This window comes from Somniosus microcephalus, chromosome 2 (assembly GCF_052327205.1).
Source record: "Somniosus microcephalus isolate GS21.2 chromosome 2, FLI_Smic_1.0, whole genome shotgun sequence".
NCBI lineage: Eukaryota > Metazoa > Chordata > Chondrichthyes > Squaliformes > Somniosidae > Somniosus > Somniosus microcephalus.
The window spans coordinates 19,561,830-19,706,008 of record NC_140988.1 but is presented as its reverse complement, the minus strand read 5'-3'; the positions used below and the strand labels follow the sequence as shown (position 1 = coordinate 19,706,008).

The 144,179-nt window shown below is 48.2% G+C and overlaps 1 protein-coding gene across 1 annotated transcript; it reads left to right on the top strand.

The window, feature by feature from the left end:
* The first annotated feature begins 48,232 nt into the window (after window positions 1-48,232).
* LOC147122583 (uncharacterized) lies at window positions 48,233-134,052 on the top strand. Its single transcript, XM_086003480.1, has 5 exons — window positions 48,233-48,781; window positions 78,715-78,861; window positions 128,932-129,065; window positions 132,576-132,746; window positions 133,568-134,052. Exons 1-5 carry the CDS (start codon window positions 48,592-48,594, stop codon window positions 133,694-133,696), a joined length of 771 nt encoding a protein of 256 aa, XP_085859606.1. The 5' UTR covers window positions 48,233-48,591; the 3' UTR covers window positions 133,697-134,052.
* Window positions 134,053-144,179: the final 10,127 nt, after the last annotated feature.

The window sequence follows — 144,179 nt, the reverse complement described above, 5'->3', positions numbered from 1 at the left end:
AGCATGGCTGGAAGCAGTGTGCACTGCAGGTGGTGGCAGCTGCACTGCAGACGTGCCAGCGCTGGCATGTGGAATGGTCACCTGCCGAGAGAGGACACCTGCACCATGGTCGGGCGACACACTGGCTCTCTGAGGGGACCAGCTCGGCTCATCCGCCACAATCGCATGCTCCACTGATTCCTGGCCTTGTATGGGACTGGAAGGGCCCGGGGTGATCCTAGCTGATGCAGATAGGGTGGCTGCAGTGAGAGTTCGCGTTGCCTCAATCTGGGTGTGGACGAGGCCGGCAAGTGACTGCGTGGCAGCAGTGAGGACCTGTGAGCCAGGTGCCAGTGCTTCGGAGAAGCCCTTGACAGTTCTTTCCATTGCTTCGGACAAGGCCGGTGCTGACCGCTCCACTGCCTCGGACAAGCCCTGCACAGAACTTCCAGGGATTGTCCGAAGCCCTGAACAGTCCTTTCCATAGCGGCCTCGAAGCCCTGGACAGTCCTCTCCATTGATGGCCCAAAGCCCTCGACAGACCTCTCCATTGTTGCCCCGAAGCCCTGGAGAGTCCTGTCCATTGTTGCCCCGAAGCCCTGGAGAGTCCTGTCCATTGTTGCCCCGAAGCCCTGGAGTGTCCTGTCCATTGTTGCCCCGAAGCCCTGGAGAGTCCTCTCCATTGCTGGCCCGAAGCCCTGGAGAGTCCTCTCCATTGTTGCCCGAAGTCCAACACACTCTTTGCCAGTGTATCTATTGACTGAGGCATCCTCCCCACTGTAGCCATCAGCTCAGTGTGCCTGAGCCGGGCCTGGGTGCTCATTTCAGCCAGGCGACGCACCTCCTCTGCACTCTGTGCAGCAGTCATCACTACCTGCCTTTCCCTCCGGGGAGACGGTGGCCGAACTTGCCTACCCTCCTTGCGTTGCTGCATGCCGCTTGGTCCGGCAACTGCCTGATCCTCAGAGCCCCCTCCCCTCCCCTCCAGGGAACTACTATCCCCAGTCTGTACATGTCTATGCTCTCCTGAGATTGGAACGGATGGTCCGGCTTCCTCCTGATCCTCGCCTCTGGAGGCACTGGCACTGGCAGCTTCAGGGCGTGGAGCCCCAGTTGGTGATGCATCATCTGAAAGCAGGGAGGTGGAAGAGTGGCTTTAGCAAAAGGACAGGTTGGCACATTGCGGCACACTGAGGAAGCATGCTGGCGGGGGGACCAAGTGGAAGGAGACAGCTGCAAAAGGTGAGAGTCTTACCCTCGCTGTCAAGAATGGGGTCGGCAGCTGCAGTAGTAACAGGACCAGACAGACGTCCTCCAAGAATCTGGTGCACTCTCTCCTCGAGATCCGTGAGAGTGACCACTTGTGGAGGTCCGCCATCGGTTCGACACTGCTCCTTTCGCATCGTCGCCAGCTTGGACTGCAGGGGAAAGAAGGGGAAGTTCTGTAACATGATGCCTTGAGAGATCATCTGATGCCCCCCATGGTGCAAGAGCCCTTACATGATGCCTTGAGAGATCATCTGATGCCCCCCATGGTGCAAGAGCCCTTACATGATGCCTTGAGAGATCATCTCATGCCCCCCATGGTGCAAGAGCCCTTACATGATGCCTTGAGAGAGCATCTCATGCCCCCCATGGTGCAAGAGCCCTTACATGATGCCTTGAGAGATCATCTGATGCCTCCCATGGTGCAAGAGCCCTTACATGATGCCTTGAGAGATCATCTCATGCCCCCCATGGTGCAAGAGCCCTTACATGATGCCTTGAGAGATCATCTCATGCCCCCCATGGTGCAAGGGCCCTTACATGTGGCCTTGAGTGAAATGTCCATGTGTGTGCCCAGAAAGGACCATGGGTGCTTGCTGACAGATGGCCATTGGGGCATCATGACAACAGGGTCCTCGAAGTTAGGTGCAGATGGAGGGAATCAGAAGTTTGCATAACCAACACTCACCCTAATGACCCGAGTGAGGTCGTTGAATTTCTTCCTGCACTGAACAGGGGTCCTGGTCGCCATGCTGTTGGAGTTGACCCTCTGACTGACCCACCCCTTTAAGAGCCGGCCGGCGCCTGGATGTCTCGTGGTCTCCGGTAATTGAGATCACCTGCGCTGCGCCCGTCCGCACCGATATTGGGTAGCGCCTGAACTTTTGCGCCTTAGGAGCCCCGTGCAACGTCTGAGTTAGCGCCTCAATCCCCTTTGGGGGCAATGCAACCCAATATCTCGCCAGGCAGCGATAAGTTTCGTCTGGCTATAAACTTTGCGCAGCGCCAGTTCTAACGCCTCAAGCGGGGCTATACCCAATTTCTAGGCCATAGAGTATTAAGTGAGGCTCGTATTAGAGAAAAGAATGGCATTAACCAGACATGTAGTGAAATTAATTTGCTACACATAAGTAGAGAGCTGCTTATGTCGAGTGTAAGCTGATTACACTGAGCGATTGCCAAGGAACCTCAAACTAATCTTTGATAAAGTAATTGAATAGGTATCTCAGTGGTGGTCGATTACAATGTTCTGGGAAATTGGTCTGACTCAAAATCTGGGAGGCATGAAACCACAAATTACCACCACCATTTCATACTTGGGACTTTTCCCTGCATGTTCTCATCAGACATAAAAGCCATTCTGATGCCCGTAAACTCCAAAAAAGGATGATCTTGTGATGGCCATGTACAGCCTTGTTTCTCTGCACAGCTGTGCCTATAGATCCAAGAACACCACAGCCAGTACAAGTTCAATCCAGCAGCATGTAAATACTTGTATTCCCTTGAGTACAGAAGTTTGTTTGGGGTGGGGGGGTGGCTGGGACCTGATTGAGGTGTTTGAAACGGTAAAAGGATTTGATAGGATATGATGTAAGAAAACTACTAGGCACTTGGTCTGAGTATAAAACAAAGCTTTAATCAACTGTTTTTCAACATGGAGATCTAGTTGTGTCCTTCACTAGTTCCTGTTAAAGAATGTCCTGAGCAAGCTGGGCCCATGCCCAAGTATTTATACTCTCCCTGGACAGCGCCACCAGCAGGCCGCCCAGTATTATTTCATAAGTCATTTCCACATGAATGACAAGATTCGTGTCAGGGTAGATACGGAAAAACTATTTCCTTTGGCGGGACATTCACGAACAAGGGAGCAGAATCTTTAAATTAGAGCTTGGCCATTCAGAACCAAATCAGGAAGCACTTTTTCCACACAAAGGGCAGTAGCAATCTGGGACTCTCTCCCCCAAAAGGCTGTGGGTGCTGGGACAATCGTAGCTTTCAAGAACCGAGATCGATGGATAGGAAGGGTATCAAGGGATGTGGAACAAAGGCGGGTAAATGGATTAGAGGCGCAAATCAGTCTTGATCTTACTGAATGGCGGAGCAAGTCTGGGGGGTTGAATGGCCTACTCCTGTTCATAATGTTCTTATGTTCCTAACACTATTAACTGATAGAGGCAAGGGGTGAAATCAGGCTGAGAACCTGAGCTCCTTCAATCAGATCCCCCCCTCAAACTTCTGTACTTAAGGGAATACAAGTATTTACATGCTGCTGGATTGAACTTGTACTGGCTGTGGTGTTCTTGGATCTATAGGCACAGCTGTTCAGAGAAACAAGGCTGTACATAGCCATCACAAGATATTCCTTTGGAGTTTACAGGCATCAGAACGACTTTTATGTCTGATGAGAACATGCAGGGAAAAGTGTCAAGTATGAAATGTCGTGTCCAGGTGCATGCTATCACTCTGCTTTTTCTCAATCTGATAATTAAGGGAAGCTGGGAACCAGCTGTAGCACGTGGAGCTTTAACCCACTGACCACACGGTGCCAAGATGCAGGTTCACACCCATGATTACCCACATGGGAGGCTGTAGATCTCAACCATGCTCTGTTGTGGGCAAAAGGAGATGCAGAACAAATGCCCCCCACCCCACAGAGGGAGGGTGGGGGAACTCGAAGAGCCATCCCTGGCTACTTATTGCAACTCTACGGACTCTATTTTCCTCCTTCTGCCAATTTTAGCAAAACGAGTAAACAAGAATACAAATTAGGGAGCACTACTTATAGTCGTGTCTACTTTGTTGCTAAAATTAGTGAATGTAAGCAACTACATCCTACCCAATGTTCTGAATATACCCCTCTTAATCTTAGGAATATACCCCTCTCAGTCTTCTGAATATATGCCTCTTAATCTTAATATACCCCTCTCAGTCTTCTGAATATATGCCTCTTAATCTTAATATACCCCTCTCAGTCTTCTGAATATATGCCTCTTAATCTTATGAATATACCCCTCTCAGTCTTCTGAAGATACCCCTCTTAATCTTATGAATATACCCCTCTCAGTCTTCTGAATATACCCCTCTCAGTCCTTTGAATATACCCCTCGTTATCTTATGAATGTACGCCTCTCGGTCTTCTGAATTTACCCCTCTCAGTCTTCTGAATATACCCCTCTCAATGCTCTGAATATACCCCTCTCAATGCTCTGAATATACCCCTCTCAATGCTCCGAATATACCCCTCTCAATGCTCTGAATATACCCCTCTCAATGACCTGAATATACCCCTCTCAATGCTCTGAATATACCCCTCAATGCTCCGAATATACCCCTCTCAATGCCCTGAATATACCCCTCAATGCTCTGAATATACCCCTCTCAATGCCCTGAATATACCCCTCTCAATGCTCTGAATATACCCCTCTCAATGCTCCGAATATACCCTTCTCAATGTTCCGAATATACTCCTCTCAATGCTCTGAATATACCCCTCTCAATGCCCTGAATATACCCCTCTCAATGCTCTGAATATAACCCTCTCAATGCTCCGAATATACTCCTCTCAATGCTCTGAATATACCCCTCTCAATGCTCCGAATATACCCCTCTCAATGCCCTGAATATACCCCTCTCAATGCTCTGAATATACCCCTCTCAATGCTCCGAATATACCCCTCTCAATGCTCCGAATATACCCCTCTCAATGCTCTGAATATACCCCTCAATGCTCTGAATATACCCCTCTCAATGCTCTGAATATACCCCTCTCAGTCTTCTGAAGATACCCCTCTTAATCTTATGAATATACCCCTCTCAGTCTTCTGAATATACCCCTCTCAGTCCTTTGAATATACCCCTCGTTATCTTATGAATGTACGCCTCTCGGTCTTCTGAATTTACCCCTCTCAGTCTTCTGAATATACCCCTCTCAATGCTCTGAATATACCCCTCTCAATGCTCTGAATATACCCCTCTCAATGCTCCGAATATACCCCTCTCAATGCTCTGAATATACCCCTCTCAATGCCCTGAATATACCCCTCTCAATGCTCTGAATATACCCCTCTCAATGCTCCGAATATACCCCTCTCAATGCCCTGAATATACCCCTCAATGCTCTGAATATACCCCTCTCAATGCCCTGAATATACCCCTCTCAATGCTCTGAATATACCCCTCTCAATGCTCCGAATATACCCTTTTCAATGTTCCGAATATACTCCTCTCAATGCTCTGAATATACCCCTCTCAATGCCCTGAATATACCCCTCTCAATGCTCTGAATATAACCCTCTCAATGCTCCGAATATACTCCTCTCAATGCTCTGAATATACCCCTCTCAATGCTCTGAATATACCCCTCTCAATGCTCCAAATATACCCCTCTCAATGCCCTGAATATACCTCTCAATGCTCTGAATATACCCCTCTCAATGCTCCGAATATACCCCTCTCAATGCTCCGAATATACCCCTCTCAATGCTCTGAATATACCCCTCAATGCTCTGAATATACCCCTCTCAATGCTCTGCATATACCCCTCTCAATGCTCTGAACATACCCCTCTCAATGCTCCGAATATACTCCTCTCAATGCTCTGAATATACCCCTCTCAATGCTCCGAATATACCCCTCTCAATGCTCCGAATATACCCCTCTCAATGCTCCGAATATACCCCTCTCAAGGCTCCGAATATACCCCTCTCAAGGCTCCGAATATACTCCTCTCAATGCTCCGAATATACCCCTCAATGCTCTGAATATACCCCTCTCAATGCTCCGAATATACTCCTCGCAATGCTCTGAATATACCCCTCTCAATGCTCTGAATATACCCCTCTCAATGCTCCGAATATACCCCTCTCAATGCCCTGAATATACCCCTCTCAATGCTCCAAATATACCCCTCTCAATGCTCCAAATATACCCCTCTCAATGCTCCGAATATACCCCTCTCAATGCTCTGAATATACCCCTCAATGCTCTGAATATACCCCTCTCAATGCTCTGAATAGACCCCTCTCAATGCTCCGAATATACCCCTCTCAATGCTCTGAATATACCCCTCTCAATGCTCCGAATATACCCCTCTCAATGCTCCGAATATACCCCTCTCAAGGCTCCGAATATACTCCTCTCAATGCTCCGAATATACCCCTCAATGCTCTGAATATACCCCTCTCAATGCTCTGAATATACCCCTCTCAATGCTCTGAATATACCCCTCTCAATGCTCTGAATATACCCCTCTCAATGCTCTGAATATACCCCTCTCAATGCTCTGAATATACCCCTCTCAATGCTCTGAATATACCCCTCTCAATGCTCTGAATATACCCCTCTCAATGCTCTGAATATACCCCTCTCAATGCTCTGAATATACCCCTCTCAATGCTCCGAATATACCCCTCTCAATGCTCTGAATATACCCCTCTCAATGCTCCGAATATACCCCTCTCAGTGCCCTGAATATACCCCTCTCAATGCTCTGAATATCCCCCTCTCAATGCTCCGAATATACCCCTCTCAATGCTCCGAATATACCCCTCTCAATGCTCCAAATATACCCCTCAATGCTCTGAATATACCCCTCTCAATGCTCTGAATATACCCCTCTCAATGCTCTGAATATACCCCTCTCAATGTTCTGAATATACCCCTCTCAATGCCCTGAATATACCCCTCTCAATGCTCTGAATATACCCCTCTCAATGCTCCGAATATACCCCTTTCAATGCTCCGAATATACCCCTCTCAACGCTCTGAATATACCCCTCTCAATGCTCTGAATATACCCCTCTCAATGCTCCGAATATACCCCTCTCAACGCTCTGAATATACCCCTCTCAATGCTCCGAATATACCCCTCTCAACGCTCTGAATATACCCCTCTCAATGCTCTGAATATACCCCTCTCAATGCCCTGAATATACCCCTCTCAATGCCCTGAATATACCCCTCTCAATGCTCCGAATATACCCCTCTCAATGCTCCAAATATACCCCTCTCAATGCTCCGAATATACCCCTCTCAACGCTCCGAATATACCCCTCTCAATGCTCCGAATATACCCCTCTCTATGCACTGAATATACCCCTCCCAATGCTCTGAATATACCCCTCTCAATGCTCTGAATATACCCCTCTCAATGCCCTGAATATACCCCTCTCAATGCTCGAATATACCCCTCTCAATGCTCCGAATATACCCCTCTCAATGCTCTGAATATACCCCTCTCAATGCTCTGAATATGCCCCTCTCAATGCTCTGAATATACCCCTCTCAACGCTCCGAATATACCCCTCTCAATGCTCCGAATATACCTTTCTCAATGCTCTGAACAGGACCATCTCACTCCCAAAGTTAGTTATTCTTGCATTCACGTTTGTTAGTTGTGCCACTGGGCCTGCTGTCCCAGCATTCTTTGCGAGTTGGAGCCTTCGCATGTTTCAGATGTCCGCTAAGGTGAGGGGTGTTACCCTCTGTGCTCAGGTATCTGTCGGGGGGCCACAAAGCCTTTCTTCTGCAGCCTGGCCTGTCTGCACCACCCCTCCCCCCCCCCCCGACTCTCTGTAGATCATTTTCTTCTAAGCACTTTCTTCACATTGTAATTTTCATTTCTTCATTATGCGACAAGTAAGGTAGTCAACCCTCTAGAATTGTCGTGTGGTCTTCAGGAATTGAAGATTAATCGCCAGGCTGGAAGCAACCTGGGAGAAACATCAGAGGGGCATTATTTTTCATTTTCTTTGAACACTTTCATTTATTAGTTAAATAAAAATATTGGATATGGGATAATGGGCTCTGATAGAAACAGAAAACAAATGTAAGTCAGAATGTTGGCTGCAAGACACTCTTCAAACATCTTACAATCATGAGGCATTCTATCCAATACCTTGTCAGAAAACTCATTACATTTGTTCCATTTCTCCAAGAAACTAAATGACAGATAGGTCTGGGACTCAAACTCATGATACTCTGAGAGTCAAGTGCCCTGTGACTAGAGATAGGGACTTCCCAGTTTGGTGTATGGCATAACATCATCTTACAGCAACGAAGAAGGCCATTTGGCCCATCGTGCCTGTGCCTGCTCTAGTCCAACTCCCCCGGTTCTTTCCCCATAGCTCTGCAGATTTTTCCTTGTTCGAGTATACAGCCAATTCCCTTTTGAAAGTTGCTATTGGATGTGTTTCCACCACCCTTTCAGGCCGTGCATTCCAGATCATAACTCGCGATGTAAAAAAAATTCTCCTCATCGCCCCTCTCCCTCTTTTGCCAATTATCTTAAATTGTGTGAGATGTTAAACGGAAGCCCCTTCTGCCCTCTCAGTTGGATGTAATAGATCCCACGGCACTATTCAAAGAGCAAGGGAGTTCTCCCCCGTGTCCTACCCAATATTTATCCCTCAACCAATAACACTAAACAGATTATCTTGTCATTATGTCATTGCTGTTTGTGGGAGCTTGCTGTGCGCAAATTGGCTGCATCACAACAGTGACTACGCTTCAACAGTACTTCATTGGCTGTAAAGCACTTTGCGACGTCCTGAGATTATGAAAGGCACTATATAAATGCAAGTCTTTCTTAAAGAAAGCGCGAAGTGTTGGCAGATTTTCATAGCAGGATAGATTGTAAAGGTTGAGTCTACTGTTTCAGCCCACAAAGCAACGGCAAGTCTCACTGGGCTAGACATGTTGAAGGAGGAGGAGACCGAACAGGGGAGGATGACCAGGGACATCCAAGACCATAGGAGGACCATCAGGACCCGGTATTACTCTAACTAGGGGCAACTGACCTACCTCAACCTCTCCACAGCAATGTGTGAGGGGGTTACCTCACCAAGGAAGCCACAGATGAATTGTGCCACCTCTGGAACCAATTCCTAATTCAAGGAGCAAGATCAGTACGAAGCTGTCAGTAGCAGCAACAGTGGCAGGTTTTTTTTTGCCACAGGCTCCTTTCCAAACTCTGCAAGGACCAGTGAACTTGCGGTTCACCATTGCATTGACCGGGTCACCGGTGCTCTGTTTGGACACGCTGATGAATGCCTTCAATAAAGTGACGGTGTGCAGCATAGGGATTTTTTGAAAGATGTGGCACCCGCCAGAGTAAAGAGTACCATTCACGGCACATATGTGACCAGTCAACATAGAAACATAGAAGATAGGAGCAGGAGTAGGCCATTCGGCCCCTCGAGCTTGTTCCGCCATTTAATGAGATCATGGCTGATCATCCAAAGAGTTGGTGTAGGGGGGAGGGTTTTACTTTCCTGGATCACTGGGCCTGCTTCTGGGAAAGGTGGGACTTGTACAAGTCGGACGGGTTGCACCTGAACCAGAGCGGGACAAATATCTTTGCGGGGAGGTTTGCTAGCACTGTTGGGGGGGGTTTAAACTAACTTGGCAGGGGGATGGGATACAGAGGGGAGCTGAAATAGGGGGTGATGTGCTGCCAATTATAGAGAAAAAAACAAGTCAGCTTGGTAGACAGGGCAAACATATAAGGGCAAGGCTGGATGGCATCTATTTTAATGCAAGGAGTCTTGCAAATAAGGTGGATGAACTGAAGGTGTTGATAAACACATGGGAGTATGATATTGTTGCTATCACGGAGACATGGTTGAGGGAGGGGCAAGACTGGCAACTCAATATTCCGGGGTACAGAATCTTCAGGCGAGACAGAGAGGGAGGTATAAGAGGAGGGGGTGTCGCAATATTAATTAAGGAGTCAATTGCTGCAGTAAGGAGGGATGATATATTAGCAGGTTCCTCTAATGAGACCATATGGGTGGAGCTTAAAAACAAAAAGGGGGCAAGCACTTTGCTGGGAGTGTACTATAGGCCTCCAAACAGTCAGGGGGAGATAGAGGAACAGATATGTAGGCAAATCTCAGAGAAATGTGCAAATAATAGGGTAATAATAATGGGGGATTTCAACTTCCCCAATATTAACTGGGATAGTCAGAGTGTGAAAGGCTCAGAGGGTGTAGAATTCTTAAAGTGCATCCAGGAGAGCTTTTTGAGCCAGCATGTAGAAAGTCCTACAAGAGAGGGGGCGGTACTGGACCTAATTCTAGGGAATGTGGCCGGCCAAGTGGAAAAAGTGCTAGTAGGTGAGCACTTTGGTGACAGTGACCATAATATGGTGAGATTTAAGGTGGTCATGGAAAAGGACAGGGATGGGCCGGAAATAAAGGTTCTAAATTGGGGGAAGGCCAATTTTAATAGGATAAGGCAGGATCTGGCCAAAATGGACTGGGATCAGCTACTTGTAGGAAAATCCGCATCGGAGCAATGGGAGGCTTTCAGAAGGGAGATTGAGATCATACAATGGCAACATGTTCCCGTAAAGGTCAAGGGTGGTTCCAAAAACCACAGGGAACCTTGGATGTCGGGGGATATACGAGAATGGATTAGGAAAAAAAGGAGGGCTTTTGGCAGATACAAAAGGCTAAAGACGGAGGAAGCCCTAGAGGAGTACAAAAAGTGCAGGGGGATACTTAAAAAAGAAATTAGGAGATCAAGGAGGGGCCATGGAATAACACTGGCGAGCAAAATAAAGGAAAATCCTAAGATGTTTTATAAGTATATTAAGGGTAAGAGGATAACTAGGGAAAAAATAGGGCCCATTAGGGACAAAAGTGGCAACCTGTGTGTGGAGCCGGAAGATGTAGGAGGGGTTCTAAATGAATTTTTTGCATCTGTTTTCACTATGGAGAAGGACGATGTAGACATAGAAATAGGGCGGGGGGACTGTGATATGCTCGAACATATTAACATCGAGAGGGAGGAGGTATTGGCGGTTTTAGCTGGCCTAAAAATAGATAAATCCCCAGGCCCGGATGAAATGTATCCCAGGCTGCTGTGTGAGGCAAAGGAAGAGATTGCGGGGGCTCTAACACATATATTCAGGACCTCTCTGGCCACAGGGGATGTGCCAGAGGACTGGAGAACCGCTAATGTAGTACCATTATTCAAGAAGGGAAGTAGGGAAAAACCGGGGAACTACAGGCCAGTGAGCCTAACATCAGTGGTAGGAAAATTATTGGAAAAAATTCTGAGGGACAAAATTTGTCTCCACTTGGAGAGGCAAGGATTAATCAGGGATAGTCAACATGGCTTTGTCAAGGGAAGATCATGTCTGACTAATTTGATTGAATTTTTTGAGGGGGTGACTAGGTGTGTGGATGAGGGTAACGCAGTGGATGTGGTATACATGGATTTCAGTAAGGCCTTCGATAAAGTCCCGCACAGGAGACTGGTCAAGAAGGTAAGAGCCCATGGAATCCAGGGTGCCTTGGCACATTGGATACAAAACTGGCTTAGTGGCAGAAGGCAGAGGGTGATGGTCGAAGGTTGTTTTTGTGACTGGAAGCCTGTGGCCAGTGGGGTACCACAGGGATCGGTGCTGGGTCCCTTGCTGTTTGTGGTCTACATTAATGACTTGGATATGAATGTAAAAGGTATGATCAGTAAGTTCGCGGATGATACAAAAATTGGTAGGGTGGTAAATAGCGAGGAGGGTAGCCTCAGTCTGCAGGACGATATAGATGGGTTGGTCAGATGGGCGGAACAGTGGCAAATGGAATTTAACCCGGAAAAGTGCGAGGTGATGCACTTTGGGGGGACTAACAAGGCAAGGGAATACACAATGAATGGTAAGACCCTAGGCAAGACGGAGGGTCAGAGGGATCTGGGTGTGCAAGTACACAGATCCCTGAAGGCGGCGGAACAGGTGGATAAGGTGGTAAAAAAGGCATATGGGATACTTGCCTTCATTAGCCGAGGCATTGAATATAAGAGCAAGGAGGTTATGATGGAGCTGTATAAAACACTGGTTAGGCCACAGCTGGAATACTGTGTGCAGTTCTGGTCGCCACACTACAGGAAGGATGTGATCGCGTTGGAGAGGGTGCAGAGGAGGTTCACCAGGATGTTACCAGGGCTGGAGCGCTTCAGCTATGAAGAGAGACTGGGCAGATTGGGTTTGTTTTCCTTGGAGCAGAGGAGGCTGAGGGGGGACATGATTGAGGTGTACAAAATTATGAGGGGCATAGATAGGATGGATGCTGAGGAGCTTTTTCCCTTAGTAGAGGGGTCAATAACTAGGGGGCATAGATTCAAGATAAAGGGCGGGAGGTTTAGAGGGGATTTGAGAAAGAACTTTTTCACCCAGAGGGTGGTTGGAGTCTGGAACTCACTGCCTGAAAGGATTGTGGAGGCAGGAACCCTCACAACATTTAAGAAGCATTTGGATGAGCACTTGAAACGCCATAGCATACAAGGCTACGGACCAAATGCTGGAATATGGGATTAGATTAGACAGGGCTTGATGGCCGGCGCGGACACGATGGGCCGAAGGGCCTCTATCCGTGCTGTATAACTCTATGACTCTAAATTCAGTACCCTGTCCCTGCTTTCTCCCCATATTTAGTCTTAAGAAATATATCCAACTCCTTCTTGAATATATTTAATGAATTGGCCTCAACTGCCTTCTGTGGTACAGAATTCCACAGGTTCACCACTCTCTGGGTGAAGAAATTCCTCCTCATCTCAGTTCTAAATGGCTTACCCCTTATCCTTAGACTGTGACCCCTGGTTCTGGACTCACCGGCCATCGGGAACATCCTTCCTACATCCAGTCTGTCTAGTCCTGTTAGAATTTTATAAGTATCAATGAGATCCCCTCTCATTCTTCTAAATTCTAGCAAATATAAACCTAATCGACCCAATCTCTCCTCATACGTCATTCCTGCCATCCCAGGTATCAGTCTGGTGAATTTTCGCTGCACTCCCTCCATGGCAAGAGCATCCTTCCTCAGATAAGGTGACCAAAACTGCACACAATACTCAAGGTGTGGTCTCACCAAGGCCCTGTACAACTGCAGCAAGACATCCTTGCTCCTGTACTCGAATCCTCTCGCTATGAAGGCCAACATCTGCGTCACATCCGACGGTGTCCGTCAACAGGAAGGGACACCATCCAAATGGTCTTGGAATACCCCCAAAGAATTAAGCATGGGAGCGCGCAAGCTGGGAGTGTCCACAGCACCCACATCTTCAGATAATCTTGGCTTCCTCAGTTTTTCCAAAGTGAAGGCTAGTTGGACGCACAGTCGAGATGCAGGAACCACGTCAAGCAGACAGTGGTGTTGTTTGGACCACAAAATGCTCCACAAAATGCTCCAGAGAGAGTTTGCAGGAAGCTAATGATTTGCTTCTATTTTTTTTTTAATTACCTGTCGCACTACAGGACAGCATTGGAATTAAGACAACTCGAATATAAGGCTAGAGTGTTTTTTGATGAGGAATTAGGAGCATTTTTCTGCTGTGAAATTGTGGCCAGTAGGAATTGGACTGAGCTTGTCCCAAACCCATTTCACACAGGGCCTATTAGCAGGCAGATGGAAGAGGTGAAAGGTCAGAGGTGAAAGCACGGTGTGTCGCATCTCCACCTGCTCTTGCTTTATTCACAATTATCGGTTCATTCCAAAGTACTTACTTTGAAAGATCTACGAAATGCTGTGCAGTTTTTAAATCTTGCCTTTATTACAAGCAAGATTTATATATGAATAGTACATTATAGGTTGCAACCATGCGCAATGACTAGAAAGCGTGCCCGCCTGTCTATATAATTAGGAGAGAAAAAAACAAGTCGCTCTCAAAAGCCGTAAATAACCTTTGTATATGAGACAAATTAATGACCACAAAGACAGTAATATACCCCCAGTGACACATATTAAAAATAAAACGTAAATGACTTCACAGATGGTGAGTACAACGACAGCAACAATGATCTGATCCACTGCACAAAAAGATACCAGTATCTCTCGCACAAATAAATATTGTGAATCATCCACCATTTATGCTGGAGAATGTTTCACATATATATGTACTAGCTGGAGTGCCCGGCGGTGCCAAGGGTTTTTTGAGGGCATGTTGTTATGAAAAAAGTAGAAATAATTTTTATCTATATATATCAATGAGTCTGTCCGTCTGTCCATCTGTCTGTCAGTGTGGGGGAAGGAGAGAGAGAGAGTGGGAAGGAGAGAGAGAGAGGGGGAAGGAGAGAGAGAGAGGGGGGGGAAGGAGAGAGAGAGAGAGGGGGAAGGAGAGAGAGAGAGAGGGGGGAAGGAGAGAGAGAGAGAGAGAGAGAGAGAGAGAGAGAGGGGGGAAGGAGAGAGAGAGAGAGAAAGAGAGAGAGAGAGGGAAAGAGAGAGGGGGAAGGAGAGAGAGAGAGAGAAGGAGAGAGAGGGAAGGAGAGAGAGAGAGGGAAGGAGAGAGGGAAGGAGAGAGAGAGAGAGGGAAGGAGAGAGAGAGAGAGGGAAGGAGAGAGAGAGAGAAAAAAAGAGAGAGAGAGGGGGAAGGAGAGAGAGAGGGGGAAGGAGAGAGAGAGAGGGGGAAGGAAAGAGAGAGAGAGAGGGAAGGAGAGAGAGAGAGAGAGGGAAGGAGAGAGAGAGGGAAGGAGAGAGAGAGAGGGAAGGAGAGAGAGAGAGAGAAAAAAGAGAGAGAGGGGGAAGGAGGGAGAGAGAGAGAGAGAGGGGGAAGGAGAGAGAGAGAGAGGGGGAAGGAAAGAGAGAGAGAGAGGGAAGGAGAGCGAGAGAGAGAGGGAAGGAGAGAGAGAGAGGGAAGGAGAGAGAGAGAGAAAAAAGAGAGAGAGAGGGGGGAAGGAGGGAGAGAGAGAGAGGGAGGGAAGGAGAGAGAGAGAGAGAGAGAGGGAAGGAGAGAGAGAGAGAGGGGGAAGGAGAGAGAGAGAGAGGGAAGGAGAGAGAGAGTGGGAAGGAGAGAGAGAGAGAGAAGGAGAGAGGGAAGGGGAGGGAGAGAGAGAGAGGGAAGGGGAGGGAGAGAGAGAGAGGGAAGGGGAGGGAGAGAGAGAGAGGGAAGGAGAGAGAGAGCGAGAGAGAGGGAAGGAGAGAGAGAGAGGGGGGGAGGAGAGAGAGAGAGAGAGAGGGAAGGAGAGAGAAAGAGAGAGGGGGAAGGAGAGAGAGAGGGGGGGAAGGAGAGAGAGAGGGGGGAAGGAGAGAGAGAGAGAGAGAGAGAGAGGGAAGGAGAGAGAGAGAGAGAGATGGGGAAGGAGAGAGAGAGAGGGGGGAAGGAGAGAGAGAGAGAGAGGGGGGGAAGGAGAGAGAGAGAGGGGGGAAGGAGAGGGAGAGAGAGGGGGGAAGGAGAGAGAGAGGGAAGGAGAGAGAGAGAGAGAGGGGGAAGGAGAGAGAGAGAGGGGGGAAGGAGAGAGAGAGAGAGAGGGGGAAGGAGAGAGAAAGAGAGAGGGGGAAGGAGAGAGAGAGAGAGGGGGGAAGGAGAGAGAGAGGGGGGGAAGGAGAGAGAGGGGGAAGGAGAGAGAGAGAGAGGGAAGGAGCGAGAGAGAGAGAGATGGGGGAAGGAGAGAGAGAGAGGGGGGGGAAGGAGAGAGAGAGAGAGGGGGGAAGGAGAGAGAGAGAGGGGGGAAGGAGAGAGAGAGAGAGAGGGGGGAAGGAGAGAGAGAGAGAGAGAGAGAGGGGGAAGGAGAGGGAGAGAGAGGGGGGAAGGAGAGAGAGAGGGAAGGAGAGAGAGAGAGAGAGGGGGAAGGAGAGAGAGAGAGGGGGGGAAGGAGAGAGAGAGCCGCCGCTCCTCCGGTCGATGTGTTGCGGGCCGACCCCTGATGAGCGCCTGATCTGCTGATCCGGAGCCCTCGCCGCTGCTCCCCTGCTCGCTGTCTCTCGGGCCGCGTGGTTCTCTGTTTTCCCGCGCGGCCGGCCAGAGAGAAGAAAAACAAAAGAGATGAAGAGAGACGTGACTGAGTGAACGATCTAATTTAAAGTAGCCTCTCCCCCGCTAAAAGGTGAGAGTCGGAGGGAGATTTTGCCGGTGAAGAAGGGCGGCCACCATTTAATTTCCCACCCGGGGCGGCCGGGCTCTCGGGCTGCGACTTACCTCAGCTGAGCTCCCGCTTCGGGAGAGAGAGAGAGAGACAGAGGGGGGGAAGGAGAGAGAGAGAGAGAGGGGGGGGGAAGGAGAGAGAGAGAGAGGGGGGAAGGAGAGAGAGAGAGAGGGGGGGGAAGGACTTAGAGGGAGGCCGCGGTGACCATGCGCGGCCTAGCGCTTCAGGCCCGGCCGGGCTCTCGGGTCGCAACTCACCTCAGCTGAGCTCCCGCTTCGGGAGAGAGAGAGAGAGAGAGGGGGGGAAGGAGAGAGAGAGAGAGAGAGGGGGAAGGAGAGATAGAGAGAGAGAAATTCCTGAATCAATACTAACGAATCAACAATTTCCTCACCTCCATTACCATTTTTTTAGCTTCAGGCCCGGCCGGTCTTTAATGGCCGCCACTCACCTCAGCTCAGCTCCCGCTCGGCAGTTTGAAGGATTAGGCCCCACCCACAAACGCCATGAAACGCCCCCCCAATTGGTCAACCATCACGTCACTCAATGCTAATGAGCGGTAGGATTGGTCAACCGCTAATGAGCGGATTTTGTACGTTTTTTGTATACTGTCCGAACAATTTTTGTCTGACCAAAAAGTAAATATGCCTATGAGACTCCCCTAATCATAAGCTTTCTTTTGATGTAACATATGTGTAGTTGCACTCTATAACTTTTGAGTGATGCCCCGGACAGACAGACAGACAGACAGACACCACGATCCTTTTATACACATAATATATTTTAAAATAATATATATTGGGCATTCACGCAAAAGATCAAAGCGGGTAAACTTAACCTAGCCCGCCTAACGGGAAACTGATGGGATCAGATCAGCCGCCGGTTTTATACTTCAATGGCAAGTAAAATCGGGCGGGTGTGACTGGGGAGGGTGTGACTCGGGAGGGTGTGACTCGGGGGGGTGTGACTCGGACAGGTGTGACTGGGGGGGGTGTGACTCGGGGGGTGTGACTGGGGCGGGTGTGACTGGGGCGGGTGTGACGGGGCGGGTGTGACGGGGCGGGTGTGACACGGGCGGGTGTGACAGGGGCGGGTGTGACAGGGGTGCGTGTGATTCAGGCGGGTGTGACTCGGGGGATGTGACTCGGGCGGGTGTGACTCGGGGGTTGTGACTCGGGCGGGTGTGACTCGGGGGGTGTGACTCGGGCGGGTGCGACTCGGGGGTTGTGACTGGGGCAGGCGTGACTGGGGCGGGTGTGACTGGGGAGGGTGTGGCTCGGGGGGTGTGACTCGGGGGGGGTGACTGGGGCAGGTGTGACTGGGGCGGGTGTTACTGGGGCGGGTGTTACTGGGGCGGGTGTGACTGGGGCGGGTGTGACTGGGGCGAATGTGACGGGCGGGTGTGACTGGGGCGGGTGTGACTGGGGAGAATGTGACGGGCGGGTGTGACTGGGGCGGGTGTGACTGGGGCGGGTGTGACTCGGGGGGGTGTGACTGGGGCGGGTGTGACTGGGGCGGGTGTGATGGGGCGGGTTTGACTGCGGCGGGTGTGACGGGCGGATGTGACTGGGGCGGGTGAGACGGGGTGGGTGTGACTGGGGCGGGTGTGACTGGGGCGGGTGTGACTCGGGCGGGTGTGACTGGGGCGGCTGTGACTGGGGCGGGTGTGACAGGACGGGTGTGACTGGGGCGGGTGTGACTCGGGGTGTGACGGGGCGGGTGTGACTGGGGCGGGGGTGACTCGGGGGTTGTGACTGGGGCGGGTGTGACTGGGGCGGGTGTGACTGGGGCGGGTGACTGGGGCGGGTGTGACTGGGGGTGTGTGACTGGGGCGGGTGTGACTGGGGCAGGTATGACTGGGGCGGGTGTCACTGGGGCAGGTGTGACTGGGGCGGGTGTGACTGGGGCGGGTGTGACTGGGGCGGGTGTGACTGGGGGTGTGTGACTGGGGCGGGTGTGACTGGGGCGGGTATGACTGGGGCGGGTGTGACTGGGGTGGGTGTGACTGGGGGTGTGTGACTGGGGCGGGTGTGACTGGGGCGGGTGTGACTGGGGCGGGTGCGACTGGGGCGGGTGCGACTGGGGCGGGTGTGACTGGGGCGGTTGTGACTGGGGCGGGTGTGACTGGGGCGGATGTGACTCGGGCGGCTGTGACAGGGGGTGTGACTCGGGCGGGTGTGACAGGGGCGGGTGTGACTGGGGCGAGTGTGACTGGGGCGGGTGTGACTGGGGTGGGTGTTACTGGGGCGGGTGTGACTGGGGGGGGTCTGACTCGGCGGGGTGTGACTGGGGTGTGTGACTGGGGCGGGTGTCTGGGGTGGGTGTGACTCGGGGGGTTCTGACTCGGGGGGGTGACTGGGGGGTGTGACTGGGGCGGGTGTGACTCGGGGGTGTGTGACTCGGGGGTGTGTGACTCGGGGGGGTGTGACTGGGGCGGGTGTGACTGGGGCGGGTGTGATGGGGCGGGTTTGACTGCGGCGGGTGTGACAGGGGCGGATGTGACTGGGGCGGGTGAGACGGGGTGGGTGTGACTGGGGCGGGTGTGACTGGGGCGGGTGTGACTCGGGCGGGTGTGACTGGGGCGGGTGTGACTGGGGCGGGTGTGACAGGACGGGTGTGACTGGGGCGGGTGTGACTCGGGGTGTGACGGGGCGGGTGTGACTGGGGCGGGGGTGACTCGGGTTGTTTCTGGGGCGGGTGTGACTGGGGTGGGTGTGACTGGGGCGGGTGACTGGGGCGGGTGTGACTGGGGGGTGTGACTGGGGCGGGTGTGACTGGGGGTGTGTGACTGGGGCGGGTGTGACTGGGGCAGGTATGACTGGGGCGGGTGTCACTGGGGCGGGTGTGACTGGGGCGGGTGTGACTGGGGCGGGTGTGACTGGGGCGGATGTGACTGGGGGTGTGTGACTGGGGCGGGTGTGACTGGGGCGGGTATGACTGGGGCGGGTGTGACTGGGGTGGGTGTGACTGGGGGTGTGTGACTGGGGCGGGTGTGACTGGGGCGGGTATGACTGGGGCGGGTGTCACTGGGGCGGGTGTGACTGGGGCGGGTGTGACTGGGGCGGGTGTGACTGGGGCGGTTGTGACTGGGGCGGGTGTGACTGGGGCGGATGTGACTCGGGCGGCTGTGACAGGGGGTGTGACTCGGGCGGGTGTGACAGGGGCAGGTGTGACTGGGGCGAGTGTGACTGGGGCGGGTGTGACTGGGGTGGGTGTTACTGGGGCGGGTGTGACTGGGGGGGTCTGACTCGGCGGGGTGTGACTGGGGTGTGTGACTGGGGCGGGTGTCTGGGGTGGGTGTGACTCGGGGGGTTCTGACTCGGGGGGTGTGACTGGGGGGTGTGACTGGGGCGGGTGACTGGGGTGGGTGTGACTGGGGGGTGTGACACGGGCGGGTGTGACAGGGGCGGGTGTGACAGGGGTGCGTGTGACTCAGGCGGGTGTGACTCGGGGGGTGTGACTCGGGCGGGTGTGACTCGGGGGTTGTGACTGGGGTGGGTGTGACTGGGGAGGGTGTGGCTCGGGTGGTGTGACTTTGGGGGTGTGACTGGGGCAGGTGTGACTGGGGCGGGTGTGACTGGGGCGTGTGTGACTGGGGTGGGTGTGACTGGGGCGAATGTGACGGGCGGGTGTGAATGGGGCGGGTGTGACTGGGGAGGGTGTGGCTCGGGGGGTGTGACTTTGGGGGTGTGACTGGGGCAGGTGTGACTGGGGCGGGTGTGACTGGGGCGTGTGTGACTGGGGCGGGTGTGACTGGGGCGAATGTGACGGGCGGGTGTGAATGGGGCGGGTGTGACTGGGGAGGGTGTGGCTCGGGGGGTGTGACTTTGGGGGTGTGACTGGGGCGGGTGTGACTGGGGCGGGTGTGATGGGCGGGTGAGACTCGGGGGTGTGTGACTCGGGGGGGTTTGACTGGGGCGGGTGTGACTGGGGCAGGTGTGATGGGGCGGGTTTGACTGGGGCGGGTGTGACAGGGGCGGATGTGACTGGGGCGGGTGAGACGGGGCGGGTGTGACTGGGGCGGGTGTGACTCGGGCGGAGTGACTGGGGCAGGTGTGACTGGGGCGGGTGTGACAGGACGGGTGTGACTGGGGCGGGTGTGACTCGGGGTGTGACGGGGCGGGTGTGACTGGGGCGGGAGACTGGGGCGGGTGTGACTGGGGTGGGTGTGACTGGGGGTGTGTGACTGGGGCGGGTGTGACTGGGGCGGGTATGACTGGGGTGGGTGTGACTGGGGCGGGTGTGACTGGTGTGGGTGTTACTGGGGCGGCTGTGACTGGGGGGGGTCTGACTCGGGGGGGTGTGACTGGGGGGTGTGACTGGGGCGGGTGACTGGGGTGGGTGTGACTGGGGGGTGTGACACGGGCGGGTGTGACAGGGGCGGGTGTGACAGGGGTGCGTGTGACTCAGGCGGGTGTGACTCGGGGGGATGTGACTCGGGCGGGTGTGACTCGGGGGGGGTGACTCGGGCGGGTGTGACTCGGGGGTTGTGACTGGGGCGGGTGTGACTGGGGAGGGTGTGGCTCGGGGGGGGTGACTGGGGCAGGTGTGACTGGGGCGGGTGTGACTGGGGCGGGTGTGACTGGGGCGAATGTGACGGGCGGGTGTGAATGGGGGTGTGTGACTGGGGCGGGTGTGACTGGGGCGGGTATGACTGGGGCGGGTGTCACTGGGGCGGGTGTGACTCGGGCGGGTGTGACTGGGGTGGGTGTGACTGGGGCGGTTGTGACTGGGGCGGGAGTGACTGGGGCGGATGTGACTCGGGCGGCTGTGACAGGGGGTGTGACTGGGGCGGGTGTGACTGGGGCGGGTGTGACTGGGGCGTGTGTGACTGGGGCGGGTGTGACTGGGGGGGGGTCTGACTCGGGGGGGGTGTGACTGGGGGGTGTGACTGGGGCGGGTGACTGGGGTGGGTGTGACTCGGGGGGGGTCTGACTCGGGGGGGGTGTGACTGGGGGTGTGACTGGGGCATTAGTGACTGGGGGCATTAGTGACTGGGGGTGTGTGACTGGGGGTGTGTGACGGGCGTGTGTAACGGGTGTGGCTGTGACTGGGGCGGGTGTGACTTGGGCGGGTGTGACTGGGCCAGGTGTGACAGGCGGGTGTGACTGGGGCGGGTGTGACTGGGGCGGGTGTGACTCAGGGTGTGTGACTCGGGCGGATGTGACTGGGGCGGGTCTGACTCGGGCGGGTGTGACTCGGGCGGGTGTGACTCGGGCGGGTGTGACTTGGGCGGGTGTGATGGGCGGGTGTGACTGGAGCGGGTGTGACTGGGGTGGGTGTGACTCGGGCGGGTGTGACTCGGGTGGGTGAGACGGGTGGCTGTGATGGGCGGGTGTGACTCGTGGTGTGACTGGGGCGGGTGTGACTGGGGCGGGTGTGACTGGGGCGGGTGCGACTGGGGCGGGTGTGACTCGGGCGGATGTGACTGGGGCGGGTGTGACTGTGGCGGGTTTGACTCGGGCGGGTGTGACTCGGGCGGGTGTGCCTGGGACGGGTGTGACTGGGGCGGGTGTGACTGGGGCGGGTGTGACTCGGGCGGGTGTGACTGGAGCAGGTGTGACTGGGGCGGGCTTGACTCGGGCGGGTGTGACTGGGGCGGGTGTGACTGGGGCGGGTGTGACTGGGACGGGTGTGACTCGGACGGGTGTGACTGGGGAGGGTGTGACTCGGCGGGTGTGACTGGGGCGGTTGTGACTGGGGCGGGTGTGACTCGGCGGGTGTGACTGGGGTGGGTGTGACTGGGGTGGGTGTGACTGGGGCAGGTGTGACGGGCGGGTGTGACTGTGGCGGATGTGACTCGGGCGGAGTGACTGGGGTGGGTGTGACTGGGGCGGGTGTGACAGGACGGGTGTGACTGGGGCGGGTGTGACTCGGGGGTTGTGACGGGGCGGGTGTGACTCGGGGGCTGTTACTGGGGGCGTGTGACTGGGGCGGATGTGACTGGGTCGGGTGTGACTGGGGCGGGTGTGACTGGGGCGGGTGTGACTCGGGCAGGTGTGACTGGAGCGGGTGTGACTGGGGCGGATGTGACTCGGTGGGTGTGACTCGGGGTGTGTGACTGGGGCGGGTGTGACTCGGGTGGGTGTGACTGGGGCGGATGTGACTCGGGGGGTGTGACTGGGGCGGGTGTGACTGGGGTGGGTGTGACTGGGGCGGGTGTGGCTGTGGCGGGTGTGACTCGGTGGGTGTGACTCGGGCGTGTGTGACTGGGGTGGGTGTGACTCGGGTGTGTGGCTGGGGCGGGTGTCACTGTGGGGTGTGACTGGGGCGGGTGTGACTGGGGCAGGTGTGACTCGGCGGGTGTGACTGGGGCGGGTGTGACTGGGGCGGGTGTGATTGGGCGGGTGTGACTGGGGCGGGTGTGACTCAGGCGGGTGTGACTCGGGCGGGTGTGACTGGGGCGGGTGTGACTGGGGCGGGTGTGACTGGGGTGGGTGTGACTCGGTGGGTGTGACTGGGGCGGTTGGGACGGTGCGGGTGTGACTCGGACGGGTGTGACTCGGGCGGGTGTGACTGGGACGGGTGTCACTGGGGCGGGTCTCACTGGGGCGGGTGTTACTGGGGCGGGTGTGACTGGGGGGGGTGTCACTGGGGCGGTTGGGACGGTGCGGGTGTGACTCGGACGGGTGTGACTGGGGGGGTGTGACTGGGGCGGGTGTGACTCGGGCGGGTGTGACTTGGGGGGTGTGACTGGGGCGGGTGTGACTCGGGGGGTGTGACTGGGGCGGGTGTGACTGGGGCGGGTGTGACTGGGGCGGGTGTGACTCGGGCGGGTGTGACTGGGGCGGGTGTGACTTGGGGGGGTGTGACTCGGGGGGTGTGACTGGGGCGGGTGTGACTCGGGCGGGTGTGACTCGGGCGGTTGTGACTCGGGGGGTGTGACTGTGGCGGGTGTGACTGGGGCGGGTGTGACTGGGGCGGGTGTGACTCGGGCGGGTGTGACTCGAGCGGGTGTGACTGGGGCGGGTGTGACGGGGTGGGTGTGACTGGGGGGGTGTGACTTGGGCAGGTGTGACTTGGGCGGGTGTGACTCGGGGGGTGTGACTGAGGCGGGTGTGACTCGGGCGGGTGTGACTCGGGGTGTGTGACTGGGGCGGGTGTGACTGGGGCGGGTGTGACGGGGTGGGTGTGACTGGGGCGGGTGTGACTGGAGGTGTGTGATTCGGGCGGGTGTGACTGGGGCGGGCGTGACTCGTGGGGTGTGACTGTGGCGGGTGTGACTCGGGCGGTGTGTGACTCGGGCGGGTGTAACTGGGGCGGGTGTGGCTGGGGCAGGTGTGACTCGACGGGTGTGACTGGGGCGGGTGTGACGTGGCAGGTGTGACTGGGGCGGGTGTGACTGGGGCGGGTGTGACTCGACGGGTGTGACTGGGGCGGGTGTGACGTGGCAGGTGTGACTGGGGCGGGTGTGACTCGGCGGGTGTGACTGGGGCGGGTGTGACTCGGGCGGGTGTCACTCGGGTGGGTGTCACTCGGGTGGGGTGTCACTCGGGCGGGGTGTCACTCAGCCTGGTTGTGGTGGCCCGGGACCACCTAGATCACGATCAAGTGGAATCTAATGGGATTCGTATATGCCACAGTGTTGTTATTAGGCGCCCTGGTGTCTATATGGACCAACGAGACCCTGCGCTCACGAGAACTCAGCGGCCTGGTACAAGCGCCGCCTTGTCCCAAATAGTTTCCTCCTTCCCATGGCGAATGTGGCACAAGTGTTGGCCTGGCGAACCCGCTTGATGCGTCAGTGGACCGATGTCGGACTGATCTGACAAATATCACCAGCGGCAGCTCAAAATGAGCCGCTGGCATAAAAGCTCAGTGCAGTTGGCGGCCCAGTGCAGCGGGCCTGGGCTGGATGTGGTCTGAAGCTCAGGGTCCCGTGGGTGGTGACACTTTGGGACCTCCTGCCTGCTGAAGCATAGGCAGCAAAGGCGGGTCCCTTCGATCACGCCCAAGTAGTTGACCCGCGGTCTGATTACGCAACCTATGGGCTGCCTGCAGCTGGGCACCAGATGCCCGAGGTGCAGGCACGGTTGCCTTTCCTCCATCTCCAGGAATGACCCTTTCTCCACCAAATCCGGGACAGCCAGCGCAAAATGCCCGTGCAGTAACTTGCCAAGGCTTCTTCGGCAGCACCTCCCAAATCTCTGACCTCCACCACCTGGAAGGACAAGGGCAGCAGGTGCATGGGAACACCACCAACTCCAAGTTCCCCTCTGAGTCACGCGCCATCCCGACTTGGACACATATCGCCGTTCCTTCATCGTCGCTGGGTCAAAATCCTGGAATCCCTCCCTAACAGCACTGTGGGAGCACCTTCACCACACGGGACAGCAGCGGTTCAAGCGGTTCACCACCAACTTCTCAAGGGCAACTCGGGATGGGCAATAAATGCAGGCCTTGCCAGCGAGGCCCACATCTTGAGAATTCATTTTTAAACATGGTCTTTACAAGTGTGTGTCAGCCTTGGCAGAGTTGGTAGCACCCTTGCCTCTGAGTCAGAAGGTCCAGAGACTTGAGCACAAAAATCTAGGCTAACACTTCAGTGCAATACTGAGGGAGCTGCACTGTTGGAGGTGCCGTCTTTCGGATGAGACACTAAACCGTGGCACTGTCTGCTCTCTCAAGTGGATGTAAAAGATCCCATGGCACTATTTCGAAGAAGAGCAGGGGAGTTATCCCCGGTGTCCTGGTCAATGTTTAAACCCACAATCAACATCGCTAAAAACAGATTACCGGGTCATTATCACATTGCTGTTTGTGGGAGCTTGCTGTGGGTAAATTGCTGCCGCGTTTCCCACATTACAACAGTGACTCCACTTAAAAAAGGACTTCATTGGCTGTAAAGCGCGTTGGGACGTCCAGTGATCGTGAAAGGCGCTATATAAATGCAAGTCCTTGTTTAAGAACATAAGAACATAAGAAATAGGAGCAGGAGTAGGCCAATCGGCCCCTCGAGCCTGCTCCGTCATTCAATAAGATCATGGCTGATCTGATCCTAACCGCCAATCTACTATCACAGAACCATCTCCTGAATCTAACAGAATTAGACACACGAAATAGGAGCAGGATCAGGCTACACGGCCCCTGGGCCCGCTCCGCTACCCACAGGGCCATGTCCGATCCGAACCTAGACTCATGTCCAAATTCCTGCCCGCTCCCCGTAACCCTTAATTCCCTTTACTTCTAGGAAACTGTCTATTTCTGTTTTAAATTTATGTAATGATGTAGCTTCTACAGCTTTTTGGGGCAGCATATTCCATGGACCTACCACCCTCTGAGTGAAGTAGTTCCTCCTCATCTCAGTTTTGAAAGAGCAGCCCCTTATTCTAAGACTATGCCCCCTAGTTCTAGTTTCACCCATCATCGGGAACATCCTCCCCGCATCCATCCGATCCAACCCCTTCACAATCTTATATGTTTCAATAAGATCACCTCTCATTCTTCTGAACTCCAATGAGTAGAGTCCCAATCTACTCAACCTCTCCTCATATGTCCATCCCCTCATCCCCAGGATTAACCGAGTGAACCTTCTTTGTACTGACTCGAGAGCAAGTATGTCTTTTCTTAAGTATGGACACCAAAACTGTATGCAGTATTCCAGGTGCGGTCTCACCAATACCTTGTACAACTGAAGCAATACCTCCCTATTTTTATATTCTATCCCCCTAGCAATGAAAGCCAACATTCCATTGGCCTTCTTAATCACTTGCTGCACCTGCATACTAACCTTTTGAGTTTCGTGCACCAGGACCCCCAGATCCCTTTGTACTTCAGTACTTTCCAGTTTCTTGCCATTAAGACAATAACTTGCTCTATGATTTTTCCTGCCAAAGTGCATAACCTCACACTTTCCAGTATTGTATTCCATCTGCCAAATCTCTGCCCACTTACTTAGCCTGTCTATGTCCCCTTGCAGGTTTTTTATGTCCTCCTCACTCACTACTTTCCCTCCCATCTTAGTATCATCTGCAAACTTTGATATGTTACACTCGGTCCCCTCCTCCAAATTGTTAATATTGTAAAGAGTTGGGGACCCAGCACTGACCCCTGCGGAACACCACTAGTTACTGATTGCCAGTCTGAGAATGAACCATTTATCCCAACTCTCTGCCTTCTGTTAGATAGCCAATCCTCTATCCATGCCAGAATATTACCCCCAATCCCGTGATTTTTTATCTTAAGCAATAATCTTTTGTGTGGCACCTTGTCAAATGCCTTTTGGAAGTCTAAATACACTACGTCCACTGGTTCCCCTTTATCCACCCTATATGTTACTTCCTCAAAGAACTCCAGCAAATTTGTCAAACATGACTTCCCCTTCATAAAACCATGCTGACTTTGTCCTATTAAATTATGATTATCCAAATGTCCTGTTACTGTCTCCTTAATAATGGACTCCAAAATTTTACCTACCACAGATGTTAGGCTAACCGGTCTATAGTTTCCAGCCTTCTGTCTACTGCCCTTTTTAAATAAGGGTGTTACATTAGCAGTTTTCCAGTCTGCCGGGACCTTTGCTGAGTCCAGGGAGTTTTGGAAAATTATTACCAATGCATCCACAATCCCTACCGTCACTTCCCTCAAGACCCTAGGATGTAAGCCATCAGGTCCAGGTGATTTATCCGCCTTGAGTCCCATTATTTTACCGAGTACCACTTCCTTAGAGATTTTGATCGTGTTTAGCTCCTCCCCCCTATAGCCCCCTGTTTGTCCAGTGTTGGGATATTCTTAGTGTCCTCTACTGTAAAGACTGATACAAAATATTCATTCAGTGTTTTTGCCATCTCCATATTTCCCACCATTAATTTCTCGGTCTCATCCTCTAAGGGACCAACATTTACTTTAGCCACCCTTTTTCTTTTTATATAAATATAAAAACTCTCTTTTTATATATTTTGCTAATTTACTTTCATAATCTATCTTCCCTTTCTTAATCAATCTTTTTGTTATTTTTTGCTGTCTTTTAAAGTTTTCCCAATCCTCTATCCTCCCACTAGATTTGGCTACCTTATATGCCCTTGTTTTTAGTCGAATACTATCCTTAATTTCTTTACTTAGCCACGGATGGCTGTCTTTTCTTTTACACCCTTTTCTTCTCAGTGGAATATATATTTTTTGGAAGTTGTAAAATAACTCCTTAAATGTACACCACTGATCATGTATCGTCTTACCCTTTAATCTATTTTCCCAATCCACTCTACTCAATTCCGCTCTCATACCTTCATAGTCTCCTTTATTCAAGCTTAGCACGCTTGTTTGAGATCCAACCTTCTCACCCTCTAATTGAATATGGAATTCAACCATGTTATGGTCACTCATTCCAAGGGGATCCTTTACTAGGACATTTTTAATTAATCCTCTCTCGTTGCTTGCCCCCTGGTCAGTTCAGTTACATACTGCTCAAGAAACCCATCCCTAATACACTCAATGAACTCATCCTCAAGGCAGCCCTGCCCAATTTGATTTGTCCAATTAATATGATAGTTAAAATCCCCCATAATTATAGATGTTCCCTTAATACAAGCCTCAACTATTTCCTGATTGATACTCCATCCAACAGAGTTGCAACTGTTCGGAGGCCTATAGACTACGCCCACTAGTGTTTTTTTCCCCTTATTATTCCTTACCTCCACCCAAACTGTTTCATTATCCTGATCTTTTGACCCAATATCATTTCTCTGTATTACAGTGATTCCTTCCTTTATTAACATAGCCACCCCACCTCCCCTTCCTTCCTGCCTGTCCTTCCTGATCGTTAAATAACCTGGTATGTTTAATTCCCAGGCATTGTCACCCTGCAGCCATGTTTCTGTAATGGCCACAAGATCATACCCATATGTAGTTATTTGTGCCATTAACTCGTCTAATTTGTTACGAATGCTACGTGCATTCAGATAGAGAACTTTCAAATATGTTTTGTGACACTTAGTTCCTGCTTTTGCCCTTTTTATTACTTTACCTTTTACTCCATACCTTCTGCCCCTTCCTGACACGCTCTGGTTTTTAATTTCCCCACTGCTACCTAAGTCTATGACCTTCTCTGTTGTCATTTTTATTATTTGCTCTCTAGGAACCTCCCCCCGACTAGTTAGTTTAAAGCCCTCTCTACAGCCCTAGTTATATGATCCGCCAGGACTCTAGTCCCACACTGGCCAAGTGAAGCCTGTCCCAATGGAACAGCTCCCTCCTGCCCCAGTACTGGTGCCAGTGTCCCAGGAAGCAAAACCCATTTCTCCCACACCAGTCTTTGAGCCACGCATTTAACTCTCTATTTTTATTTGTCCTAGCCAAATTCGCTCATGGCTCAGGTAATAATCCAGAGATTATTACCCTTGAGGTTCTGTTTTTTAATTTGACCCCTAGCTGCTCATACTCCTTTAACAGAACCGGCTTCCTAGTCCTATCTACGTCGTTTGTACCAACATGGACCACGACAACTGGATCCACCCCCTCCCACTGCAAGTTTCTTTCCAGCCCAGAGGAGATGTCCTTAACACTGGCACCGGGTAGGCAACACAGCCTTCGGAACTCTCGCTCTCGGCTGCAGAGAACTCTATCTATCCCCCTAATAATACTATCCCCTACCACTACAACATTTCTACTTACTCCCCCCTCTTGAATGGCCCCCTATTCCACGGTGCTGTGGCCAGGTTGCTCATCCTCCCTGCAGTCCCTGCTCCTGTCCCCACAGGGAGTTAGAACCTCGAACCTGTTGGACAAGAGCAAGGGCTGCGGCTCCTCCAGCTCTACCTCCTGGATCCCCGTACATGCCTCACTCATAGTCACACCATCCTGTCCCTGACCATGGGCTACATCTGAATTAATTAACTTCATAGGTGTGACCACCTCCTGATACACAGAGTGCAGTTACTTCTCCCCCTCCCTGATGTGTCGCAGTGTCTGAAGCTCAGACTCCAGCTCATCAACACGGAGCTGGAGTTCCTGTAGCAGCAGACACTTGTCACAGACGTAATCACCGTGTGCCTCAATGGGGTTCACCGGCTCCCACATCTCACAACAGTAACACATCACCTGCTCCATTCTATGTAATTAATTAAATTTTTTATTGTTAGTTATGGACACCCTCTGCCCGATTTTAGATGCTAGTATCCCCTTTAATTAATTGGATTTAAATTAAATCAATCCCTCTAGTTACACCAGTTAAATGGTTTACCAGAAGTCACTCTGCACCAGAAAGGCCTTATTAACTACAACCCACAGAGTTAAAGTTTGAAAAGAGCACCTAACACCCCACTTACCCTAATTCACAGCACTCTTTGATGACTCGCACTCAGTGCTTGCTCGCACTAGGACTGGTCTTTTTATACTGTTTGTTTGTTTACAGCCAAATGAGTCACCCCTGCAGATTGGTTAGAAAACTGGTTTCCACTGCCTGCTGTGCCAATTTACTCCTACTGCAGTGTAACCTTGTTTTACTCTTCTTAAAGCAACAGAATCGCAAATATTTAACTTTTTCCCTTTACTTAAACTGCTTAAGTAATCTTATCAAGAATGATTTAAAGAGAAATAACAATTAAAGAACTCTCACACTTACCCAAACTTCTTTACTTGTTGAAGGAATTGCTGCATTACATGTAGAAAGGAACCCACAAGGGAAGCGGAGAGCAAGAGGACACTGCTGTTTGGCACAAGGCAGCTTCAGAAAGAGGAGAGCGGAAAATAAAACGAACAATAAATGTGAAGTGGAGATGTTTGTTACAGGACCACAATGACTCCTGACATTGATTCATTCATCTCTCACTCACAATTTTCCTTTCCTTTCTCCGTAATAATTCTAATCCCCTTGGCATCTCAGTCTGTCCACTCAGATTTTTAATGGAGTTTTTCTCTCTCTGATCCCCACCGCACTCTATTTTAGCTCAGTGTTTACTTTGGGCTTCTGAATTGGATCCTGACTTCATTTCATTTCTCTCCCTTTGCCTTTTCAATCCCCCTTTTATTGTTGACGCTAGCAGCATACGATTCTACATCTCCGCATACTGGTTGCTTTGAATTGCTTCCAGTGATCGCCTATCACATCTCCCTCCGTGAGTCTGCATAGAGTAATGGATAATCCTAACTAAATCTGTTAATTTTAATTATATTTGAGGAAATGTGGATGGATTTGAATTAACTATGTTAGGTGAAAGGTTTATTGCCATATTGTTTACAACGTCATAGAGTCATAGAGTTAAAACGGCACTGAAGGAGGCCATTCGTCCGATCATATCCGCGCCGGCTCTCTGTATAGTAGCCAATCAGTCCCATTCCCCCGCTCTATCCCCGTAGCCCTGCAGGTTTAACTCCCTCAAGTGCCTATCCAGTCTCCCCTTGAAAACATTGAGGCCTAGAAATTCACTATGGCCCCGCCAGCTGGCTAGCGCCCAAAAGTTAGCGCTGGGTGGGAAGCCTATAGCGATCGTCAGATATTCATTGTTAGGTCCCAATTCGGAACCGGGCGCTATACCAGGGTGTGCCCGCCTCCGCTTGGGGCGCTGACACTGAATATCAGCGCTCTTGGCGCCGCTGCGCCAGCCGCTGCGGAGCAGCAGGCTGCGGTACTGCAGGCCTCCTCCTTCTCTTAAAGGGGAGCTGCCTGCAACGGGGAGATCGCCGCTGGATAGTGCCGGCAAATGAGCCCGGCACCACGGAGAAGTGCCGGGCTCGCGGAAAGCAGCCGGCAATGCCGCGGGGGGGCGGTGGAGGAGGCCGGGGAAGGAGGTGCGGGCAGGCGGCCGCCGAAAAAGCGGCCGGCCGCACCTTCCGCTTTAAAGCGCTCCACTAAGGCAGCAGGACGGCCCCGTTTTCTGGTCGCTGTTTGCGGCCGCTTTGGAGGAGGCGGCCGCAACTAAATATGGGGATCGGGCCAGTTTCGGGGCGGAACCGGGGCACTGCGCACACCGATGACGTCATTGGTGCCGGCGCAGCGCTAACGGCTACCGCCGCCAATACCGCTGTGCTGAATATCTGCGCAAACTCATTTCTGGCGCAAAATCACTCTTTAGGCGTTAACTGGGCGCAAAGCTGGCAGCGCCTTAATGAATTTCTAGGCCTGAGTGTCTCCGCTTCCACCACTTCCGTCGGCAGCGAGTTCCAGGTCATCGCCACTCGCTGTGTAAAAAAGTTTTTCCTCACATCCCCCCTGTATCTCTTGCCCAAAACCATAAATCTGTGTCCCCTAGTCCTTGTACCATCAACTAGTAGGAACAGCCTTTCCCCGTCTAGCCTATCCAAACCCGTCATAATCTTGAACACCTCTATCAAATCACACCTCAACCTCCTTTGCTCTAATGAAAACAAATCCAGCTTCTCCAACCTGTCCTTGTAGCTAAGATCCCCCATCCCCGGAACCATTCTGGTAAATCTCCTCTGCCCCCTCTCATCCTTCCTAAAGTGTGGTGACCAGAACTGGACGCAATACTCCAGTTGTGGCCTAACCAGCGCTTTATAAAGGTTCAGCATAACTTCTCTACTTTTGTGCTCAATGGGCCCGATTTTGTGGAATGTGGGGTTCTGACACACAAAAAAATGGGTCAGCCAGCTGCACGCAATTTTCCCTCAAGTGGCCAATTAATTTCCAGCGTGTGGGCAGCCTTGCTAATTGTCCATTTCCAGTCAGGAAGCCCCACAGTATGATATCATCATTCGTGGTGCTTTCAAGGTCCACAGCAAGCATTGCTTCCGCCGTTGGCTTCCAAACGAACCATACAGGATGGCAGAGGAGCCTGCAGCAGCTGTGGCCAGTGCCAGACCCCGAGCTGCCTCCAAATTCGACGAAGCTTCATTGCAGGCATTATTGGATGGGGTTAGGGCCCACAGGGTGGTCCTCTTCCCTAGGTCAGGCAGGAAGAGGCCTCCCACTGAGACCAAGGCTGCATGGATGCAGGTGTCAGCAGATGTCAACTCGAATGTGCATGTAACCTTGGCATCACATCTCTAACTCCTTCCTCTACTCCCCCACAGGACCATCCAGAGCCCCCGTCCCCACTGTGGAGGAGGAAGAGGCTGTGCAGCCAGACTCCTCAGAGGAAGCTCCAACCTCTGAGGGCGCAGCATCAGCAGAAGTAAGCGCACCCAGCACCAGCGCAGATACTCACACTTCGGGGGGACCTTCGGGACATAGAGTAGTGTTGTCACCTGGTGTTTCACAGCTCACAAGTGAGCCTCAGCAGATTCTGGAGACAGGGACAGCAGTGGAGAGTCCTCATCGACCCTCTGCCACTGGGTCCATCCGCAAGAGAAGAGGTGATGGATCTCCATGCACAGATGCAGGAGTCTCTGGCAGGTTTTGTCTCCAGGGTCGCTGCGAGTGTGGAGCGAATGGAGGAGTCCATAGCGACCGTGAGCAGAGCCTTTGTGGAGTCATTGGCGCAGGAACGCATCACCATGGAAAGGTTGGCAACTTCCATGGAGGAGATAACTCGCCAGGGTACAGAAAACATGGTGAGTGCTCATAAGAGAATTACATCTCTTGAGGAGCGTTGGCCATCTATTGAACAGAGAAACCAGACCTTCATGGAAGTCCTTCTGAGTAGGACTGCCAGTGCAGATACGGGTCCCCATGGCCCCCTAAAGCGCAGCAACATGCTCTCAAGTCACTTCCAAGCGCTGGCCCCTTCTGGCCTGTGCAGCTTCAGGTGAGTGAGCAGCAGCCTGGTGCTCCTGGTGCTCATCCTGCTGTTCCTGGTTCTGCTGTTGCCGCCTCTGCTGCTGGAGATCCTCTAATGGCAAGAAAGGAAGGAAAAAAGGCGTCCCATGCTTCTGGTAGATGCCTCCGCTGGGGAAGCGCTGAGTGAGGGTGGCGAGAGGGGCTTCTCAGGAAATCACATTGGAGAAGTGTGCGAGGCTCCAACTTTCCACAGCTGTGCCTAAGCCTTGAAGAAGTAGCCCCAAGCCTGCAACAACAAGCTCCTTCAACATAGTTAAAAGGTACGAGAGCTGAGAGCTCTGTATACAGCAACAAACCCAGGCTTCCCTGTTGCTTAGCAACAGGTGCAGGAACAATGGCCACAAGATCCAAGCGTCCCTGTTGCTTAGCAACAGCTGCAGCCACACCCGATTGCACAGATCGCGGAACGGCCAGTAATATGAAGTAAAACTTACCTGAACCTACTCCTGAATTATGCCGGTAAATCGAGAGTTTCCTGTACAAATGCTCTCCATTTAAATCGCAGCTTTCCCGAATGACCTGCAGCTAAGAGCAAGCAAGCCGGCAAGCTTCACGCCAGGTTTCATCAGTGGGGTTCCCCACAGGCGGGTTTAGCGTGGGGAACCACTGAAAATCGCAAAGCCACCCTAAAATGGCATTAAACATTCCAATAATTGGTGATCAGGGTCCCGACGGTCAGTCCCGCCAGTGGTGGGCGGGACCGAATCGGCTCACAGACAATCAGGCGGGGGGGGGGTCGCGACCCCCTTTTTCGGCGATTTTCGGCCCCCGCCCGCCTGAAAACCCGCCCGAAGGCTGGCAGAAAATCGGGGCCAATACCTCTATTTATGAAGCCCAAGATCCCATATGCTTTGCTAACCACTCTCTCAATGGCCCAGAAATTCTGGTCGGGGGCTTCCCGCGGGTGCAAGCCCCCAATCTGCACTTACCTTGAGCGCCGGCCGTTGAGCTTTGGGCCCCCGTGGAATTCCGATCCGGGGCCTGGTCCAGCTGCCGGCGCGCATTGCTTGCGTATCCCAGGGGCGCAGTTAGTTCGATGCGTCCCCTGGGATCACGTGGGCCATGGGGAGCCAATCGGAGCAGGGAATGCTCCATTCATAAGTCTGACAGGAAGTGCTGTCAAGACTTATAAATACTACGGCCCCAAAATAGCACTAAATCTTCAAATAAATTGAAAAAAAAATCACATTTTTTAAATAAACTATTAATTACATGAAATAACTATTTTAAACAATAATTTAAATTTTTGAAAAAAATAATTTTATTTTCTAACGGGGCTAAAAATAAACTTACCTTGCTTTAAAGTATTTAAAAATAATAAACCTGTGGAAAAAATGTTTTAATTTTAATTAATTCACCACTTACCTTGTAAAAAGCAGGCCTTATGCCTGCTTTTTACATTTCTAACTTCTGCAGGCTTACCCTCCCGGGAAAACCTGCAAAAAAAACGAAGTTCGATGCGCACGCGCAGCCTCTCCCGCGCACGCGTTCGACCTCTGAACCTCTTTGTTCAGAGGAACGGAAGTGCCGGTTTCCCGCGCATGCGCAGTGCATGCAGGAAACCGGCAATTCCATTGGGCCTACGGGTGAGTACCCCATGCGTACTCACCCGTGGAGACCCAAATTTCTGGGCCAATATGTCCCGGCACCTTCAGGGACCTATGCACATTAACTCCCAGGTCCCTCTGGCCCTGCACACGTGATCTTCATCATTTCGTATCTTCGCACGCTTCCCTTTGGAGAGTAGTATGTAGTAGAGGAAGGATTCACAGGCTGATGTACAGTCTGACAGGCCGCGATGTGAACGCTCCTTCCATGGCGGTAACCACCTTTATACCAGCCAATGTCCTGTACGCTGGGAAGGTTTTACAAGCTTATGCCCCACAAACCATACGATAAGAGGGTGGGGCCATCCACAACCACTGGACACGAGTATCCCGGTGGATATCAGCCCAGAATTCAGAGCAAGAGCTCCACTGGCTGGGACTGGCTAGAACGGGGGTTCGAACTCAGCTCCTTCTGATTCAGAGGTGGGAATACTACCATTAAGGCAAAGCTTGGCTCCCAACAGAGCTGTGAGGGCTGAAAATTACAGACCAGGTGCTTTATCTTCAGTTCAGCCTGCTAACTAACATTTATATCGCACCTTTAACCTCATACATGGCTCAAGATACTTTATGTGGGGGGGGTGGTGGGATGGGAGAGCAAGGAGATAACAGGAATAAAGCTGTGGATGCCAGGATATGGAGTGAGTTCAGAGCGACAGAAAGCTTGGTCAAAAAGATGGGTGTTGTGGAGTACTTTAAACCAACACGCGACACAAGGTCGATAGGCAAGTTGTCTTTATTGCACCGGTGGGGAGACAGTCTGCTCTGTCTTAGCCAGACTTTTCCAAATTGTTACAGCAAACACTACATTTTTATGCATTACAATACATATGTCCAGCTCATTCAAAATTAATTCCTGCCACCTGATTGGACCTTAGCCCGCATGCATCTTCACTGATTGGTTGCCTATGCCGTGTTACATTAAAGTACCACCTTTATTATCGGAAAAGTATATATCCGTTATCCCCCAAGCTGTTGTTGCACCTATGACCTTTGTTTATGCCAGATGGGGTCTCATCAACATTGTACTTCTGACTCATTGTCCTCCTTTCCTGCCTCTCTAGGCCTCTTTACTTCCAACCCATTGTTTTACTTTCCTGCCAGAACAGAACTTATATCCTCTAGGCCTCTTTATGGTTCCATATCTGGCTAGGTTATCTCAACTGCCAGCTCAGCAACTTAGAAAAAGCTTACTACTGCAAAGGCCTATTGGATTATTGTCTTTATTACACCATTCAGTGAAACTGCCAGCGATGTCAGTTTAACTCTTTCCCCACTGCAATGGGTTTTTGCAAACGTTTTTCAAAGGTGCAGGCAGGTGGAGGCTCTGTGAGACAAAGGGAGGTAGGGGTGCACAAATGGCCAGAGTCAGAGGGCCAACTGAGATGGGAGGGGGGTATAAGGCTAAACGAGGTGGCAGAGGTAGAATAGGGACGAGGCCATGGAAGGATCTGAAAATGAGAACGAGGATTTTAAATTTAAATTTAAAAGGAGGGACAGGGATCCAGTGTAGGTCAGCACAGACAGGCGTGATGGGTGAGCAGGACTTAGTGCAGGGCAGAATCCAAACGGCTGAGAACTGGACAAGTTGGAGTTTAAGGAGGGTGGAGGATGGGAGGCTCAAAAGGAGAGCATTGGAGCAATTGGAAATGAACGTCAAGCGGTTTCTACATCGGGCGTCCGATCCGCAACGGAAGGGGAGGCAGGTTGAGCATCTACCCCGTTGAGTCTAGAGGTGACAGAAGTGTGGATAAGAATTTCAGTGGCAGGGGAGATATGATAGGGCAATGTTACAGAGCTGGGAGTAAGCAGCCTTAACGACGATAGATAGAATGTGAGGCTTGAGTATTGTTCCCACCGGCAGGATTTGGAGGTGCAGAATATATGACACGATTTTGCGATTGAGCTTTACACCCATGTAATTTGCCCTTGCAAGTTCTGCGAATGTCAATGAGAACCTCCAACTGGTTCTTCGAAGGTCCTGAACTTCAGGCAGAAGTCTCACCAAATGTCACATCTCCGCATTTACACAGAGTCTACAACACAGAAACAGGCCCTTCAGCCCAACTGGTCTATGCTCCAGACGAGCCTCCTCCCACCCCACTTCATCTAACCCTATCAGCATACCCTTCTTACTGACTTGGATAGAGAACTGGCTGGCAGACAGGAAACAAAGAGTTGGAATAAACGGCTCTTTTTCCGAGTGGCAGGCAGTGACTAGTGGGGTACCGCAGGGATTGATCCTAGGACCCCAGCTATTCACAATATATATTAATGATCTAGACGAGGGAACGAGATGTAATATCTCCAAGTTTGCAGACGACACAAAGCTGGGTGGGCATGTGTGCTGTGAGGAGGATGCCGAGAAACTCCAGGATGATTTGGACAGGTTGGGTGATTGGGCAGATGTATGGCAGATGCAGTATAATGTGGATAAATGCGAGGTTATCCACTTTGGTGGCAAAAACAGGAAGGCAGATTATTATCTGAACGGCAATAGATTGGGAGAAGGGGAAGTGCAACGAGACCTGGGTGTCCTTGTGCACCAGTCGCTGAAGGTAAGCATGCAGGTGCAGCAGGCGGTTAAGAAGGCAAATGGTATGTTGGCCTTCGTAGTGAGAGGATTCGAGTACAGGAACAAGGATGTCTTGCTGCAGTTGTACAAGGCCTTGGTGACACCACACCTTGAGTATTGTGTGCAGTTTTGGTCACCTTATCTGAGGAAGGATGTTCTTGCTATGGAGGGAGTGCAGCGAAGATTCACCAGACTGATACTGGGATGACAGGAATGACGTATGAGGAGAGATTGGGTCGATTGGGCTTATACTCGCTGGAGTTTAGAAGAATGAGAGGGGATCACATTGAAACTTATAAAATTCTAACAGGACTAGACAGACTGGATGCAGGAAGGATGTTCCCGATGACGGGGGAGTCCAGAACCAGGGGTCACAGTCTAAGGATAAGGGGTAAGCCATTTAGGACTGAGATGAGGAATTTCTTCACCCAGAGAGTGGTGAACCTGTGGAATTCTCTACCACAGACGGCAGTAGAGGCTAATTCATTAAATATATTCAAGAAGGAGTTAGATATAGGGGCAGTAATTCCTCCCCAAACGCGTGAGTATGGAAAGGGTACTCACGCGTCTGGCCGGAGGAAATGCCGGTTTTCAGCATGCACAGCGCATGCGCTGAAAACTGGCATTTCCTCTCCTCCAACCCAAGAGGTGAAGAGGCTAGCGCGTGCGCTGTAGGGGGCAGCGCGTGAGTCTTGGATTTCCTCTGTTTTGGGGGATTTGCGCATGTGTAAAGACCTCCGGTCTTTACGCTTGTAAAAAGCACACGTAAGTATTTATTTTTACAGGTAAGTGGTGTTTTAGTGGAATTTAGAAAAAAAATTTCCACAGGTTTATTATTTTAAAGAATCTACAATAAGGTAAGTTTAGTTTTAGACCCTTTTTATTAAAAATTTAATTTTTTCAAAAAAAAAAATTATTGTTTAAATTATTTTTTTAAACTTATTTATACTTAATTTAATGATTGGGATGTTTTTTAAAATTTTATTTAAAGTTTAAGTAGTGTTTTGGGGTGCAGTACTTTTCATGAGTTTGAGAGTTCTTACTCTCAAACTTATGAATGAAGTTTCCCCTCCCCTGATTGGCTGAACAGTGCTCACCTGATCCCAGCCGGCACATCGTACTAACTACACCGCTGGGTCAGGTTAGCACAGCGCGCCGACATCAGAACCGGGCCACTGACAGGAAATCCGCTGCGGGCCAGGTTTCAGATGTCGGCGCGCTGGGTAAGTGCACATTGGGGGCTTGCACGCGCGGCAAGCCCCCGACACCAAGTTCTGGGCCATATTTCTTAAGGCTAAAGGGATCAAGGGATATGGGGAGAAAGCAGGGACAGGGTACTGAATTTGGATGATCAGCCATGATCTCATTGAATGGCGGAGCAGGCTCGAGGGGCCAAATGGCCTACTCCTGCTCCTATCTTCTATGTTTCTATGTTTCTATGTTTCTGATCCTTTAACCTTTTAAGCCAAGGGTTGAAAGTGTGCAGAAGGGACACGGGTTTTCCTTGTTGTTTTATTTTTAGTTTGCTCCCTTTTTTGAGGTGGCTGGGAGGGGATTCTGTGCCTTTCCTCAGATCAGAACATAGCTGAGACTTTCACCTCCAGCTGAAGCCCGAAGGCAGGCTTTGCACTCGCCAATGACTGCCCTCCCGCTCGCCTGAATATTTTCAGCAGAATCGCGGTGGAATTCCCACCTACGTGAGGGGGCCTGTCTCAGGAGGCTTGCGGGGGGGTGAGGGGGGTCGGGAATAGGAAAATCACAGCCCAGGCCCCGGGCACCTGTCATCAGGTAGCGTAACCATCAGCCTCTGGGGCAGTTGAAGTGGCTCCTTAATGACAAACTTTCACTTCATCAACAACTTGTGCCTTTAACATAGTCAAACGTCCCAAGGCGCTTCACAGGAGCGTAATCAGACAAGAATTGACACCGAGCCGAAGGAGGAGATAGTAGGACAGGTGAGTAAAAGCTTGGTCAAAGAAACAGGTTTCAAGGAGCGTCTTAAATGGAGGAGAGGGAGTTGGAGAGAGAATTCCCGAGCTTAGAGCCTAGACATCTGAAGGCACGGTCGCCAATGGTGGGGCGCAGGATTTGGGGGGGGTGCAAAGAGGCCAGAGTTGGAGGAACGCAGAGTTCTCGAAGGGTTGTAGCATTGGAGGAGGTTACAGAGATAGGGAAGGGCGAGGCTGTGGAGGGATTTGACCACGAGGATGAGGATTTTAAAATCAAGGCGTTGGTCGAACAAGAGCCACTGCAGGTCAGCAAGCACAGGGGTGATGGGTGAACGGGACTTGATGCAAGTTAGGACACGGGCAGCAGAGTTTTGGTTGAGCTCGAGCAGCTGAACAGAGGGTCTTAATCTTAGTGATGAAGAAGAAGTCCATGTGCCTCTCAAACTTATTGTTGGTGCTAAGGTTGGTGGGTGCGTGGGAGAGAGGTTTAACGAGATGGTTGATCGTGGAGAAAACAAGTCAGTGGTTATCTCTACTCTTGAGAATGATCCTGGAACAGAGGGCAGTTTTGGCTGGGGAGATGTAGTCCAGCCGGAAAAACACCCACAATTCTCCCCCATTTCCCCAAGGGTAGCCGGTCCTGCTTCACTGCAGCAGACACCCAAGGCTTCAAGGATTGCCCTGGAGTTTGCAGGAATTAGAGACGGATCTCCAGATCTCCAGAGCACTGCAGTGAGCAACCCAGGAGAAAAATCATTGGGGCAATAAAAAAATTTCCGTTTTTAAAAAGAAATTCTTTGAACACTTTTTTTTTAATCAGTTATAAAAATATTGGTGATGGGAAAAAAGGGTTGTTTGACTGATAGTCAAGAACCATCCAATCGGGTAATGAAGAGTCTATTCACTTTCCAATTGGTGTGGGAAGACGGTGAGTCGTGAGTACGGACATGTTGGCTGACCAATGGCAGGAGTGTGGGGGTGGGGCAGGGTGGTGGGTGGCAGGAGGCCATGTGATGACACTCCAGGAATATGTCCAACCAGAGTTGGCGACCCTTGGCTGCCACCCTAAAGCAGGGTCAGGAATGCACAGCAGGCCAATCAGCATCTGAATGAGAGGGGGAAAGGTTATTGGTTCAGGTGCAGTAACCAAAACGTTAACCTAACTTTCGCCTGTCATTTTAATTCTCTGCCCCAATCCCACTGTGACCTCTCTGTCCTCGGCCTCTTACACTGTTCCAATGAAGCTCAACGTGCGCTCGAGGATCAGCTCCTCATCTTTCGATTAGGCACTTTACAGCCTTCGTTTCAGCTCATAATCTCTGCCCCCATTTCTTTGGTCGGCAGCTATTGTTGATGGTTCTGCTATTCCCATTTACACCTCCTCTAGACCCATCTCTTGTTTCTTAACTTATCCCTTTACCATCTCCTTTTGCCTTGCACCATCATCCCACTTGTTATTTAATCTCTCCTGCCTTCCACCCTATTACAGACCGTCCCTTTTGTTTTTTCCTCCCCTCCCCTTTTTCCCTGCCTCTGCACTTGCTTAAAATCTGTTACATCTCTAACTTTTTCCAGTTCTGACGAAGGGTCACCGACCTGAAACGTTAACTCGGTTTCTCTCTCCACAGATGCTGCCTGACCTCAGAGTTTCCAGCGTTTTCTGTTTTTAATTTCAAATTTCCAGCATCTGCAGTATTTTGCTTTTGTAACCCATCTTTCTCTCTTGGCTGATGACCCTGCTCTGTACTTTAACCGTTTAATGGCCCAGAAATTAGGGTCGGGGGCTTGCCGCGGGTGCAAGCCCCCGATCTGCACTTACCTAGCGCGCCGGCCGTTGTGCTCTCGGTGTGCGTGGAATTCCGTTTTATCGAGGAGCACTCCCGGGCAGCGCCTGACGTCACGCCGCCCATGAGTGCAGCCTGTGCGGAGCGTCCAGCGCGGAGTGTAAGGGAGACACGCCCTGTGAGTTCGCATTAGCATGGGACACGCTCCCAATCTTTTTCGCAAGCTCCAAAGCCTTGGTACATGCAGAAACAGCCTGGTAAGTTGGTTCTTTGTATTTTTATGAATCTTTTGGTAACTTTTATAAACTTTTAAATACTTTTACATGAATTGGAAGAATCTTAAATAGTTTTAAAGAGATTTGAAGCAATTTAAAGAGTTTTAAAAGCCCTGAAAGCATTTTTTTCATTCATTTTATTTAATTACCAAATTATATTTGTGACTGAAAGTATATGTAACCTTTTCATTTAAAAAGTACAGCCTGTAGTCAGTTTGAAAAAAATTTCAACTTTTATTTTAGCAAAAATATTTTTACAACAACTGTTTGAAATTTAGAAAATAGCTAGTTTCCATCTTGAATGTCTTTATTGCACTAAGAAACCAAAAAAAGTTACTTTAAACTGTTTACAAAGTTTTTTCCAAACTATTCATGTTTACGAATCTTTGAAAAGTAGAAAATAGCTAGTTAACATTTAAAAGTTATAAACTATCTACATCAAAACTGAACCTCAAAAGTCTTTGATGCTGCAATAAAAGTTCACTGTTTCACTTTAAAATGTGTCTGCTCCTTTCTTTGCCTTGCTGGGAGAGGGGGAGGTACAAGGCACCACTAGCTCGTGAAGGTGTTGGCTACTAGCAGTTCCCGAGCAGCCTTACTTTCGGCAGCACTTGGCTCCTCCCCATCAGGCCTGGCCACAGGCACATTGGCAGCGCTTATGTCCTCCATTTCAGCAGGGAGCTCCTCTGCAGTGTTAAGGGTCAGTCCTTCCTGCAGGGCAAAGTTATGCAAAGCACAACAGGCCATCACAATCCTTGCCACTTTCTGGTGAGAATACTGCAAGTTCCCCCCTGACCTATCCAGGCACCGGAAGCGTGATTTCAGAACTACGATTGTCCTCTCCACCACTTGACGTGTGGACACGTGTGCCTGGTTGTATCTCTCCTGAGCCTCCTTATTGGTCTTGCGGTAGGGAGTCATCAGCCATGGTCTTGGCGGGTAGCCCTTGTCGCCCAATATCCATGCGGATCCTGGAGGCAATTTGCGGAGGGCGTCATATAAGTTCGAGTTACGGAGGACAAAGGAGTCATGATTACTTCCCCGGTGCGCTGCATTCACGTTTAGGATCCTGAGGTGCGCATCACAGACTATCATTACATTCAATGAATGATACCCCTTCCTGTTGATGTACGTCACAGGTGCATCCACTGGTCCCTTCAATGCAATATGGGTTCCATTGACGGCCCCAATCACTTTGGGGAATCCAGCAGTGCGATGAAATGCAGGGGCCATCTCCTTTTGATGTCCAGTGGACAAGTCAAACTTAATGAACTCTGAAAGCCTACGGAAAATGGCATCTGTGACCTGGTGAATGCAGACCCTCGCAGCATTCTTGGAGATGTTGCTTATGTCACCGGTGCTTGCTTGAAATGACCCACTTGCAAAGAAGTTCAATGCTGTGGTTACCTTCATGTTCACTGACAAGGCAGTGCGGGTCTTCGAGCGCGTTTGAAGGTCCTCCTTCAACATGTCACATAGTTGGCCGATTGCCTCTTTACTGAAGCGCAGCCTCCTCACACACAACTCCTCCGATAGCATCTCAAATGATCGCCTCTCCCTGTACACTCTCTGGGGTGGGTAGTAGTTCCTCCTGATCAGAAGACAGTTATGGTTCCTCACTCTTCTATGTTGTTCCCTGGCGTTTCGAATTCGCTGAAGCAAAATCGCACAGAGGATCAGGACACCATTTATAAAGGGCATGTTTCTCCCTCACAGGCTTCCTCTTTAAACAGAAGTCCTTGTAAGGAAAAAATGGAAAGTGTTGTTAAGGTAATTTTAATAAAGTGAGTGGCTAGAAAATCAACTCGGGCTATGGCAGGAAACGTGCGTTATCGGCTTGGGAACACGTTGATGTAAGAAAAAGGAGACTTACCATCAAGTAACTTTAAAGTAAGCTTTAAGTAACTTATAAACACACTATATACAAGAGAGGTCTTTACCATGCCTCTGGTAGAAGCCTCTTACAATACTGAACAGACCAGTATTTATACCAGTCCAACAGGAAGTGACATATGACAGGAAGTGAGGTATGTACACAGTTCATAGTTCACAGTTCATAGTTCACAGGAAGTGATGACATAACTTCCCGGAAGTTAGCATTTTTATCACATTCTTCCCTCCTGCAGGATTAGAAGGCTGTGGTCTACCTTTTGGTCCGCAGCCGCCGAACAAGGAAGAGTCGCACCCGTTTGGATTCCCGTCGTAGAGGGTCGCTGGTCCGCTTACATGCGGTTGGCCATTGGTCAGAGTCTGTGTGGCCTGGATTGCCCTGTGAAGGGTCGGGGAGATCATGGCTTCGAGTACGAGCCCCAATAGGTTCAAAGTCGGACTGCCTCTGTTCAGAGGGAGGTGCAGAGCTGGTCTGTGGCGGATCAGTACTTTCATGCGCGGTACTGGGAGGGTCGCAACCTTGAGCACGGGGTTCTACCGGCACCAAGCTAGTTGGTGTCCGATCAGGATCCTGGAGAGGGGTACCCGATAGGTCCCAAGAGTTTCCTGGTGAAATGCCATCACCCGATGTCCCACTAGGTCCTGGTGGGCAGGGAGCCAGATCCCGTAATGATACGGTAGATTCTCGGCCGTCGGAATATCGTATGTTTGCATAGGTGGGGTTGGCATCGGTTAGTTCAACCTCGTCTACGAGAGGGTCATTTTTAGACGTCCGAACGTATCTTCGGAGTAATACAGGTCCAGGAGTAGTTAGCCATGACGGGAGTGATGTCCCATGAGATGAGCGACGCTGGAATCCAAAGAACCGCTCATGAGGTGTAGTATTTGTGGCTGTAGAAAGCAGGGACCGTATAGAGTGCAATGCATCCGGAAGCACTGTTTCCCATTGCTGGTCTGGTAGGCCCCGAGATCTTAAAGCGAGACGTACGGAATTCCAGATGATACCGTTATACCTCTCTACCTGCCCATTTCCGATGGGATGGTATGGTGTTGTTTTGCTTGTAGCAATTCCCCGTTCTGAGAGGTAGTCCTTGAGTTCCCTTGACATAAAGGATGGACCCCGATCTGAGTGAATATAAGCCGGCATGCCACAGAGAGAAAATACCTGCTCAAGGCAGCAGATTACTGTGGACGCCAGCATATTGGAGCAGGGGAAGGCAAACGGAAAACGTGAATATTCGTCGATCATGGTGAGCAAATATGTGTTCCGAGTTGAAGAGGGCACTGGGCCCTTAAAATCGATGCTAAGTCGTTGCATCGGTTGGGTTGCATGTATGAGTATACCAGCTGAGGGGCGGAAGAACTGAGGTTTTAATTCCGCACAAAGCCGGCATTCTGAGCATATTTTCTTTACATCTCCAGTGGAAAAAGGGAGATTCCGTGATCGTACGAAATGTAGCATGCGCGTAACGCCAGGATGACACAAACCATTGTGGACATCCATGAGAGTGGAGGATGACATAGTGGAGCAGAATGCCCGTGTGAGGGTGTCCGGGGCCACATTCTCCTTGCCAGGCCGATAGAGAATGGTATAACCAAAAGAGGCCAGTTCCATCCTCCAAAGTTGTATTTTATTATTCTTAATTTTGGTTCGTTTTCGATTATCGAGCATGAAGGCGACTGATCGTTGGTCCGTGATCAATGTAAAGTGCTGGCGAGCTAGAAAATGGTTCCACTTCCGTACTGCCTCTATGATGGCTGTGGCTTCTTTCTCAACTGGAGGATAATGTAGCTCGGCACCTTGTAAGGTCCTGGACATAAATGCTACAGGACGACCTTCCTGATTCAGAGTAGCCGAGATCGCCACCTCCGAGGCATCACATTCAACCACGAAAGGGAGATTCTCATCGATGGAGTGAAGAGCCGCTTTCTCCAACTGTTTTTTGAGAAGGTTAAAGGCTGCAACAGCCGCTGTTCCCAGTGGAAATGATCTAGCATGCAGCAAGGGTTGGATTTTGTCCGAAAAATGAGGAATCCATTTAGCGTAGTATGCAAACAGACCGAGAGCCTGACGTAAAGAAGCCGGATTCTTAGGTGACGGGAGCTCTTGGAGCGGGCGAAGTCTTTCTGGGTCTGGCTTAATGATACCATTGCCTACGCAGTAGCCAAGGATGTTGATGGTCGGTTGCGACTCAACAGATTTGGATTCATTCAGGGTCAAATTACGGCGATGGAGGGCATCCCGAAATTTTTGGAGGTTGGAGTCGTGTTCCTGTTGATCGTGACCTGCAATGGTAATGTTATCAAGATAGGGAAAAGTGTCCCTTAGGTTTTCCTGCTTAACCAGGCCATCCATTGCCCGTTGAAAGGCAGCCACTCCATTAGTAACCCCGAATGGGAGGCGACGAAATTGGTACAGCCGTCCATTAGCCTCAAAGGCTGTGTACTGCTTATCTGAGACCTTCAAGGGTAACTGATGATAGGCACTTTTTAAATCGTAAGTTGAGAACACTTTGTATTCGGCCAGTTTATTAACCATATCATCAATGCGTGGCAATGGGTAGGCGTCCAAGTCGGTATATTGATTGATGGTTTGCGAATAATCGATGCATAGTCGCTGTTTGTGAGGTTTTAGAGGGTTCTTGACAATGACGACTTGAGCCCGCCAGGGCGACGAACATGGTTCAATGATATCCTCTGCTAGAAGTCGAGAGATTTCAGCCGCAATAAAAGATTGGTCTTCCTGATTAAAGCGCCGCGATTTCGTTATTATCGGTTGGCATTGAGGCGGAATACTGGCAAATAATGAGGGTTCATCAAGTGAAGCTGCTGATAATGCACAAAAAGGTAATTTAGATGGTATATTAGAAATAGTAAGTCCGGGTTTGGATCCACCAAACTCAATGGTGAGTTTCTTATGCTGTTTTTGGAAGTCCAGCCCTAAGAGGAGATCACTACATAAGTCTTTGAGCACCGAAAGTCGGGTGGAGTGATACATACGACCATGAAGTGTCATATCAACAACACAAAAGCCGGAGATTCTGGTATTAAGTGATGACTGGGCCATCGCAATTGCCTGGTCCGATGGGAAGACATGTAGTTTCAATTTCGCAACAATCTGTTCCTTAATGAAACTATCAGTACTTCCTGAGTCAATTAAGGCATCTAAGGTATGCCCTTTAATTGAAATTTTTGTGGCTGCCTGAGACAGGTTCTGTGGGCAAGCAGCTGTAATTGGTGTCGTTGCACAGAGAGTGGCTAAAACTCTCGGTGTGCTTCTTCGGGAGAGAGCTCGAGAGGAAGCTTGATAGGTCCTAGCTGGAGCATCTTGATAGGCCCTAATTGGGGCAGTTCGGTAGGTCTTAGCTGGATTGGCCCTCGTAGAGGCCCTTGATAGGCAAACTTTAGCAAAGTGTCCTTTTTTCCCGCAATAACTGCAGATTGCATTGCGAGCAGGGCAGGTTTTCCTAGGGTGAAAAGCATCTCCACAAAAGAAGCATTCCTTCCTAGATTGCCAAGAGGCTGCTAAAGTGGGGTCGTCCTCCTCTTCTTCATCAGAATTATCAGAATTAGATTCCCCCATGATAGGGTTCACCTGAGACCGCTTGAATTGTCTGGTTGCAGCTACAGCAGCAGATCGAGATCTGGGCAGCTGATAGAGGTCTGCATTTCTCTTTGCCAAATCCAGTGAACAAGCTAGGTCAAAAGCTTTTTGTAGCTCAAGTGTTTTACTTTCTAGTAGACGCTGGCGTATAAATGGAGAGGCAATCCCGCAGATGAAAGCATCACGAATCATTTCTTGGCGGTACAGCTCAGCTGAGGCTGCCTGAAAGTTACAATCTACGCTGAGCCTGCGAAGTTCTTGCAGGAATTCGTCAATTGATTCCCCTGGCCCTTGTCGGGCTGTGGCCAGTAGATGTCTAGCATAGACCTCATTTGGGGTCTTCGCATACAGTTTCTTAAGTGCCCGAATCACCTCTTCGTAATTATCCCAGTCATCAACATATTCGAACACTTTTGGGGTCACATAATTGACAAGTATCTTCAATTTAGCAGGAGCATCCACTTTACATTCATCCAGAAAATTCTCAAAAGTACGATACCAATGCTTCCATACCCTGCCAGCTGCTGGTGTATTCGGGTCCAAGTCCAGACGAATAGGTCTAAGGATTTTCTCCATGATGGGTGGTTCCCTGGATCCTTAACTTCCGAGTTTGTCTGAAGGTCGAGTATTTGTCAGTGTAAATACTAAGTTACTTAAATTGATGTAAGAAAAAGGAGACTTACCATCAAGTAACTTTAAAGTAAGCTTTAAGTAACTTATAAACACACTATATACAAGAGAGGTCTTTACCATGCCTCTGGTAGAAGCCTCTTACAATACTGAACAGACCAGTATTTATACCAGTCCAACAGGAAGTGACATATGACAGGAAGTGAGGTATGTACACAGTTCATAGTTCACAGTTCATAGTTCACAGGAAGTGATGACATAACTTCCCGGAAGTTAGCATTTTTATCACACACGTCATACCCGCCTGATGAATATCACAGCCCGAGATGATTTTCCAACAACTAACATTTTCTGAAAGTCATACATTCATTCATACATACATACACATTCTGAAAGGAATATATATACATACATACACATACTGAAAGGAATATATATATACACATACACATACTTAAAGGAATATATACATACATACTTACTTAAAAGAATATATATTACTGATGATCATTTTATTTTTTTTAACTTTTATAAATGTTAAATTATTCATTTTTAAAAAGTCACTTTCACATTTAATAAAAAATCAAATTCAATTAGGCCTTGCACACAGCAAGAGTTGCTCCTTATAACTACAGCACTCAAAACTCGTTTTAAAAAAAAATTTAAAGTTGGAAACTTACCTCAGACTTTGTTAAAATAACTTTGCTCCCTTTCACAATTAAAAATGTTCCGTTTAGTAGCCCCACTGCTGAAAGAGTTCTTCTTCCTGATCGTTACGGAGCTCCTGCCAAGGCTTTACTCCTGCTTTTTACATGTGCAAATGCTGGGGACTTACCCGCACTGCACCAACTGAGAAAAACTCCGAAGTTCCATGCCCAAGCGCTGCCTCATACGGCGCACGCATTCGACCTCTTAACCCCATCGTTCAGGGGAACGGAAGTGCCGGTTTCCCGCGCAGCGCATGCGGGAAACCGGCACTTCCATCGGCCTTACGGGCGAGTACCCCGTGCGTACTCACCCGTGGAGACCCTAATTTCTGGGCCAATGTGTTTACCTTCAGCTTTCTAACCTACATGGTTTTCTTTTTATCACAAAAAGCAGGTCTTTTTAAAAAAATCAGCTGGAGGAGACTAGGTGGGGAGATCAATGTATATCCTCTCCACAATGACCTCTCTATTTTCTTTATAAGACGTGCTGATTCATTTTTGAGATGATTTCAGATTTAATTTTGCTTGTAAGTCACTGGAGGGGCCGGTGAAAGGATGCTCTTAACGGTTAAGGAGCGGGTGATTGTTGACTTTTTAACTTCCACTGTAAACAGAGCGAGTGTTCCTGGTACGGGACCAGGAAATTCCTTGCTCTGCTACCTTGCACTCCCAGCGTTAGTTAATGGGAGCGTGCACGGGAATCTGTCACACAACCTCTTGATAAAGACATATCTCTTCCAGTACCAGACAAAGCGCCGGGGCTGGTTTCCAAAGATGCAATGAAGCCTAGTCTATTTATATGCACAAGAGTGCTTGGGGGGGGCGGGAGACAAACTGTTCTGATCGCTTGTCCTTTCTCCATATGTCTCCGCTGCTGTGGAAGCTGGTGCAGCAGATGCCTCTCACAGACGACGACCTGGTGACATTCCAGACGTATTGCAGCGCTGTGTCGTGGCTCTCCAAGCCCAGCGCGGAGACCAAACTCCGAGGTAAGATCCGCCATGTGACTCCCTCAGAAGTGCACAAAGGGCAAGCAGCGTACAAGCAACCAGCTGGTCCAGTTAAGTGGAAATGACCTTTGATAGACGTCCTTTCTATTAATAGAGAGACCTGTTGTTTGCTGGTCTCCTCACTTAAAGCGTTTTGGAGTTTTGGTTTGGTTGGGTTGGGTTGGGTGGGGAGCGGAATCAGAAAGCGCCGTTTGCTTTCTTGTTCCAAAGTATCAGCACTTTCGAAAATGCTTGAGGTACAAGCATGCGGACAAACAAATAAGAACAACAGCAAGTGGGTTGGTGTTTGGTCACTTGATAGTGTTTAGGAACAGGCAACACCAGGTAGAAATTGGTCCTCCTTGTGCCCGTTCAGGTGAATAGCATAGATGCATTTAAGGGGCATCTAGATTAGTACATGGGGGAGAAAGGAATAGAAGGATATGCAGATGGCGTGAGATGAAGCAAGGTGGGAGGAGGCTCATGTGGAGCATAAACTCCGTCACTGACCAGTTGGGTGGACTGGTCTGTTTCTGTGCTGTACATTCAATTTAATTCTATGTATCCAAATCCGGTTGGACACATTCCTGGCGGTTTCTCACATGACCTCCTACCTTCACCCCCCCCTCCCCCCCCCCCCCCATCTCCCCATCTCCAATATTTTTATAACTAACGTTCTTATGTTCTTATAATTGAGGGATATGGAGATCGGGCGGGACAGTGGAGTTGAGGTCGATGATCAGTCATGATCTTATTGAATGGCGGAGCAGGCTCGAGGGGCCGTGTGGTGGAGCAGGCTCGAGGGGCCGTGTGGCGGAGCAGGCTCGAGGGGCTGTGTGGTGGAGCAGGCTCGAGGGGCCGTGTGGCGGAGCAGGCTCGAGGGGCCGTGTGGCGGAGCAGGCTCGAGGGGCCGTGTGGCGGAGCAGGCTCGAGGGGCCGTGTGGCGGAGCAGGCTCGAGGGGCCGTGTGGCGGAGCAGGCTCGAGGGGCCGTGTGGTGGAGCAGGCTCAAGGGGCCGCAATGGCCGACTCTTATGTTCTTAAACAAGTGTTCAACGAAAACGGAAAAAAAGCCCACTTTAAAAAAAAAATACCCCGATGATTTTTCTCCCGGGTGTTGCTCGCAGCAGTGTCCAGGCGCTTATTCCTCAATTCCTGGAGACTCCAGGGCAATCCTGGAGGGATAGCAACCCCATTGGACGGGCGTCAAGAGGAGCAATTTCTGGGCGCAACGTCCCGTGCCCGCCCCAGAGGGAGTACAGCCTTTAGCGCTCCCGGCACAGAGTGTCCAGTGCCGGGAGTGCGTGTCGGGAGCTGGGGGGGGGTTCACCCACCCTCCGTGAACTTCAATCCATCAATTTGAAGTTGGGACTGAGTGCGCAGGGCGCCCCGCCGAGCGCTACAAGAATTTACCCCCAGAAGTCTCTCAAAAATTCTGTTACCCCTTTCCTTGCCTTGCAACGGAGGTAGAAATTGTTATGCTGGGCGGAAAATTAGGGCAAAAGTGACCAATTTCGCAGGGCCCCAAGGATGCTTGAAATAAGGTCCGATGCCATATTGTCCTTGGACGATTGTCAGGCGGCCACCTTAAGCAGCAATCAGGCCCCCCCCCCCCGCACGTGCTAATGAGAAGCCCGACGCCTGTTTAAATTCGTCAGCATTGAGTCGAGCAGACGTCGGGCCTGCTCCTCTCGGGTTTTGCTGGGATTGCTGAGGTCGAACCAGCGGCTGATTTTTTTTTTGTTACTTACATTCCTGGGGAGCAGGAGAGCTCCTCCCGGCTGCAGGGCGCTCCTGAGGGCCACAATCGGCCTACAATCACCACCCCCCCTCCTCCCGGCCTTCTTTCCCTACACCCTATACCTCCCCCTTCCAGGATTTACCTTAATCCCGCGGTCAGCGAGGCAAGCAGCCCAAACTGGGCCACGCGGGCGAACGGCCTCTGGAGGCGCAACCGGTGCCGGCAGCTCACCTCGATTATTAATATGAGGCCAGAAACCTCATTTCTGGTGAACCGCGTGCCTCCCAAGTTCGTCGCTGGTCACCACGCACCACTTAGGCCACTCATAACGATGGGTTGACTCAGTATAGTGAGCAACACAGGGGCACATCATGAGTCGTCAACCATGGCAACATGCAAGTTAGCAGACATCGCCACATTTTCCTGTCATATAAGTTAGTACAAAAATAAATGATATAGGTGCAGATACTAAGACCTGTACGATCAGTGAATTCTGTTCCCACGCCATAGTGCAGTTAGACGCTACGGTCTGTTGGTAGAAGTGTTTGTGGCCTTGTCAACAATCGCAGGGCCCCTCCCCCTCCACCCCCATAGAATAAGAATGAGATGCGTGATATCGCACACCCTCATTCCATGGGGCCGCTATTCAGCCTGTCAGAGAAGGGTTAGAGACTTGAGCACATAATCGAGGCTGACACTCCAGTGCAGTGCTGCGGGAGTGCTGCACTGTCGGAGGTGCCGTCTTTCGGATGAGACGTTAAACCAGGCCTGCTCTCTCAGGTTGGGCGTAAGACATCACAGGGCACTATTTCTAAGAAGAGCAGGTGAGTTCTCCCCAGTGTCCTGGGCCAATATTTATTCCTCAACCAACATCACTACAACAGATTGGCCTAGAAATTCAGTTGACTGCGCCAGCCGTTAGCGCCTTAGGAGGAGCAGATCTCGAGCGCTAGGCACTTAGCGCCTGGGTGCAGCGCGATCTGCGCCTCGCCCCAACTTCAGTAGACATTTAGCGCCGGCGCAAAGTCATTGCGCGCGCTCATATGCGCGCGCAGATCATGACGTCATTTCGTCGTGCAACGCCCTTTGTGCGCCCGGAACCGGAACTTCACTCGCGCCGCCCCATTGTGCGCCTGGCGGCCCGAACGACTGTGAAGTGGAATGGTACACAGCCGAGGTTGGCCGCGGGGAGCGCAAATTAAAGGGCACTCCTGCATTAGAAAAGGCAGCCATTTTGCAACACTCCTTCTGGAGGAGGAGGAGGAGGAGGAGGAGGAGGAGGAGGAGGACGACTCCACAAATACACTAGTCTCGGCCTTTCAAAAAAACAAATCCACCCTCCCCCTTTAAGAGCTCACCGGCGCCAGCAATCAGCAGCTCGCCGCACCTGCCCTGCGCCCAACTTCCGGTGTTAGCGCCCCGGGCTGCCGGCTTAGCGCCTAAAGAGAGTCGTGCATCGCCTGTTTTAGCGCTCGAGCAAACTCTTAGGGCAAAGCTACTGAATATCGGCGAAGTGGCCTCAACTTTGCACCGGGCGCAAACTTTAGCGGCCGCCCGACTTTACCGCCCCAAAAGTGGCTACAATGAATTTCTAGGCCATTATCTGGTAGTCTATCTCATTGCTGTTTGTGGGACCTTGCTGTGGGCAAATTGGAGGCCGTGTTTCCTACATTTGAAATGACTACACTTTAAAAGCACTTCATTGGCTGTGAAGCGCTTTGGAATGTCCTGAGGTTATGAAAGGCGCTCTATAAATGCGAGTTCTTTCTTTTCTTTCTAAAGATATTTCAGCTGCTGTACCAAGGAGAGCATTCAGTCATCATTATTGAGCATCTTTAAATGACAATCCAATGTAAACATCCCATAAAAACTGTCTGGAAGATAAAAGCAGTAATTTGTGCAATGTTTACCAATCACGGTAGAAGGCAATGAGGAGCACATACGTATCATGTCTGAATGGACATGGCTGGTGTTTTATTGGCTGTTTTTTTATAATGTTGACATTTGTATGGAGCGCCTGTGAGAATAAAAGCTACAAATCGAACTAAAAGCAAGCGAGACTGGTGGAATGTTTCACAAGTCTGTTTTGGCCAAAGAGATGCTTAAACTCTCGCAATAGCTGAAACCTCAATGTCCAAAACATCAGAGCCCTGTAAAATTCATCATAAAATTACAGGTCTTTACAGGGAGACCCTTTGGTGCATTATTTATTTGTCTCTTTTTAACAAGAAACACTCCGTACGATACAATGTTAGTGGATTTGATTTTTTCAGGTTCCATTGTTTTTGTACAAGATGATTTTGCACTGGCATGGATGATGGGTTGATACAGACTGCACACCATATTACAGATTATATGACACTTGAAGGACCGTACACTGTGGCCAATTTGAACCCAGCAAGGCCCCACGAACACCAATGAGATGAATGCCCAGGCAATCTGTTTTAGCTGTTGCTTGAGCCTTAAAGGGTTAGCCAGGGCACTGGGAAAACTTAACCTGCTCTTCTTTGAATAGTGCCATGAGATCTTTGATGTCCACCTGAGAGGTAGACGGAGACAGCTGCTTCCCTCTCATCTTCTATTTATACAACGTGATTTCTCAGACTGCAGTGCTATCATGGGATGGCTGCTGCACTGTTGTTGCGTTATGATGTTGTGCCTACTCCATCAGCCACCCATTGGGCTATCCCGTGTTGCACTAGCAGCTGTCAACCAGCGATGCCTACGACAAAGCAGAGGCCCTTTCTACTGGACAGGCTCTGTGAATAAGTTGCAGGATGTTTTATTTATTTGCTCTTTCCACGTTTGCCTTTATTTTCAGCAGTGGCTCAGTGGGTACACTCTCTCGCCTCGGAGTCAGAAGGTCGTGGATTCAAGTCCCCCCCCTCCAGAGACATGAGCACATAATCCAGGTTGGCACTTCAGCACGGTACTGAGGGAGTGCTGCACTGTTGGAGGTGCCGTCTTTCGGATGAGACATTAAACCGAGGCCCCATCAGCTGGATGTAAAAGATCCCATGGCACCATTTGAAGAAGAGCAGGGGAGTTATCCCAGTGTCCTGGCCCATATTATTCCCTCAACCAACACCTAAAACAGATTATCCGGTCAATTATTCCATGGCTTTTTTTAAAATTCATTTTTATTCATTTTTATGGGATGTGGGCGTCGCTGGCAAGGCCAGCATTTATTGCCCATCTCTAATTGCCCTCGAGAAGGTGGTGGTGAGCCGCCTTTTTGAACCGCTGCAGTCCGTGTGGTGAAGGTACTCCCACAGTGCTGTTAGGAAGGGAGTTCCAGGATTTTGACCCAGCGATGATGAAGGAATGGCGATATACTTCCAGGTCAGGATGGTGTGTGACTTGGAGGGGAACTTGGAGGTGGTGGTGTTCCCATGCGTCTGCTGCCCTTGTCCTTCTAGGTGGTAGAGGTCGCGGGTTTGGGAGGTGCTGCTGAAGAAGCCTTGGCAAGTTGCTGCAGTGCATCTTGTAGATGGTACACACTGCAGCCACGGTACACCGGTGGTGGAGGGAGTGAGTGTTTAAGGTGGTAGAGGGGGTGCCAATCAAGCGGGCTGCTTTGTCCTGGATGGTGTCGAGCCTCTTGAGTGTTGTTGGAGCTGCACTCATCCAGGCAAGTGGAGAGTATTCCATCACACTCCTTACTCATGCCTTGTAGATGGTAGAAAGGCTTTGGGGAGTCAGGAGGTGAGACACTCGCCGCAGAATACATAGGGCTGGATTTTCCTAAGCCCCTGGAGTCGGGTTGGAGGCGTGCGGGCGATAAAAATCGGAGATCCGGGGGTCCCGACCCCATCCCGCCTCCAACCCGCCTCCATGTCAATTTCATAGGAGTCGGGTTCCCGACAAGTGCTGGAACCCGACTCCCAGAGGCGGGAAGGGATTAAAGGCAATTAAACTGCCTGTTAACAGGAAGTTAACAGGTAGTTTTTTGCCTATTCGCGATTTTTATTGCAGGTTTGTGGGCTTCCCGACAGCTCCAAACCACGAAAAGTTTTCGAGGCGGGACATGGGTCTGAGGTCTTGGAGGGGTCGAGATGCCCAGTGTTCAGGTGAGTGAGGGGTGCAGGAGTGCAAAGGTAAGTGTTTTGCAAGTGTTTAAATAAGTTTAACTTACTTTTACTTACCTTTACAGGAGTCCTGCATTCTGGTGTCGGGAGTCGGCTGCAAGAACCACAGAAGCTCCGATTTAAAAAAAAAAATCAGCTTCTTTGTTTCTCCAGCAAAATGATTTTAAAGTTATCCTGAGAAAGGACTGAGGCTGAATTAGCAGTTTTTCAGTGCTTGACAGCTTCAAACAGCTGTTAAACACTGATATTTCATGTGCCAAAAGCTTTTGACAGATGAAATGTCAATCTCTGACGTCTCCTGTTGCCGGTGGCCCTTAATTGGCCTGCTGAGCCCACAGGGCGGGCTCAACAAGGTCAATCAGAGGAAAATCCAGTGGGTTGGCCACATCTCCATGGAGGCGGGACAACAAGCCCGAATGTGGGTTTCCCACCTCCAACCCGCCCCCGTAGCAAAATCCAGCCCATAGCCTCTGACCTGCTCTTGTTGCCACAGTATTTAGTGGCTGATCCAGTTAAGTTTCTGGTCAATGGTGACCCCCAGGATGTTGATGGTGGGGGATTGGGTGATGGTAATGCCATTGAATGTCAAGGGGCGGTGTTTAGACTCTCGCTTGTTGGAGATAGTCATTGCCTGGCACTTCTGTGGCGCGAATGTTACCTGCCACTTATCAGCCCAAGCCTGAACGTCGTCCAGGTCTTGTTGCATGCGGGCATGGACTGCTTCGTTATCTGAGGAGTTGTGAATGGCACTGAACACTGTGCAGTCATCAGCAAACATCCCCATTTCTGACCTTATGTTAGAGGGAAGGTCATTGATGAAGCAGGTGAAGATGGTTGGGCCTAGGACACTGCCCTGAGGAACTCCTGCAGTGATGTCCTGGGGCTGTTTGTGGGACCATGTTGTGCAGAAATTGGCTGTGAAGCACTTTGGGCTGTCCTGAGGTTGTGAAAGTTGCTATATAAATGCAAGTCTGTCTTTGTTTTATTTTGCATCTGCTCAAGCTGTGCAGCCATCCTGGCTGAGAGCCCAGGCAGGTAGCCAGCTCCTGGTTCTCCCCTGATGCTGTTCTCACCAGGACGGTAGATCGGGAGCAGGACAGGCGGCGTCTGTGTGGAAACGCTGGTTCTCCAGATAGTGCTTTCCCCTGAGGTCAGAAGTGTGTCTTAGCTTTTGAATTTCATGCAAGATTCTGCACTATCTATTCCCCAGCAGAGTTTAATAAAGCACATTCTGACATTTCTTTTCAACAATGACAGTTTGTGTTTGATGTGGGAAAAGTATGTCTGTAGTGATAAAAATTATTATATAACTACCTCAGGCGGTACTATGGGAGTTCAATTCTCCTGACCTTTGACCCCCTACCCTGAGGAACGTTTTTTTCCTGGGCACAAGATTAGGAAGAGGGGTGGAGACCTATTACGTTGTGTCGCCGCCAGCTTTACATTGCATCGAGATTTCTGGAGCACTCCCGGGGAGGGGAAGGTCTTGCTGTAAGCACAGGCCCAAACAAACCTCCTGCTTCAATTTCCTGTTTCCTACGACATGGGGACAAACGCCAGATGCAGGGCTCGCCACAAAACTGGCATTAGGGTCCTGTGCCAGGACTCTCCTCTTCTCCGAGTGTCTGAGGGGGGCCTGATGGCAAGCCAAAGAGCAAAACCCCCCCTCGAACAAGTTCAAAGTATGTTTTTGCTGCTCCCTACCAGATCTTCGTGGCCTTCGTGGCTGCTGCTCTCCCGTACCAGCCAGATGGCCCCAGGCTGGCGGCCAAGCCTCTCGGGCCTCTCAGACTTGCAGCTACACCCGTTTCCTGCCCTGTTCTTGGTGTGGGGGGAGCACAGTCAGAGAGCCAGCCTGCTCTGAGGGTGATCCTGGGCCGCGTCAGTGGGCTCGGACGCCAAAATTGGATGCAGCTCGGCCTTGAAAGGTGTAGCACGCTTCAGGTGTGCTTCTCCTGCCGAGGAGCAGGGTGGAGGGAGTCCAGGAAAATCAGCTCCTAACTGACTTGCTTTTCGCTGCATTCCTTTACCCAGTTTAATAGTTCTAATGACACTCTTTTTAATCAGTAATTTCTGTATAATATGTTTCCGAAAAAAATAAAAGAATAACAGTTGTATATAATTCCTTCTCCCAGCAGAATCAATTGTTAATCACGTTTGAATTCTATAAAATGTATTTGTAATTTTTTTAAATAAGTGCTACTCATATTTTGACCTAAATCTTTATTGTAGAATTGATTCTGGTAAAAAGTAAAAACTAAGGAATGTTATTCACTGGCACACTAAACCATCGCTATGATAAAAAAAATTAAATAATTCCCCCCAAAAATACTAATTTAGTCAAATTTGTCCTATTTTTACATTTGAGAAAATTGAAAATATTTCAAACTGCCAGCAAATAGCCCTTAAAAGGACATGTCAAATTCAAATATATTTCTAAAGTCTTGCGGTATTCTTGACCAAGCAAATCATGTTTTCTGGTGTGAGACACAAGTCTTCTAAACAGCACAGAATCAGCTCTCCCGGCGGCATCATCCGTTGCTTAGCAACTCACAGTCTGACTCTAATAAAATGCCAATTAGGAGGACACAGGTGTCATCAGTCAAAATTAAATTAACAAGAGTGCCCCCTTTTTAAAGGGGCACGACCAATAAACTCCAAATTCTAAGTAAAACAAAAGGAAACTTATCAAATTAAATCATACTGTTGTCCCTGGTGTCGACTATGCACTTCTGGTGCCCACCGATTGCGGAAGGCCTCCAGCGTACCGGTGGACACCGCGTGCTCCCTCTCCAAGGACACCTGGGCGCGGATATAGCCGCAGAACCGAGTTAGACAGTCGGGCTAAATGACCCCCCTGTCGGCCGCGCACTGCCTGGACAAGTGGGTGGCCACCTTGGCCAGGCCCAAGAGCAGACCCACGAGGAGGTCTTCCCACTTGCCCACAGAGCCCCCCCCCCCCCAACCACCCCACCTTCTCCGCACCGGGCAGCCACAGATCAGGAGCATGGGGGACTGAAGTGCAGCCAGAAATTGAGGAGAAGGTCCCTTCCAATAATGGAGGAGGGGCTGCAACCTCTCTCACTCCGTGTATACATGACACACGGACTCATCTAGACCGCAAAAAATTGCAGGCAGCCTGGGAGGCAACTCACAGTCTGACTACAAAATGGGGGCTTTTGTTGGGATTGGCCCATGTCCTGGTAAAGTGTGTGTTATGTTCATAAATAAATAGACGTTTTCATTATGAACAGCTAGCTTGAGCTAGTCATTTATTCAGCCATGTGGACTAGTGTACAGGCATCCATCTTGACTACTGCCTTGTGGGTAGCCCACTTCTAAACATACAGCTCCACCTAGTGTACCATTCTAGAATGACATGTTACTGATCATTACATCCCCCTTCCTTAGAGGTTAAACAAAATCAATATCAATCAATCATAACGACATAAACATCTTCACAACAGTCAACACATTTTCAAAGCTTTACTTTATGAACTCTAAGCTTTTCATTCTTTTATTATAGTTTTCTTTGTACTCAAAGATTAAGTCTATCAGGCTTTTTTACTTCACGTGTGGATCTTCTCAGCACAGGTAAGTCTGATGTGTTTTCATGAGAGCCTGTATGTGTGTTTGTGTTAGATTGTTCTGGTGGTGAGTGACAAGATTCAGTTGCGGCATTGTCATCGATTTGCTCTTGGATAGTTTCTTGTGTTTTCAGGAGGGAACGGCGGTTCCTCCTGAGAATCTGTCCTTCCTCAGTTCTAACAGTGTATGACCTTGGTCCTACTACCTCAAGAACTGTAGCTTTCCTGTTACATGCATCTGGATCCTCAATCCTGACAACATCATCCCTTGTCAATGGTTTCAGAGTTTTGGATGACTTGTCATAGTGTGATTTCTGTTTCCGCTTTAACAGTTGAAGTCTCTGTCTCAGTTCCTTACTCTGCTTTTCTTTTGCACAGCAGGGTAGCGTGGTACGCAACTTGTGACCCATTAGGAGTTCAGCAGGTGAAGAACCACAGTCTAAAGGGGAGGCTCGGTAGCTCAGCAGGGCGAGATAAGGATCAGACTTGCTTTCTGTTGCTTTCTTCAGTAGCTGTTTGAGAACTTGAACACCTTTCTCTGCCTTACCATTCGACTGAGCATACAGAGGACTGGATGTGATGTGTTAAAAGTCATAATGTGCTGCAAACTGTTGCCACTCCTTACAGTTGAAGCACGGACCATTGTCGCTAACGGCAATCCTGGGAATTCCATGTCTGGCGAAGATGGATTTAACATGCATTATGACACTGCTTGCTGATGTGCTTGAGAGCAGCGCCATCTCAGGATAGTTAGAATAGTAGTCAATCACTATTAGATAGTCTTTATCATTCAAATGAAAGAGGTCCATACCAACCTTTTGCCATGGTGCTGTTGGTAAGTCAGCTACTATCATTGGTTCCTTTGCTTGTTTGTTTTGGTGTTTCTGACATGTCTCACATATGCCTATCATGTTCTCAATGTCCTTATTTATGCCAGGCCAATAAACAGTGTCTCTTGCTCTCCTTTTGCATTTTTCAATTCCGAGGTGTCCCTCATGAATCCTTTTGAACATGTCTTGACGTAGAGCCTGTGGAATGACTATTCTGTTCTGTTTTAGTAATAGTCCACTTGCGACACTTAACTCTGACCTGATGTGATAGTACTTTGGACAGGAACCTTTTGGCCAACCATGATGAATGTTCTCTATTACTGTTTGTAACACTGTATCTTTTACTCTTTCTTCTGCTATTTGCTTTGATTTTGTGTCTGACACGGGCAGCGCAGCAGTGACCATACTCACCAGAACATCTACGCCTTCCTCAGTAGAGCTCACATGACTCATTGTGGGTGCTCGGGATAGTGCATCTGCTAACACTATGTGTTTGCCTGGTGTGTAGATCAGTTCAAAGTCATATCTTTGCAGCTTCATCATGAGTCCTTGAATCCTTGGAGACATCTCATTCAGGTTTTTTTTTAAGATGGCAACCAGTGGGCAGTGGTCTGTCTCAACTGTGTAGGTGGGGAGTCCATATATGTAGCCATGGAACTTTTCTAGTCCAACTACCAAGCCTAGACATTCCTTTTCAATCTGGGCGTATCGACACTCAGTATCAGTCATAGACCTGGAGGCATAGGCAACAGGCTTCCAATCTTCACCCTCTGCTTGTAGCAAGACCGCGCCTAGGCCATCTTTTGATGCATCCGTTGACACTTTGATTCTCTTTGTTGGGTCAAAGAAGGTGAGTACAGGTGTGGTTGTCAGCACAGTTTTGAGGTTCATCCACTCTTGTTCATGTCTTTCTGTCCATGCGAACTCATTTGTTTTATGTAGCAGGTCTCGCAGACAGGCTGTCTTGGCTGACAAGTTAGGAATGAACTTTCCAATGAAGTTTATCATCCCCATGCTGCGTAGCACTCCTTTTTTGTCAGTGGGTCGGGGCATTTTGAGTATGGTGTTTACTTTTTCCATATCTGGCTCTATTCCTTTACCAGATAGATTATCTCCTAGGAAAGTGACTTCCTGGACGCCAAACTGACACTTGGCTTTGTTGAGCTTCAGTCCATTCCGGCGTATGCTCGGTAGCACTTTAGTCAGTCTCTCATTGTGTTCTTTCAGTGTGGAGCCCCAGATGATGATGTCATCAACATAGACCCGAACTCCTTCCAGACCTTCAATTATGCGTTCCATCACTCTATGAAAGATTTCAGATGCAGATATTATCCCGAAAGGCATTCTGAGGAAACAATACCTGCCAAATGGTGTGTTGAAGGTACAGTATTTGGTGCTCTCTTCATCCAGTTTTAGTTGCCAAAATCCTTGTGAGGCATCGAGCTTTGTGAAGTATCTGGCACCTGACATTTCACTGGTGATTTCTTCTCGCTTGGGAATCTGGTAGTGTTCACGTTTTATGTTTGCATTTAAGTCCTTTGGATCCATGCATACTCTTAGATCATTGTTCTTTTTCTTTACACATACCATGGAGTTAACCCAGTCTGTTGGCTCTTTGACTTTCCTGATGACTCCTAGTGTGGTCATTCTGTCCAGTTCTTTCTTGAGCCGGTCACGCAGGGGTGCTGGAACTCTCCGTGGAGCATGTACCACTGGCTGAGCATCCTCCTTTAGCTGGAATGGCAGAACTCCAAATCCTTTGAACACATCCTGGAAATTACTCACGACAGAATCCACCGAGTCATCTGGTCTGCTTATGGCACAGTTTATACGGTAGACTCTCTTGACCAGTTCTAAGTCTTCACAAGCTTTGTCACCTAGTAGTGAATCAAGTCCTTCAGCCACAACAGAAAACATGAGATGATGCACTTTGTCTTTGACTGTCACTTTGAGTGTGCTTACACCTAAGCTATCTATTTTCTGTCCATTATAGTTCCTCAGTAGTACTAACTTTTTCTGTATTTTGGGCTTTTCTTTCATATTTTTAATGTCACTCATACTGATTAAGTTTGCTTTTGCCCCAGTGTCTAGTTTCAATGTAACTAATGCTCCATTTACCTGCAATGGCATTATCCATTTGTCCTCTTTTACTGCATTAACTTTATGTTCAGCATTGTCCATTCCTGAGGGCTGCATATTTTCTGTATTCTTTTCGATATTGTCACGACACCATTCCTACAAAAAATGTCTCACTTAAATCAGTGTCCTCAATCACATTGACTTGTTGCCCTTTCTTTGCCAAACAATGCTTTTCAAAAGTAAAAACAAAGTGATTCTTTCCATTACATTTTGTGCACATTTTCCCAAACGCAGGGCATTCTCTTGACTGGTGCTGGTAACCACAGCGTTTACAATTAAAAATTCCATCCTCCGATTGCTTTGCATTTCTGTTCTGCCCATGTTTCTTCCCCTCGTAGGACACAGCATCGACAGCAGCACAGTCACTCATTACAGTCGCATCATTATTAATTTCACTGAAAGTCTTTGCGTGTTGTTGAGCTAGCTCACTGGCATGGCATATTTTCACAGCAGTCTCCAATGTTAGTTCGGTTTCTCTCAACAAACGTTCCCTGACCTTTTTATCATGAATACCAAACACAATCTGGTCACGAATCATGGATGGTTTCAGCTCAGAGAAATTACATGTCTGTGCTTTCAGTTTCAGATCGGTCACAAAGCTATCAAAAGTCTCATTTTGCTGCTGTGTCCGTGAACTGAACATGTACCTCTCATAGGTCTCGTTCTTTTTGGGAGAACAATGTGTATCAAACTTCTTTAGCACATCATCCATCTTTTCTCTGTCCTCCCCTTGATCAAATACAAATGTATTAAATACCTCTATCACCTGTGGGCCTGCAACCGTGAGCAGTAACGCTATTTTCCTTGCATCTGGCATCGTACAGAACCCGATGGCGGCAATGTAGAGTTCGAATTGTTGTTTGAAAGTCCGCCAATTGCAGTCGACATTCCCCGTGAGTTTCAAACCCTCCGGTGGCTTCAAATTCTCCATGTCGCATTTCACAATATTCAGCAGATATTACCAATCCTGGTACCATGTTATGTTCATAAATAAATAGACGTTTTCATTATGAACAGCTAGCTTGAGCTGGTCATTTATTCAGCCATGTGGACTAGTGTACAGGCATCCATCTTGACTACTGCCTTGTGGGTAGCCCACTACTAAACATACAGCTCCACCTAGTGTATCATTCTAGAATGACATGTTACTGATCATTACAGTGTGGATGAAATTCAGTCCTCCGTGGAAGAAGGAAAGGGAAAGAAGTTTGCCTTCAGAAAATTATTTGCCAGTAAAGATTTTATTTTTTTAAACTTCATATTCAGTAGAGTTCTCTACACTTTGAGAGTGGAATTGTTTGATTCCTGGGGGGGGGTAGATTTCCATCTTCAACACCTGGGTGGTAATCTGACGGAACGAATCGCCCGCTTGTTGTAGAATCCGCCTGGTTTCCACTCCATGTTTAGAACACAGAAAAATTAAATCCAAGGGAGAGGACGAGACAGAAAAAAGGAGATGTAAAGGGGAAGAGAGAGAAAATCACATCCAAATCAGTGCCCTCAACAGTAATATTTCAAGAGTTTGACATCATGATATGGAGTGAACTGATGAAAACTTTGGCTCGAGTGGAGCATAAATGCCGGCATGGACTGGTTAGGCCGAATGGCCTGTTTCTGTGCTGTATATCCTATGTAATTCTATGTAAACTAGTAACGGAGATTCACAGCCACAACTAGAATTTGAGCACAATCAAAAGCAAAGAAGCCGAGGTTTTCAAAATTTCCTGCACGGGGTTGCCCTGCAACTATTTTCTCAAACTATCTTTAGTTTTGTAAGACAGTGTCACCTACCCAAAGGAAAATGGTATTGCTCAGCTCCACGGCTCGTGATTTGAGAAGACTTCGAAAGCAACTGGCCTGATCTGGCTTGATCCACTTCAAAGTGGAGGCAGTTCAGAGACGATTCAATAGGTTAATTCCAGAGATGAGGGGTTTGACTTATGAGGAAAGGTTGAGCAGGCTGGGCCTATACTCATTGGAATTTACGTGATCTTATCGAAACTAATAAGATATTGCGGGGGCTCGACAGGGTAGATGCAGAGAGGATGTTTCCCCTTGTGGGGAAATCTAGAACTCGGGGGCACAGTCTCAGAATAAAGGGTCATAAGAACATAAGAAGTAGGAGCAGGAGTAGGCCATACGGCCCCTCGGGCCTGCTCCGCCATTCAATAGGATCATGGCTGATCCGAACCTAGACTCACGTCCACTTCCCTGCCCGCTCCCCATAACCCTTAATTCCCTTATCAGCTAGGAAACTGTCTATCTCCGTTTTAAATTTATTTAATGTCGCAGCTTCCACAGCTCTCTGAGGTAGCAAATTCCATAGATTTACTACCCTCTGAGTGAAGAAGTTTCTCCTCATCTCAGTTTTGAAAGGGCAGCCCCTTATTCTTAGATTATGCCCCCTAGTTCTAGTCTCACCCATCAGTGGAAACATCCTCCCCGCATCCACCCGATCAAACCCCCTCACAATCTTATATGTTTCGATAAGATCGCCTCTCATTCTTCTGAATTCCAATGAGTGGAGGCCCAACCTACTCAACCTTTCCTCATAAGTCAACCCCCTCATCTCCGGAATCAACCGAGTGAACCTTCTCTGAACTGCCTCGAGAGCAAGTATATCTTTTCTTAAATATGGAAACCAAAACTGTACGCAGTATTCCAGGTGTGGCCTCACCAGTACCCTGTATAACTGAAGCAAGACTTCCCTGCTTTTATACTCCATCCCCCTTGCAATAAAAGCCAAGATTCCATTGGCCTTCCTGATCACCTGCTGTACCTGCATACTAACCTTCTGTGTTTCATGCACCAGGACCCCCAGATCCCTTTGTACTGTAGCACTTTGCAGTTTCTTTCCATTTAGATAATAACTTGCTCTTTGATTTTTTCTGCCAAAGTGCAGGGTCGCCCTTTTAGAACTGAGATGAGGAGGAACTTCTTCTCTCAGAGGGTCATAAATTTGTGGAATTCTCTGCCCCAGAGAGCTGTGGAGGCTGGGCCATTGAATATATTTAAGGTGGAGATAGACAAATTTTTGCAAGATAAGGGAGTGAAGGGTTATGGGGAGCGGGCGGGGAAGTGGCTTTGAGCCCAAGATCAGCCATGATCTTATTGAATGGCGGAGCAGGCTCGAGAGGCCAAGTGGCCTATTCCTGCTCCTATTTCTTATGTTCTTATGTTCTTGCATCGTCGCTTTCCCGCTGTGCTGCTCAACCCTTTTCCTATTCTAGGTTGTCCTGGAGTTTCAGGCTAATCCCAAACAGCTCATTTCCACTTCAAACCCCCCCCCCACCCAGCTCCCAGCCCAGTCCCAAGTGCAAGGAGTTTATGCGTTTCTTTGTCTCCAATAGTGAGCTCATTGCTTTGCTGCCACAGCCCCCACTACCTTCCCCCACGCCCAGGCGGATGCTGCAGCACAGAGAGAGTCAATTCTAACCAGGTCCATGCCCTTCGATAACTTGTGTCTCACACCAGGAAACAGGAGTAAGGAGTGGGAGAAGGAGCAAGGGAAAGAAGAATGAAGGGCGTGCAGCATAGAGAAGCAGAAAGTGGAGGAGGGAGAGAGGGAGAGAAACTGTATTGTGTGGCTTAGTGGCCCCCAAGTTCTAAAGAAGTACATTCTCCAACTCACTGTATCAATGTCAAGGGAGATCTACTGGTAGGTTATAAAAATGTATAGTTATAATCTGTTTAATATTATATAATAAATTGACTTGCATAAACAGGATCATAACCAGTGTGATACATAAAGAGTAATAAGCACATCAAATAATAATATTTATACTGAGTTGGGTCGATCTTGACTTTGTGCGATCGTGTAAGACAGGTGATAGCGAGTCGGTAGCCTTTTTTACATCTCTCCTGTTTTTTATTTCTATTGAAGTCACCGACTCGCTATCACCCGTTTTACACTATCTCACACAGTCAAGATCTACCCCAGCGTGTTCATTTCATCACAATCATTAATCCCCCCCAGCAATAGATGGTGTGCACCGTGATAGCGGTTACAGGACTGGGTTATGAGTTCAAATCCTGCCATAGAAAGTTAGGAAGGTAAAGTCAATAAATCCCAGAAAGATATTGCCAAAAAATCTGCTGGATTATTGCAAAAAACCCAATTTTTTAAAGCCCTCCTCCTCTGGCTTATAGATGACTCCCATCTACACTATGTGGTTAACCCTTACTGAGATAGGCCCACATTCCAAGAACCAATATATTAAAAAGAAAACAGCAACAGAAAAGGATTAAAACAGTACCCCAGCATCTCCCCAACATTGAAGGAAATAATCTCATCTCAGGGTCGAGGTGGTGGTTATAAAGTCCTCAAGCTTTATTCCCTTGGGTTGCGACATCAGCTGATCCCCTTGATAAGGTCACTGACTTGTTAATCACTCCCTGGATGCTTATTCCAGATTCAGATGACAAACAAGCTGTTCGATAGCGTGCAAAATAATCAAAGGCTTTGGAATACAACAGAGCAGTAATTGGACCGTTGATCCAAATGGCTCAAGGACAAAGCGGGTTTTATCTACTGTAAGAAGGTAGTGAATGCCTGTCACCATAATGCCAACTGGAGAATGTTTGAAATGTGAAAATGTGGCACTCGTCACAAGTAAAATTGCACTTACTACCAAAGACAAACTTTCAAGTCCCCAGTTGACGGCTGACGCTGTCATGATCGACAAGGTCTTGACTGAGCAAATCCGCACCAGATGATCCTCTCCATTTAGTGCAGTGCAGCTAATTGGTGTAAGTCATTTACCTTCATTTTGTTCTAATTTTCTCGTCCTATGCAAACAATGCCATTAGAGAAAGTGAATCACTCGTAGCATCTGTGATTGCGTTCTGCTGCCCATAAAAAAACGATAATGGTTTGTCTCCAAAGATTTTATCGATTTGCCGCAGCCTGATTAGAGAGCAGCATTTTAGGGAAGCGCTGAGTGACCAGTGACTTGGGCCAAACAGCATTGCACCCCTTTAAATCTAATAAAAGGCCGACTTGGCCAAAATAACATTGCCAAAGACACATAATTTTGTAAAACAAAAACTAATTATAAATACAGTATGTGTGTGTAAACTGTATTGCTGTCTGGTAAAAAATTTTTCCAGGGAATCCCAAGGTACCCAATAATCAATTTAAGAATGTGATTTAATAATAATTCTATTAACCCGTGCAAAGAGGTCGTTGGTGTCAGCTGAAAAAACAGAGTGACTGATGCTTCAGTACTGAGGAGTGGATACGGGTTTTTTCTTGGTTTATTGAATTAGTGGTAGTTTGTACTGTAAATATTATTGATTCATTTGTAAAATTTATCATTGCATTTATATTGTTAACCATAAAGCTGTTTTCAAGGCTTTATTTTTTTCTTATTGTGGTCAATGAATGTAATGGATTTACTATGTAATTGATGAGTTGTATAAGTACTGCTGTACAATAAAAAAAAAGTAATGAGGAGTGGGCTGGGTGTTATATTGATCAGATGGGGGAATGGTGACAGGTGGAATTCTAATACCAGGAAGTGTGAGATAATACATTCGGGAAACAAATGCACAGCAGTAATTATAGTCTGAATGGAAGTAGGTTTGGTGCTGTGGAAGAGCAGAGGGTCTTTTGGGGGGGGCGGGGGTAGAGGTTCACAGAACATTAAAGGCTGCGCCTCAGGTTGATAAAGCCATTTAAAAAAAAACCAAATGGAATTCTCGGTTTTATCACGAGGAATAGAATATAAAAAACAAGAGGTCATGACAAGCCTATATAAACCTTAGTAAGACCACAGTTGGAGTACACAGATTGAAAAAAAAGTCTAAGTTGTTTAATTCAAGAACAATGTTGTCCAATATCTCAGCCACTAGCCACACAGAGGCTAATTGGGAATCCAGATGAAGCTAATTGCATTTCTGATTTAGTAAATAAAAGTTGGGTATCATTAGACATCATTGTTGGGCATGTGACCCCATGACTCATATTTGCATGGCGAATGCGCGTGAACTTTAACCTTTTTTTGTCTTTGTTGTTAAAATGGTAAGTCATAAAGCAGAGTGTGTGAGTGCTTTCCTGCCTTGGTTACTGAATGGCGGTCGACGTCTGCTCAGTAAACATACACACGTGAAGTACTTGTGTCCCTCTATTGCGTGAGTGTGCATACGAGGCATTTCCTGCTAAAATTAATGGATGTGGCCGTGTTGCCACAGCCATGCCTGTGGCTAGTTAGTGATTTTTAACTGGACAACGCCGCTCAAGAAACCAAGGCAGCACCCACTCCCCCTCCCCCTCTCCGGCGGCTTTTGAGGGCTGAGAGCGATGGCACTGTTTCAGATAATCTGTGTCACTCGGTGAGCAAGCAAGGACGTTTAGCCCACGGAATAGAAAAAAAGAGGAAAGCCACAAACTCCTCCAGTAACTCAGCTGGTCGCAAACTCACTGCACAACTGGTAGGGAAAGTACTCGGGAGCGAGACCAGTTAAAGGCACATTTGTGGTTTGACTTGCACATTTGCAAGGGGGGGCGGGGGAATCCTTTGCAGCATCGCACACGAGTGTTACCATAGCAACTCTAACCGGATTGCAGCAAGGTCACACAGACTGATTTAATAGGAAACCTCTTCCTATTTTTCTTACAGAACAAAGGCAGGAGAAGGAAAGAGAACAAAAGTCAGACAGAGATCGAGTCGACGAAGCAAAATTGTGTGAGGGCAGGCAAAGAGGGAGACAGATAAGCAGAAAGATAATAGAAGAGAAATAATTTGTCTTTATTTAGTGCCTTTCATGACCTTAAGACGTCCCAAAGTGCTTCATAGCCAATTAATTACTTTTAAAGTGTAGTCACTGTTGTAATGTAAGGAAAGGTGGCAGCCAGTTTGCCCACAGCAAGGTCCCGCAAACAGCAATGAGATAAACTACCAGATAATCTGTTTTAGTGATGTTGGTTGAGGGATAAATGCTGACCAGGATACCGGGACGAACTCCCCTGTTCTGCTTCGAAGTAGTGCCATGGGAAATTTTACGTCCACCTGAGGGGGCAGACGGGGCCTGGGTTTAACGTCTCATCCGAAAGACGGCACCTCCGGCAGTGCAGCACTCCCTCAGCCCTGCACTGGAGTGTCAGCCTAGATTATGTGCTCAAGTCTCTGGAGTGGGACTTGAAAATTAGACTGCGAGGCAATTAGAGGGACAGTTATAGGAGGAGAGAGGAACAATTTTATTACGTTTGCCCATGAATAATTCCTCGGGAAATCGGGTTGTTTTTCTTAAATAACTTGCAATGTAACACTGTATGGTGGATTTCACTGACAGCGGTAAATATGATGCAGTAAATAACAACATCTCAGCTAAAGCAATAACCTATCCGCACTGTGATCAATACATTAAGATAGTAGGGGTAGAAATTGGTTCCTGTTGCGCCCGTTTTCTGAGTGGAAAAGAGGGGCTAAAAGGACCAATTTCAGGGCACTCGATCTGCGCTTGCCTTATGGGTGCCACCATACAGGTGAAGACGGCTTTGCAGGCATCCCGGGCGGCCACCTAAAAGAGGCCTTAGGTCCTTACATCTGTAAATAAGTGGTCTAACGTCTGTGTTAAGCCCCTGCAGAAACTGGTTTCGACTGAGAGGGGCAGAAGGCCGGACCCTGGGGGTTCTTAAGCAGTCAATGAGACCCAAGCAATGACCACCACCTTCAAAAGTTAAGTGTTTATTAAAAAAAACACAAGTGTTTTAAAAAAACATTGTTGTGGAGCAGGATTGCACCCCTGACTCCACAATGCTCGCTATCTCCCCGCCCCTGCCCTGTTGCCGCTCCAATCGCCATCCCGGGACTTGCCTTCGGGCCACTCCCGGCGAGGCAAACAGCATGATACTCTTCTTACTGAAATGTGACCGTGGAGGTGCGACAGGCGCTGGCAATGTGAACGAGGGCCGAGGACCAATTTCGGGCCGGCCACGGGCCTCCCGGTTGGGACGCGCGCTGTCGACCCGCTGCTGGTTATAGGCCTGAAAACAAGCCACAAGCAATTTCCAGCCCCCCGTGACGTTAAAACGCATCACATTACCCGTATATGAGCCCACCCCCTCCTTATCCAAGGTCAAATGCTGCAGGGCTTGAGGTGAAGTGTGTGGGTGGTGAACGTTTAGAACCGGTGGATGAGGGTAAAGGGAGGAGCGCCGTGATTTATAAATTGGATTAACAAACGCCAACAAGCGATTTAAAGACAGTCACAGAGACCATGAGATGCTATCATTCATGCCGTGTAAGTTAGCTGACGTGAGACTTTGTACAGCATATTTACAGGGCTGTCTTATTTTTATTCATTCACAGGCTATTGCCCATCTCTAATTGCCCTTGAGAAGGTGGTGGTGAGCCGCCACCTTAACAACTGAGTGGCTTGCTAGGCCATTTCAGAGGGCATATATTCAAGAAGAAGTTAGATATATTTCTTAAGGCATCAAGGGATATGGGGAGAAAGCAGGGACAGGGTACTGAATTTGGATGATCAGTCATGATCGCATTGAATGGCGGAGCAGGCTCGAGGGGCCGAATGGCCTACTCCTGCTCCTATCTTTCTACCACACTGTTGTAGATCTGGAGTCACATATAAGCCAGACCAGGCAAGGACAACAGATTTCCTTCCCTAAAGGAGATTAGTGAACTAGATAGGTTTTTAGAACAATCCAGTAGTTACATGGTCACCATTACTGATTTATTTGATATGAATTTAAATTCCCCAGCTGCCGTGGTGGGATTTGAACTCGTGTCTCCGGATCATTAGTCGAGGCCTCTGGATTACTAGTCCAGTAACATTACCACTATGCTACCATTGCCACGATTGTTTCCAGGACCCCTCCCCTTTCCTCCCCGATCCCACACAGTGAATGGAGACAGAGTTCATCCATTCAGATCACGTTGCAGTTTAACTTGTATTACAAATGAAACACGCTGTGGTCAACCACACACATCTATTCCTGTAACATTCTGGGCCTGAGCTGCTCATTTCATATTCATTAATTACACGCAATGACTTTCTTAATCTCCTCTCGGCTTAAATTTCTCTTGGCGATTTTTGCTCTCCATTTAATTGAAAGAAAGACTTCCCTTCACCGTATTGACGCACATATAGGCTGCTGTGTATAGGCTGCATCCTCAACTCAAGTCCTCCCAAGGAGAAAAATAATTGTCAATTCTCATATAGGCCACAACCCCAATTCAAATCAAAGTTTTACAAATATGTGGTCTATGTGCAAGTAAGTATGTTATATTTTTAAAGTTCAAATCAGAAAAGCAGTAGCCCAGTGGTCGTGACTAGCAAACCAGAGTTTTTTGGCTGGAATTTTCCGGGGTGTCAGCAGGCGGACTTGGTGGCGGGCCTGGTGGGAAAGTTTTTTTTGACAACCCGCCGCAACGCGCCTTTCCCAATGTCAGGTCTGTCAGCGCCGAGCAGACCCGACAGGCAGCGGCGGGCGACCCAATTAAACTAATTATAATGTACTTGCCAGACCCTTAACAGGCTTTATTACCTTACTTTTTATCTTTAACTTCATGGACATGGGGACCACGCTGTTCGGTGACCATGTCTGTCAACCTGAGGCTGGAGTTCAGTGGCCATTGCTCTAGCTGATTACTCGACAGCTTCAAATGTACAGTAAAATCTCCCACCTGACAGAGATTACTTTCCTCAGCCACAGGCTGTTCCTCACTGCATTTCCACAACAGATTCTGCAGGCTGCAAGTCTTTCCACAAGTCTCCATCCAGTCTCAGCTCATTACCCCTCTCACCATTGACAGATCGCTTCTGTCATCTGTACTTAGGGTTAGGGGTCGGGTTAGCCTATGAGTTCAAATCCCACCATGGCGCGTTGCGAAACTGGTTTCTAAAATTATAGCGAATAACGGTGGCATAGTGGTTAGCACTGTTGTCTCACAGCGCCAGGGACCCGGGTTCGAATCCGGCCTCAGGTGACTGTCTGTGTGGAGTTTGCACATTCTCCCCGTGTTTGCGTGGGTTTCCTCCGGGTGCTCCGGTTTCCTCCCACAGTCCAAAGATGTGAGGGTTAGGTTGATTGGCTATGATAAATTGACCCTTAGTGTTAGGGGGATTAAATACTTGGGGTTACGGGGATAGGGTGGGATATGTGTTGGTGTAGGGGTTACGGGGATTGGGTGGGATATGTGTCGGTGCAGTCTCGATGGGCCGGATTGGCCTCTATCTGCACTGTGGGGTTTCTGTGATTCTGTGATAACTTAAACTGAATTCCAAAATGATAGTAATTTGTGGGCTGACACCAGGGAAATGACTATTAAAAGTGTTGGATTGTTATCAAAACCCAATTGCTTCACTGATGTCCTTGAGGGAAGGGAACCTACGACCCCTACCTGACCCCTGGCCTACACGTGACTCCAGTTTGTACTAGGGATGGGCAACAAATGCGGCCTTGCAAATGTCACCCACATCCCAAAAACAAATGGAATAAAATTATTCAAAATACACCAGGACTGACCAATATTCAAATATATATATATATACATTTTTTTAAGTCTCTTATTTATGATATCTATGCTACTCATGTACTTTGTCTGATGAAGGAGGAATTGCTTTGATCAGGGCTCAACCTGGCGTGTACTATCTCCATGGTCACAGATTCGAGTGTACGTCTGCTACCTTGGTGAGAGTAATGCCACTTATTTGGCTTGCTTTGTCCTGTTCTTTGTGATGGTTGTACAGGAATGTTCATGAAGTCAACTGCAAGCCATTTCTGGATAAAGCTTCAATAATACTGTTGCAAGCACGTAAGGATAGCCTTCGAGCATTGTACCTGTACTGCTGATGGAATTCCTTTTGATTCACTAGGCCGGAATGGAATAGAATGAAAAAGCACACCGCGGGTGTTAAGTCTGTGTGTTCTAGTTATTGTTAATAAGAATCACTGCACACAGACCACAAGAATAAATTCAACAGGTCTTTACTAGTCGAAGGTCAGGCTGAACTGCCCAATAAATCATTACACAGCACTTATATACCGGTGTGGTCACCACCGGTATTACAGTATACAGCAGCCAAGATAAAGTAGTGCATCTCTTAAAATAGTTCTCTTAAAGGTGGAACGGTTACATACACCACAATCCTCCCTTTTTAGCTTAACAGTATATATTCCCCATTTAACATAACATAATAACATATATACACAACTTCATGTAAAAACAGTTCACAGATTCAGTCTCTGAGGAGGCCTCCTGATCCGAGACGGATAACGCCTTTCAGGGGTCTCTGGTTCTCGTTGCTGGGGTGACTCATCTAGTTGATCCCCTATGGATAGAACATCATCATCAGGTATATTCACTTCTGAGGTAGATGCTTCAGGTTCACTAACTTCCTCCACGGTTGTCTCTGTCGTAACCATGGGCTCGACCCTTGTTCTCGATCCCACCAGTTGGTCAGCATGACGTCGCATTATGTTTTCACCAACATCTACCGTGTACATCAGGGGTCCTTGTCTGGCCCGAATTGTTCCAGATTGCCATTTCTCGTTTTTATAGTCCCTGGCTAACACCGGTTGTCCTATTTCAAAACTCCGAGTGGGCTTGTTATTGATATGCTGGAACTGTTTGTTTTCGACTTCCCTCCGCACATTTGGTTTTAACAAGTCCAACCTGGACCGCAACCTCCTGTTATAGAACATCATGGCAGGACTTTGGTTTGTTGTTGCATGGGTGGCGTTTCGATATGCCAGTAGGAAATTGTCCACCTTGTGTTGCAGTGGAATCTGATCTTCGCTCATGGCCTTTATTGCCTTTTTGAACGTCTGTACAAACCTCTCAGCCAGCCCATTCGTAGCTGGATGATATGGGGCAGAGGTATAATGTTTCACCCCATTCTTCTTCAGGAATTTCTGGAATTCCTCTGACACGAACTGTGGTCCGTTGTCTGAACATATTTGCTCTGGCAATCCATTTCTTGCAAATATCGTTCTTAGCACCGCGATCGTCTTCTCCGAGGTAGTGGTAGTCATTTTAATCACTTCTGGCCATTTAGAATGTGCGCCCACCGCAATTAAAAACATGGAGTCCATGAATGGACCAGCAAAGTCAATATGTACACGTTGCCATGGGGTTGAAGGCCATTCCCATGCATGCAGCGGTGCAATTGGAGGTGCATTTTGGACTTTTTGGCACCCTGAGCAGCTTTTCGTCAGATCCTCTATCTGTTGGTCGATACCCGGCCACCACACATAAGCCCTAGCAAGGCTTTTCATCTTGACTCCCCCCAGATGACCTTCATGTAGTTCTTTTAGAACTCTCTCTCTTAACTTAGGAGGGATAATCACCCTTGTTCCATACATCAATGTTCCCTGACAGATGGACAGCTGTTCTCGTCTTGCTGAGAATGCCAGTAACAGTGGATCACCATGGGCTGGCCATCCCTTTACTGTCAATTCGTAGACCCGGGACAGTGTCGGGTCATTCCTAGTCTCCCTTTCAATATTTGCATTGGTGACAGGTAAACATTCGATGATGGTCGAGTGAAATAACTTCACCGGGTCAACCGTCGGTGCCTCCTCCTCAGTAGATAGTGGCAGGCGCGACAGCCCATCAGCATTACCATGCTGCTTTGTACCTTTGAATTCTATCTGATATTGATGTGCCCCTAGGAAAAGGGACCATCTCTGGAGCCTCTGTGCTGTCATCACCGAAACACCCTTCTTAGGGTTAAAAATGGATACCAACGGCTGGTGGTCTGTCAGCAGTGTAAACTTCTGGCCCTGCAGGTAATGATTAAACTTCTTTACTCCCCACACAAGGCTGAGAGCCTCCCTATCTATCTGAGCATAGTTGCGCTCAGCGGAGGTCAATGATCTGGATGCAAATGCGACTGGCCTTTCCAAGCCATTTGGCAACTTGTGTGAGAGTACTGCTCCAATACCATAAGGAGAAGCATCACAAGCTAAACGAATAGGTAGCGTTGGGTTGAAGTGAGCCAACACTTCCTCTGAGGTGATCAATGCCTTGCTTTTGCGAAAGGCCTTCTTACAGTCCTCGCTCCACTTCCATGGTACTTCTTTCTGCAAAAGAGCGTTCAGCGGGTGCAGCACCGTGGATAGATTTGGCAGAAACTTAAGGTAATAGTTAATCAACCCTAGGAACGACCTCAACTGGGATACATTTTCCGGAGCGGGAGCCTTCACAACAGCTTCGATCTTGTCAGGTGACTTGTGCAGCCCCTCCTGGTCAATGACATGACCACAGTACGAGATCCATTTCTGAAAGAACTCACATTTCTGGCGATTAACTCGAAGTCCATATTCCTTCAATCTGGTGAGCACCAGTTTCAAATTTGCAAGGTGTTCCTCACCGTCATCTCCTGTAATCAGGATATCGTCCAAGTAACATTGAGTGCTTGGAATTCCCTGTAATACCTGCTCCATGGCCCTCTGCCAAATTGCTGGAGCCGAAGCCACTCCAAAAACCAGTCTATTATATCGATGCAAGCCTCTGTGCGTGTTGATTGTGAGATACTGGCGCGACTCTTCCTCAACTTCCATCTGTAAGTACGCTTGCGCCAGGTCTATCTTGGTGAAGTGTTTCCCGCCAGACAATGAAGCAAAGATATCCTCAATCCGCGGAAGCGGATATTGCACCGTGTGAAGCACTGGATTAACCATGATCTTGAAGTCTCCACAGATGCGGACCTTCCCCGGTTCCCCTGGCTTGTTACTCGATGAACGCTTCATGACGGGAACAATGGGCGTGGCCCACTCACTCCAGTCCACCTTAGACAGTACTCCTGAACATTCTAGCCCTTCCAGCTCAGCTTCCACAGCAGGTCGTATCGCATAAGGTACCGGTCTGGCTTTGAAAAATTTTGTGTTTGCATGTTCTGCAATCTTGATTTTTGCCTTAATTCCTCTCAGTGTTCCCAGTCCCTGTTGGAACACCTCTTTAGCCTCATCCAATATTCTGGACAATCGTTCAGGTTTGACATCTTTTTTTCCGGAATCTACCGTTATTGCTTTTAGGGAGTGCCAGTCCATATTTATTTTCCTGATCCACTCCCGTCCCAGAAGTGGTGGACCTCCCTCAGGTAGTACATATAAGTCCATTCCTTGGTGTTCTTTGCCCTTGTGTACCACCTTGACTTTTATCTTTCCGATGGGATATACTCTTTGCCCCGTGTATGTCTGCAATACTATCTCCGTATCCCGTAGGGGAATATGTGTGAATAACCTTTTGTAATCTTGCTTATTCATGACCGTCAATGCCGATCCGGTGTCCAATTCCATCTTCACTTGGACTCCTGCTATCTGAAGTGTGACCCAGATAGTTTGTAGGTCAGCTTCCTTACTCACATTGTGAATTCTCAGACTACCCAGTTCCTTGCTGTTGGAGTCTGAATCCGAATTCTGTTCATCCGAACTCTTCTCAGCCACCTTATGTACCTTTCTGCACTTTTCCTGCGGTGACTTTTTGTTGCTGGTCTTCTTTCCTGACCGGCATACTTTAGCTATGTGACCAAGCTTGCCACATTTTCTACATTCCTGATTTTTAAACCAGCATTGGTTCTGATCGTGTGTTGTCTTTCCACAACGATAACATTTCGCTGTACCCAAAGCCATTTGATCTACGCTGAGTACCGCTGCCTTCAGCTGCATTTCCGCAGTGCCTCTCGCTGCGGCTTCGTGCGATGCTGCAATAGTGACAGCCTTATCAAGTGTAAGATCATTCTCTTCAAGCAGCCGCTTTTGTGTTCCTTCTTTCGACAATCCACACACGAATTTGTCTCTCAGTGCCTCTGTCAGTCTTTCCCCAAACTGACAGTATTTCGCTAGCTTACGCAGTTCAATTAAATACTCCGCGTTGCTTTCCTCTTTCAGTTGCGTTCTCGCATAAAATTTAAATCGTTCCGCTAACATCAGCGGTGTGGGGTTCAAATGATTTCTCAGGACAGCAACAATGTTAGCGAAAGCCTGATCCGCCGGTTTAGCTGGTGATAGAAGATGCTTCAATAGCCCGTATGTCTTCGCACCCATTGAGTTTAGTAAGGTTAGTGCTTTATCTTCATCTGATATTTTATTTGCCTTACAATAAATCTCTATGCGTTCTACATACGTGGCCCAATCTTCAACATCGGCATCGAAATCGTTGATGTTACCACGCTTAGGCATCCTCGCAATCTTCTTGAGAAACAAAAAGAAATTTTTATTTTATTTTTTTTTCAAAATGGCGGTTTCCCGCGCTTGTCTTCTTCCCCCGCCTACGAAAATGGTGGCTTCCCGTGTTTGCCTTTCTCCCCCGCTGGCTGTAATGGTGATTGCCGTATTGCTGCGTTCGCCCTCCCCAGCGGTTCTCAAATCGTGCCTCCCAGCCCCTCTTGCAGTCCGGTCCTTTCCCCCGGCTGCGGCTGAGTTCTCCGCGGTTTTTAAAAAAAAAATTATTTTCTCCCGCGCCTCGCGGCCTCGGTAGCTGCCCGGCCTTTTTCCCCGGTTGCGGTTGAGCTCTCTCTCGACGCTGTTGCGTCTCCCAGCCCGCTTGCAGCCCGGTCTTTTACACCGGCTGCGTTTGCATTCACCGCGGCTCCCGTGCCTTACGCTGCCCCAGTCTCAGCGCCTCTGGCCCCGACTTCTGTCCGGCTCTTTTCCCCGGCCGTGGTCGAGTTCTCCGCCCTTATATCCTCCGTTTTTCCCTCCCCTACTTCACAGCCAACGTGGCTGACTTGCTGCTCGTCGCTGATCGGCTTACCCACCACCGTGATAGAAGGGATGATCACTGCTTGTTGCTGATGGAAGGCTTCGTGTCAGGATTCTTCCTTGCTCTTCAGACCCGAGTCTTTTCTCAGCAGGATGATGAGGGCGGATGCCTCTTCTCGACGCCCGTTAAACTGCCTTGGCTATATCTCTGCCGCAGGGTAAGATCGTCATCGTCGCCACTGTTAAGTCTGTGTGTTCTAGTTATTGTTAATAAGAATCACTGCACACAGACCACAAGAATAAATTCAACAGGTCTTTACTAGTCGAAGGTCAGGCTGAACTGCCCAATAAATCATTACACAGCACTTATATACCGGTGTGGTCACCACCGGTATTACAGTATACAGCAGCCAAGATAAAGTAGTGCATCTCTTAAAATAGTTCTCTTAAAGGTGGAACGGTTACATACACCACAGCGGGCAACAATTTTATGTAATTTAGGGTGATTCTGTGATCCCCTGCTCCCAGTGGGGGGTCGCATTTGGCAGGAGCGTAAGTCAGAGATAGGGCTACAGCATTTGGCAGGAGCTATCAGCGTTTGACAGCTGTTTGAAGCTGTCAAACACTGACAATCTGTACTCCAAGTTAATTCCTTTCTCTGAAGCTGATTTAGAGATCTCTCCAGAACAGAAAGCTGAATGCTGCAACTTTTGACAGCTTGCGGCCATTCTGCTTCCTGTGCCAGTGAGATGAGGGACTCCCGAGACCTGAAGGAAGGAAGGCTGTAAAGGTAAGTAAATGTAAGTAAAACTTCTTTAAACACTTCACACAAACCAAACACACTTACCTCTGAACTCATGCACCCATCACTCACCTGAACACCGGACATCTCGACCCCTCCAAGCCCTTAAGCCCGACGGCCCGCCTCGCTAACTTGGCGTGGTTTGGAGCCATCGGGAAGCCCACACTTCAGCAATAAAAATAAGGATTAGGCTAAAAACTGCCTGTTAACTACCTGTTAACAGGCAGTTAATTGGCACTAATCCCCTTCCCTCCTCAGGGAGGCGACTCCCAGCACAGGTTGGGTATCCGCCTCCTTTGAAACTGGCTTGGGGGTGGGATGGGTTCGTGCCCCCCGATTTTTGAGATTTTGACCCCCCACTCACCTCCAATCCCGCCTCCACGGCCCAATGAAAATCCTGCCCCTAGTGTTTTTATCAGTGAACTACTGGTTGCTCCGGCCCAACTGTGTGGTGTGGAAATTGGTCCTCGTTGCACCCATTTTCCAGGCAGAAAATGGAGTAGAAAATACTAATTTCAGGGGCAATGTCCTGTGCCCGATCTGCGCTTACATTACAGGCCAATATTATTAAAGGCAGCTTTGCAAGCGGCCACCTAAAATAGGAGTTATGTAAATGGTGGGCCGAACGTTTGTTTTAGGCCCCCTTGCAGAAATTGGTTTCAATCGAGCAAAGCCTGGCCTGCTCCGCTCAGGATTCTTCAACAGTCACCACCAAAAGATAAATCTTTCTTTAAATGTTTCTGACCATTCCTGTGGAGCCAGGAGGTGCAAGATTCCACCCAGCAGCCCACCCCCCCACCCGACTCTACAGTCTTCATGAACGCCCCCCACCCCACACTCCGTTAGCCCTCCAACCAACCCCCCCCCCCCGCCCTCCCAGGACTTACCTCTGGGCTGCTACCCTCGATATCTGCTCAGTAAGATACGCAAGCTACCTGTGGTGTGACCAGTGCTGGCAGCTCACACACACAAGCAACATTAATGAGGCCGGGGGACCAATTTCGGGCCGGCGCACCCCATTGGTTGTGGGCCATAATCAATTTCCACCCCTATAACATTACGATGTTTCTTTGTACAGGATTGTACCAGACGATGACTTTCAACAGCCCACTGAACCAGGGAACACTTCAGCGTCTTCTGCAGGATGTCTACCCAAGTGAGGCTTCAGAGAGCATTTCTCAGCTTTCGCGGCTTTTACTGAGAGAAATTGATAGGAACCGTCAAGGTAAGGCGACACCCGTTTCCAACAGCAGAACTACAGTGCAAAAAACTGAACCGGCAATATTTCACCAGCGAAAAGCAGCAGAGGTTAATTATAGTGAAAGGGCGATGCTGGTGATCCCACTTTATCAGTCGCTCTTTCTGAGAGGTGAAGTGGAACGCAGTCCAAGCCACTTCTGATTGTCACCAAGGGTCAAGTGAAATGCGTTAACTACCAATCTGCCTCTCGGAGAACGTCAGCTTGCGGCAAAACAAACCCAGAATTTACCGGTGCCATAGTCGAGTTAAAAAGAAAACCCATCGCTGCTGAAAATGTGAAATAAAGACAGAATATGCAGGAAATGCACATCAGAGAAATCAGCGGCTTGGAGAAAAACAGATTGACGTTTTAAGCGTGACCTTGAACCAGAAATGTGTTTCCAATCATTTTGCAGCCTTCAGCTGCCTCGGTCCTAGGCTCTGGAATTCCCTCCCTAAACCTCTCCGCCTCTCTCCTCCTTTTAAGACACTCCTTAAAGCCTACCTCATTGGCCAAGCTTTTGGTCACCTGCCCTAATTTCTCCTTATGTGGCTCGGTGTCAAATTTTGGTCGATAACACTGCTGAGAAGTGCCTTGGGATGTTTTACTATGATAAAGGCGCTATATAAATGCAAGTTGATGCTGTTTTGCCAATTGATCAGATCTCCATCAGAACGTTGCGGGGAAGATTTTCCTGGCTCTGTGCCTGGACGCGGCGAATATTTCAAGGCTGCGCTCCGACCCGTTCGATTTTCCATGATTCCCTGCGTCCAGCGATTAGTGCGTCCGGGTGCAGTCCCAGGAAAATCTCTACGGATATTGTTGTGTATGTACCTTTAAGAGAATAACTGGTCTCAGACTGCAGTACCGGCAGTGACCACCCCTGTATAAAAGACGCTAGGGAACCTCTGTTGTTTCAGTTTCACTATTGACTTCCATCAGTAAAGACTTGTTTTGTTCAACTCCTGCTGTCCGTGTCTCAATCATTCACGGATGTAATAGATATCTTTCTCACTCGGAGGCCGGTCAGACTGATGTGCCTCTCCAGTATTTTCTTGTTTTCAGTAATGAGAGTTTGAGAGCCATCCTTTGTAAATGCACAGGGCCAGATTCTCGACATCATTACAAGGGTGAAAGCAGGTTTAAGGGAGGCAGTGAGCCCCCACAAGACCACTTCCTGCCCAAAGTGTCTATTGAGACCACTGTGCCAGCCAATGCCTTGGAGGCAGGGTGAAACTTATGGCAAATAGTCTATTTTACAGCAAACAATGTCTATTACTCAGCAAACAGAGTCTGTTTAAACATCGCTCTACAGCAGTCTACATAGTCTACTTAAGAAAAGCGTTCCCTATGACAAACAGAACTCATGATGGAAATTATAGCAATGCCTTCCGCTAAAAGCACGGTGATTTTTCCAGCAAAATACAGTGAGTGGAGGATAGTTACATGCAAATTCTGTGCGTAAAATCAATCCCAGTCACTTACAGCAGTGCGGTCTCCAGGCGTGATTAACAGGGGAATTACCCAATCATCTCCATGCTGGCCAGGTATTGTGGTGTCACTATATGCAGCCCTTCCTGCCCATGATTACTAATATGGGGTTCCAAGGATCTTGATGTGTTCTAAGCGAGCAGGTGTAGTGACCCAGGTAGAGGTGAGGAGTGGGGGGGAAATGACCTTTTGTGCAATGTGTGCTGTGAAATTATCAATATATTTATTAAAAAACACATTCATAATTTCACTACTCATAGCTGCCAACCCGACAGCCAGTCCTGGTGCATTTATTTTGCTTAAGTTAGTGAGGGTGAAGAAACGTTGATGTATGTCCAAGCCAGAATGGTGTGTGACAAAATGGGGAACGTGGAGATGATCTCGCCATGCACCTGTTGCCCTTGTCTTTCTAGATGGTGGAGGTTGCGGGTTTGGGAGGTGCTGCTAAAGAAGCATTGGCAAGTTACTGCAGTGCATCCTGCAGATAGTGCACCCTGCAGCCACAGTACGCTCATGCACTAGCTGTATCGTTCTGTAATGCGCAATAAATGACGCACACACATTATGATTTTTTTTTTTCCTTTCTAACTTTTTTATTAATTCATGGGATGTGGGCGCGTTGCTGGCAAGGCCAGCATTTATTTACCATCCCTAATTGCCCTTCAGAAGGTGGTGGTGAGCCGCCGCCTTGAACCGCTGCAGTCCGTGTGGTGAAGGTATTCCCACAGTGCTGTTAGGGAGGGTGTTCCAGGATTTTGGCCCAGCGACAATGAAGGAACAGCGATAAATATCCAAGTCAGGATGATGTGTGACTTGGAGGGGATCTTGCAGATGGTGGTGTTCCCATGCGCCTGCTGCCCTTGTCCTTCTAAGTGGTAGAGGTCGCGGGGAAATACTGTCGAAGAAGCCTTGCCAAGTTGCTGCAGTGCATTTTGTAGATGGTACACACTACATCCACTGTGCGCCAGTCGTGGAGGGAGTGAATGATTAAGGTGGATGGGGTGCCGATCAAGCAGATTGCTTTGTCTTGGATGGTGTCGAGTTTCTTGAGTGTTGTTGGAGCTGCACTCATCCAGGCAAGTGCAGGATATTCCATCACACTCCTGACTTGTGCCTTGTATGTGGTGGAAAGGCTTTGGGAGTCAGGTGAGACACGCACCACAAAATACCCAGCCTCTGACCTGCTCTTGTTGTCACAGTATTTATGTGGCTGGTCCAGTTAAGTTTCTGGTCAATGGGGACCCTCAGGATATTGATGGTGGGGGATTCGACGATGGTAATGCCATTGAATGTCAAGGGGAGGTGGTTAGACTCTTGTTGGAGATGGTCATTGCCTGGCACTTCTGTGGCACAAAAGTTACTTGTCACTTAAGAGCCTAAGCCTGGATGTTGTCCAGGTCTTGCTGCATGTAGGCACGAAGTGCTTCATTATCTAAGGAATTGCGGATGGAACTGAACACTGTGCAATCATCAGCGAACATCCCCACTTCTGACCTTATGATGGAGGGAAGGTCATTGATGAAGCAGCTGAAAATGGTTGGGCCCAGGACACTGCCCTGAGGAACTCCTGCAGCGATGTCCTGGGGCTGTGATGTTTGGCCTCGAACAACCACAGCCATCTTCCTTTGTGCTAGGTATGACTCCAGCCAGTGGAGAGTTTTCCCCCTGATCCCCATTGACTTCAGTTTCACTGGGGCTCCTTGGTGCCACACCCGGTCAAATGCTGCCTTGATGTCAAGGGCAGTCACTCTCACTACGTCTTTGGAATTCAGTTTTTGTGTCCACGTTTGGACCAAGGCTGTAATGATTTTTGTGAGATGCTGCTGATTGCTGAAAATGTTATCGCGAGGGAGAGTGACGAGGAAAGTGTAGCACATCAGCAACCTTTAAAGACAATCTGCAAAGGCGGCTAAATGGAATTGAGGTACAGATTAGCCATGATGGCGGAACAGATTCGAAGGACTGAATGGCCTACTTCTACTTTCCTATCTATTAGCTGATACGGCAGAGGACAGGCCCAGGAATAAACATAATGGGGGAGAAATTGGGTGAGTAGCGCCACCTGTTAGCGCCTAAAGAGGCAGTCAGTGGCTGTAGCGCCACTGGCTGCGTCTCCGGCGATATTCAGTAGGGGCGCTAATGGTGGCGTTAGGCATTTGCGCTGCACCGCCACCGATGACGTCATCAGTGTGCGCAGCGCCCCATTCGTGCCCTCTTCGCGATATTTGGTAGCGAACGCCGCAGTTGCGCCGCTCGCTACCCGCGCCCGGTTCACGGGGCCTTACTGTGCCGGCAGCGGCGCAAGTTAAGGTGGAGGTGCAGGGCGGCCGCTTTTTCGGCGGCCGCCTACCAGCACCTCCGTCCCCGGCCTCCTAACCACCCGCCCCCCCCCGCGGCATTGCCGGCTGTTTCCCGAGAGCCCGGCACTTCTCCTTGGTGCCGGGCTCATTTGCCGGCACTCGCGATCGGGGATCGTGCTGTTGCAGGCACCTCCCCCTTAACAGTGGGAGGAAGGCCTGCAGTACCGCAGCGTGCCGTGCCGCAGCATGTGGCGCTGCGGCACGTTGCGCTGCGATAATCAGTTTCAGCGCCCTAAGAGGGACGCGGAGCGCCTCGAGCCTCGCCCCGTCTCCCTCGAGGGGCACTGAAACTGAATTTCTGGCGATCGGTATCACTCCGATCGCTGCGCTAAATCCTGCGCTCAGCCGACTTTTGCGCCACTTTGGCGCCCCAACCCAATTTCTAGGCCAATGACCCTGAAATTCCACAGGCTACGATCCTGGTGGTTGCGCCAGAGTTTGCAGGGCCAGTGGGGAAGACCCTCCCCCCCCCCCCCCATTGGCATCGAGGCAGCAAGCATAAGCACTACTTGGGATGCTTCTTTAACACCCTCCTGCCCTGTGCACCTGGAAACTGGGACCTCCGCCTGCCGAGCAAGGGGGCTGATCTAGGACATTGTGATTTAGGACACGGGGTCCACAAGAGCCCTTGTGGAGGCCGGTATGCCTTATCTTCCTTGGCCCAACAGCTGCCCCTGATCCTCCAGGTCCCTATCCAGGACCAGGGCCAGGGCCACTTTAGGCGTTCCCATCCCCGCCCCCAGGCCTGTAAGGGCTGGGCGGAAGTTCTTCCCCATACAAGTCAAATCAGAAACTGGCAAATAAACTAGCGTCGTTCTCCTTTAGAGCAGAGAAGGTTAAGGCAAGGTTTAATAGCTGTGTTCAAAATTGTATGGGGTTTTGATAGACTAAATAAGGGGAAACTATTTCCAGTGGTAGGAGGGTCGGTAACCAGAGGACACAGATTTAAGATAATTGGCAAACGAACCAGAGGGGAGAGGAGGAGAAATTTATTTTACGCAGGGAGTTATGATGATCTGAAACGCGCTGCCTGAAAGGGTGGTGGAAGCAGATTCAATAGTAACTTTCAAAAGGGAATTGGATTTTTACTTGAAAAAGAAAAATTTGCAGGGCTATAGGGAAAGAGCAGGGGAGTGGGACTAATTGGAGAGCTTTTTCAAAGAGCCGGCACTGGCACGATGGGCCGAATGGCCTCCTTCTGTGCTCATAAGATTCTATGAAGAGTCAAAGACCCAACGTAATCCGGTCTACACCCTATTTCCTTGATGGTTTCGCCCATCTATCGCGAAAAGCAATAGCAACTAAGGGGGTGATTTTCATTTGGAAGTCGGGAAGGAGGCGGGACTACAACTTTCGGGGTTGCAGTCCCGCCTCCATTGAGATGCGGCCAATCCACGCGATTTTAACTTGATTGACCTTGTTGAACCCGCCCAGTGGGCTCAGCAGGCCAATTAAGGGCCACCCGGCAACAAGTGACGTCACAGACTGAAATTTCATCTGTCAAGACGTTTTGACAGATGAAATATCAGTGTTTCACAGCTGTTTGAAGCTGTCAAACACTGACAGTCTTACTTCTAACCTGAGTCCTTCTACACAGACTCAGTTAGAAATCTCACTGGCACAGAAAGCTGCAGGCTGTCACTTTTGACAGATCGCAGCCATTCTGCTTTCTGTGCCGGTGACATGATGGACTCCCGAAACCTAGAGGAAGGAAGGCTGAAAAAGTAAGAAAAGTTAATTTAACCTTCTTTAATCACTTAAGACACACCAAAACACACTTACCTTTGCACTCATGCACACATCACTCATCTCAACCCCTCCAAGTTCTTCAACCCGACGGCCCGACTCCTCCAATTTGGCGTGGTTTGGAGCCGTCGGGAATCCCACAGTTCAACCTTCAAAATCGGGATTAGGCTAGAAACTGCCTGTTAACTACCTGCTAACAGGCAGTTAATTGGCACTAATCCCTTCCCGCCTCGGGTAGGCGGGTCCCAGTGCGGGGCAGGTACCCGCCTCCTTTGAAACTTACATGGAAGCGGGTTGGGGACGAGATGGTGTCGGGACTCCCGAATTCGGGACTTTAACCCCCCGCACGCCTCCAATCCTGACTCCACGGGTCAATGAAAATCGACCCCTAAGTCTTTATTCTGGAAGAAGAGGAAAATCCACCCCTATTTAATATAGATTCACACGGATCAAATCCCTAAGCTGCTGGAAGATTTTGTCACTGATAAACACATAGGCAGAGGAAATTGGCCTCTTATCACCAAGCAAACAAAGAGAAATAGGAGATTCAGAAGGCTGTCTCTCATTGACAATTTGGAGAGCTAAACTCCTCCGTGTGTTGGAGCTAGCACACACGTTCACATGGATTTAGTCGTAGTAGTTTTGTAATTTAATATTAATGGAGCAGGTGCTAACTTTGACCCATGCTCCACAGAATTGTTGGAATTAACAGGTGTTACCCTGACCCTTAAAGCTATTCAGCCCTTAAAGCCGACAGTGAAGTAGAATCCCATTTGGGTGCAGCCAAGTTGATTAATAAGATACACAGCAACATTTACAAGTCCAGGGATGCAAATCTTCTCCATACCTCATCCACGCCTTTGTTACCTCTAGACTTGACTATTCCAACACACTCCTGGCCAGCCTCCCACATTCCACCCCACGTAAACTTGAGGTCATCCAAAACTCGGCTGCTCGTTTCCTAACTCGCACCAAGTCCCATTCACCCATCGCCCCTGTGCTTGCTGACCTACATTGGCTCCCGGATAAGCAGTGCCGCGATTTCAAAATTCTCATCCTTGTTTTCAAATCCCTCCACAGCCTCACCCCTCCCTATCTCTGTAATCTCCTCCAGCCCCACAACCGCTCCCCCCCCCCCCCCCCCCACCGAGATATCCCTGATTATAATCGCTCAACCATTGGTGGCCGTGCCTTCAGTTGCCGAGGCCCTAAGCTCTGGAATTCCCTCCCTAAACCTCTCCACATCTCTACCTCTCTTTCCTCCTTGAAGACGCTCCTTAAAACCTACCTCTTTGGTCATCTGCCCTAATTTCTCCTTATATGGCTCGGTGTCAAATTTTTATCTTAAAATACTCCTGTGAAGAGCCTTAGGATGTTTAACCATATTAAAGGTGCTATATAAATACAAGTTGTTGTTATACCAGTTTGCACATTGGCTAAGCTTAAACAGTGGAAAGAATGCAATTAAAATGGCTTCTGTCAAAAACTGCAAATAATTATAACATTTAGTTTTATAAGTGAGAAAGAACTTGAGTTTCTATAGCGGCTTACTTATCCTCAGGATGTCCCAAAATGCTTCACAGCTAATGAATTACTCTTGAAGTGTAACCACGGTGATGTAGGGAAACGCAGAAGCCAATTTGCACAGAACAAGTTACCAAAAATCAGATAAATAACCAGGTAATCTGAGGGGTGTACGTTGGCCAGGAAAACTCCCCTGCTCTTCTTCACATAGTGATCTTTCACGTCTACTTGAGTAGATAGACAGGGCCCCAGTTTTAACATCTCTTCCAAAAGACGGCACCTCTGATAGTGCAGCACTCCCTCAGTACTGCACTGAAGCCTCAGCCTACATTATATACCAAAGCAAAATACTGCGGATGCTGGAAATCCGAAATAAAAACAGAAAATGCTGGAAATACTCAGCAGGTCAGGCAGCATCTGTTGAGAGAGAAACAGAGTTAATGTTTCAGGTCAATTGGCTCCTGGATAAGCAGCGCCTTGATGTAAAAATTCTCATCCTTGTTTTCAAATCCCTCCACGGCCTCGCCCCTCTCTATCTCTGTAATCTCCTCCAGACCCACAACCACCAACCCCGCCCCCCCCCCCGCCCCCCGAGATATCTCTGATTATAATCGCTCAACCATTGGTGGCCGTGCCTTCAGTTGCCGAGGCCCAAACCTTTGGAATTCCCTCCCTAAACCTCTCCACATCTCTACCTCTCTTTCCTCCTTGAACACGCTCCTTAAAACCTACCTCTTTGGTCATCTGCCCTAATTTCTCCTTATATGGCTCAGTGTTTCTCTCTCTCTCTCTCTCTCTCTCTCCACAGATACTGCCTGACCTGCTGAGTATTTCCAGCATTTTCTGTTTTTATATACCAAAGTCCTAGAGCAGAGTTTGAACCAATAACTCGCTGACTCGCGAGTTAAGAGTGCGGCCACTGAGCCAAGGCCGGCACTTAGACTTTTGCTTAGTGCTCAGTAAAAGTTTAAAATTTCCACACTGCCTTCATGACTTTGGTCTGCTGTCAGAAACAGATGGAGAGCAGAAGCCAGGTGCTTCCCTGCAGGGAGAGAAAATGTGAAGAGAAGTGATCCGAGCCTGATCTTCCGTATCACCTCGCGGCTGGGTCAAAGAATCTGCAAGGGCAAACCCCGAGGAGTCGGGGTCAAAGAATATTGCAGGGAGGACCAAAGGAGAGAGGATTAAAATAATAAATTAAAAATTAACTTTAAAATGAGAGGAAAACATATATAAAAAATACAGATATTGCAATCATTAATCGTACATGCTTTAGTTAAAACTGTTTTATGATTCACTTCGATGTATAGGCTGGCAAAATTCTACTTCAGCACAAATCAGGAAATTATAATCCCAGCTCATGATTAAGATTAATTACCAGAAATTCATGGGCTTGGGGTGTGGAGTTTCCCAATATAGGCTCCCAGCGTGGAGCAGGAATACTGAGAGGTGGAACTTCCTGCTGGTTGACTCACTCCTCTAGTCTCATAATGTAACAGCGACCCAGAATAAATTTGAGGAACACTTTGAAGGAGTAATTCGGTATCGCCCTGTTTGGGGCGCAATTATCAGCCGGGCGCAAAGATTAGCGCCTGGCGCTAATTATCACCTCCGACTGCAAACTTGGCTTCTATCGCCCTTGGATGTGATTGGAGCGCTAAATCAGGCGCTACACACTTCTCAAGGCGCTAACGCCGAGGAGTGAGGCGCTAACTCAGAGCGCTGGCGAAGCTCATGTGATGTCAGTCAGCAATGGAACACAGACACACTGGTGCCGGCCAGTTCTTAAAGGGGAGGGTCGATCTTGCTCTCCATCCACACCCTGCTCATTGCAGCCTTGAATCTTGGCCTGGAGAGACGTGTACATCAATTCTGCTGGAAAGAACAATGGAGAGACCCAGGGAAAGAGCTCAGAGTGCAGCCCCCACAGTCTCTTCTAAATCGATGCAAGGAAGGACAAATCAAAATGAACCTGCAAAGTGCAGCTCAGTACCCAAAACTCCTTCACACAGCGTTGAATCTCTCCAGAAGTCTCTCTCTCTCTTTCAGAATGCGTGGTGCAAAATTATCGCCGATAAAAAAAGTCAGGAAGCGGTCGCCTTTTAATAGCGCTCCCCCAGTCCCTTCCCAATTGCAAAATGTTCCCCTCAACCTGTCGTTGCTAGCGGCAGGCGAGAAGGCAGGGGACGCCACTCAATATCCGGTCCGGGGCATTGCACGCTTGACTGACGTCACGATCTGTGTGGCGGTAGTGTTTAGTGCTACCGCAAAATGTCTGGTCAATTTCACGAGCGGCGCAAACATCGCTGCGCCCGGGCGCTAGTTGCTTTGTGCCCCATTAGCGCCCTCTTAGGCGCAAAGCAACCGAATTTTCCCCCCATTGTCTCCCTTTTTTTTACATTTTATCACCAAGTACCAAAAAACATTCCAGAAGGGAAGATCTTTTCGTTGCATGCTTGGTACTTTGTGATATAATTCTGACTTTCACTGCAGTAATTGGTTATTTTTAGGTTTTTCTGCAATAGCATCATTCCATGTAATGTTTGGGTAAGCAAACTAGATATATCAGGATAAACCGGTCTAAATAAATGCCAATCCTTTCTAGTGAGCCCCGTCATTTCTTCCAGGGTCTTTGCCAGGGACGGTTGAAGGCCATGTTCATGAGGCAGGAGTGATGTCTCCAAGCCTCACGCCTGATTTTGCCAGGTCGCTGCTTGGCCCAGTTAACCCACAGTTAGTTTGCCTCCAGCCCCTTCCATGTTGCAGATTGGGGAGCTGAGAGGAGCAGAAAGTAAGGCCATGGAAGATGGGAAAAAAACAAAGTGCCCTTTACTCCGGTCTCTCATTTGATGTTTGTACATAAGAACATAAGAAATAAGAGCAGGAGTAGGTCATACGGCCCCTCGAGCCTGCTCCGCCATTCAATAAGATCATGGCTGATCTACGACCTCAATTCCACTTTCCCGTCCAATCTCCATATCCCTTGATTCCCCTAGAGTCCAAAAATCTATCGCTCTCTGTCTTGAATATACCCAATGACTCAGCATGCACAGCCCTCTGGGGCAGAGAATTCCAAAGATTCACAACCCTCTGAGTGAAGAAATTCCTCCTCACCTCAGTCTTAAATGGCCGACCCCTTATCCTGAGACTATGCCCCCTAGTTTTAGACGCTCCAGCCAGGGGAAACAACCTCTCAGCATCTACCCTGTCAATCCCCTTCAGAATCTTGGGGCAAGAGCCCTTTGGGCTGTTGTGTTTGGACAGCAGCCACTGGCCATTACCTGCCTGTTTCCAGGCACAAGACCCTGGGGTAAGTGGCAGGCCTGTCCCTGGGGTACCTCAAGCCTAGGGTAATGACCTGCACCTGCAAATACAGGTGGGGTCAGGTTAGGTGCATTCACTTGATTTGGGCGGAGGTGGTGGTGAGGGGGGCGTTGAGGGTAGGAATGAGAATGGGAGAAGATTATCAACCCCGTAGGTCTCCATAGCTCAACCATGATTAGCATTTTGTTCTTGCTAATGGACAATCTGCTCTTTAATTAGCTGTTACCTACACTCATTAGTGGTTGCTTACAGTCATTAGAGCTCACCTCCACTCAATATAGAACATGTTACTTAGAGCAAACCTTTACTGGATAAAAAAGTATACCTCCATTTGATAGGGGTTACCTGTACTCAATAAAGAATTCCTGTAATTAACACAGGATAGCTCCGCTTGTTGGAAGATATGTGCACTAAATGGAGGACACCTACAATCAGTAGAGGGAGGCAGGATGAGCTAGGATGGGCTAAATGGCCTTTCCTCGTCCCAACTTTTCTTACACTTTGGGTGTGAACTCCCTCTCGTCTTCTCCTAGTCCGCGCGTAAACAGGGCTTGAACCAAAGTTGCTGCAGCAGAGTGCAGCAGGGAAATTCACCCCCAGCCCGGTAGTGTGTCCACTCAATAGTGAGGATAGCTCAACTGGACTGAGGACAAATCCGAAGAGCGGAGAGAGTCTTCAGGAGTTGCACTGTCACTGCAGCTCGCACTATACTGTTCGTACCTTGCAAAGAAACCAGAATCATTTTAATCCCCAAAATATGGAGAGCTGTGGATCCTGGAATGGTAGGAGGCAGGTCTGAACCCATTGGTTTTCAGTACAGGTGAGATCCCAGGCCCAGCCATTTCAGCATAAGAATGGTCCTTAGCTGTATCCCATAGCAAGGGTAAATCAGAAATAGAAAAACTTGCATTTATACAGGAACATAGGAACAGGAGTAGTTCATTCAGTCCCTGTTACCTCTCTTTCCTCCTTTAAGCTGCTCCTTAAAGCCTCCCTCTTTGACCAAGCTTTTGGTCACTGATGCGCCTCAATAACTTCAAGGCTCAAAGTTAACTGGATAAAACAAGGCTTTTATTAGCAAAGAAAGATGCCTGTGTCTTCACCTAGCATTCTGCTGTTCTGCTGCAAGACAAGCCTGGGCTTGTCTTAAGTAGGGCCAGGTATGGGCGGAGCCGACACACCCAATGGGGAGAAAGGGGGCGGTGCACTATATACAATACAAGGTAAAACACAGGAGCAGGCAATACAATATATGTAGTTAAATACAGAGCCTGATGAATGACATATTTCATCACAGTCACCTGCCCTAATTTATCCTTATGTGGCTCGATATCAAATTTTTTGGCTTAAAATACTCCTGTGAAGCGCCTTGGGATGTTTTACTACGTTAAAGGCGCTATATAAATATACGTTGTTGTTGTTTCCTCATTCAATCAGATCATGGCTGATCTGCACCTCAACTCCATTTACCCGCCTTTGCTCCACATCTCTTGATGCCCTTGCCGAACAAAAATCTCTGTCTTGAAATTTTCAATTGAACACCCCCAGCAGTCACAGCCTTTTGGGGGAGAAAAACACTCTCTCTCCGTATCAAACCCCTTTATCATTTTAAACACCGTGATTAGATTACCCCTCAACCTCGTCAAAGGGAAAACAAATCAAGTATATGCGACCTACTCTTTTATAATTTAACGCTCGAAGCACCGGTACCATTCTGTGCTGTGCCCCCTCCAAGGCCAGTATGTCCTTCCTGAGATTCAGTGCTCAAAACTGAACCGAGTACTCCAGGCAGGGCCTTATTATGTTTCCAAATGCTTCGCACCGTTAATTACTTAGTGACCGCAATGACAGATACGAAGGCAAACACAGCCCAAATATAAGAGAGATTAATGAATCCATTATTTTCAAAAGAAGCATTTCGCCATTTAATAGGTTTCTTCCTGGCTATTCTTCCACTGACATACTAGACAGGACCTAATGTGAAGGATCAAGCAATTGAGTACTCCTTCACTAGAACATCAGCTAAATTGTGCACACGAGTCTTGGTAAGGGGCTTGACCCTCGGTGCTACCAACAGAGCCAAGCTGACACACAATGAGCAATGCTATTTTTACGGTAGTAATATCTCTTACTGTGCGCCATCTTATTTTATTTTTTAAAGGGGGGGAAAAAAAGGCACAGACTCTCCTAATTTTACAATTTCTGAAGTACTGCCAGCAATCTACTTCACCAGCCTTGGTAAAGGCTATCAAAATGTTTCCCCCATATATAGCTGCACCCCTTTAAGTTATGTAGTTACATAGAAATTACAACATAGAAAAAAGCCATTCAGCCCAACCAGTCCATGTTAGAAACATAGAAAAATAGGAGCAGGAGTAGGCCATTCGGCCCTTCGAGCCTGCTCCGCCATTCAATATGATCATGGCTGATCCTCTATCTCAATACCATATTCCTGCTCTCTCCCCATACCCCTTGACGCCTTTTGCGTCTAGAAATCTATCTATCTCCTTCTTAAATATATTCAGTGACTTGGCCTCCACAGCCTTCTGCGGTAGAGAATTCCACAGGTTCACCACCCTCTGAGTGAAGACATTTCTCCTCATCTCAGTCCTAAATGTCCTACCCCATATCCTGAGACTGTGACCCCTCGTTCTAGACCCCCAGCCAGGGAAACATCCTCCCTGCATCCAGTCTGTCCAGCCCTGTCAGAATTTTATACGTTTCACTGAGATCCCCTTTCATTCTTCTAAACTCTAGCGAATACAGGCCTAGTCGACCCAATCTCTCCTCATACGACAGTCCTGCCATCCCAGGAATCAGTCTGGTGAACCTTCGCTGCACTCCCTCTATGGCAAATATATCCTTTCTTAGGTAAGGAGACCAAAACTACACACAGTACTCCAGGTGTGGTCTCACCAAGGCCCTGTATAACTGGAATAACTGTTGGTGTTTATCCTCCACATGAGCAGTAATCCTAATCCCATGTGCTTGCCCTGTTCCCATATTCCTTTACCCCCCCCCCACCTTGCTTCAACCACCTATCTAACATATTCTTAAAAGTTGAATCACAGAATCATAGAAAGTTACAGCACGGAAGGAGGCCATTTCGGCCCACCGTGTCCGCGCCGGCCAACAAAGAGCTATCCAGCCTAATCCCACTTCCCAGCTCTTGGTCCGTAGCCCTGCAGGTTAGAGCATCCCAAGTGCACATCCAAGTACTTTTTAAATGTGGTTAGGGTTCCTGCCTCTACCACCCTTTCAGGCAGTGAGTTCCAGACCCCCACCATCCTCTGGGTGAAGACATTTCCCCTCCAATCCCCTCTAAACCTTCCATCAATTACTTTAAATCTGTGCCCACTGGTTTTTGACCCCTCTGCGAAGGGAAATAGGTCCTTTCTATCCACTCTATCGAGGCCCCTCATAATTTTATACACCTCAATAAGGTCTCCCTTCAGCCTCCTCTGTTCCAAGGAAAACAAACCCAGCCTATCCAGTCTTTCCTCATAGCTAAGATTCTCTACTCCCGGCAACATCCTTGTAAATCTCCTCTGTACCCTCTCTAGTGCAATCACATCTTTCCTGTAATGTGGTGACCAGAACTGCACGCAGTACTCTAGCTGAGGCCTAACTAGTGTTTTATACAGTTGACATGGTCTCTGCTTTAATCACTAGCTTCAGTAGAGCATTTCACAGCCCTCAGTGTCAAAAAGTTTCTCTTGCTCTCTGTCCTAAATCTCTACACATTTCATTTTATATCTGAATCCCCTTGTGGCCGCAATCTTTAATTTTATCCTTCGTCCTTTATAAGGCACTCCTAAAGGGTTGTTTACACCTGATTTACAACCCCCGCCTTTGACAAGCTGCCAATGGTAGACCCGCTCTGGACCAGGGGCTCACCCACACCATGGCCGTGATTTCGCCTACCGAGGCGGGCTCAGGGCGGCCGAGGTAGGTGGCAGGTTGCGACCCCGCTCCCAGCTCCATCCCGCTCTGTGAGAAGAATTTTCCATTGATGGGGCTTGTTAAGATCGCCCTGCGAGGTTCCCGGCCAATTAAAAGGAAGCAGATCTGATGACATCATTTGATGACGCGTCATCAGCCGGTTTCCTTAAAGGGACCATGTCCACATTGATTTGACAGTTGTGCTGTCAGTGTTCTACAGCATTGAGGTGCTGCAAACACTGACAAGCACTGCAAAATGGTGCACGGCTGCACCCTGGCTCTCCCATGACTCCCTCCATATACTTATGGCGGGAGTCACAGCACGCGGGGAGGTTCTCTTTGCTTCTAATGGGCGGTAGAGACCTCCCCAGGACACTAACACAGCCTGGTTGCACATTGCACAGGAGGTCACAAGCAGGGATGTAATCAGGAGGACCAGGCTGCAGTGGCGCAAACCTTTCAATGATCTCAGTAGATCACGAAACATTACTGCAAAGCCACACTCAACCTCATCCTGCTGTGCCACTCATCACATCCCGTTCACTCTGCCTTCCCTACCCTACTCCTGCACATCCTTACTCACACCAACTTACCTTGCACCTCCACCTATCCCTCTCTATCTACATTATCACTTCCCCATCTCACTCACCAGCCCTCACACTCACCCTTATCCTTGTCCAATCATACCAACTAACAACACTAACAAGAGGTAGGTTTTATGGAGCGTCTTATAGTTGGAGAGAGAGTTAGAGAGGTGTAGAGGTTTAGGGAGGGGATTCCACAGTTTAGGGCTTAGACAGCTGAAGGCACAGCTGCTAATGATGGAGTGATTAAAATTGGGGATGTATGAAGATGAAGACCTTTTACCATGTAAGTTTGAATCCACATTCCCTTGTCCGAGCTTATATTAATATTTCACAACATTCTGGGCTCATTTTATCTACCCCACCCCCTCCCCCTACCTTAAATATCTCAATAAAATAGCTCCGGTGTCCAAGCCCATTTATATTTGTGCTCCTTCCCAAGGCAGGATGCCCCCAGAACTACACACAGTACTTAGGGTGAGGGCAGGGCCAGTGTCTTGTAAAAACTCATTATCACTTCCTGAGATTTGTTCTCTATCACTTGAGCAATATATCCCAAGACCCTGATCCACATTATGCCGATGGATTGAGGGGTTTTCCACTAAAACACTCACATCCCTCTCCTGTGCCATTTCCTGTCCCCATTTATTTTTACTCCCACTCTTGTCTTTCCCTCCCCATCCTCCAGGATCTCAACAACGTCCCTCACCACCTTAACCTTCGACAGTGTGACTTTAACCCTGATGAAGCTTGGAAAGCCGAATGGAGTTCACAAGAAATCATAAACAAACATCTCGTGAAAGACCTGATCCAGAAGATCCCTGGCTTATGGGCAGACCGAAACCGCATCCGCACAAACCATGGCTGATGTGGGATACTTGATGCATAAATGGAGAATTAAAAACTCTCCAGTGTGCGACTGTGGAACACAGAACAGACCATGGAACACAGAACGACTCAATGCCCGAGTCACAAACACAACGAAGGCATCGCAGCTGGAGAGTCTCAAACCAGGGGTCACAGTCTCAGAATAAGTGGTGGGCCATTTAGGACTGAGATGAGGAGAAATGTCTCCACTCAGAGGGTGGTGAATATTTGGAATTCTCTACCCCAGAGGGCTGTGGAGGCTCAGTCGTTGAGTATATTCAAGGCTGAGATAGATAGATTTTTGGATATTAAGGGAAGCAAGGGATATGGGGATAGTGCAGGAAAGTGGAGTTGAGGTAGAAGATCAGCCATGATCTTATTGAATGGCGGAGCAGGCTCGAGGGGCCGAATGGCCTACTCCTGCTCCTATTTCTTACGTTCTTATGATTTTAGAGATCTTTGGAGAAAGCAAAATTCATCAGGTGAAATGAAATGTTCTTATTACTGACCCCTCCCAATTTGGTAACATTAACAAACTCATACTGCTTTGTTACCGATCCTTCCTTCAAGCTGTAAGTACACATAAAAACAACAATGGTCTTGGAGCCCTGGTAATCACATCTTTCCATGTAGATGCTGCTCCTTTAACAGCTTTCCTTTGCATGCCCTGACTTGAACGTTAGTTACCCATTTCTAAAGCTTCCCTGCTACTGAAAGCCTTTTCACTTTGCAACGTAGGTTTCTACCTGAAACTTTAGACAAAGGCTTTGCTGAAGTTGAGGTTCATTAAATCCACCGAGCTCCCCTCATCAACCAACGGAGAATTATCCCTTGAAGGATTCCAGCAGATTTTTCAGGCTAGGTTTAAAAAAAATCTTCAAACGCAAAATCTGAAATAAAAACAGAAAATGCTGGAAACGCTCAGCAGGTCAGGCAGCATCTGCGGAGAGAGAGAACGAGTCAACGTTTCAGGTCGAAGACCTTTCATTGATTTTTTTAAAAAATGTTCATATGGGAGAGGGTCATATATTTATGGAATTCTGTGTTTAGATAGCTGGCTCTCTTCTAGGTTTGGGGTAATGGTCTTTCCTCAGAAGCCTCACAGCCTGCTCCCAAATACCTGTTGTTTTTAGATCTCCATTTCACATTCCCTGCTCTGAAACCACCTGTTTGTTTCAACGTGCTTTTGACAATTTTGATCTTAGACTTTTGTTGGAATGATGATCGCAATTTATGACTTAACTTCAGTAACTTTTTGCTTCCTGCATTGTCACCTTGTGTACTTCCCGGACACTTCGAGGAGGGAGAGAGAACATCAAATATCCCAACACCCAGCCAGCCAAAGCCATGCAAATTGTGTGATCTCCTTCCCCCCTCCCTCACCCCCCAACCTCATGAACATTGGCAGGGGTCGGGGGGTCAAGCGCATCGCGACACTTGCGCCAAGATTCCCATTCCCCGTGGACCTTTGGAGCCTTCATTCTTACTAAAGTCTTGAGTATTGACTTGATAAACCAAACTGGCTCAGAGTTTGCCAAATATCAACCGTGTTAGATTCAATAGTGACCCGGAAAGAGGAGCGGGGAGCGGAGGGGCACTTATTGATTCCGCATAGTTTAATAAGAAAACAACACCTGCTGTCATTGACTGACAGCTCCACCGCCAAAAACAAGGGGATAAATCAAAACAGTGTCACCAAACTGAAGACAACATATCCCTAGCAGACAACTTTACACATATCAATATGCAGAAAATACAGAATAGACTGAACCCGGCTTCTCATGATTAATGACACCCAGCTAATACAAAGGTTGTGCTGCTAACAAATCTTGTACCATTACTCGGAGAACAGCTGTTATTTCTTCTCTGTCGCCACTGTAATATCAACAATGGCTGTTTAACCCTCTGCCTACCTTGTCGTCCTACTTGTCGGCAAGTCTATATCAGGAGAAGAACATGCTGGGGAAAAAAATGATTTCCTGTAAAATTTCTAAAGTATATTATGTGTAAAGGACCACAGAATGTTTCTTAGCATGTTGTGTCCTTATTTTGTTGTTCTTCCTCACTTCAAAGTCTCCCCGTGTCCATGTGTAAGTCAGTGAAGAAAACTACGGCCCCTATTTTACTCGGCCTTGCTAATAGACTCCCCTGTCGGAACACCAGTTCGTGTCACGCGAGTTGGCACCAGAGTAAAGGACCACGAGAGCTGCCAGATCGTCGGAAGAACCCAACTGGTGCATTAATGTGCATCAGAAAAGGGAATCTGCAACCCTTACCTGGTCTGGCCTGGATGTGACTCCAGTCCCACACCACACGGATGGCTCTTGATGCCCTCGTCTACCTTGGTGAGCGGACGGGGTGTCAGTTTAACGTCTCGTCCAAAAGATGGCACCAGCGTCAATGCAGCACTCCCTCAGCACTGCACTGTAGCGTCAGCCTAGATCATGTGTTCAAATGCGACTCGAACCCACACCCTTTTGACTTGAAGTCACTGAGCCAAGCTAACACCTAAAAGCATACTGACAAGGACTTACATACTGACAAGGACTTGTGCCTTGTATCAGTTTCTTCCCTATAACACTTCAGATGTTGCCTGAATATTTACATAGTAATTAGCGCACAGGAACAGGCCATTCAGCCCAACAGGCCCATGCCTGAGCACTGAGGCCCATATACAAACTAATAGGAATTACAAGCCTGTGTATGCAGTTGATTGTGTCACTTATTAAGGTGTCCGCCTTGGCTCAGTGGGTACCACTCTCGCCTCTTGAGTCAGAAGGCCATGGGTTCAAACCCCACTCCAGAGACTTGAGCACATGGTCTAGGCTGGCACTGAGGGAGTGCTGCACGGTCGGAGGTGCCATCTTTCGGATGAGATGTTAAACTAAGGCCCTGCCTGCCCCCTCCGGTGGATGTAAAAAGATCCTATGTCACTGTTTTGAAGAAGAACAGGGGAGTTCTCCCAGTGCCCTGGCCAATATTTACCCCTCAATCAAAACCTACAGCAGATGATGTGGTCATTTATTTCATTACCATTTGTGGGGTCTTGCCGTGTTTCCTACATTACAACAGTGACTACACTCCGAAAAGTACTTTGTTGGCTGTAAAGCGCTTTGTGGTGTCCTGAGGTCACGAAAGGCGCTATAGAAATGCAAGTTCCTTCTTTCTTTCTTTGGCGACTACTTGACTTTAAAAGCAAGAATGAGTTTCTGTTTACGCCCTGTGGATCAAGCACATCAGTGTGGTGACGATGCCTGAGAAATCCCCAAATCATTGCAATCCTGATAACTACATAACAAGCCTGACTGCACAGTTTTTGCTCCAATCACCTGGGACTGCCCGAGAAATCACCACTTTACAATGTACCAATTTACTCATTCACTCACTGCAGCTGAATCTAAATGGAAATTGCAAACTCGCTTTTCACCCTTATATATAAATAATACATGCACATGAAACTTGTGTGAAGCAATACCACCGTAATCTAGAAAGGAATGTTTGATGGAATGCAAAAACCTACTGGGGGGTCTGTATCTGTTGCTGTACAAAATGGTGTAGAATGGGCAACACACTTTGAGGCTGAAGGAAATCCAAAGAGTTTTATTTGAATCATTCAGACAGCATTTCTACAAGACTGCTTTCTGCGACAACAAACCCAGTGATTCTCAGTGAGTGCTTCCTTATAACAGGAGCTGCCAGGTGGTGTTCTGGGGTTATGTTTTTTTTAAATATATATATATATATATATGTAACCCCTTCACGGTTCTTTAGATATATGTGAGATGTGGTCTCTGTTGTAGACAGTATTCTATAGTCCAGTAAGGAGATCACTACTACAATGGCTTAATTCTAACTATCTTACTTTATAGTTTTAACATCAGACAGTATAAGAAGATTACAGGTCAATGAACTAAATTAGACCTTTGCATACATTAGAATGACTCTAGACATAATAAACATACATTCTCCATTTACATGGATTCAAAGGACTGTCCCTGTGTCCAAATTCGAGTGCACTCTTTCGTTGGCGCGCTTAAGTTGGAGCTCATGGTATGTATAATGTCTGCAAGACTTACGACTCCGAACCCCTCCGTTGAATTCTCTTCACGATCACTGAATCCCACTTTGAGTTCTGGATGCAGAGCACACAGCAGCCGCTGGAGTTGGTGACTCTCTCTCTCTCTGCAGCTTTTCCAAGTAGCTCCCCGTCAGCACGAGGCAAGCAGCTCTCCCCAGACCTCTGCCTTGCAGATCTGGGTTCAGACGACGATCCCCCGGTACTGGTGACTTGCAGCCAGCCAGTTCAGGATGCAGTGCTACTAATACGAAGGGCGGCGGCCGAGTTTGGAAGCCCGGGACGGGATGCGGCAGCCATTTGCCTCCTGAGCCCTCTTTTCAGAGCTCCTGCCCTCTCCTCTTCCAGTCGCTCTCTGCAGCTTTTCCCGCTCGAAAAACCCGACTCCACCCCTTCCTCCTGGGGTTTCTGCCTGGAGACAGCACAGCCTCACTGTCTGCAACAGTTGATACTGGTGCAGAATTATGGAAAGTCTGCTCTTAGTCACATTGTGTCCTTAAAAGTTCTTGCCGTACCTTCACATGGCAACTTTAACCCAGGGATTTATAACAATGATAATACAGTGTCTAAGTTAAAGATTGATAACCATACTTAGCGTACATAACATTTCCAGTGGGTATTACACTCCCCCCATACCAAATATAGGCATGTCCCCATGACTAATGAACTTTACACATAAGTGGTTGCATGCTTCCCAACCATGTATAAAGGGAGGTAACATATCGAACCGTAGGGGCTATCATTACACTTGGCACTCCTAGTCACTTTGCATGTGAAACAGAGGAGCAACTCTTTTAGGTAAAGTCTTTCTCTGGACACAACATGCACAGGACTTGCAGAACTCCTCAACCACAGACTTCATACGCGGCCAATAGATTCTGTCCTTGACCATCCCATAGGTCTTATCTACTCCCAGATGACCTGCGTCATCATGCAAAGACTTCATCACTATTTCCCTGTACTTTTCAGGCAGGACCAACTGTGAATGACATGGTTTAGTGGGTGGGTGAGTGATTCTACACAACACTCCCTCTTTAATTTCCAAGCGGTCCCATTCTCTTAGGAGCAGACGACAGTCAGGATGTTTTGATTTGTCGATCTGTGTAATATCACCCAGACGGAGAGCTGAAAACACCTCATGAATACAGGGATCCTCCTGTTGTACTTTGGATATTTCAGATGAACACAACATGGGTAAGTTTTGTACATCCAAACTGGAAAGGTTGCAAAATGCCTGGGGAACAGCATGCATTGACGCTCCCAAGTGGTCAATCTCTCGGGCATGAAATGAATTCTTTGGTCCAGATACCACGGACATCTGACACATTACTTTCACATCTGCTGAAGCAACATCTTTCCACTCTGGTTTCTGGTAGTGTGGGCGACGAGACAGAGCATCTGCATCAATGTTCTGTTGGTAATTACGTGGTGGCCCTCGGCGGCGAGGGTTGTAGCGACGGCAAAGATTTCGGTCCGCGGCATATCGGCTTCCTTGAACTGGAACTCCACCTGGACCAGTGACGTTTGCCGCCTCTGCACCCTTTTCACCTTCCACTACGTCAAACTCCACAGTTTCACCATCACCAACACTGCGTAGATACTTCCGTGGGTTATTCTTCTTTATGGCAGTCTGATGTACAAATACATCTTCCTTTGTATCATTCCTGTTGATGAATCCATAGCCATTTTGTACGTTGAACCACTTTACTGTTCCAAGAACCTTTGTTGCGATGACTTTCTTCTCCCCTCGTCTATTATTGCACTTAGCGGAACGTGTCTTAACTACAGGGACAGCAGGCCGTTCCTTTACTGTGCCCCTTTTGTAGTTTCCCGACTTCTTGGTAAGTTTTATGAGACGGTCATTTACTTTTTTTAGATTTTCCTCACCTCTACATTCTTGCTTGAAATGTCCATCCTTTCCACAGTTATAACAAAAGACTCCAGGTCTATCTCCTTCATGGGGATATCCTTTAGAGGAATCATTCATTTTGCTGTTAGACTTCGCAGGGTGTTCAACCTTTTGCACCCGTGCGTCATCCCTTTCTGTGTTGGGCTTAGACCGAAAATATGCCATCTCGGCTCTCATGACATTTATTTCCTTCTTCAGCTGTTCCATCTCAGGGTTGACATCACCCTTAGGAGTAGGAACTGTAACAGGAGTCACAAGCTTGGACATCACAGCACTCTTTGCTACATTCCGGGCCTGAAGCATATCCTCCTCCTCTCTGACTTCCCTTAGCAGCTCAGTGAAGGTAGGTGGATCTCGCAACTTATGGGTCATGCGTATGCAAAGAGCAGTCACATCTTCGAGCAATGCACCTCGCACAACCTGTTCAATGCGGAACCGATTCATTTCAGGCAACTCAATCCCTCTTTTCCGTAACATACAATGCAGCAGTTTGTCTATTCTCAGCAGATAACTGGACAGCTTCTCTCCCTCACACTGGAATGTGCTTCTGAATCTGACCATCAAATCTGAAATGGTTTCAGTAGTTCCAAAGGCAGTTTCTAGAGCCTGCATGTAGTCAAAGGAAGTAGCAGAGGTGTTCTGCGCCTTTAAGAATCTTACAATGTCAGCAGCAGGACCCTTAAGGCTTTCTACTATTCTCTGCCTCTTCACATTGTCACTGCACTGCCATTCCTCTAGCAGAGGCAGGGTCTGCTCAGCCCAGGCGTCGTACTCCTCTTCCCCACTGGGAGTTGGTCTCACTCCTGAGAACATACAGAGCTTACGGTATCCCTGAGCCTCGAAGGGCAGATTGGTGCATTTATCCACCAGAGAACTAATGGCACTGACCAACTGAGTGTTCATATCCAGGGCCGAAGGGCCTATCAGACCTTTGACATCAGCAACAGTCTTTCCTTCTTGTCTCAAGAATGACAACAACTTGGTCTGAAACCCTTCTTCTTCCTTAATAGTAATAGGGACAAACTGAACTGGCCAGGGACCAGCCTCTTCAGAAAGCCCAACTGCCTCAGGTAAACCATGACCTCTCAGGTTCTCTGATGTCTGGATCAATACAAACTGCTTCTTGGTAGCTGTATCCAAGCAGCGCTCAACTATCCTAACCTTTCCAAAGGCTTTGACACAATTCAGAGCCCTTAGCAAGACATCATTAGGGTCATCGTTAGCAACACCATTCAGCACAATGGCATGGGTAGTAGCTATCTGCTTCCGTTTGCACCAATCTTCAACCTCAATAACATCCATCTTTTATGCTCAAACAGCCCAGTAGAAACCATAAACCACTCTCTTAGCAATGAGCATTCAATACTGTTAGTTTACTGACATAAATAGACCACAATCCCGGACGAGCCCCCAAAATGTAACCCCTTCACGGTTCCTTAGATATATGTGAGATGTGGTCTCTGTTGTAGACAGTATTCTATAGTCCAGTAAGGAGATCACTACTACAATGGCTTAATTCTAACTATCTTACTTTATAGTTTTAACATCAGACAGTATAAGAAGATTACAGGTCAATGAACTAACTTAGACCTTTGCATACATTAGAATGACTCTAGACATAATAAACATACATTCTCCATTTACATGGATTCAAAGGACTGTCCCTGTGTCCAAATTCGAGTGCACTCTTTCGTTGGCGCGCTTAAGTTGGAGCTCATGGTATGTATAATGTCTGCAAGACTTACGACTCCGAACCCCTCCGTTGAATTCTCTTCACGATCACTGAATCCCACTTTGAGTTCTGGATGCAGAGCACACAGCAGCCGCTGGAGTTGGTGACTCTCTCTCTCTCTCTCTGCAGCTTTTCCAAGTAGCTCCCCGTCAGCACGAGGCAAGCAGCTCTCCCCAGACCTCTGCCTTGCAGATCTGGGTTCAGACGACGATCCCCCGGTACTGGTGACTTGCAGCCAGCCAGTTCAGGATGCAGTGCTACTAATACGAAGGGCGGCGGCCGAGTTTGGAAGCCCGGGACGGGATGCGGCAGCCATTTGCCTCCTGAGCCCTCTTTTCAGAGCTCCTGCCCTCTCCTCTTCCAGTCGCTCTCTGCAGCTTTTCCCGCTCGAAAAATCCGACTCCACCCCTTCCTCCTGGGGTTTCTGCCTGGAGACAGCACAGCCTCACTGTCTGCAACAGTTGATACTGGTGCAGAATTATGGAAAGTCTGCTCTTAGTCACATTGTGTCCTTAAAAGTTCTTGCCGTACCTTCACATGGCAACTTTAACCCAGGGATTTATAACAATGATAATACAGTGTCTAAGTTAAAGATTGATAACCATACTTAGCGTACATAACATTTCCAGTGGGTATTACACTCCCCCCATACCAAATATAGGCATGTCCCCATGACTAATCAACTTTACACATAAGTGGTTGCATGCTTCCCAACCATGTATAAAGGGAGGTAACATATCGAACCGTAGGGGCTATCATTACACTTGGCAATCCTAGTCACTTTGCATGTGAAACAGAGGAGCAACTCTTTTAGGTAAAGTCTTTCTCTGGACACAACGTGCACAGGACTTGCAGAACTCCTCAACCGCAGACTTCATACGCGGCCAATAGATTCTGTCCTTGACCATCCCATAGGTCTTATCTACTCCCAGATGACCTGCGTCATCATGCAAAGACTTCATCACTATTTCCCTGTACTTTTCAGGCAGGACCAACTGTTAATGACATGGTTTAGTGGGTGGGTGAGTGATTCTACACAACACTCCCTCTTTAATTTCCAAGCGGTCCCATTCTCTTAGGAGCAGACGACAGTCAGGATGTTTTGATTTGTCGATCTGTGTAATATCACCCAGACGGAGAGCTGAAAACACCTCATGAATACAGGGATCCTCCTGTTGTACTTTGGATATTTCAGATGAACACAACATGGGTAAGTTTTGTACATCCAAACTGGAAAGGTTGCAAAATGCCTGGGGAACAGCATGCATTGACGCTCCCAAGTGGTCAATCTCTCGGGCATGAAATGAATTCTTTGGTCCAGATACCACGGACATCTGACACATTACTTTCACATCTGCTGAAGCAACATCTTTCCACTCTGGTTTCTGGTAGTGTGGGCGACGAGACAGAGCATCTGCGTCAATGTTCTGTTGGTAATTACGTGGTGGCCCTCGGCGGCGAGGGTTGTAGCGACGGCAACGATTTCGGTCCGCGGCATATCGGCTTCCTTGAACTGGAACTCCACCTGGACCAGTGACGTTTGCCGCCTCTGCACCCTTTTCACCTTCCACTACGTCAAACTCCACAGTTTCACCGTCACCAACACTGCGTAGATACTTCCGTGGGTTATTCTTCTTTATGGCAGTCTGATGTACAAATACATCTTCCTTTGTATCATTCCTGTTGATGAATCCATAGCCATTTCGTACGTTGAACCACTTTACTGTTCCAAGAACCTTTGTTGCGATGACTTTCTTCTCCCCTCGTCTATTATTGCACTTAGCGGAACGTGTCTTAACTACAGGGACAGCAGGCCGTTCCGTTACTGTGCCCCTTTTGTAGTTTCCCGACTTCTTGGTAAGTTTTATGAGACGGTCATTTACTTTTTTTAGATTTTCCTCACCTCTACATTCTCGCTTGAAATGTCCATCCTTTCCACAGTTATAACAAAAGACTCCAGGTCTATCTCCTTCATGGGGATATCCTTTAGAGGAATCATTCATTTTGCTGTTAGACTTCGCAGGGTGTTCAGCCTTTTGCACCCGTGCGTCATCCCTTTCTGTGTTGGGCTTAGACCGAAAATATGCCATCTCGGCTCTCATGACATTTATTTCCTTCTTCAGCTGTTCCATCTCAGGGTTGACATCACCCTTAGGAGTAGGGACTGTAACAGGAGTCACAAGCTTGGACATCACAGCACTCTTTGCTACATTCCGGGCCTGAAGCATATCCTCCTCCTCTCTGACTTCCCTTAGCAGCTCAGTGAAGGTAGGTGGATCTCGCAACTTATGGGTCATGCGTATGCGAAGAGCAGTCACGTCTTCGAGCAATGCACCTCGCACAACCTGTTCAATGCGAAACCGATTCATTTCAGGCAACTCAATCCCTCTTTTCCGTAACATACAATGCAGCAGTTTGTCTATTCTCAGCAGATAACTGGACAGCTTCTCTCCCTCACACTGGAATGTGCTTCTGAATCTGACCATCAAATCTGAAATGGTTTCAGTAGTTCCAAAGGCAGTTTCTAGAGCCTGCATGTAGTCAAAGGAAGTAGCAGAGGTGTTCTGCGCCTTTAAGAATCTTACAATGTCAGCAGCAGGACCCTTAAGGCTTTCTACTATTCTCTGCCTCTTCACATTGTCACTGCACTGCCATTCCTCTAGCAGAGGCAGGGTCTGCTCAGCCCAGGCGTCGTACTCCTCTTCCCCACTGGGAGTTGGTCTCACTCCTGAGAACATACAGAGCTTACGGTATCCCTGAGCCTCGAAGGGCAGATTGGTGCATTTATCCACCAGAGAACTAATGGCACTGACCAACTGAGTGTTCATATCCAGGGCCGAAGGACCTATCAGACCTTTGACATCAGCAACAGTCTTTCCTTCTTCTCTCAAGAATGACAACAACTTGGTCTGAAACCCTTCTTCTTCCTTAATAGTAATAGGGACAAACTGAACTGGCCAGGGACCAGCCTCTTCAGAAAGCCCAACTGCCTCAGGTAAACCATGACCTCTCAGGTTCTCTGATGTCTGGATCAACACAAACTGCTTCTTGGTAGCTGTATCCAAGCAGCGCTCAACTATCCTAACCTTTCCAAAGGCTTTGACACAATTCAGAGCCCTTAGCAAGACATCATTAGGGTCATCGTTAGCAACACCATTCAGCACAATGACATGGGTAGTAGCTATCTGCTTCCGTTTGCACCAATCTTCAACCTCAATAACATCCATCTTTTATGCTCACACAGCCCAGTAGAAACCACAAACCACTCTCTTAGCAATGAGCATTCAATACTGTTAGTTTACTGACATAAATAGACCACAATCCCGGACGAGCCCCCAAAATGTAACCCCTTCACGGTTCTTTAGATATATGTGAGATGTGGTCTCTGTTGTAGACAGTATTCTATAGTCCAGTAAGGAGATCACTACTACAATGGCTTAATTCTAACTATCTTACTTTATAGTTTTAACATCAGACAGTATAAGAAGATTACAGGTCAATGAACTAAATTAGACCTTTGCATACATTAGAATGACTCTAGACATAATAAACATACATTCTCCATTTACATGGATTCAAAGGACTGTCCCTGTGTCCAAATTCGAGTGCACTCTTTCGTTGGCGCGCTTAAGTTGGAGCTCATGGTATGTATAATGTCTGCAAGACTTACGACTCCGAACCCCTCCGTTGAATTCTCTTCACGATCACTGAATCCCACTTTGAGTTCTGGATGCAGAGCACACAGCAGCCGCTGGAGTTGGTGACTCTCTCTCTCTCTCTCTGCAGCTTTTCCAAGTAGCTCCCCGTCAGCACGAGGCAAGCAGCTCTCCCCAGACCTCTGCCTTGCAGATCTGGGTTCAGACGACGATCCCCCGGTACTGGTGACTTGCAGCCAGCCAGTTCAGGATGCAGTGCTACTAATACGAAGGGCGGCGGCCGAGTTTGGAAGCCCGGGACGGGATGCGGCAGCCATTTGCCTCCTGAGCCCTCTTTTCAGAGCTCCTGCCCTCTCCTCTTCCAGTCGCTCTCTGCAGCTTTTCCCGCTCGAAAAACCCGACTCCACCCCTTCCTCCTGGGGTTTCTGCCTGGAGACAGCACAGCCTCACTGTCTGCAACAGTTGATACTGGTGCAGAATTATGGAAAGTCTGCTCTTAGTCACATTGTGTCCTTAAAAGTTCTTGCCGTACCTTCACATGGCAACTTTAACCCAGGGATTTATAACAATGATAATACAGTGTCTAAGTTAAAGATTGATAACCATACTTAGCGTACATAACATTTCCAGTGGGTATTACACTCCCCCCATACCAAATATAGGCATGTCCCCATGACTAATCAACTTTACACATAAGTGGTTGCATGCTTCCCAACCATGTATAAAGGGAGGTAACATATCGAACCGTAGGGGCTATCATTACACTTGGCACTCCTAGTCACTTTGCATGTGAAACAGAGGGGCAATTCTTTTAGGTAAAGTCTTTCTCTGGACACAACGTGCACAGGACTTGCAGAACTCCTCAACCGCAGACTTCATACGCGGCCAATAGAATCTGTCCTTGACCATCCCATAGGTCTTATCTACTGCCAGATGACCTGCGTCATCATGCAAAGACTTCATCACTATTTCCCTGTACTTTTCAGGCAGGACCAACTGTGAATGACATGGTTTAGTGGGTGGGTGAGTGATTCTACACAACACTCCCTCTTTAATTTCCAAGCGGTCCCATTCTCTTAGGAGCAGACGACAGTCAGGATGTTTTGATTTGTCGATCTGTGTAATATCACCCAGACGGAGAGCTGAAAACACCTCATGAATACAGGGATCCTCCTGTTGTACTTTGGATATTTCAGATGAACACAACATGGGTAAGTTTTGTACATCCAAACTGGAAAGGTTGCAAAATGCCTGGGGAACAGCATGCATTGACGCTCCCAAGTGGTCAATCTCTCGGGCATGAAATGAATTCTTTGGTCCAGATACCACGGACATCTGACACATTACTTTCACATCTGCTGAAGCAACATCTTTCCACTCTGGTTTCTGGTAGTGTGGGCGACGAGACAGAGCATCTGCATCAATGTTCTGTTGGTAATTACGTGGTGGCCCTCGGCGGCGAGGGTTGTAGCGACGGCAACGATTTCGGTCCGCGGCATATCGGCTTCCTTGAACTGGAACTCCACCTGGACCAGTGACGTTTGCCGCCTCTGCACTCTTTTCACCTTCCACTACGTCAAACTCCACAGTTTCACCGTCACCAACACTGCGTAGATACTTCCGTGGGTTATTCTTCTTTATGGCAGTCTGATGTACAAATACATCTTCCTTTGTATCATTCCTGTTGATGAATCCATAGCCATTTTGTACGTTGAACCACTTTACTGTTCCAAGAACCTTTGTTGCGATGACTTTCTTCTCCCCTCGTCTATTATTGCACTTAGCGGAACGTGTCTTAACTACAGGGACAGCAGGCCGTTCCGTTACTGTGCCCCTTTTGTAGTTTCCCGACTTCTTGTTAAGTTTTATGAGACGGTCATTTACTTTTTTTAGATTTTCCTCACCTCTACATTCTTGCTTGAAATGTCCATCCTTTCCACAGTTATAACAAAAGACTCCAGGTCTATCTCCTTCATGGGGATATCCTTTAGAGGAATCATTCATTTTGCTGTTAGACTTCGCAGGGTGTTCAACCTTTTGCACCCGTGCGTCATCCCTTTCTGTGTTGGGCTTAGACCGAAAATATGCCATCTCGGCTCTCATGACATTTATTTCCTTCTTCAGCTGTTCCATCTCAGGGTTGACATCACCCTTAGGAGTAGGAACTGTAACAGGAGTCACAAGCTTGGACATCACAGCACTCTTTGCTACATTCCGGGCCTGAAGCATATCCTCCTCCTCTCTGACTTCCCTTAGCAGCTCAGTGAAGGTAGGTGGATCTCGCAACTTATGGGTCATGCGTATGCGAAGAGCAGTCACATCTTCGAGCAATGCACCTCGCACAACCTGTTCAATGCGGAACCGATTCATTTCAGGCAACTCAATCCCTCTTTTCCGTAACATACAATGCAGCAGTTTGTCTATTCTCAGCAGATAACTGGACAGCTTCTCTCCCTCACACTGGAATGTGCTTCTGAATCTGACCATCAAATCTGAAATGGTTTCAGTAGTTCCAAAGGCAGTTTCTAGAGCCTGCATGTAGTCAAAGGAAGTAGCAGAGGTGTTCTGCGCCTTTAAGAATCTTACAATGTCAGCAGCAGGACCCTTAAGGCTTTCTACTATTCTCTGCCTCTTCACATTGTCACTGCACTGCCATTCCTCTAGCAGAGGCAAGGTCTGCTCAGCCCAGGCGTCGTACTCCTCTTCCCCACTGGGAGTTGGTCTCACTCCTGAGAACATACAGAGCTTACGGTATCCCTGAGCCTCGAAGGGCAGATTGGTGCATTTATCCACCAGAGAACTAATGGCACTGACCAACTGAGTGTTCATATCCAGGGCCGAAGGGCCTATCAGACCTTTGACATCAGCAACAGTCTTTCCTTCTTGTCTCAAGAATGACAACAACTTGGTCTGAAACCCTTCTTCTTCCTTAATAGTAATAGGGACAAACTGAACTGGCCAGGGAGCAGCCTCTTCAGAAAGCCCAACTGCCTCAGGTAAACCATGGCCTCTCAGGTTCTCTGATGTCTGGATCAATACAAACTGCTTCTTGGTAGCTGTATCCAAGCAGCGCTCAACTATCCTAACCTTTCCAAAGGCTTTGACACAATTCAGAGCCCTTAGCAAGACATCATTAGGGTCATCGTTAGCAACACCATTCAGCACAATGGCATGGGTAGTAGCTATCTGCTTCCGTTTGCACCAATCTTCAACCTCAATAACATCCATCTTTTATGCTCACACAGCCCAGTAGAAACCACAAACCACTCTCTTAGCAATGAGCATTCAATACTGTTAGTTTACTGACATAAATAGACCACAATCCCGGACGAGCCCCCAAAATGTAACCCCTTCACGGTTCTTTAGATATATGTGAGATGTGGTCTCTGTTGTAGACAGTATTCTATAGTCCAGTAAGGAGATCACTACTACAATGGCTTAATTCTAACTATCTTACTTTATAGTTTTAACATCAGACAGTATAAGAAGATTACTTAGACCTTTGCATACATTAGAATGACTCTAGACATAATAAACATACATTCTCCATTTACATGGATTCAAAGGACTGTCCCTGTGTCCAAATTCGAGTGCACTCTTTCGTTGGCGCGCTTAAGTTGGAGCTCATGGTATGTATAATGTCTGCAAGACTTACGACTCCGAACCCCTCCGTTGAATTCTCTTCACGATCACTGAATCCCACTTTGAGTTCTGGATGCAGAGCACACAGCAGCCGCTGGAGTTGGTGACTCTCTCTCTCTCTCTCTGCAGCTTTTCCAAGTAGCTCCCCGTCAGCACGAGGCAAGCAGCTCTCCCCAGACCTCTGCCTTGCAGATCTGGGTTCAGACGACGATCCCCCGGTACTGGTGACTTGCAGCCAGCCAGTTCAGGATGCAGTGCTACTAATACGAAGGGCGGCGGCCGAGTTTGGAAGCCCGGGACGGGATGCGGCAGCCATTTGCCTCCTGAGCTCTCTTTTCAGAGCTCCTGCCCTCTCCTCTTCCAGTCGCTCTCTGCAGCTTTTCCCGCTCGAAAAACCCGACTCCACCCCTTCCTCCTGGGGTTTCTGCCTGGAGACAGCGCAGCCTCACTGTCTGCAACAGTTGATACTGGTGCAGAATTATGGAAAGTCTGCTCTTAGTCACATTGTGCCCTTAAAAGTTCTTGCCGTACCTTCACATGGCAACTTTAACCCAGGGATTTATAACAATGATAATACAGTGTCTAAGTTAAAGATTGATAACCATACTTAGCGTACATAACATTTCCAGTGGGTATTACATATCTGATTTTGTTTTGGGTTGAATTTGACCAGCTTTTTAAAATGAAAGACAGAGTTTGAAAAGCTCAGCAGGCAGCACTAAATGGACAACAGGAAAACTCAGGTTTCCGATGGGGACTCGCAGTGTGTGAGACTTTGATAGGATTATATCATCATTCAAGAACGTGCACAGTAAGAGATAGAGCTAGCTGTAGTGTATGTACCTTTAAGGGGAGAACTACTCTTTACAGCTCCTGTATACTGTAGTACCGGCAGTGACCACACCTGTATATAAACCCTGAGTACGTTTAGTTTTAGAGTAACTCTCATCCAGTAAACACCTGTTGATTGTTCCCTGCAGTCTCGTGTCTAGTTACTTAAGGACACACAACATCAAAATACACGGATCTAACATTGGCGACGAGGCAGATTCGAACCTACCTGCAACTCTGCATCACCTCCCGGGGATTCGCTCCTGGAGAACAGTGGAAGAAGGTCGAGTTCAGAGGCACAGGCGTCGACCACGAGCAACCGCCCAGTCATCCAGCGGAGATTTGAGCATCGCAGGGGAGGCTGTTGAGAGCTGGGCTTGGTTCTCCAGTCAAGATGGTCCAGCGAAACGGGCTGGCAACAGGTACGGTGCAGACCCTTCCCGGACAGCGGCGGCTAGAGCCGACCAACGGCACAGAAGAGGCTGAGCAGCGTCGATGGGAGAAGAGAGAGGGTAGAGCGCACAGGGCGCAGCCAGTGTTCAGGACCGAGCGGCGTCGACGGGAGAAGAGAGAGGGCAGAGCGCACAGGGTGCAGCCAGTGTTCAGGACCGAACGGCGTCGACGGGAGAAGAGAGAGAGGCGCGAAGGAAAACGCGCAGAGTGCAGCCGGTGTTCAAGGGCCGAGCAGCCGCAGCGGAGAAGAAGGGAGAGCGCGGGAAACGCCATTTTGAGCCTCAGCGGAGAAGAAGGGAGAGCGCGGGAAAACGCCATTTTGAGCCGCAGCGGAGAAGAAGGGAGAGCGCGGGAAAACGCAATTTTGAGCTGCGAGAAGAAGGGAGAGCGTGGGAAAACACAATTTTGAGCCAGTCTAACCACACCCAGGGGTGCCGAAGAGTGGCAGTATCACAGCGTTCCACAATGAAGTCGAAGATTGGACGACATATGTCGAACGCATAGAAGTGTACTGCAAGGCGAATGAAGTGCCAGATGAGAGGAAAGCGCTGGTATTGTTGAATTCAATGGGTGCAAAAACGTATGGCTTACTGCGAAACCAAGTAACCCCAGAGAAGCCAGTGGAAAAGGATTTTGGAAACATAGTGTCAATCCTACAGGACCACTTACACCCCACACCGCTGCTGATAGCAGAAAGATTTAAGTTTCACAAAAGGAACCAGCATAAAGATGAAAGTAATGCTGAGTATTTAACGGAACTGTGCAAGCTATCAAAACACTACCAGTTTGGAACGGGACTAGCAGATACTTTAAGGGATAAGTTTGTGTGTGGGCTTCAAAGTGAAGGAACCCAGAAACGGCTTCTATCAGAAAAGGATCTTACGCTGGACAAGGCTTTCAGCATGGTAGTATCACACGAAGCAGCTGCACGGGGTGCTGCAGAGATACAACAGAGACCGCAAGAATATGGCACAAATGAAATGTCATACGGAACAGTGAAGTGCTATCGCTGCGGCAGAACAACACATGACCATAATGATTGCTGGTTCAAGGACAAAGTGTGCAGACAGTGTGAAAAAGTAGGACACATAGCAAGAGTCTGCAGGTCGGGAAAGAAAACCAGCAGCAAGAAATCTCCACAGGAGAAGTACAAGCAGGTACATAAGGTGACGGAGAGTAGTTCAGACGAACAGAAAAGTGATACAGACTCCGGAAGCAAGGAGCTGGGTTGTCTGAAACTACATAAGGTGATCAAAACGGAGGATCACCAAACTATCTGGGTCACACTCAAGATAGCTGGAGTCCAAGTGAAAATGGAAATGGACACAGGATCAGCCCTAACAGTCATAAACCGAAGGGACTACAAGCGGCTATTCTCACATATACCCTTGAGAGATACAGAGATTGTCTTGAAGACGTACACGGGGCAAAAAGTCTACCCCAAAGGAAAAATAAGGGTGAACGTTATATATAACGGCAAGGAAACACCAAAAATGGACCTATATGTATTGCCAGATGGAGGACCACCACTACTAGGACGTGAATGGATCCGGAAGATACAGCTAGATTGGCATTCCATACAAGCACTGACTGTAGATGCCAAAAAGGATGACGACACCACACCTGGACGACTGTCAAAAATGCTAACTGATGCACAAGAAGTGTTCCAGGAGGGACTTGGAACACTAAAAGGCATAACAGCGACGATCAAAATAGAGGAAAATGCAAGCCCAAAGTTTTTTAAGGCCAGACCGGTGCCTTATGCGATCCGCCCAGCCGTCGAAGCAGAGCTGGAATTTTTGGAACGTTCAGGAGTACTGTCCAAAGTGGACTGGAGCGAGTGGGCCACACCCATCGTTCCTGTAATGAAGAGGTCGTTGAGTAATACACCTGGGGAACCAAAGAAAGTTCGCATCTGTGGGGACTTTAAGGTGACAGTGAACCCAGTCCTTCACACGATACAATATCCGCTTCCGCGGATTGAAGATATTTTCACCTCGCTATCTGGAGGGAAACGCTTCACTAAGATTGATCTAGCCCAGGCGTACCTGCAAATGGAGGTAGAAGAAGCCTTGAAACAGTACCTCACGATCAACACTCATAAAGGTCTCTACCAATACAACCGGCTGGTGTTCGGTGTAGCATCAGCTCCGGCTATTTGGCAAAAGGCAATGGATCAAGTCCTGCAAGGGATTCCAGGGACCCAGTGTTATTTGGACGACATCCTGGTCACGGGCGAAAATGACAGTGCTCACCTTGCCAACCTGGAGCAGGTGCTCACTAGATTGAAGGAATATGGGCTCCGAGCAAATCGCCACAAATGCGAGTTTTTCCAGAAACAGATCTCGTATTGTGGCCACGTTATTGATGAAGAGGGGTTACATAAGTCCCCTGAAAAGATTGAGGCAGTAGTCAAGGCTCCAGCACCGGAAAATGTGTCACAACTGAGGTCGTTCCTCGGGCTGGTGAACTACTACCATAAGTTCTTGCCGAATTTGTCTACAGTACTACACCCACTGAACACCCTACTGCAAACGGGGGTACCATGGAAGTGGAATGACGAATGTAAACGAGCTTTCCAGAAGTGCAAAGAATTGATCACATCAAAAGAGGTGTTGGCTCATTTCAACCCAGCACTACCAATTCGGTTGGCGTGTGATGCATCACCCCATGGCATTGGAGCGGTGCTGTCGCACAAGTTCCCGGACGGCTCGGAGAGGCCGGTAGCTTTTGCGTCTCGGTCACTAACCTCAGCCGAGCGTAACTACGCCCAGATTGACAGGGAGGCCCTCAGCCTAGTGTGGGGAGTGAAAAAGTTCAACCACTATCTGCACGGACAGAAGTTCACCTCGCTGACTGACCACCAACCACTTGTCTCCATCTTTAATTCAAAGAAGGGCGTTCCGGTGATGACTGCGCAATGGCTACAAAGATGGTTCCTTTTTCTAGGGGCGAACCAATATGAAATCGAGTATAAGGGCACGAAACAGCATGGAAATGCTGATGGGCTATCACGCCTGCCACTGCCTACTGCGGAGGAAGCACCAGCAGTGGACCCTGTCGAAATATTTTATTCGACTATAATTGAACGCTTGCCAGTAACTAACGCGGATATAGAGAAGGAGACCCGAAATGACCCGACACTGTCTTGGGTATATGACTTGACGGTGAAGGGATGGCCAACACATGGCGACTCACTGTTGCCAGCATTCTCATCCAGAAGAGAACAGTTGTCAGTATGCCAGGGGACCTTGATGTGTGGATCCCAAGTGGTAATTCCACCCAAGTTAAGGGAGAGAGTGCTAAATGAGCTTCACGAAGGCCATCTGGGAGGGGTGAAAATGAAAAGCCTTGCTAGGGCTTATGTGTGGTGGCCGGGGATCGATCAGCAAATTGAGGACCTGACAAAGAGCTGCTCAGGATGCCAGAAGGTCCAAAATGCACCACCACATGCCCCTCTACACCCATGGGAGTGGCCCTCATTTCCATGCCAACGGGTGCATATTGATTTTGCTGGTCCATTCATGGACTCAATGTTTTTAATAGCTGTGGATGCGCACTCGAAATGGCCTGAGGTCATCAAAATGTCGTCCACCACCACGGAGAAAACGATTGCAGTCCTACGGACCATATTTGCCAGGAACGGCTTGCCAGAGCAGATTTGCTCTGATAACGGACCACAGTTTGTGTCCGAAGAGTTTCGAAGATTCATGAAAAGGAATGGGGTAAGGCATTACACATCCGCCCCGTATCATCCAGCCACAAATGGATTGGCTGAGAGGTTCGTACAAACCTTTAAGAAAGCAGTAAGGGCCATGTGCGATGACGACATTGCACTGCAGCATAAGGTGGACAATTTCTTGTTAGCCTACAGAAATGCGACACATGCAGTCACCAACCAGACCCCGGCCATGATGTTCTTTAACCGAAGGTTGAGATCTCGTCTGGATTTGCTCAGACCAAATGTACGGAGAGATGTTGAGAATAAGCAATTCCAGCACATCAATGAGAAGCCGACAAGGAGCTTCAATATAGGGCAACCAGTCTTGGCCCGCGACTACCGAACAGAGAAATGGCAACCAGGAACGATATGCACACGGCAGGGGCCACTAATGTACACAGTGGATGTTGGAGAGAACATTGTGAGACGCCATGTCGACCAGATCCTAGAGTCACAGGAACAAGTCAACCCCATGTCTCGCGCACCTGGTGATGAACCCGACATACAGGTAGCATCTACCCCAGAAACAGTAGCATCGGAAGCTGATGAACCAACTGACGACAGGGGGCCTCCGCACCAAGAGCAAGACACTCAGGAAAGGCGCTATCCAGAAAGGATCAGGAAGCCGCCCCAAAGACTGAATTTATAAATGGACTATTTTCAGTTAATGTGCATGTTAAAAGTGTTAATTGTTAAATGAATGTTATGGTACTGTTAATCTAAAAGGGGAGGAATTGTAGTGTATGTACCTTTAAGGGGAGAACTACTTTTTACAGCTCCTGTATACTGTAGTACCGGCAGTGACCACACCTGTATATAAACCCTGAGTAGGGATCTGTACGTTTAGTTTTAGAGTAACCCTCATCCAGTAAACACCTGTTGATTGTTCCTCTGCAGTCTCGTGTCTAGTTACTTAAGGACACACAACATCAAAATACACGGATCTAACACTAGCAGTCAAGGAAAATGAAAGCAGTAATCTCGCGTCAAACCGTGATTATTCTGATGGGCTACGGTAATGTAGTGGTGTTGTTACCGGACTGATAATCCCGAGAACGTGAGTTAGGTCTCGGATCGGCCATGATCTGTCACCTAACCAGACTGATTCCTGGGATGGCAGGACTGTCGTATGAGGAGAGATTGGGTCGACTAGGCCTGTATTCACTAGAGTTTAGAAGAATGAGAGGGGATCTCAATGAAACGTATAAAATTCTGACAGGGCTGGACAGACTGGATGCAGGGAGGATGTTTCCCCTGGCTGGGGGGTCTAAAACGAGGGGTCACAGTCTCAGGATACGGGGTAGGACATTTAGGACTGAGATGAGGAGAAATTTCTTCACTCAGCGGCTGGTGAACCTGTGGAATTCTCTACCACAGAAGGCTGTGGAGGCCAAGTCACTGAATATATTTAAGAAGGAGATAGATAGATTTCTAGACGCAAAAGGCATCAAGGGGTATGGGGAGAGAGCAGGAATATGGTATTACATAAGAACATAAGAAATAGTACTATCACTAAGGAAATAGTACTGGGTAAAATAATGGGACTAAAAGATGACAAGTCCCCTGGACCAGATGGCCTGCATCCCAGGGTCTTAAAAGAAGTGGCTGCAGAGATAGTGGATGCATTGGTTGCAATATACCAAAATTCCCTGGACTCTGGAGAGGTCCCAGCGGATTGGAAAACCGCAAATGTAACACCCCTATTGAAGAAAGGAGGGAGACAGAAAGCAGGAAACTATAGACCAGTTAGCCTAACATCTGTCGTTGGGAAAATGCTTCATTATGGAGTCCTTCATTAAGGGAGCAGTAGCAGGGCATTTGGAAAATCATAATGCAGTCAAGCAGAGTCAGCATGGTTTTACGAAAGGGAAATCATGTTTAACAAATTTGCTGGAGTTCTTTGAGGAGGTAACGAGCAGGGTGGACAAAGGTAAACCAGTGGATGTGGTGTATTTGGATTTCCAGAAGGCATTCGATAAGGTGCCACATAAAAGGTTACTGCATAAGGTAAGGGCTCACGGAATTGGGGGTAATATATTAGCATGGATAAAGAATTGGCTAACTAACAGAAAGCAGAGAGTCGGGATAAATGGGTCATTTTCCGGTTGGCAAACGGTAACTAGTGGGGTGCCACAGGGATTGGTGCTGGGGTCTCAACTATTTACAATCTACATTAATGACTTGGATGAAGGGACCAAGTGTAATGTAGCCAAGTTTGCGGATGATACAAAGATGGGTGGGAAAGCAAGTTGTGCAGAGGACTCAAAGAACCTGCAAAGGGATATAGACAGGCTAAGTGAGTGGGCAGACATTTGGAAGATGGAGTATAATGTGGGAAAGTGCGAGGTTATCCACATTGGCAGGAAAAATAAAAAAGCTAATTATTATTTAAATGGAGAGAGATTTCAAAATGCTACAGTTCAGAGGGACCTGGGGGTCATTGTGCATGAAACGCAAAAAGTTAGCATGCAGGTACAGCAAGTAATCAAAAAGACAAATGGAATGTTGGCCTTTATTTCAAAGGGGTTGGAGTATAAAAGCAGGGAAGTCCTGCTACAACTGTACAGGGTATTGGTGAGACCACACCTTGAGTACTGCGTACAGTTTCGGTCTCCTTATTTAAGGAAGGGTATACTTGCATTGGAGGCAGTTCAGAGACGATTCACTAGGTTAATTCCAGGGATGAGGGGGTTGACTTATGAGGAAAGGTTGAGCAGGTTGGGCCTATGCTCATTGGAATTTAGAAAAATGAGAGGTGATCTTATTGAAACATATAAGATACTGAGGGGGCTCGACAAGGTAGATGAAGAGAGGATGTTTCCCCTCATGGGGAAATCTAGAACACGAGCGCACAATTTTAGAATAAAGGGTTGCCTTTTTAGAACTGAGATGAGGAGGAATTTCTTCTCTAAGAGGGTCGTAACTTTGTGGAATTCTCTGCCCCAGAGAGCCGTGGAGGCTGGGTCATTAAATACATTTAAGGTGGAGATAGACAGATTTTTGCAAGATAAGGGAGTAAAGGGTTATGGGGAGCGGGCGGGGAAGTGGCTTTGTGCCCAAGATCAGCCATGATCTTATTGAATGGCAGAGCAGGCTCGAGGGGCCAAGTGGCCTATTCCTGCTCCTATTATGTTCTTATGTTTCTTATGTAATTCGTTGGTGCTTTCCTGCCAAATGCACCAGGAAGCAATTGTCATGTAGCTTTCTCACAGGGAGGGAGGGAAAATTGGAAGAAGTCATCCTTTGGCCACTCTCTTAAGCCCCCAAGGGACCAGATGAAGGCATTGCTGAATCTCTGTGCCTAGGTTGCTTTTCCTGGGCTCAGTGCCACAGATAATGCTTAATGTGTGAGACCAAGCAAGGAGGCAAAAGGGGATTTAAAAAAAAACTTTCATAAAGGATCTCACCTTCAACAATAGAAACACTGACAATCCAAGGCCACAGACCAACCAGATCTAAGCGAAGACTCGGAGTCTATATCTGATAAAGTTTTAATTTGTTGATGTTTTTGAGATTTGTCTTACTTTCGAACATATTTGATTAACCTCAGGGCACAGTTTTACACCTCAACATTGACAAAGAATTTGAATATAAGCAGTTTAACATTCAAAACTGAACATGTTGCTCCACTAATAAAGCACTCAAGCCCATCCGAAACGATCTTGGGTTACTGACAATGTTCCGGTTTCTGCAGACTTACTTTATACACCTATCAGAGATTAAATGACCAGCATCTGGTTCTGTTAATAAGTTTCCCTCTTGAAATATTTGATTGAGGCCTGGCTTGCTGCCAGGTGCATTTTCAGGATATTGCATGCAGTGACTCATATAGGAGTTGGAATATTAGGTTTTCTCCTGCGCGTTTTTCATTACTGAATAAGTGGACGAGCTGTCAGACCCTCTTGGAGATGCAGTCACTGTCAGATCATTGTCTACCCATCTGAATGTCTAGCCCAGCCTAATCAAAATGCATGTTAAGTGTTAACACGAGACCCATGCTTTGCAATACTTTGCTTGGGGTGTGCCACCTTTAGAAGTTTCCCACAGGCTGATATTGGGGCGACATGCAAATGTTCAGTATCTTGAACCACCAGCAGACATTCCAATAGACATCCTGCAAATGGCCAAGCCTTCTTGGTGTCAGCTGTGGCTCAGTTGGGAGCACACGCGCCTCTGAGTCAGTAGGTTGTGGGTTCATAGTCCCACTCCAGGGACTTGAGCACATAAAGCTAGGCTGACCCTCCAGTGCAGTACTGAGGGAGTGCTGCACTGTCGGAGATGCCGTCTTTTGGATGAGACATTAAACTGAGGCCCCGTCTGCTCTCTCAGGTGGATGTAAAAGATCCCATGGCACTATTTCGAAGACAAGCAGGGGAGTTATCCCCGGTGTCCTGGCCAATATTTAACCCTCAACCAACAAAACAAAAAACGATTATCTGGTCATTATCACATTGCTGTTTGTGGGACCTTGCTGTGCGCAAATTGGCTGTCGCATTTCCCACATTACAACAGTGACTCCACTTCAAAAGTACTTCATCGGCTGTAAAGCGCTTTGAGACGTCCGGTGGTCGTGAAAGGCACTATATAAATGCAAGTCTTTCTTTCTACTAGTTTCAGTGGGCTGGGGAAGGGCGTAGATGGGCACTCCTGACCCATTGAATTGGCTTCACTATTGACTCATGTGCTTCCAAATTCTCTTGATCCTTGTAGCCTAACATGGAGAGGGATTTTTTCCATCGGGGCTCTTGAGGAAAATGGTCACCATCAGTCCCTCATTACGTGAACCTTAGTTCGACTGATGAGTGAAGCAGCTTTCCACATTCAGCTGAACATTGCTAAGTGACTGTTCCAGTGTGACCTCAGTAGATGTCTTCAAAAACCTGAGAGGATTTGTGTTTTACAGGACACGACTAGCACTATTTATACATTCTGGTAGGTCACCCTTCTGTGTGTAAGGCTGTTCTCCCAACACATGTACAGGTGAAATAACGACAGAAAATGCTGGAAAAGCTCAGCAGGCCAGGCAACATCCGTGGAGAGAGAAACAGAGTCAACGTTTCAGGTCGAAGACCCTTCGTCAGAACTGAGAAAAAAGCAGGAAATGAAACAGATTAAGAAGCCAGTTTGGGGGCTGGGAAATGGGGGAGGGGATGAAAGAACAAAAGGGAAGGTCTGGGAGGTGAAGAGACATTAAGAGATATTCAAGGCGAGACAAGATGGTAATAGGACAGGTAAAGAGACAAAAGATGGCTCTAGATGAAGTGTGAAATGCGCTGGCAGAATGAGAGACAGCTGCCATGTGGGAGAGAGAAAAAGGAAAAGGCACAAACCAGAAGTGTGGATAAAAAATATATAAAAATATGATAGGGGCCGAGGTTATGATCTGAAATTGTTGAACTCGATATTGAGTCCAGAATGCTGTAAAGTGCCTAATCGGAAAATGAGGTGCTGTTCCTCGAGCTTATGCTGAGCTTCCGAGGAACAATGCAAGAGGCCAAGGACGGTGAGGTCTGAGTGGGAACGGAGTGGTGAATTGAAATGACAGGCGACCGGAAGCTCGGGGTCACCCTTATGGACTGAACGGAGGTGTTCCGCAAAGCGGTCACCCAATTTGCGTTTGGTCTCCCCAATGTAGAGGAGACCACATCATGAGCAGCGAATACAGTATACTAGATTGCAAGAAGTACAAGTAAATCGCTGTTTCACCTGGAAGGGGTGTTTGGAGCCCTGGACAGTGGGAAGGGGGGAGGTATAAGGGCAGCTGTTGCATTTCCTGCACTTGCATGGGAAGGTGCCGGGCGAGGGGGAAGGGGTGCTGGGGGTGATAGAGGAGTGGACTAGGGTGTCTCGGAGGGAGCGGTCCCTGCGGAATGCTGAAAGGGGAGGGGAGGGGAGATGCGTTTGGTGATGGGATCACGTTGGAGGTGGCGGAAATGGCGGAGGATGATCCGTTGAATGTGGAGGCTGGTGGGGTGAAAGGTGAAGGCAAGGGGAACCCTATCATGGTTCCGGGAGGGAGGGGCAGGGGTGAGGGCAGAAGTGCGGGAGATAGAACGGACACGGTCGAGGGCCATGTCAACCACGGTAGAGGGGAATCCTCGGTTGAGGAAAAAGGAAGACATGTCAGAAGCACTGGTGTGGAAGGTAGCATCGTCGGAGCAGATGCGGCGGAGATGGAGAAACTGGGAGAATGGAATAGAGTCCTTACAGGAGGCGGGGTGGGAGGAAGTGTAGTCCAGGTAGCTGTGGGAGTCAGTGGGCTTGTAGTGAATGTTGGTCAATAACCTATCCCCAGAGATGGAGACGGAGAAGTCGAGGAAGGGAAGGGAAGAGTCGGAGATGGACCAAGTGAAGGTGAGGGTAGGGTGGAAATTGGAGGCAAAGTGAATGAAATTGTCTAGTTCAGGGCGAGAGCAGGAAACGGCACCGATACAGTCATCAATGTACCGGAAAAAGAGGTGAGGGAGGGGACCCGAGTAGGACTGGAACAAAGAGTGTTCCACATATCCCACGAAAAGGCAGGCATAGCTAGGACCCATGCGGGTACCCATAGCTCTAGATGAAGTGTACAGGTGAGCTGTGACCTAGTTAGCAAGTCCTGGACTAACATCTACCTGCTCGATGTTTCATTGCACCTTTATCACATGTGAAGAAAAAGGACTGGCAGGTGTACTGGAGCGATAGCTGATCTTCCCTGCCTTTAATCCAAGCCTTTGTTAGATTAGGGATTTGTGGGCAAGGTTCTTAGCCAATCCTGACTAGACCCGTGGCTGATTGAAGAAGATTGCCATAACTCTTAGACAGTGGCAACTTCCTCTTTTGGTGGTCCCTAAATTGTGAATCATTTTGCTGTTGAAGAAGAGACCGACACCAAATCTGAAATGAAGATGCCCTGTCCATTTTGAAATGGGAACATAGCTACAATCCTCAGGACTGTTTTCTGAGCAGCAGTGCTGTGGGGAAGTGAAGCAGATGATGTCCTGCCCCATATCTGAATGCAAAGAGATTGCAAGCAAATTAGACAGAACACTTGATGTAATAGCTTGGCAATGAGTGAAACCAAACACCCGTTTATATGGGATCACCAGGTAGACTGGAGTGGGCCTTTGGCGTAGCAGTAGCATCCCCGCCGCTGGGCCAGAAGGCATAGGGTTTCGAACCCCGCTCCAGACAGTCCCGGCAAGTGGAGTCGGAGCTCCAGCTCTAAATTCTGGGTTGACATCCAGCGGGATACTTGCGTCCGTGGGTGTGGGTGCCCCCCCCCCCCGTATGGGTTGTGGGAGCCCGTAAAACCCTCCCGCCATAGGACTAACCACCCTAATGGCTGGTACGAAGGTGGTTACGGTCACGGAAGGAGCGTTAATCCATCCACCACTTCATACAGTTCCCCAAAGGGAACAGTGTGAAAACATGTACGATGACGACCAGGTAGACTCAGTGAAGTAAGGTTCACTGCAGGTAGCAGTGCAACTATATAAATATAATAATTGTTCAATAACTTGTTGAACAATCCAGTATCCTGCCTGAAATAAATGCATACTCCTGATAGGAGTTCAGCTTTTAACACTTGCTTTGCTGAACACCTCTGTTCTGTCCACAAGTTGTGACCATGACCTCCCTGTGACTCATCACTTCAATGCAACTCAAATCTAAATTCACATTACAATACAGTGCCTTAAATACCTTAGTTTTTTTTTTACAAGTTTCTGATCAAAATTGCCCTTTTCTGTCAGGTCCAGCATGACCTAATTGTGCCTGAATTACATGCAACTTTACATTGCTGCGGTGCTCCAGTGTACATGATACAGTGGTCCTTTGGGATGGGTGAAGTTGACTTAACCTTCAATCATCCTCCTACAAACTAAAGTGAGCAAGTTTCTCTTGTCCTCCTTCTCCCAAGGTCTCCAGAGCATTCTGTAACACTGGCCGCGATTTTGCTGGCACTCAGAGGGCAGGTTTGGAGGCGGGTCAGAGGTTAATGTCGTTTTGATTGACGGCGGGTTCAGAACCCGCCATCATCCCACCTCCACACAACCTTCCCAAGTGTCGGGTCCCCGATTTGCGAATGGACCCGACACCTAGCGGCGGGAAACGGATTAAAGGCAATTACCTGCCTATTAACAGGTACTTGTGAGTAATTTTCAGTTTTTTTTTCGATTTTCCAGCTTCTGGGTCGGGTTTTACGACATCTGGACAACACGGCAGGTAAGTGTGGCATGTTGTGAGTCTGGTCTGATGTTTGTGGAATGATGACAGCTGCAGAGGTGGTGTCAAGGATGCCATGTTGCACATGGTGAGTTTCAGAGCAAAGAAAATGTTGGTTACTGCATTTTAATACATATACAGATTTCTTTAGCTTACAAGTTTTTAAATCCAACTGTATGTCCAGTGCCACGTCATTGGGATAACCTCTCACCAGTGTTCAGATCGCTTCTGTCATCTCACCTGCAGCTGCCATCTATTCCAGCAACATTGGAGCCAATGAAACAATCAGACCTTGGTCCTACGAATCCTTCCACGATCAGCCCCAACACCAACATCACCAACCTTCGCCGCCATCACCTGATGCTGCACTGGACACAGGGCATCAGCCCCTGACAAAATTGCTGGCCAGACTTTCTTCACTTGATGCTGTAAACCCTGGCTGCCACATGATGTGGCAGGTTGACACCATCCCACACCAGCACCGTGAAACATCCCTTTAATGTCCAAGCCATTCCATGCACACACATCACTATAGCGGGGCTGGGGGGTGGTGGGGAGTTACAACTGACCAATCACTGGAACTCAGTAAGACACTTCTCAATTTGCGCTCAGATCTGTCCAATAAGGGGCACTTTTTGAAATAGAGATTTCACTGTATGACAACACATTACCAGAAACTTCACATGGACATTGGCTAAACCTTTCAAGCGCCCACCCTTGTGTGTTGTTAGTTGGTATGCTTGCAGTAGAATGAGGGTGAGTGTGAGGGGTGGCTAGTAAGATGGGGAAGTGATAAAGTAGATAGAGAGGGTTGGGTGGAGGTGCAAGGTAAGTTGGTGTCCTGCACTCCTTTTTTATGGAAACCTAGGCCAGGCTAGGCCAGGTGCTCACGTAAATTATTTAGATTGTCCAACCTCACAAAATACTGCAAGGCCAGGCTTTGCATCATTTGGCAAACATCTCACTCGCTGCAAATGGGTTCTGCATTTTTCGGATGAGACGTTAAACCGAGGCCCCGTCTGCCATCTCAGGTGGATGTAAAAGATCCTATGGCGCTATTTCGAAGAAGAGCAGGAGAGTTCGCCCCGGTGTCCTAGGGCCAATATATATCCCTCAACCATCATCACTAAAAAACAGATTATCAGGTCATTATCACATTGCTGTTTGTGGGAGCTTGCTGTGCGCAAATTGGCTGCTGCTTTTCCTACATTACAACAGTGACTACATTTCAAAAGTACTTCTTTGGCTGTAGAACACTTTGGGACATCCTGAGGTCATGAAAGGCGTTATATAAATGCAAGCCTTTCTTTTGCATCCTTGGCACCCGTAGCAGAAAGTCAACCCTGATATTTCTTCCAATGGCTTCAGCTCCCATACCCACACAGTCACCTCTGGTGTACCCAGGGGTCTTATCTTCAGCCACCTTCTTCTCATCATTTATATGCTACCCCCTGACTGCGTGCCATGTACGCTGATGGCACTCAGCTCTGCCTCTAACCTTTTCCTCCATCAACCCAAGGCTGTTGCTATCCTCCCCAACTGCCTCTTCAACATCGAGGCCTGGACGAGGAGAAACTTCCTGCAGCTAAGTGTCAGTAAAACCAAACCCAACCTTCTCGGTTCCTGCAAGCACCTACACTCCACCGCCCTCGGCTTCATCGACCTCCCCGGCTATCACCCGAGGCTAAGCCCAGAGGTATGGAACTTTTCTCAGTTTCCTCCCTAACATCTGATTCATTGTGACCATTAATTTTCACTTCCAGAACATCTGGTGCCTCTGCTCACCTCTTCTTCCCCTGCTGCCAAAACCCTTGTCCCCACCCTTATTCAAGCCTCGTTACTATTCAATATCCTGCTTACCAGCTTACCAGCCGCCCCATGACCATCCGCCACAAACTACAATTCATCCAAAATGCTTCAGCTTGGATCCTCTTCCCCAGCAAGATTCCACTCCAACCCGTACTCACCCATCCTCGCCAGGCTCCACTGTCAACCTGTGTCCCACCGAATTGCTTCCTGCTTTCAAATTCCTTCACAACATCACCCGATCTTACCTCAGTGATCTCCTCAAGCTGCATACAGCTGCACCATAAATAAGAATTCAACAGAGTGAGGATCAAAGCTGCATCCCACACTCCTTTGATCCTGTGGAGCCTTGTACAGGAAACTCTTTTTTATCCGGCACCGACGGGACCGGCGTGGTGCCAGTTTATCAAAAAGTCCGGATTACCGAGAGCTATAGTTAAAAGGTACGAGAGCCAAGAGCTCCGTATACAGCAACAAACCCAGGCTTCCCTGTTGCTTAGCAACAGGTGCAGGAACAATGGCCACAAGATCCAAACGTCCCTGTTGCTTGGCAACAGCTGCAGCCACACCCGATTGCACAGCCACAGATCCAGGAACGGCCACTAATATGAAGTAAAACTTACCTGAACCTACTCCTGAATTTGCCGGTTAACCGAGATTTCCGGTTATTTAGGTGCCGGTAAATTGAGAGTTTCCTGTACTACCTTGTCCAGTCACAGTGTAACCCTTAGTCTAATACATTTTAATTTCTGTTTCACCATCCAGCGTCATTAAAGTTTAATTCTTCACCCGAGTTTTAACCTCCGGTCTCGTAGAGTTTTATACTGAACCTCATTCGGCTTCTTTAGTTTAATAAAATTTCACTCCTCTCAAATCTTATTCATTCCCAGTTTAGTAAAATTTTAAATTCCAGTCCAGCAAACTGAACTTTTAACCTCCTGTTGATAAATTCATGCCCTCCTCCAACCCCCCCCCCCCGCCCCGCCCCGTTCCCATTAATAAAGTTCCCTAGTCTGAGACCAAGATTCAACTGTAGCACAAGGCTGTCCAAATATTGCGATTGACACTTGTTGTTAACACACAAGTTAAAAACGAAATCATTGGTTCTGAAAGGCAGCCAGAATTCTATCTCTCTTGTGTAGGCTTCAAGCCCAATCTCTGGAACTTCATGATTATTCCAGTTTAGTATTTCTACCATCAAGAACATCTGTTAGCTGAAAAATTCTCAACAGCTGCCCTTAGCAAATTTTCACTGTGACTGGGAGAGAGAGAGGTCTTTTTTTATTAGCAGCTGCAGTCTTCAAAGATAACTCCGTAACTCAAATTTACTGCCATACTCATTGCAATATCAATAGTAAGGTACACTAACAGCCCAGTCACGCCACAGTGTTGGACTATTTTATAAAAGGGCTTTGTATGTGGTGCAGAGAAACCTTCTTCATTTGGCTACTAGTTGACTAATGTGCTGTGACATGGTTTTTTGTAGGGTACAACCTTCTCGCTGTATTTTCCCCACACAACGAGTTCCCAGTGTCAAGCAGGCAACAAGTGGAGACAAGTTGTTTCCCCAGTAGGAAGTTGGGGAGATCACTGGGCAACTCATCCTGGTCTTGGAATTTTAGGCTGGTGATGACGGAGCAGGCATTAGCAGAGCCCTAGGGACAAGTGAAATAGAAAACAGAAAATGCTGGACATACACTGCAGGTCAGACAAGAGAAAAAACAGCTTAGATTATGACATTTCGGTAGGTACTCTCTGACGTAATAAAACTCACTACACACTTGGTTTGAGTATAAAGCAAGGCTTTAATCAACTTGTTTCAGAACATGGAAGTCTAGTTGTATTTCACTAGCTCCTTGTCTTACAAAATGTCCCTGGAAAGCTGGGGCCCATGGCCGAGTATTTATACTCCTTGGACGGCGCCACCAGCTGGCCATCCAATGTTATTTCATAAGTAGTTTCTTGATGATGAGATTTATAACACTCTTCATGTGAGTCGGTGAAGGGCACGTACCTCAAACATCATGACCTGTCTTTCCCTTTACAGATGCCGATTGACCAGACATATATTTCCAACATTTTCTGTTTTTATTTCAGACTTGTTTTACTTAGAGGCAGGTGTCCAGCCACCATCTCAACCAGAGAACCGTGCGTGGAACAGGCGCAAAACGTAACAGTCAGAGAGGAGAGGAGCTTGCTTGTGTGTGTTCATTAGGATAATGTAACAAAGTGAGCCCACTGCATCGTATCCACATAGATCAGCAGTGATGCGCAACAGGAGCAATGCACCGTGAGAACCTAGTCATTTAATGTGGCTTCGTATAAATGAATAACATGGTGTTTTTGTGCTAGTTGTTAATGCTTTCCAAACTGAGTTGCTGACAGGATCATACTTCACATTACCCTGAGGGGAAATGCCAGTGTACTATTCCCCTCATCCCGTTTCCTTCGGCTCAAGGCTGTGTTGTCACAGTATTGAGCGCCTGGTAATTTAATGTACCATTCATTATTCCAAAGTCTTCACATTGTTTTTTCGTAGTATGTCAAAATATTTCTGTTGTCATTAAACATGGTAATATTAGAGGATTTTAGTTGTGAGAGCTTCAGTAATAAATGCACTCATTAACCATTTTAGTACTGAGACATCTTCTATTGGGCCAGTGAAGAGTGTTCTGATGTTAACCACTTGAGTCGTAATTGTCCTTTCATTTAACCCTTTCAGTAATGCCTCATCTTTCATTGAGGAATATGTGTCCTCATATTAACTGTTCACATAATGAATTCTTTCTATTAACTGTTCACTGATACTTATGGTTACTTATCAATTGTTCCCTTATTAATCACATCAGTGTAAGGAATCATTTGTTCCCTTATTAACCATATAACTCTCAGTAACCTTTTCAGCAATTAGCAATCTCTTATTAAGCATTTCAGCAATGAATAATCTTTTATTAACCATTTCAGCACTCAATAATCTATGGTTAACTCATTCCACACCAACTGCCTGAGATACTAATATTTAAGCCTTACTATAATTTACTATCACTGATGAATAAAACTTCATGACCAAGTAACTGTCAGTGATGGCGGGACTCTGTGGGTAAGTACCTGTCAGTGATAGAGGGATTCTGTCGGTAAGTACCATGTGAGTGTTGGGGAGATCCATGAGTAAGTACCATGTCAGTGTTGGGGAGATCCATGAGTAAGTACCATGTCAGTATGGGAGAGATATGGGTAAGTACCATATCAGTGTGGGGGAGATCCATGGGTAAGTATCATGTCATTATTGGAGAGATATGGGTAAGTACCATGTCAGTGTGGGGGAGATATGGGTAAGTACCATGTCAGTGTGGGGGAGATATGGGTAAGTACCATGTCAGTGTGGGGGAGATCCATGGGTAAGTATCATGTCAGTTTTTCTTGAAAGGTCCTAAATTGATTTCAGGTGCATGAATGTCAGTCTCCACTTCATTCTTCCCATCAATAAAAAAAAATCTGATTTTGTAACCTTACCTTACATTTCTTTATACAGTATAGGTTGCATTCTTTTATGAAGAGAGCAGGAGCATACATTGCTGTTGAGCCCAGTCTCCTATGCAGTGCATCAGTGTGGCTAAGCTGACTAACCTTGCAGGTATCCCCCACCCTCCCGTGTGGAAGGCTCTGGCATCTGGTTCATGCTTTCTCCCAACGCCACATCCAAGACTGTCACAGATTTGTTTGAGGGATCTCACCGTGCAGTGAACTGTTGATGTTAATGCTGCACCCTTACCGCACGTACTAACGGTCCTCTTTCCTATCAGAATACCCGCAAAGGTCCGAAACTGAAATGCGTTTGGGCAGTTTCAATCCGGTGATGTTAGACTTGCATCAGCAAAAGATAACCAGAATTTCCTTGGAGCTGCTCCCACTCTGCTGCCGTAACTCCGTCGGAAGTACGACGGAAACTCCCTTTATGCGTGTAAATGGACTTTCCGCCCCAAAGCTGCGTCTTATATTTGCACTGATCAGCGCTTAATATGGACTAAACAAAAAGCAGTGGGTCCCGATATTTCTGAGGGGTTGCAGCCACAGACACTGGGTTTCAGTGGGGGGTGGGGGGTGGTGGGGGGGGGGGGGGAAATGAGCTGGATATGGGCAAAGGGTTGTACTGTAACTTGAGTGACTCTGTTTCTCGTACTGCTCAGGCTATATTGACGAGGACCAGTTTGTTGCGTGGATATGGAGGCTGCCACAAGATGCTGTAAAGACAATTCTACACTTCCCTATAATACCACCGGAAGTCATTGCAGCAAGTAAAGGCCAGCCATCCAGTTCAGCTGTAAGTCCTAATGCCTCACAACATGAGAAGTCCACTGTCACCAACTGCACATTAGCCCATTTATGTTGTGCATCATATAATTTACAAGATATCAAAATTCAGCAAAGCGATCCTATTTTTATCTGATATATTGCATATCTTATTTGTATGTCATAGTGATGCCAGTAAAATTGGGAACCATCATGTTCCCTCCAGTCAATGTAGCTCTGGCAACAGCTGTGCAAGTCATCATGGTACATATGCCTTTAAAAGGACGTGGCTATATTGGGGAGGGTCCGGAGAAAAGTGACGAGGATGATTCTGGGACTTCAGTGCAGTGCTGAGGGAGTGCTGCACTGTCAAAGGTGTCGTCTTTTGGATGAGACGTTAAACCGAGGCCCTGTCTTCCCTCTCAGGTGGGTGTAAAAGATCCTATGGCGCTATTCGAAGAAGAGCAGGAGAGTTATCCCCGGTGTCCTGGCCAATATTTATCTCACAACCAACATCACTAAAAACAGATTATCTGGTCATTATCTCATTGCTGTTTGTGGGGGCCTTGCTGTGTGCAAATTGGCTGTTGTATTTCCCACATTATAACAGTGACTGCCCTTCAAAAATACTTAATTGGCTGTAAAGCACTTTGCGACGTCCCGAGGTGGTGAAAGGCGCTATATAAATGCATTTCCTTTCTTTAGAACACTAAGGTATAAGCGGAGAATTACAGAACTTAACTTGTCATTTGAGGAGAGATTGAGAGGGCATTTAAAATTTCCTTTACATATCATTAGAGAAACCTATCTTAGGGGAGGTGGATTTGTCATTCTGACTCAATGGTATAAATGCAGACAGACAAAACCATGCATTGTACCACATTCTGGCTAGATGTGATTTAATTGAAGATCAGTCGCTGGGTGCTAGGCTTGTAACTTCAATAAAGAACCCATTCTGGATCCCACAGTCGGAACAAGAATGTTATATTGAGAGTGAAGCATTAGGAAATGAAGACAGACAGCAATACAATACAAAAGGAATGAGGATGAGAATCCATCTGAATAAGTATAGGATGTCACCTCTGTGGCAATGTGTTACTAGACTTATTTCATGAGTTGAGCCTTAAATGACATGATTGGCATTCTTTTGAGAGTGAAAGAATCCTTGCAACAACACAATGCACTGCAGAAATGTTCCTTAAAACACGTTCTGGAATGCATTGGGTAATACAGTCTAGTAAGTAATAACTAGATGCTTATTGTATATCACTGTCAATTTTGTTAAGGTCACTTTCCTGAGGAAGTGAACATCATCACTAAGATCCACATAATAGATTCTATTTTAATACATCGCCTATCCTTATATGAACCCTTCATCCTTCTTCATCGGTCATCGCTTTTAGTTACAGTGTTCTACTGTTTTCTTCATTCTTCTGGTTATTTCCTCTTGGCATTAGGTTCTCTGTACCAATTCTGGCACCAGTAAGTTTCCCAATTGTACACCCCTACTTGAAGAGTCTGGAAGAAGGGGAGGGACGCTGGGTAGGACCAGAGGCCTGAGCTGCTGCCATCAAACCCATGTCTGCAGATAAAGGCTGGCAGGCAGAGTGCGAGTGGCGGCTCCGCTCCCCAAAGGACGGTGTAGCAGGAGGGCGACGATAGCACCGCTAAAATGTGTGAATACCTGACAAATTGCCTCTTCAGAAGCATCCTGATCACAGTGTGTCCTGCTTCAGTGGAACAGCACGAAAGAAGACATACCAGAGTGATCAATAGCCAGCATCACCCAGAGCCACCCTGACCAAGATCCCACCAACCATTCAGTACAGGCCCTAGTGCACTTACCTAACCATAGCCATGGGCACCTGGGTTTTTCAGAGTCTGGGCCAGCAGAGAGGCAGGCGTCGGCCTTGGCTCAACTGTAGCACTCTCGCCTCTGAGTCAGAAGGCCGTGGGTTCAAGCCCCACTTCAGAGATTTGAGTAAATAATCCAGGCTGGAACTTCAGTGCAGTACTGAGGGAGTGCTACTCTTTCTTTAAGATGAGACGTTGGCCCGGATTCTGCGGTGGGTAACAACAATGAACAAACAGCATTCGCTGTCATTACCCCTTTGAAACTGACCGCAACTTCAGGATTTAGCACATGCGCATCCTAACGCTGAAAGCCCAAGTTGCGGTCGGTCATTCACTGCTCCGATACTGACTGCACTGTGGCCCCCCACCCCCAATAGCCAGCAATCAGAGTAATCAGGGAAATCAGCGAAACGGACGAAAACGTTGTCTTTTCCACGGTAATATCACTGTTAAATACCCCATTAAAAGTTAGACCCTTTCAGATTAGGTGTAACTGTGGTTTTAACAGAGTATTGACTGCTAAACAAACGTTATGGCCCTGAAAAACTAATTTTAATTTTGTGGAGTATCAAATTTATCCACTTTAATAAAAAAATTAATTTTTTAAGAAATTAAAAAAAAATTTAAAGGTTGTTCATCTTTATTTCAGGTTTACCTTTTCCCCCATGAGAAAGCCCAAACTTTTTTTTTTGCTCTCTTTAACATTTAAAAAAAGTTAGAATAAAAGGTGCTTATTCAATTCCTGGTTCCCAGTCTGTGAGAATTCTGCATTGTGATTGGCTGCTTAGACAGCTTGTTGAGGTCACAGCAGCTCGCGTTAGGGATTCCCCATTATTCTACACTGATCTCAACTGAACGTCGGTAAGGCTGAACTTCTCGCCACAGAGATCGCGAGATCTTGGCGGGAAGCTTACTTCGGGGCCAGCGGCGAAGCAAAGTACGGGCCAATAAACCGAGACTTCACCTTTCCTCTTAGGTGGACATAAAAAATCCCAGGGCACTAGTTGAAGAAGAGCAGGGGAGTTCTCCCAGTATTCTGGCCAGAATTTATTCCTCAACGAACACGTAAAATAGATTAAAAATAACAACAGTAAATGCTGGAAACACTCGGCAGGTCAGGCAGCATCGTGGAGAGAGAAACAGAGTTAACGTTTCGGGTCGATGACCCTTCATCAGAACTGGAAAAAGTTGGAGATGGAACAGGTTTTTAAGCAAGTGTAGGGGCAGGGAAAGGGGGGAGGGGAGGAAAGAACAAAAGGGAAGGTCTGTGATAGGCTGGAAGGCAGGAGAGATTGAGACAAAAGACATGATGGTGCAAGGCAAAAGGAGATGGTAATGGGACAAGTTAAGAAACAAAAGATGAGTCTAGATGAAGTGTAAAGGGCAATGACAGAATCATCAACAGCTGCCATGTGAGAGAAAAAAGAAAAAGATTAAAGACATAAAATAGATTATCTGTTCATTTATCTCACTGCTGTGCACAAATTGGCTGCTGCGCTTGCCTGTATTAAATTATATTTCTAAAGTTGGTTGTGAAGCAATTTGGGACATTCTGTGGATATATACATTTTTTCTTTATTTAAGCTGGGTTCAGGCAGACATGGGGCATTCACTCTACAGGGTGACAATTAATTCTGAAATTGTGGGTCAGCAATTAACCCCACACTCTTGCTTGTTTGTTTTACAGAATATTGCAGTTCCACAGGAGACCTCGACAGTGACAGACGAACAGCTTCTTAGGATTGCCAGTGAGATGTCGGGTCGAAAGAGAGACTGGAAGCTTCTCGCCAATAATTTGGGATTTCTAGAGAAAGACAGCCTTGCCTTTGAAGGCAGACATTCAGAGGTCAATCATCAGGTAACAGAAGCAAATTGTTGAGTTGAAATCTTTTTGCATACTCGCAACACTTTGGATATTTATACACTTGTGGGTATCTAGTTATCAGTTCCTCACTGGTCCCCTAACACTACGTTACCAAATGATCCTTGTGATGCTCTGATAAAAATGAAGGGTAGTTTTTTTCGGGTACTTATCCACGGCGAGATAATTCTCCTGCTGCCAGCGCCTACTGTGCATCTCGCAATAGTCGGTCCATTTATTTGACCATAGTTGGCAGGCCATCTATCTCACTGTTGGCAAGGACACAGTAAATCCACCCATTAGTCTAATAAAAGACATTTTGTGCAATTTCCACACTTTCGAGGGGGGAATTTTAACCCCAAAAAACGGGTGGGTTCGGGTCGGGTGGGAGAAATGACAAAGTGACAGAAATGTGAATTCCCCGACCCTAACCTGCCCACTACCGGGTTTAACGGAGGCAGGACTTCCGGGTGGGGAACCTGTCCGTGACACCACATGCACACTATGGAGTTAAAATTCCACAGCAAGCGGGGAAACCCAGAACCCAGCGGGTCAAAAACCTAAAACTCCGGTCCTAGTTTCAGAATTGGCGGAACTTTGATTCCAGTCTTTTGCTTGCCTCAGTTGAACAGTTGCATGCCCCTTCATTGGTGCAGTTGTCTATTTTCGCAAACCTGTAGCGGAGTAATAGACACAATGCCATAAAGACAAGGGATGGGGGGGTGGGTGGTGGGGAGCAGTTTAATCATGGGCCTCTTTCAATGAAAAAGGAATTCCTTACAATTCTGTTCATAAGAGACTACTTTCCCTATTTTCAGATCTTGGAGATGTTGCAGACATGGCAGAGAAAAGCTGGATCGCTGACTGAAGCTTCCACATTGCAGTGTGCATTACGGGCCAGTGGAAACACGGACATAAGCAATGAGGTCTTCCAGCTCAATTTCTGAAAGTTCTGTGGCCTGCCACCCAAGACAGACAAAATCTGAGAACCAACGTGCCAATAGAGACTGAGAGAAGTATTGCACCATTTGGCCAGCTAAATGCTACTGAGGCATCATGGGCACCATGGGAAAATGCGCACACTGCACGTGCTCAGACGGCAGGAGGTGCCTTCAACTGAAAGAGGCAAAACATCAATTCCGAGCCTCGGCCTTTAGGAAGTCTTTGAAGTAACAATTTTCATGAAGGTTTTAAAAGACACAAAAGACAAACTCAATGGATAAATGTGAAATGTGTAATTTTTTTTAATTCTTATTTTGTCTATAAATTGCTTTGGCCACAGGAGATTTTAGTTACAGAGAAAAAAATGACAAATTAAAAATTTTCCAAAAAAGCATTTCAAGTGATTTTTTTGGTGAAATTTGTATGTGTTGATGTGGGTTTTTCCTCTATTATAAATGTTTAATAGACAGTTTACATTATCAAAAGCATTACTCAAAACCTGTGATAACAGGAAGTAAGATTTGTGAACAGGAAGTAAGATTTGTGAACAGGAAGTATGATTCGTGAACAGGAAGTAAGATTTGTGAACAGGAAGTATGATTTGTGAACAGGAAGTTTGCACAGTCAGTATATTTTTAGTAATAGATTAGTAGATCTCCCATGACATAGCTCACTGTAATTCTAAGGATACATTATCTCTCTTATCTATCTCTATTCCTTCTCTCTTCTGCTCCTTAGTTTGTCTTTCTCTTCTGGTTCTTTCTCTTTCTCTTCCTTTTGATTATACACAGTCTTCAACTTCTCTCTTCTGTCCCTTCAGGGTGGGGTTGGGGGAAGTGGGGGGGGGGGGCAAGTGGTCTGGTGATCAAGCATTTTGGGGTGCTGGCCAGGCGAGCCATCGGCCAGGGGAGAAAGGCAATAGGAGGGAGACAGAGAGGGTGAAGAATGAGAAGGAAAGGTGTCAGGAGGGAGAGGGAAAGGATAAGAGTGCCACGTGAGGAAGGTATATAGGTAGTGCTGCAGGTCAACAAATCACAGGTGCCTTTTGGAACGTAGATGGCTGGGTATAAAGTTCTGGGACACAGGTTCCATTTTTTTTTGTGCTACCTGGGGTGGGATATGGCCACGAGTGAGATGTGCTGGGATGGAGAGGGAAGATTGAGGAGCAGGAATGCACGGGTGTCCTCTGTCAAGACTCGGTAGGAAAGGAGATGGAAATAGTGTGGGACAGGGAGGAATGAGTGCTTGTTGCAAAAGGCAGTAGGACTGAGAGGAAAAGTGCAAGGGGTGGGCACTCGGGGCAGAACCTGGGAGGAGGGTGAGCAAAAGGGCTTGGCTGGGATGAAACAGATACTCGGGGAGGGGCCAAGGAGGGTAAATGTTCAATTCCTCTCCCAGGCTCTCTCAATTCATTCCAGTTTATGTGAAAGACTTTCTGTGCTTCGATCCTTAGGAAAATTCCTGGTCTTGACCAAGTCCCAGCTTTTGAAATGCCAGGGCAGTTTCACTAAAGGGCTTTGGTGGAGCCCTCGTTATTTAAACTGCAAATATGTTAAATAGCAGGGCTTTGTGTAAGGTCGTGGGGGAACCCTTTTTGGTTATACTACCCTTGTACTTCAGGGCAGAAATGGGCTTCTGAAAGTGTGGCTTGGGGTAGACAGGATGATAACAAACAGAAGTTACATGCCTATGCAAGACTTATATAAATAGATGTGTCTTGTACTATGTTCATTTATTTCCTACTATCCCATTGTTCACCAGCCTCAATACACCTCTCTACTGACGTTTATAATATATGGGAAGAAAATGTTGAATCCTCCCCTCCCCATATCTTACTTATGATGGTGGTAAATTATTTTTTGGAGGAATCTTTCTCTCGACCAAGAAAAATCAGTTTTGATACAACGTTATCATGGTGATGGCATTCTTTGTTAAAGTCACATGGTTACTAGGAACCAATGAGAGATTAGATTTTTTTAATCACATGATTGCCACAGTGCTCAGGATGAATGATCAGAGGATACCACGAAAAGGGTCATGTGGTTACCAGGAAGTGATAAGTCAATACTGTATAAACAGAAATCCACCGCATCCCCCTCCCCCCCTAGATAATTCTTTACTATCATTGGTCCAAGAGTACTGTCACTCAAATACAGAACTAGCGGATCGAGCGTGTGATTAGCTAGAATCAATGAGATTGCTGGAAAGTGACAAGTGAAATGGTCACATCGAATCGTAGAAATTCACGGCACAGAAGGAGGCCAGTACTGTTGGCTAAAGACATTGCTTAAAATATTGCAAATTTGAAAAGTTGCATGGCCACTATTGCCCATTAAGATTGCTCAATTTTTAAAAAAATATATGAATGTAAATTATAAATAATTGTAGTCTGTCAGACCATTCAATCCTCAAACCTTTGTAGTAAAATTACAAAGTAAGTGCATTGATGCAATGCTTACAGCTGGAGATTAATTCTGTTTTCGATGAATTTTCTTGCTGTATGAATATGTGGGATTCTAGTAAGCTTCCCAATATATAGAATGAATATTCGACACTCTCCTTCACTATGGCTTTCGATAACTTCAATTTAAGTAGAAAAATTTATATTTCTTTTATAAGCACCGTGATTCTCGTTAGGTTGCCCGAAGCTGTGCACGCTCGCGTGAGAAAACTGGGCAAAACAGGTTATTTTACAGCTCCTGTCACCAGGCCAATCAGAGGCTAAAGTGAGGGGATGCAAGGATGTGCAGCCTGATATTGATCTGCACCTTCCCTCAGGCATAGTGTTCTCGTGATTTGCAGGCGGAATACAGTGTGGACCACTTGCGAAGTAATAAGTAGAAGCTCAAGGCTGCCAAGCTTTGCACTTTACCAACAGCACCCCACCCCCCATCCCTCAGCCCCACTGACTTGGGAAGATACAGGCTCAAGCTCTGGTAACATTTTCCAATACGTCTTCACTGGAAAAGAAAGTCTTGCATTAGTATAGCGCCGTTCATAACCTCAAGACGTCCCAAAGCGCTTGACTGTGTCAATGAAGTACTTTTGAAGTAGAAACAGAAAATGCTGGAAATACTCAGCAGGTCGGGCAGCATCTGTGGAGAGAGAGGGAGAAACCGAGTTAACGTTTCAGGTCGGTGACCTGTCGCCAGAATTGGAAGAAGTTAGAGATTTAACAGGTTTTAAGTGAGTATAGAGCCAAGGGGGGGAGTGAGGGAAGAAAAGAACAAAAGGGAAGGTCTGTGGTAGGGTGGAAGGCAGGAGCGATTAAATGACAAAAGGGCTGATGGTGCAAGGCAATAGGGGGTGGTAATGGGACAAGTAAAGAAACAAAAGGTGGGTCTAGAGGAGCTGTAAATGGCAACAGCAGAACCATTACCAGCAGCTGCTGTCTGAAAAAGTGGGAGCGGTGGTTATGATCTGAAGTTATGGAAATCAATATTGAGTCCAGAAGGTTGTAAGGTACCTAATCAAAAGATGAGGTGCTGTTCCTTGAGCTCTTTTGAAGTGCAGTCACTGTTGTAATGTAGCAAACACAGCAAAGTCCCACAAACAGCAATGTGATGGTGACCAGATAATCTGTCTTAGTGATGGTGGTTGAGGGATAAATATTGTCCAGGACACGGGGGAGAACTCCTCTGTTTTTTTTCGAATCGTGCCGTGGGACCTTTTATGTCCACTGGAGAGGCCAGACGGGGCTTCGGTTTAACATCTCCTCCGAAAGACGGCACCTCTGACAGTGCAGCACTCCCTCAGTACTGTACTGGAGTGTCAGCCTCGAACTTGTGCTCAAGTCTCATGGAGTGGGACTTGAACCCACAACCTTCTGACTCAGATGCGAGAGTGCTACCTACTGAGCCATGGCTGACATTGATTGAAATGTGGTGGGTGATTTGAAGCTGGAGCAACCATGAAAGTTACTGATTGCCAACCATTACTGACACTGTCTGTCTTAAATCTGAGGAATTTTCATTATTTTCTGCCAACCTTTTGGCTTCTCTCAGTATGGATGGGTTAACAATCATTTTTTTATTGAACTGCGTTCTTTCCACTTGATAGATGACTCGATTGTACATAAGTAAAAAGAGGCAAAGACACGTTTGCGAGTACCTCGGCACATTGGTGAATATCCTCACAGGGGGCTCCTCTGATCCCTCGGTGATTAAATGCACCCCACGTTACGGTGCTGATCAGGAAGGCTGCCAATTTGATCAGTGCTGAATTATCTGATCTCAGATTGGGGGGTGGGGGCGTAGTAAAGATGCTTCAGTTGGGTTCAGAATCGAGCCAGTTAGGAATGTGGAAAGATCGGTTGGGAGTGTCTGCACCCGATCGCTATAGAAACATAGAAACATAGAAGATAGGAGCAGGAATAGGCCATTCGGCCCCTCGAGCCTGCTCCGCCATTCAATGAGATCATGGCTGATCATCCAAACTCAGTACCCTGTCCCTGCTTTCTCCCCATATCCCTTGATCCCTTTAACCTTAAGAAATATATCTAACTCCTTCTTGAATATATTTAATGAATTGGCCTCAACTGCCTTCTGTGGCAGAGAATTCCATAGGTTCACCACTCTCTGGGTGAAGAAATTCCTCCTCATCTCTGTCCTAAATGGCTTACCACTTATCTTTAGACTGTGACCCCTGGTTCTGGACTCCCCCGCCATCAGGAACAGCCTTCCTGCATCTAGTCTGTCTAGTCCAGTTAGAATTTTATAAGTTTCAATGTTATAAGTATCTAGCAACCTCTGTCAGAAAGTGCATGAAGACAGATTGGACTCCACCACAATGCCCTTCATGGTAGAATAACACTATTCACAATTGAGACTCACACATATAGAATTGCCACAGATGCTGGCGAGGAGCTGGCGCCCATGTATATTCCGATCAAACTTGCACCAGCAGAATCAAAACTGTGAGGAGTCTCAGGCCAGTTTCTCACCCCATAATTCGTCATTTCAACTGAGGTTATCTGGAGTACCGCTGAGAACCTTCCCTTAAGAAAGAGATTTTGTGCTTTTGTACAGATCCCAACAATTCATTCTATCTATCTATCTGGATTTTTGGACACTAAAGGGAATCAAGGAATATGGGAATAGGGCGGGAAAGTGCAGTTGAGGTGAAAGATCGGCCATGATCTTATTGAATGGCGGAGCAGGCTCGAGGGGCCGTGTGGTCTACTCCTGCTCCTATTTCTTATGTTCTTAAAGCGGCATTGATAGAAGCCAGTCGAGGGATTGGGCCATTTAACCACCCTGTCAGTATGATGTGTGGTTATGTAGGGTGGGCAAGGGGGTGGGAAACTGAGAATAAATTTACAAAACTGAAGGGGAACATAGATGAAGTGTAATTTTCTAAGGATCTTTCAAACAAATGATCTGCCAAATTAGAGACAGCTTCATAATTAACGACCAGTAATTATTTTTGGAGATTACTAGTAGACATTTGTGTATGATGCCTGAGTTAAAATAGCAGACAATGATCTGAATGTGTTAAATGTTCTTCCACTAACATTGCCAGCAGTAATTTCTAGTCTAAGGTACTAAATCTCAGCAAATAGAGTCCCAGGCTTGTCTTTCAAAGTGATGGCCAGTTCTTTATTAGATCTTTATTAGAAGTTGTTAGCCATGGCTCAGTTGGTAGCACTCTCATCTCTGGGTCAGAAGGTTGTGGGTTCAAGTCCCATTCCATGAGACTTGAGCACAAAATCTATGCTAACAGTCCAGTGCAGCACCGAAGGAGTGCTGCATGGTTGGAGGTACTGGCCTAGAAATTCCGTATCGCCACGTTTGGGGCGCTACAGTCGAGCGTGCGCTAAATTTAGCACCCGGCGCAAATTATCGCCACCTTCAGCGAAATTGAGTTGCTTCGCCCCAAGAGGTTCTTGCTGCGCTAAAGCAGGCGCTGCACGACTATCCTAAGGCGCTAAGCCAGAGAGGCGAGGTGCTACCACCAAGGGCGGGCGCAGCGCAGGTTCGGCCAGTTAGCGATTGCAGGCAGACATGCTGGCGCCAGTCACCTCTTAAAGGGGGAGGGTCGATTTGGCTTGCAGCCACGCCCTGCACATTGGAGCCCTGATTCTCGGCCTGGACAGACCTGCTGCGACATTGTAACGCCTACGACCCTGGAGAGGGCCAGGGAGCGAGCGCAGTGGTTCAGTGAGGGGGCCCTGAAGGTTCTGGTTGGCGCAGTGGAGCGCAGGTGACCTACCCTGTTTCCAGACAGTGGCAGGAGGCCGCTGCCCAACGAATATCAAAAAGCTTGGAGGGAGGTGGCACACAGAATGACCTCCAGCAGCATGGTACCTATGCAGGAAGAAGTTCAACGACCTCACTCGGGTTGTTAGGGTGAGCACCCTTTCCAGTATCCTCTTAATCCCTGTATGTGCACCTCAATTTATGGCCAAAGGGTCCTGAAAGCCCCAATGCCCAGCCCTCATCCAACACCTATGGGCCTCTCATGAAACTCACATGCACATTCACCACTTTACACACTGTAAGGGCTATTCCACCATGGGAGGCAGTGCAGCCAAGATCAGGTCTTGACACTGTAAGGGCTATTCCACCATGGGAGGCAGTGCAGCCAAGATCAGGGCTTGACACTGTAAGGGCTATTCCACCATGGGAGGCAGTGCAGCCAAGATCAGGGCTTGACACTGTAAGGGCTATTCCACCATGGGAGGCAGTGCAGCCAAGATCAGGGCTTGACACTGTAAGGGCTATTCCACCATGGGAGGCAGTGCAGCCAAGATCAGTGCTTGGCACTGTAAGGGCTATTCCACCATGGGAGGCAGTGCAGCCAAGATCAGGGCTTGTACTGAGAGCCCGTCCTTTCTCTTGCAGGGCAAGCTGGCGCACAATAGGAGGCAGCAGCAACAGACCGGGGGAGGCCGTCCTGAACTTAAAGACCTCAGCGATCTGGAGCAGCGAGTGGAACGGATTATGGCAGGCCTGATGATTGGCCCCGTCATCACTGGAGATGTCGACCCCGTTTTGGACAGCAATGGTAAGGTCATCACCTTTTTGACCTCTCTCCTTCCACTTGTGCCTCACACCAGCATCCTTTGCCACTATCGAACTAATGCAGTGCATTGCAGCACTCATGCCTCCCTCGCTGCCGCCCTGTCCTCACGCTAAAGCAACTCTTGTACCTCCCTGCTTTCAGATGCTGATTCGCCAGGCGAGGAGGCGGGCCCTCAAGCTGCCACTGTGAGTGATTCTGAAGGCGAGGAGGAGGAAGAGGAAGCCGGACCATCAGTGCCACCCTCAGCCGAGGCAGCCCATGGCCATAATGGGGACATGTCTTCCCTGGAGGGGAGCAGGGGGGAAGGGTCTGAGGAGGGTGAAGCTCCGGGGCCCAGCGGGTTGCAGCAACGCGGGGTGGGTAGGGAAGCTCGGCGGCCTTCTCCCCGTAGGGAGAGTCTGGCCTCCAGTCCTGCTACAGTGAGCGCAGAGGAGGTGTGGCTCCTCGCTGAAATGGGCGCCCAGGCGGAGCACAGGCACACTGAGCTCATGGCTGCAGTGGCAAGGATGCCTGACTCCATAGAGTCACTGGCAAGGAGTGTACAGGAATTTGGGGCAGCACAGGCAAGGAGTCTGCAGGACTTCGGTGCAGCACAGGCAAGGAGTCTGCAGGACTTCGGTGCAGCACAGGCAGCACAGGCGGCTTCCACGCAAGTGCTTAGTCGTGCCATGCAGTCAGTGGCTGGTCTGATGCAGACACAGATTAGGACCACACGAGCGCTGACTGCTGCCACCCTCGCTGGATCGGGCAGGATTCGCCGGGGCCCTCGCCGCGCCGCAGCAGGCCAGCAGTCTGTGCTTCAGCAGATTGCTGCGCATACTTCAGTGCTGCCCCGTGCGAGTGCCAGTGTGTCGTCTGACCAGGGAGTGCCTGTGCTCTGTCAGGATGGCAGCATTCCTGCTGCCAACACTGTCACTCCTCCACTGCAGCTGCCACCACCCATAGGATAGACTGCTGCCGCCCAAGCAGAGTTAGAGCAGTCAGCAGCCGGGCCCTCCAGGCCCAAAGCTGGTCCAGGCCGTCCCCCAAGGGCATCTGCCAACTCACTATCTGACACTCAGCAGCCTTCCCCCAGCCTTGCTGCAGCCACTGGGGTCCCATTGTGGAGGAGCTGCAGGGTGGGAAGGGGCCAATCTCGCAAGCGAGGCAGATCACCCTCGCAGGCCAAAAAGTAGGAGGGGTGGCAAAATGCTGTGTTTTTTTTTTAAGGCCGAGGATCATGGTCATTTTTGGTTAACTCTTTTGTTCATTGTCTGCCGGTTGTTCGAGCCAGTTATGTGTCTGAATGTTTTTTTGGGGGGTTTCTCTGTATTTGTTTGTCATGCGGGAAGGGCACAGAGTTTGTTAAATAAGTAATTGTCTTTATTCAGATTGTGCATGTTTGCACTTTGAACTATTTGTTGCCTTGACCAGCTCAGGGTTTGCGGACCGGTTCCATTCATGTTCTTTCAATGGCACAAGCCATTCCCTGAGAGGGGGCCTAGAACCGACTTGCAATAAGCCGCTGATGGACGGCCCTTGCACTTTGTGCCTCCCTCCCATCTTGGTGCTCCTCCTCCTCCTCTGGTGGTCCTCCAATGTCTGCTGGCAATGGCTGAGCCCTGAGGATAGCCAGGTTGTGCAGCATGCAGCACACTACAACGAAATGGGAGACTCGCTCAGGCGAGTACTGAAGGGCTCCCTCGGAATGGTCTAGACAGTGGAACCATTGCTTTAGCACACCGATTGTGTGCTCAATGATGTTCCTGGTCGCTTGATGGCTGTCATTGTATCGCTCTTCAGCAGGGGTGCTGGGCGCACGGAGCGGGGTCATCAGCCAGGTGCACAAAGTATAGCCCTTGTCCCAGAGAAGCCAGCCTCCTGGGTGAGCCGGGGCTTCGAAAAGGTCTACCACAGAAGTCTGGCGCAGGATGAAGGTGCCGTGGCTGCTGCCTGGAAAGCGGGCATCGACAGCTAGTATCAGCTGTCTGTGGTCACACACCAACTGCACGTTCAACGAATGGAACCCCTTCCGGTTGCGGTAATCCTCTGCATTCTCTAGAGGTGCCCGCAAAGCCACATGTGTGCAGTCAATGGCGCCCTGGACCATGGGGAAGCCCGCTATTCTTGCAAATCCCATTGCGCGCTCCTGCTGCTTGTCCAGGGTCATGGGGTAGGAAATGTATTGACGTCTCCTTTTGAAGAGGGCATTCGTGACTTGGCGAATGCAGCAATGCACCACGAACTGGGAGACATTGGCAATGTCCCCAGTAGCGGATTGGAAGGAGCCGGTGGCATAGAAGTTGAGAGCCACTGTCACCTTCACTGCCACCGACAGAGACGTCCTGCTCCTCAGCTGAGGCTGCAGATCTGTCTGAAGCAGGTGGCAGAGCTCAGTGACCACATCCCTTCTGAATTGAAGCCTCTGAATACACTGCTCCTCAGACATGTTGAGGTATGAGAATTGCTGGCGGTATACCCTGGGAGGGTAAGGCCTCCTGTGCCGACGCCTGTTGGCCCTCCTCCATCTGGCCATGATTGGCACTCTCTCTCGGCGTCTCTGAGCTCTCTCAATGCAATGGAGAAACCCAATGTTTCCACCCATTGCAGCCCCCATTATATGTGGCCACTCAAGGCTATGGCACTGAAAAATCAATCCAACTGCAAAGCTCTGGGCTGAAGCCAGAAGTACCTGTGCGAGCGCTGAGTCAATGCAGAAAGCTCTCTCCCTTTGTCTCTCTGCAAATTTCTCTCTCTCTCACACAGAAGGAGTGGTCCAAAAATGGCTACCACTAAGAAGACAGGAAGAGCCCCCTTTAAATAGCGCCCCCCCCAGCCCCACAGCGACTGGGAACCATTCCACTCAACCAGTCGTTGGGAGCGCCAGGCGGAAAGAAGGGGGGCGCCACTGAAGTTCCGGTTCAGGGTGCACCAAGGGCGTTGCACCATGAAATGACATCAGTATCTGCGCGCGCAGCTGAGCGGGCATTGCGGCTTTGCGCCGCCGCTAAATGTCCGCTCAATTTGGCGAGAGGTGCAGTTCGCGCTGCGCCCGGGCGCTAGCCACTGCGCGACCCACTTATCGCCCTCTTAAGGTGCTAGCGGCTGGTGCTAAAAACTGAATTTCTCCCCCACTGTCTTTCAAATGAGACGTTAAACTGAGGCCCAGTCTGCCTTCTCAGGTAGACGTAAAACATCGCATGGCACTATTCAAAGAAGAGCAGGGGTGTTCTCTGGTGTCCTTGCCCATTATATATTCCTCAACCAACACCATTAAAACAGATTATCTGGTCATTGTTGTAATGATCAGTAACATGTCATTCTAGAATGGTACACTAGGTGGAGCTGTATGTTTAGTAGTGGGGCTACCTACAAAGCAGTAGTCAAGATGGATGCCTGTACACTAGTCCACATGGCTGAATAAATGACTAGCTCAAGCTAGCTGTTCATAATGAAAACGTCTATTTATTTATGAACATAACATGG

Bases quoted from the DNA above. Each gene is read 5' to 3' on its own strand.
- LOC147122583 (XM_086003480.1), top strand. From the start codon at position 48,592: ATGCACAAGAGTGCTTGGGGGGGGCGGGAGACAAACTGTTCTGATCGC. The intron at 78,862-128,931 runs GTAAGGCGACAC...CGTACTGCTCAG, and splicing joins AATTGATAGGAACCGTCAAG to GCTATATTGACGAGGACCAG. The intron at 132,747-133,567 runs GTAACAGAAGCA...CCCTATTTTCAG, and splicing joins ATTCAGAGGTCAATCATCAG to ATCTTGGAGATGTTGCAGAC.